This window comes from Puntigrus tetrazona, chromosome 18, assembly GCF_018831695.1.
Source record: "Puntigrus tetrazona isolate hp1 chromosome 18, ASM1883169v1, whole genome shotgun sequence".
NCBI lineage: Eukaryota > Metazoa > Chordata > Actinopteri > Cypriniformes > Cyprinidae > Puntigrus > Puntigrus tetrazona.
The window spans coordinates 5,572,764-5,712,793 of NC_056716.1; the positions used below are offsets into that span (position 1 = coordinate 5,572,764).

At 41.1% G+C, this 140,030-nt stretch overlaps 16 protein-coding genes and 1 pseudogene across 18 annotated transcripts in view; 15 read left to right on the forward strand and 2 right to left on the reverse strand.

Moving 5' to 3' along the window:
- Positions 1-1,684: 1,684 nt before the first annotated feature.
- Positions 1,685-4,880, reverse strand: LOC122323194 (extracellular calcium-sensing receptor-like). The gene is made up of 5 exons (XM_043216886.1): positions 4,593-4,880; positions 3,501-4,331; positions 3,094-3,315; positions 2,710-2,833; positions 1,685-2,580 (listed from the first exon to the last, which is right to left on the reverse strand). The coding sequence occupies exons 1-5, from the start codon at positions 4,863-4,865 to the stop codon at positions 1,685-1,687; spliced, it is 2,346 nt and encodes a 781-aa protein (XP_043072821.1). The 5' UTR covers positions 4,866-4,880.
- Positions 4,881-5,932: 1,052 nt separating this feature from the next.
- Positions 5,933-10,224, forward strand: LOC122322954 (annotated as a pseudogene).
- Positions 10,225-11,840: 1,616 nt separating this feature from the next.
- On the forward strand, positions 11,841-15,243 carry LOC122323192 (extracellular calcium-sensing receptor-like). Its single transcript, XM_043216884.1, has 6 exons — positions 11,841-12,040; positions 12,189-12,477; positions 12,673-13,482; positions 13,647-13,871; positions 14,127-14,250; positions 14,342-15,243. The coding sequence occupies exons 1-6, from the start codon at positions 11,841-11,843 to the stop codon at positions 15,241-15,243; spliced, it is 2,550 nt and encodes an 849-aa protein (XP_043072819.1).
- Positions 15,244-25,145: 9,902 nt separating this feature from the next.
- LOC122323193 (extracellular calcium-sensing receptor-like) lies at positions 25,146-28,298 on the forward strand. Its single transcript, XM_043216885.1, has 6 exons — positions 25,146-25,345; positions 25,426-25,714; positions 25,798-26,607; positions 26,752-26,976; positions 27,194-27,317; positions 27,397-28,298. The coding sequence occupies exons 1-6, from the start codon at positions 25,146-25,148 to the stop codon at positions 28,296-28,298; spliced, it is 2,550 nt and encodes an 849-aa protein (XP_043072820.1).
- Positions 28,299-28,677: 379 nt separating this feature from the next.
- On the forward strand, positions 28,678-32,234 carry LOC122323191 (extracellular calcium-sensing receptor). The gene is made up of 6 exons (XM_043216883.1): positions 28,678-28,904; positions 29,051-29,339; positions 29,523-30,338; positions 30,589-30,813; positions 31,129-31,252; positions 31,336-32,234. The coding sequence occupies exons 1-6, from the start codon at positions 28,678-28,680 to the stop codon at positions 32,232-32,234; spliced, it is 2,580 nt and encodes an 859-aa protein (XP_043072818.1).
- A 2,483-nt stretch (positions 32,235-34,717) lies between these two features.
- On the forward strand, positions 34,718-38,145 carry LOC122323189 (extracellular calcium-sensing receptor-like). Its single transcript, XM_043216881.1, is given in 6 exon segments — positions 34,718-34,983; positions 35,167-35,461; positions 35,752-36,537; positions 36,683-36,904; positions 36,978-37,101; positions 37,225-38,145. Coding segments are annotated over 6 exon segments (2,613 nt in total). The 3' UTR covers position 38,145.
- Positions 38,146-46,706: 8,561 nt separating this feature from the next.
- On the forward strand, positions 46,707-52,208 carry LOC122323196 (extracellular calcium-sensing receptor-like). Its single transcript, XM_043216887.1, has 6 exons — positions 46,707-47,046; positions 47,218-47,512; positions 47,672-48,442; positions 48,590-48,811; positions 49,107-49,230; positions 50,441-52,208. Exons 1-6 carry the CDS (start codon positions 46,817-46,819, stop codon positions 51,349-51,351), a joined length of 2,553 nt encoding a protein of 850 aa, XP_043072822.1. The 5' UTR covers positions 46,707-46,816; the 3' UTR covers positions 51,352-52,208.
- Positions 52,209-53,174: 966 nt separating this feature from the next.
- On the forward strand, positions 53,175-57,038 carry LOC122323190 (extracellular calcium-sensing receptor-like). The gene is made up of 6 exons (XM_043216882.1): positions 53,175-53,401; positions 53,563-53,857; positions 54,004-54,789; positions 54,993-55,217; positions 55,462-55,585; positions 56,125-57,038. The coding sequence occupies exons 1-6, from the start codon at positions 53,175-53,177 to the stop codon at positions 57,036-57,038; spliced, it is 2,571 nt and encodes an 856-aa protein (XP_043072817.1).
- A 4,992-nt stretch (positions 57,039-62,030) lies between these two features.
- Positions 62,031-65,510, forward strand: LOC122363134 (extracellular calcium-sensing receptor-like). The gene is made up of 6 exons (XM_043265088.1): positions 62,031-62,278; positions 62,448-62,742; positions 62,828-63,613; positions 63,835-64,056; positions 64,323-64,446; positions 64,597-65,510. The coding sequence occupies exons 1-6, from the start codon at positions 62,049-62,051 to the stop codon at positions 65,508-65,510; spliced, it is 2,571 nt and encodes an 856-aa protein (XP_043121023.1). The 5' UTR covers positions 62,031-62,048.
- Positions 65,511-68,643: 3,133 nt separating this feature from the next.
- LOC122363140 (extracellular calcium-sensing receptor-like) lies at positions 68,644-72,292 on the forward strand. Its single transcript, XM_043265098.1, has 6 exons — positions 68,644-68,873; positions 69,059-69,353; positions 69,439-70,224; positions 70,387-70,608; positions 70,799-70,922; positions 71,379-72,292. The coding sequence occupies exons 1-6, from the start codon at positions 68,644-68,646 to the stop codon at positions 72,290-72,292; spliced, it is 2,571 nt and encodes an 856-aa protein (XP_043121033.1).
- An 8,650-nt stretch (positions 72,293-80,942) lies between these two features.
- On the forward strand, positions 80,943-86,891 carry LOC122323116 (extracellular calcium-sensing receptor-like). The gene is made up of 6 exons (XM_043216776.1): positions 80,943-81,148; positions 81,392-81,686; positions 81,889-82,674; positions 82,860-83,081; positions 83,340-83,463; positions 84,250-86,891. The coding sequence occupies exons 1-6, from the start codon at positions 80,943-80,945 to the stop codon at positions 85,161-85,163; spliced, it is 2,547 nt and encodes an 848-aa protein (XP_043072711.1). The 3' UTR covers positions 85,164-86,891.
- A 4-nt stretch (positions 86,892-86,895) lies between these two features.
- Positions 86,896-92,211, reverse strand: LOC122323117 (extracellular calcium-sensing receptor). The gene is made up of 6 exons (XM_043216777.1): positions 91,393-92,211; positions 90,825-91,131; positions 89,220-90,038; positions 88,902-89,129; positions 88,702-88,825; positions 86,896-87,811 (listed from the first exon to the last, which is right to left on the reverse strand). The coding sequence occupies exons 1-6, from the start codon at positions 91,617-91,619 to the stop codon at positions 86,907-86,909; spliced, it is 2,610 nt and encodes an 869-aa protein (XP_043072712.1). The 5' UTR covers positions 91,620-92,211; the 3' UTR covers positions 86,896-86,906.
- Positions 87,862-102,182, forward strand: LOC122323115 (vomeronasal type-2 receptor 1-like). 3 transcript variants are annotated; one of them, XM_043216774.1, is made up of 11 exons: positions 87,862-88,559; positions 93,091-93,792; positions 93,881-94,693; positions 94,824-95,051; positions 95,196-95,319; positions 98,429-98,576; positions 98,915-99,206; positions 99,410-100,225; positions 100,303-100,530; positions 100,711-100,834; positions 100,950-102,182. In XM_043216774.1, the coding sequence occupies exons 2-11, from the start codon at positions 93,508-93,510 to the stop codon at positions 101,861-101,863; spliced, it is 3,972 nt and encodes a 1,323-aa protein (XP_043072709.1). In that variant the 5' UTR covers positions 87,862-88,559; positions 93,091-93,507; the 3' UTR covers positions 101,864-102,182. The 3 variants fall into 3 exon arrangements, with proteins under 3 accessions (XP_043072709.1, XP_043072707.1, XP_043072710.1); XM_043216772.1 differs by lacking the exon at positions 87,862-88,559 and adding an exon at positions 90,915-91,051; XM_043216775.1 differs by lacking the exon at positions 87,862-88,559 and adding an exon at positions 90,915-91,051 and having other exon boundaries at positions 94,842-95,051.
- Positions 102,183-103,119: 937 nt separating this feature from the next.
- On the forward strand, positions 103,120-106,351 carry LOC122363148 (extracellular calcium-sensing receptor-like). The gene is made up of 6 exons (XM_043265113.1): positions 103,120-103,331; positions 103,514-103,805; positions 103,921-104,724; positions 104,841-105,068; positions 105,232-105,355; positions 105,438-106,351. Exons 1-6 carry the CDS (start codon positions 103,120-103,122, stop codon positions 106,349-106,351), a joined length of 2,574 nt encoding a protein of 857 aa, XP_043121048.1.
- Positions 106,352-112,906: 6,555 nt separating this feature from the next.
- LOC122363168 (extracellular calcium-sensing receptor-like) lies at positions 112,907-116,220 on the forward strand. Its single transcript, XM_043265146.1, has 6 exons — positions 112,907-113,019; positions 113,304-113,595; positions 113,779-114,606; positions 114,730-114,957; positions 115,118-115,232; positions 115,307-116,220. The coding sequence occupies exons 1-6, from the start codon at positions 112,907-112,909 to the stop codon at positions 116,218-116,220; spliced, it is 2,490 nt and encodes an 829-aa protein (XP_043121081.1).
- A 12,284-nt stretch (positions 116,221-128,504) lies between these two features.
- On the forward strand, positions 128,505-132,828 carry LOC122362590 (extracellular calcium-sensing receptor-like). Its single transcript, XM_043264125.1, has 6 exons — positions 128,505-128,725; positions 129,067-129,358; positions 129,653-130,480; positions 130,591-130,818; positions 131,712-131,835; positions 131,915-132,828. Exons 1-6 carry the CDS (start codon positions 128,505-128,507, stop codon positions 132,826-132,828), a joined length of 2,607 nt encoding a protein of 868 aa, XP_043120060.1.
- Positions 132,829-139,730: 6,902 nt separating this feature from the next.
- The window catches only part of LOC122322885 (extracellular calcium-sensing receptor-like), a 3,770-nt gene continuing 3,470 nt past the window's right edge, over positions 139,731-140,030 (forward strand). Inside the window, exon 1 of the mRNA XM_043216483.1 lies at positions 139,731-139,954. Within this exon, the coding sequence (XP_043072418.1) occupies positions 139,731-139,954 (224 nt within the window). The remainder of the gene's footprint in view (positions 139,955-140,030) is intronic.

Consider the following 140,030-nt stretch of genomic DNA (forward strand, 5'->3'; position numbering starts at 1 on the left):
GTTCCGAAACTCAGTATGCATCTTCAACACCTTGCCCCGAAGGTAGTTAAATGCGTTTTGGAGCAACTCCACCTTGTGGTTAAAAGTTATAATATAATTGCTAAAAATGCAAATAACTTTTTGTAGTGAGACTAATAAAAAGATTGATATTAATGATTTTACTGTCTGCCATTTTGATTGATCTTGAAAACACGCTTTTTTTTTCATAAAATAAAAACTATTTAAAAAAAAAATTGTGAAAAATGTTGCAATCAGTGTATAAAATAAAAAAAGAAACCCATCGCCCCTGATCTTTTTTTTTTTACAATTCGGACCTTGTCTATAAATAATACTAAACCATGGTTTACTTGCATACTTGTATCGCCTTGGTCATTGAAAAGTGTCTGAATGTATTCTCAGGTGAAATGTTTGATGAAGTTTTGGACAATCACGTTCTTGGTTTGATGAGTGATGAATTCCAAAGATGTCCTGATTCTGATGATTGGGAGTTTCTTCCCAGGTAGAGATCTGCTGAGAAAAATATTAAGTTTAGTATTCGCCATATTAACGGTGAGCAGATGAGGCTGGAATATGAACGCAATGAGCTTAATAGTTCAGTTTTTCCCTTCATAATAGTTTTCTATTGCAAACCTACATCATCAATAAGGTGATTACTGAATTTTGCTACATTTTTTACTAGTGAGTGAGAGGGTTCAGTAGCTACCTGGGAGCCCTGATCCCGGAGAGGTATGGACTGCTCCAGCGGAGCAGGTTCAGTTCGCATGGCCTCTTGTATCTGGTCGTCCAGTGACCAATGAATTGGACCAAGGAAGACAAAGGCTGGCAGAATAGGTTCAGGCTCATCAGGAATAGGATTGGGTTGATGCAGGCGAGAGAGAGTGTCCGCTTTCACATTCTTGTGACCTGGTCGGTATGAGATCTTGAACTGGAATCGGGTAAAGAATAACGCCCACCTGGCCTGCCAAGGATTTAGTCGTTTGGCTTCTTTTAGGTATTGCAAGTTTTTATGATTGGTGATAAATTCGAACAGATATTTGGCTCTCTCCAGCCATTCCTCTAAAGCCAGCTTGATGGCCAACAGTTCTCGCCAACATCATAGTTTTGCTCCGTCGGGGATTGTGATCGGGACCATGTGACCAGTTCGGATGACAACGGTGCTGGCGTGACAACTAGATGCAAGGTTCCAGATGTGCTGTCACATGAAAACTATCAATGGGGCTAAACTGATGAAATATCTAACTTGGCTCAACTGACAAAATATTTTATTTTTAAAATTGATTTTATTTTTACAAATTATTTCATTGTAAAAAGGAAAAAAAAAGAAAATCCATATTTCATATTACAGTGTTTAAGTGTTTATAATGTTAAGCGTAAAAGTAAAAGCCTTATGTAAATACTTATTTATTTATTATTTTTATTTTATTTTTTTAACATTGTTGTATTCAGTGCCTTTGCTGTGTAGATAAAGACAAACATATAATTTAACTAAATTAACTGATTACAGTGATTTGGAAATACAACAACAACAACAACAACAACAACAACAATAATAATAATGTTACAACAAACAAGATAATATAAAAACATAATTGTCATAATCAGGCAACTTGTGGACTACTACTGTATTTTTAACTGTAGCACACATTACTTTTTGGTTTTCTTTTGTTAGGTTTTTTTTTCATTTTTATTTTTTCATCATATGCTTTTTGTCATTTCTCTCAGGTTTCAATAATACAATATAACATTTAGGAGCAAATATACAGAGCAATAGACCAAAGGCAGATGCTAGAATAGCAAAGACATGGACAGCAACCATATACTTTCCACGAGAGCTCACATAAACAGGAATGAAGGTTATCCACACGGCAAAAAATATTAGCATGCTGAATGTGATGAATTTAGCCTCATTAAAGTTGTCTGGTAATTTTCTGGCCAAAAATGCTAATAGGAAACACAAGGAAGATAGAAAACCAATGTATCCTAGCACACACCAAAATCCAGTTTCAGACCCGACAGCACATTCAACAATTATAGTTGCACTCATAAACTTGGTGTTATATGAAGCAACTGGAGGCTTAGTTGTTAACCATAAAATGCAAATCAGTGCTTGCACAAAAGTGCACAAGATAACACTTGATCTTTGTTTGGCCGGACCAAACCACTTCATGACATTACTGCCAGGGAGGGTGGCTCTGAAAGCCATTAAAACTACCACAGTTTTTGCCAAGATGCATGAAATACAGAGAGTAAAGCTGATCCCAAAGGCAGGATACCGAATCTGGCACAACCAGTCAGTGGGCTTCCCTATAAATGTTAGGCCTATCAGAAAGCAAGCACAGAGGAACAGGAGGAGAAGGAAACTTAACTCTATATTATTTCCTCGTATGACTGGAGTCTTTCTGTACAATATAAACACAACAATCACTGCTAATGATGCAAAGGCTCCGAATGCTGAAAATGCCCATAGAATTATTCCCAAGGGCTCCTGAAAGGACAAAAACTCTAAAGTTTTGGGGATGCACTGGTTTTGGGCTTGATTTGGCCATGTTTCCCTCGAACATGTCAGGCAATCATTTGAATCTGTGGAAAAATTAAAAACGAAAATAGGATGCATAAAATGTATCTGTATTTTGATCTTTATTATTTGCATTCCAAAGCACCCACCCCCTCCAAATACCAAAACGTGACAAGGTTTGAGGATATTCACACCTGTTTGATTACTGATCTCTCCTTCAGCACATGGTATACAGTCAAAGCAGCAGACCGGCTTTCCTTTCTGCCTGGCTTTCCTGGAGCCTGGAAGACAGCTTTGACTGCACAATGATTCTGGTGCCTAATGACCACATCAGAGCAAGCAATAGAAAGACTACATAGTCTGAACTCACCGAGAGTGCATGCCACTACATATTTTCATTGCATAACAAAATATGTGATGTAAAAATCTACAGTTTAGTATAAAATAAAATCAATAGAGCATTGCCATTTCAAGGGGAAACACTGGATTTTATTTAGTTCGGTCATTATTTCTGGGTAGAGTTGAAGGAAAAACAGACAAAGTAAGCAATATCGGGTGATGACTGGGATGGCACACACCTTCTCTCCTCTGTGCCACATAATTACTGGCTCATCTATTACTAGGTCCTTGTCATCTTCGAGGGAGGCATCATAGAATCCCACCCTTACTAACTGAAGGGAGCCATCAGACCCTCTTTGCCAGTTCATGAGGTCATAGGATGCAATGGGATCACCGTTTTCATCAAATCTGACCTCTTCCTCTAATGTTGTGAAATGTGTTTGTTTCATGTAGTACAGGAGCTTAGGTGAATGTCAGAAGATAGAATGATGCACAACAAATCATTAAAATGCATTGATGGCAATATATAGATGCACAGATGTTATAATTAACCATTTTTTTAAAATATATAATATATGTATAGTGTTTGATAATTTCTTATTAGCACTATATAGGCAGAGAATGTGAAATGGTGAGTAACACACACCTGCCATGGCAGAATTGGATACAGACTCCCACATGTCCCATTCTGAAAGGGGCCTTTTCCTTGTTCACATGTGCTCATGTCATGTAGTGCATGTGCTATGAGATATACAGCCTTATAAACATTGTAGGAGACTCTGAGTTGTGACACATCTGAATAAGGAGTGTATACGTTGTCCAAACTCTCAGTGCCATCACAGGGTGGCCAGTTCTGTGACTCTTCTCCATGTACATGAGTATTTAGGGACCCATTCAGTCGACAACTGAAAGTTTCTTCCCAAAACTCGGAGAGAAAATGATTCTGAGCAACAGAATCACTTACTCTTCTGAGGTAACTGCCAAGTTGTGGGATATCGGCTCTCCGTATGGCAAACCCCAATGTTCCCATTAACAGATCACCAAAATCCTCCCAGAGGGCTTTTGACGTGGCCCAGGCCTCACTGGCAATCCACTGAAGATGAGTGACATTTTGTCGTTTGCACTCTTCCAGTATACTATGTAGTTCTGATTCTCCAGAGAAGTTTACTATGACCGTAGCAGAAAAAGATTTTAAAATGTTCACAAGTTCCTCAGCTGCATCTTGCGTCAGTACAACAGGATAGAAGTGAACATATGCAGGACAAATATTAAATCTTTCGGACTCCTTTAAGAACAGCTGGATTGCAAAGCGAGCATAATCTGATTCCACTCCGATCACTCCGACCCATGTCCACTGAAAATAATGAACAAGTTTTACCAGAGCTTTAATCTGAAAGAGATCACTTGGCATTGTCCTCATAAATGCTGGAAACTCTCTCTTGTTGCTGAGACACGAACAGGATGCAAAGTAGCTCACCTTAAATATGAAAAAATAAATAAATTTTAGTAAGGTTAAAAGTAACTAATAGATAAATAAAGCACAACCAACTCAATACTAACACTGTTAATTAAGACTTTTATGTATACATACACACACACACACACACACACATACTTTTCTTACCTTTTGTATATATATCACATCAAGGAAATCAACATAATAACACCAAATCAATACAGACAAAGGAAATGCAACTGAAAGAGATTTAGTCAAAATTACTTAAATATTTTCTTTTACCAGGGGTATTTTAAAGGATCCTAGAGTTCTCAGAACAGCCATGGAGACTCCCGATGCAGCATCTCCCACGATTACAGGACTCGGCTGTTTCTGTACATCTTCACAGCTTTGTCCTCTGTCTTTTTCTGGCTGGCCATTGACCAGGAGAAGAGACCTCTTCACAGATACAGGTATGTCATCACCGCTGTCCCTGATGTGGTAGCCCAGAGATAGGTTTGGCAAAAGGTCTCGCTGCTGATTTATTTCTCTCACAGCAAAAGTCATCGTCTGCATCCACCTCAGGGCTCGAGGGGTGAAGCTGCAACAGATTTCACATACAAATTTGTATTAAATGTGGCCAATAACTGCATCAATGCAGTTGAAAAATATAAATTTCTAAACATTTTAAAACATAGATCAGATTATGAAAGCATGACACACAATTTATACTTGGTTGCCTCGGGTTTGCTCTTAAAAGAAGAAAATGATGATATAGGGCTGGAATGCAAAGGAAAAATCCCCCTTAAAACCACATCTCCCCCCTGGTAAAAGCTGTAGGTATCTTCATCACCCTGAAAGACACAATTATTCTTGCTTTTATACTGACTCTGCAAACCAGTGCACAACAGAGGCCAAAATATAAAATGCAAAAGAAAAATTACTTTAAGCTGTGCCATAACTGATAACTGACATGGGCAAATCAATCTAACGGGTACAGCATATATAGATAATATGTGATTTAGGGATGGACTTAACTTTTCACCTGGGAAAAGCCCTTGTGAATGTAATTATTTCTTTGAACCAATTATAATTCACACCTGATACTCAGGTTTATGTTTAAATCTTATGTATAAAAATGTTATTTTATTTAGCTGTAGCTATTCTGGTGCATATTGTACTGTGGTCTGTAAAAACTGTAGAGACCTGTAGCCTTGACATTGTTGTCTACTCATTTTACAAGTAAGTACAGACCATCAATTATAAAATAAAAAGAATGAATGAGTGATTGATTGATCGACCGACCAACCATTCATTTACTCGTTTGGTATATCGGGCTGTTTGCGTCTTCACTGTTTTATAAATGATTAAATGATTGAAATTATTCTCAGTTAGTCTTAATGATAAGTCTGTAGAAGTGATCCTCAAATCTGGACCTCGAGATCCATTTTCCTGCACAGTTTAGCTTTAACCCTAATCAAACACACCTGAGCATGCTAATCAGGATCATTAGAAAATCACAGGTAGGTGAGTTTTATCAGGGTTGGAGCTAAACTCTGCCCTGCATTAGACCTCCAGGGTAAGATAACCTGCTCGGGAGCAGGTTATGTTCAGTGTAACTTCGTTTCAGAAGGTTGGTGAGCATGGCGTGCCCTTTTGAGGAGGATCCTGTGGACGTAGAAGCACAAATTATACAAGGTTTTTTTCGTCGGGAGAGGGTTATAAGACCACGTATTGATGTGTTTGCATACCCTAATGAATATTTGAAAGAGCGTTATTGTTTTTCAAAAGATTCCTTAGTTTATTTAACACGTCTTTTAAAACCGCAAATCGCAAATGTGACAAACCTCGGTTCTGCGCTTAGCATAGAAAACATTCTGTGCATAGCACTTAGGTTTTTTGCGTCTGGCCATTTTTTTTGCAGTGTGGGCGATTCGGAGCATGTGGGAAAGGCAACTGTGTGTAGAGCTGTTCGTTCAGTATGTCTGGCACTTAAACAGTTCTTACCCACGTTTGTACAGTTCCCTGGCCATAAACCTCTGCTTGTTATTAAAGACGAATTCCACAGAGGGGCAGGTTTGTCCTTTGTAGTAAAATCTATGATGCATATTTAATCATTATTTATATCTATACATGTATTCATTATGTGCACACATACTTCATACTTCCATAACTTTCTGTTTCAGGGTTTCCAACTGTAATTGGGTTCATTGATGGCACTCACATTCCTATTAAAGCTCCATCAATAAATGAGGGAGACTGTTAATAGGAAATCTGTTCAGGACAGTACAATGGTTACTTGCTGGGGGACAGAGGATACCCTTGTCTGCCCTATTTAATGACACCCTACCCTGAACCTGAGCCTGGACCACAGACACGCTTTAACCTGGCTCACAGCCGAACACGGGCCAAGGTGGAGATGACTATAGGGATCCTCAAATCTCGGTTTCAGTGTCTGCGTGGGCTCCGGGTTAGTCCAGAGAGGCCATGCAACATTATAGTGGCTTGTGTTGTGCTTCACAATATTGCCACTATAAGATGAGAGAGCCACCCTCCTTGTATTGAGGAGCCACCCTCCTTGTGGTGCATGGTGTGCGATGAACTGTCCCCTGGAATGCCAGCAACCACTGGTCGCCCTTTATTAAGGGACAGAGCCAGCTCCTCAGATGGGGTGAAGGGAGGTGGTGGTAGGCTTCAGTCTTCTTTTTATTTGCTACATGACAGAATGAATATACTAAATCCTGTTATAATAATAGTTCAGTAATTGTGTAATCAAATATTACATTTTGCAGAATGTTTTTGTGTTTCATTTTGACTTGGCTTAAAGTTCTTGTGGCTCCAGAAGGATTACACCTTATTAAATAAGAAATACACATTATTATTTTAAACTAAAGAAATAAATGGCAGCAAAAGTAAATGCTTTCATAGTGATAACATATTCAAAAGGATGTATAAATCATACTTCATTATTTTGAATTAATAAAATAAATAAAAAGTTAAAAAATAAACTTGTCTTGTGTAGATTTACTCTTTGAGTTGAAACGGGAGCCAATTCCAAATTTGTAATTTAATACACTCACGCATTTACTCTTGTCGGTTATTTTTTGCCAAGCCAACTCTCTTGCTTTAGCTGATGCAGCTGTATTGCTTCCTTTTAATATTATTGGCTTAAACTCCTCATAAGCGTGCATTAAAACCTCCAACTCCGCCTCTGTGAAAAGTGCGCGCTCTTTTTTTCGATTTGAGTTTCCATGGTGACTCGTGAAATCGGCAATCCATTGAAAATGTCTTTATATATGCACCGTGCACACGCATTAACTTTGGGTAACCAGTTGGAGGTTGATTAAACTAACTCTTCTCAGGTGTTTTGGAACCGACATACTCATTGTATGCCTGTTTGGGGTAAATCAACCCAGAGGTTATAATTTATCAAATGGTAAGTTAACCAAGCTTTATGGTCTATAGCATGCTTGTTAGTAGTGCAAAAAACACCTTTTTTTACCCACTAAAAATCAGCTCTGTTTTCATCGAATTGTTTTTAGTTAATGCCCCTTTGCTGACCCCGCCCCTCACTTCCGTGGGGTGGTGAGCAGGCTTTAACTTGTGAAACTCGCTAACTAGCCCATTGTTACCCACAAAATGATAACATTAAGTTGGAACTTGTTCTTGATTTTATTCCACTAGTGCAGAACTTACACTGTACACATTCTTTTGTGATTGTTGTTGTTTTTTGGAATTATCATATGCATACATGCGTACATGTGCGTACACATGCGGTCAAACTGTAAACACAAAAAACATTTATATTTAGTAATATATCACATACTGCTTTACCACAAACTTGTGTCTATCAACTAAATACAACATAAACAGCATATGTTTACACAAATGAAACGCAAACATATTAACATTTACGCACTATGGCGGCAATCGCTAGAATCTAGAATATATTAAACATTGTATTTCTTAACAACATTCTCACCACACTGGGAATATGTAGGTTTTAATCAAACACGTGTGTAAATCGTCAAAAGTCCAACGCGCTAGAACCGAACAACATGGCCTTCTTCTTTCCTTCTTTCTTCTTCTTTTTCCCCTCCCCCACAACGATCCCATGAGTCCACTGAAACAACGTTCTTAAAGGGGCAGCATCCAACATCCTGGCCCCAATGACCCAAAAAGGGTCATTCAAAAAAGGAAGGGTGATGCTTCAATAAGCTAACTCAACTAATAAAACTGGCTTCCAGGAGGCATATTTTATCCGCTGGACGACTGAAGACTTCTGTCTGTATTTTCACTTCCACACTATGCACAAGTCCATCTGCGCTTGGATAAACCTGAGTAATCAGACCTAGTGGCCAGTGATTGCGTGGCGTATTTTCATGCAAAATTAGCACGAGATCTCCTACTTGAAGATTCCGCTTTGGTTGTAGCCATTTCTGGTGCTGCTGTAGTTCAGGCAAGTATTCTTTAAGCCATCTTGACCAGAAGATATCTGCCAAATACTGGACCTGGCGCCATCGGCGTCGGGAAACATCTTGTTTTGCGAAGGCTCCTGGGGGTAGAGTCGGACCGGAACGGAGTAACAACAGATGATTTGGAGTGAGTGGTAGAGGATCTGATGGGTTGTCTGAGAGTTTAGTAATTGGTCTACCGTTGACAATAGACTCAACGCAACAAAACAGTGTTGTCAATCCCTCATCATCTGGTGTCTACTGTGATAGAACAGTATTTTGAATGGAACGAGTGGTGCGAATTTGTCGCTCCCATACACCACCCATGTGTGAGGCAGCAGGTGGATTGAAGATCCATTTTATGTTGTTCTGCAGCAGGTAATCAGAAATCTTTTGTTGATTCCATTCATTAATGGCCTTTCGCAACTCTCGCAACCTACCCACAAAATTAGTCCCGTTATCTGATCGTATCTCAGAAGGTGGGCCTCTCCTGGCAATGAATTGCTGTAATGCGTTGATAAAAGAATCCGTGTCAAGCGTGTGTGTGACCTCGAGATGAATAGCTCTCGTAATGAGACATGTAAACACACATCCGTACCTCTTTTGATCACTGCGTGCCCTTTTAACCAAGAACGGTCCGAAATAGTCAATGCCCACTTGTGTAAATGGAGGCTCACACGGTGTCACTCTAGAGTCAGGTAAGTCTGCCATCTGCTGAGTTTGTGGCTTAGCTCTTAATTTGCGACATTGTAGACATGACTTGAGAGTCTGGTTAATCACAGCACGTCCCTTTAGAACCCAGAAACGGTGACGAATTTCTGTAAGAAATCGTTCTGGACCTGCATGACCCAAACGAAGAAGGTAGTGACGAATAATCAGCTGGGTGACGTGATGATTATTAGGTAGGATCACCGGGTGTTTAGCCTCGTAGGGAATTGGGGCATTTGTTAGTCTACCTCCGACACGAAGAAGATGGTTATTCTCATCCTCGAAAGGTTTGAGCTTGAGAAGAAAACTGGGTTTTGCTTGAGCAGATCCGAAAGTTGTAGCTTGTATGTATTTGAGACTCCTCAAGTCTAAGAAAGTGTGGACAAGCTACCCATCGTTCACTCTCTAGAATCTCCCTCATAGTCATCCCCCGAGAGACGTCATCCGCAGGGTTAGAAGCAGAATCAATGTGTCTCCACTGGCATGAATCTGATCGTTCATGTATTTTTGATATACGGTTGGCGACAAATGTCTGGAAACAACAATGCTTGTTGTTAATGTACTGGAGTACGATAGTACTCTCTGTCCAAAAGAAAGTCGTTTCAATTGGAATCTCTAAGTGTCGCTTGATATGCTGATCCAGCTCTGTAGCAACAACAGCTGCTAGTAATTCCAGTCGTGGTATGCTAACTGGCTTGATCGGAGCAAGTCTGGCCTTTGACATCACCAGCCTGCAGGTGTCACCAATCTTGTTGTATGAAACAGCACCGTAAGCCAATTCTGAAGCATCGGAAAAGTGATGGAGCTGAGTTGGTAACAAACAACTAATAGATGTTGGTTTAAGACATCTTGGAATTGTCAGTGCTGCCAACAGAGGCAAGTCTTAAAATCTTCAAGCCAGCTTAATACTGTGTGCTGTAAATCTTGCACTTCACGCAGAACAGATGTTAAATAGCCCTTAGAAGCATTAAGGTCATCCTCATCTTCTAACGTTTTTTGGTACATGTCGTGAACCTCGTGAAACCGCATAACAGCCTCATCCAACGCAGCAAGCTTCATTTCTACATCTTTGGGCTGATTACAGCTCATAGCGGTAGTAATCTGTGTCATTAAGCGTGTCACAGCAGCCTTTGCACTGCCACGTTGGCGCTTGTGACCCCTTTGTTGTTGATCTGGGATAGAACTTTCTTCTGTCTCTTGATCCATGTTGTTATTAATTTTATTTCTTCCTCATGTTTGACTTTAATGTTACCCACAAAATGATAACATTAAGTTGGAACTTGTTCTTGATTTTATTCCACTAGTGCAGAACTCACACTGTACACATTCTTTTGTGATTGTTGTTGATTTTTGGAATTATCATATGCATACATGCGTACACGTGCGTACACATGCGGTCAAACTGTAAACACATTTAAATTTAGTAATATATCACATACTGTGTTACCACAAACTTGTGTCTATCAACTAAATACAACATAAACAGCATATGTTTACACAAATGAAACACAAACATAATATATTAACATTTACGCACTATGGCAGCAATCGCTAGAATCGCCAAAATAGCGATCTACGTAGCATTATATTAAACATTGTATTTCTTAACAACGAAAACATTCTCACCACGCTGGGAATATGTAGGTTTTAATCAAACACTTGTGTAAATCGTCAAAAGTCCAACGCGCTAGAACCGAACAACATGGCCTTCTTCTTTCCTTCTTTTTCTTCTTCTTTTTCCCCTCCCCCACAACGATCCCATGAGTCCACTGAAACAACGTTCTTAAAGGGGCAGCAGCCAACACCCATTATTAGGAAAGGGATATCATTATAGGATGGATGTACACACACTTCCAACATACATTGGTAAATCTGTACAATAAGGACATCTTATTGTAGTGTTACCCATAGATTTAGGTTCCAAACAACTTGTCAAGTGAATTTTGCATCCGATGAAATTGAAAATATGTAATTTGCATTTGGAGGATGCTTTTTATCAGTACCTTTGTACACTTGCACCTTTCCTGGAAATCAATTTTTCTAATGCGCTCTCTTGGGTACTGTTTTCAATGAATTTGATTATGGTTAATTTGCCTAATTAATCACCACATGTTGATCACCACATGTAATTAATCACCATATTAATCACAATAATGCTAAGCAAAGCACTATTTATATTGTAATTATTGATTTTGTAATGTGTAATATGTCTAACACAGACATTAATATTAGTTTTAGATTGAGGCATCATGGGAAATATAATAGAGCACCTGGTTCGATATATAATTTAGGACGACGTCATGCATAATGATATGCATGATTAACATATATAACCCAAGGTACGACAAGCATCTCTTCACCTTTTTTTCTTGTGGAGGTTAACAGGATAATGATTCATATTTTTGTCTCTGTATTTCATCTTTCCAGTGCAGCTGTTACTTCAAGCTGCAACCCACAGGGTGACTTTAATTTGCCAGTATTCGTGAGTAGTGGAGACTTCACAATAGGAGGAATTTTTCCTTTGCATTATAGAGTAGAGCTTCCTCCAACAGACTACATAAAGAAACCTTTAGCAGCACAGTGTCAAGGGTAAGGACACTTCTTACACTTCTTCTTGATCGACTTTCCCAAGTTGTAATTTTAAATCTGTTGTTTACATTTGATACATTTTCTGAATAATTATTAGAAACCCATGTATTGTTTTACAAAAATGGAATTTAGTAACAATTTTATGCAGGTTTGATCCAAGGGCTTTCCGCTGGGCTCTCACTATGAGACTTGCTGTGGAGGAAATAAACAACAGAAAAGATCTTTTACCAAACCATACTCTGGCTTATAGCATCTTTGACTCTTGTGCCACTCCGGTGACTGCTCAGAAAGCAGTCCTAGCAGTGCTGAATGGAGAGGATGTTGTTCAAAGTTTAATATGTTCTGGAGCTAGCACTTTATTAGGATTAATAGGGGAATCTGGATCCTCACAGTCAATCGTTGTCTCCAGAACTCTGGAGCCTTTCAGAATACCCATGGTAAAAAAAAAAAAAAAAAAATATATATATATATATATATATATATATATATATATATATATATATATATATATATATATATATATATATGTATATGTAATGTGTGTGTTTTGTTTCATGTTTTATATAAAGAAATTGGCTAACATTTTTTGACTTTCTCTTTGTTTCTTATTATTACTATTAATTAATTTACAGATAAGTTACTTCTCAACCTGCTCTTGTCTAAGTAATCGGAAGCAGTTCCCAACATTTTTCAGAGTGGTTCCCAATGACGATTACCAGGTCAAAGCTATCGCACAACTCTTAAAAAGGTTTGGCTGGACATGGATTGGTGTGGTGACTGAAGACCATGACTATGGCAGGTTTGCTTTACAAGGCCTAAAAAGAGAAATTGACAATACTAACATTTGTTTGGCCTATCATGAAATGATCCCTAAAGACTATACTCAGGAACGAGTCCTAAAGATTCTGAAAGTAATGAAAGAATCCACAGCTAAGGTGGTGGTTGTTTTTTCAGGAGAGGGAGAATTTTACCCTTTCTTAAGAGAGTTTGTCACTCAAAATATCACAGGAATTCAATGGATTGCAAGTGAGGCCTGGGTTACAGCTTCGATATTAGCAGAAACATATCCCTTCTTAGATGGCACAATTGGGTTTGCAATACGTCAAGGCCAGATCCCAGGTCTTCAGGATTACCTCAAAACAGTGACCCCAGAAATGTACCCCTCTATTCCTCAAGTCCAGGAGTTGTGGGAGGCTCTCTATGCTTGTTCCCCCTCCACATCCAGCTTCAAAAGTCAGCTGCCCTCTTGCACAGGAAAGGAAACTCTCAGACAAGAACACTCTGCCTACATGAACACATCCAGCCCTCGTGTGACGTACAACGTGTATAAAGCAGTGTATGCTTTTGCTTATTCCCTACATAATCTGATTCACTGCAAACTTGGAAATGGACCATTTGAGAATTTCTCATGTGCAAATCTGAAAAATGTGTTTCCATGGCAGGTAAACATATCTAAGGTTTTAAGGAGGACTGCATTTCGCAAAGAAGTAGTGATTGTATTATGCATCTTTTTCTTCTTAAAATTTGCTTTTAACCAGAAATGAATATCCGTCCCTCTCCCTCCATTTTTTTTGTCCCTTCTTGTTGCTTGTTTTCTTCTCGAAAGCTTCAGCATTATTTACAGGAAATCTCTTTCTCTGTTTCTGGAGAAAGTGTAAATTTTGATGTTAAGGGAGATTCAATTCCATCGTATGATTTAATGAACTGGCAAAGACAGGCAAGTGGAGATATTCAGTTTGTTAAAGTAGGCCTCTATGATGGAGCTCAGCATTCCGGGAGAGAACTGTTGATTGAGGAGCAGGCCATTATGTGGTCTCACCAACAGAACAAGGCAAGGTGTTGAATGTGCACTGCAGTGCCATCTGTTGTTCTATTAAAAACACTGACACTGTGATCTTTAATCCAATTTTTGTATAATAACTTTGTGAATAATTAAAAAGGGTGACTTGTTTATGTTTAAATACAATATACATTGTATTATTTTATATTATATATATATATATATATATATATATATATATATATATATATATATATATATAATGTTGTGTGTGTGTGTGTAAACTTACTTAACCTATTTTCACAGGTACCTGTGTCTGTATGCAGTAACAGCTGCACTCCAGGATTCAGGAAGGCTGTCCGTCGTGGGCAACCTCTGTGCTGCTTTGATTGTGTTCCATGTGATATTGGCAAGATCAGTAATCAGACAGGTGAGAGTACCCTACTGTATTTTTTCTGATTGACAATTCCTCATCATTTGCTACAATTGGTTAGATTTTTCTTATATCTTTTTATTTATAGATTCAGTAGATTGTCTGTCATGCCCTGAAGATTATTGGTCCAATGTGAATGGAACGATATGTGTCCCGAAGGTGGTTGAGTTTCTCTCCCATGATGCAATGGGAATCACCCTGACTGTTATATCTGTTGTTGGAGCCTTTCTGACTATCACAGTGTTGGTGATATTTTTGTACAACAGAGGCACCCCGATAGTTCGTGTGAATAACTCAGAACTCAGTTTTTTCATCTTGTTATCACTGACTCTTTGTTTTCTGTGCGCTTTGGTGTTTATTGGGGAACCTACATCCTGGTCCTGCATGCTGCGACACACTGCTTTCAGCATCACTTTCTCGCTCTGCATCTCCTGCATCCTTGGCAAGACTTTAGTGGTGTTGGCGGCTTTTACAGCTACCCGACCTGGAAACAATATAATGAAATGGTTGGGTCCCACACAGCAGAGAATAATCATCTTTTGTTGCACTCTGGTCCAGGTGATCATATGCACTGCCTGGCTTGTAGCATCCCCTCCGTTCCCTTATAGAAACACTAAATATCAACAGTCCAAGATCATCCTGGATTGCAGCGTGGGCTCTGATCTGGCCTTCTGGTGTGTGCTGGGATATATAGGCCTTTTGGCCTGTGTCTGCTTTTTTCTGGCTTTTCTGGCCCGGAAGTTACCGGGCAATTTTAATGAGGCCAAATACATCACCTTCAGCATGCTTATATTTTGTGCAGTGTGGCTGGCATTTGTTCCTGCATATGTCAGTTCACCTGGTAAATTTACAACTGCTGTGGAGATTTTTGCTATTTTAGCTTCTAGTTTTGGTCTTCTCTTCTGCTTGTTTACCCCTAAATGTTACATTATTTTATTAAAGCCTGAGAAGAACACAAAGCAACATTTAATGGGAAAAGTTACAAAATAAATTTAATTAATGTGAAACATTATTACGGTTACAAATATTTATATATGTAATATTCTATATTATTTAAAATCAATATTAAAGAACATTCTATATTACCTACGATTCTATACTTATAATATTTATTAACACTATGTGATCAAACACACTTTTGAAATTATTCATCGAAACAAAATGATGAAGCTATGATATGAAACATGGTGACATTTATGGCATTTGGAATAAATATGAAACTTGCTAAGTGTTAAAAAATAAAAATAAAAAAACCATATGAAACGAATTGGACATCGACAGAAACACAAATTCAGCAAATGTTTGTGTGTACAATCTTCAAATCTGCCACAATGCAAAAACAGTACACAGCAATGACAGGATGAAACTCTAAAACATCAAGAGTGCACAACCAACACACACACTTATACACATAAATACTTATGAACTACTGTGACTGTAATAGCAAATATGTAAAAATTATATGTATAAAAATAAATATGTAAAAAATAATTAAACTACAATGCATTAAAGAAAAGAAATAAAGTGGTTGCACTTTAAAACATCAAGTGCAAAGCACATCCAGTCACACACACACACACACACACACACACACACACACACACACACACACACACACACACACACACACACAAGTTAGCACATTCAAATTAATTGGTATGGCTATAACCATATAGCAATGAAGTGTGTGTTTTTTTTTGTGTGTGTGTGTGTGTGTGTGTGTGTGTGTGTGTGTGTGTGTGTGTGTGCAACACAACAACAACAAATCTTGTTTTTCACAATACATTATGTAGTCGGTGAGTGGATGGTGCGTAGACAATTCTTTTCAGGGTCCGGAAAATATTTGAAAGTTTTTAAAATCACATGCAAAGTTTCTGCATGCATTTCTGTATCTCTCTTTAGGAGGTGTCAAGATGTTTATTTATTTATTAATTTTTATTTATTTATGTATTTAGTAATGCCTTATCAGATCATTATAACAGGTATAAAACATTTTGTAACAGTGAATGACACAAAAAGGTAAGATCTAAACGCAGCTTTAATACTCAAAAATAAGCAGGGTCAAACACCAAAACAGAAAACAATCATAAAACAGGGAAACAGTCCAAAATCAAAATTACAAGAAACGTGGGTAAACTCTGCAATGTTAACAAGAGCAAAACAAGACTTAGCAATCGCATTGTCCTGGCATCAAGCGTTAGAATGGGAGGTGGGTGCTTTTTGTTCAACAGTCCAAAAGTAGTAATATAAAGAAAGGTATCCATGTTTAAACTATGTAAACACTTTTTTCTCACTTAACTTAAATGTCCACAAACAAAATTACAGTATTATTTTTTTCCATTATTTACAAAATTTTGACAAAGAAAGAAAGAACAAAGAAATGTACACTTGCGTTCAGTCCATTCGGAGATTCAGCAATTCTGGAAAAGTTTGGAACAAACCGGAGATACCACCTGGCTAAACTCAAAAGGTGCTGGACGTCTTTGATGTTGGTAGGCACAGGGTATGATTGTATGGCTTCTACTTTGTTTGGGTTTACACACACCCCTTTGGTACTGACAACATGTCCCAGAAATGTTATCTCTGATAGGCAGAACTTACTTTTTTTCAGGTTGATGATTAGGCCAACTACTTCTAACTTCTACTTCTAAGATGACACACAGCTCTACCTCTCTTTTCATCCAGACGATCCAACGGTAGCTACTCGGATCTCGGGTTGCCTGGCGGACATCTCGACATGGATGCAAGAGTACCATCTACAGCTCAACCTGACAAAGACTGAGCTGTATTCCCTGCCACTCCAACTACACAGCATGACTTCACCATCCAGCTAGGTTCTTCGTCAATTACCCCATCAACCTCAGTCAGAAATCTTGGTGTAATCCTCGATGACCAACTAACCTTCAAAGATCACATTGCAAAGACTGCTCGATCCTGCAGGTTTGCACTACACAACATCAGTAAGATCAGGCCCTTTCTAACAGAGAAAGCTGCACAGCTACTTGTCCAGGCCCTTGTCATTTCTAGACTGGACTACTGCAATGCTCTTCTGGCTGGACTTCCATCGAACACAATAAAACCTCTACAAATGATTCAGAATGCAGCAGCACGGCTGGTATTCAATGAGCCCAAGAGAACCCATGTTACACCTCTCTTATCTCTCCTTACATTGGCTACCGATTGCAGCTCGCATCAAGTTCAAGGCACTGATGCTTGCATATAGAACAACCACAGACTCGGCACCGGTCTACTTCCACTCACTATTACAAATCTACACACCCTCTAGAAGTCTGAGATCTGCTAGCGAGCGACGCCTCGTGGTACCATCTCAAAGAGGCTCAAAATCACTCTCCAGAACTTTCTCGCTCTGTTCCTGGCTGGTGGAACGATCTTCCCGTACATATCCGGAATGCTGGATCTCTGTCAATCTTTAAGAAACTGCTGAAAACTCACATCTTTCAGCAATACCTGACCTCCTCATAAAAAAAAAAAAAAAAAAAAAAAAAAAAAAAAAAACTCTCACTGTCGCTTCTCACCCCCCTTGCTTATTCCTTCCCTTCTGGCATGTACTAATTTGAACACTCCCTGTGACTGGGTGTTATAAGCACTTACTCTGTCTGTTTGTCTCTCTAAAAAATGAATCGCTGTTGTACTCTCAATTGTAAGTCGCTTTGGATAAAAGTGTCTGCAAAATGACTAAATGTAAATGTAAATGTAAGATCAAATAAATGCTGGGCTACAGAAGGTGAGTAAATAGTTATATCATCAGTATAGATTAAACAAATGCCTCCACGCAATTCTCAGAGTACACACTCCATTAGTCTTTGGAAGATTGTGGGAGCATTTTTAACCAGAACTGAATGGGTAATGAAAGTAGTCTTTGGTTTACTTTCTTGATCCATTCTCACCTGCTGTCACGTCCACACACAGAAGAGAGAGGAAGTTATGAACATTGTGATATTTATTGAAGTTCACAGAAACAACACAGGTGAAGTAGGTCAGTAATGTGTTCAACACTCATATCTTCAAGCACAGGTGATCAGGTAAATTCACATTCATAGAATGTCCCAGAGAAATCAAGAGTACTTCAAGAGTACCCTCAACACAGGTGTTGGTAAATCCTCAGGTACACAAAGAAAGATGTCCTTGGAGCACAGGGAGACTAGGAGCAACAAAGGAGAAGATCAAAGTAATAGTGTTCATGTAACTTCGAAAGTGTGCAGACTTGCGGGTTTAATTCTAGAATATGATGTAGCTGTTGCTTGACTTCTGGCAGTGGGCAGCATCAATTAACTCTTTTGCTACCAGCGTTTTTTTTTTTTTTTAAGTTGCCATTTTTGATGGTGGCTGTACACAGGGTCTCTATGGTTTGGTTGCACTGGGTGAGCTCTGTAGACATTTGGTCATGATTTCTCTGAAGAATTACTAGATCAGTTTAAAGTTGTTCTATCATGAACCTCACCTCAGACACAAAAGTAGTTTGAGATTTTGACAATCTCCTCATTAACATCCTCTTTATTTTTAAACATGCATTTGAGCACCAGCACCTGTGCTCTAATGTGCGCACACACTACACAACACATCAAACATCAAAGAGGTCTCAGACATGACTTTGGGATGTTGATTTAAAGGCATGAGTAGTATGGACATCTAGACTATAAAATCTGACAAATGTGTGCGGAGAGGACCATCGTGCCGCAGTACACACTTGCTGCAAGGGTGCACCTCTTGCTAAAACCATTGAAGATGCAGCAGCTCTGGCTGAATGGAGATGAAGTTTGGCCTTGCGCCTTGTATGCTAGGGCAATAGCATCCCTCACCCAATGTGACGTGGTTTGTCTAGTGGCAGCCGCCCCCCGGTTACAGCCCCCATGGCATATAAAGAGCTGCTCCAACTTATGCCATTGGCTAGTGCGGTGGACTTAAATCTGCAGAGCACATACTGAACACAGTAAGTTAAGTCTCTTCTGCTCCAATATAGTGAATGGCGGAGGAAAGAATGGTGGTTGAGAATGGAACCTTAGGAAAATAATTAGGGTAAGGATGCAAAATAGCTTTGAATAGCCCAGGGGCAAAGTCTAGGCAGGATGGTGTAACCGTCAGAGCCTGCAAATTGCCAGCTCTCGTCAGAGAAGTAATGGCCATCAGAAAAAACATCTTTAGAGTCAGAAGCCTGGTCAGTGCTAATTCTAATGGTTCAAAAGGGATGCCAGCCAGCCCCTCGAGAACAACGGCCAAATCTCATGACAGGATCATTGCTCTGATGGGTGGCTTCAACCGCTTGGCGTCACCAATGAAGTGGGCAACTAGAGGGTGCTTTCCCACAGAAAGCCCATCAATCAGAACATGGCAAGCCGAAATGGTGGCCACGTAAGTTCTGAGAGTACTAGGGCATGTGCCAGAGGACCATTTCTCTTGCAGAAACTCCTGCAATGAAACAGTCTGGCAGTGAACTGGGTCTGCATGATGTGTCATGCACCAATCTTCGAAACATGCCATCTGAGGGCATAATACCTTCTGGTGGAGGGAGCCCTAGTGCTTAGAATAGCCTCTATTAAATTGGCTAGAAGGCCAGCATCTCTTAGTTAGTCCCCCTCAGGGGCCAATCATAAAGGTTCCAGAGCTTGAGACGAGGATGAAATATTGTCCCCGGTGGCTAAGACAGAAGATACCTTCTGACAGCAATTGCCCATGGTGAACCATTGAGGAGGGCTATTAGATCTGAGAACCATACACTGGTTGGCCAACGAGGCGCTATCAATAAAAGGTGCAAGCCCTGTTGGCAAACCTTTGCCAGGACTCCTGATCAGAGCTATCAGAGGAAATGTGTAAAGACACTGTCTGGGCCACTCGTGGGCCATTGTGTGCAGACCCAGAGGGGATGGATGAGTCAGAGGTTAGTAAGGGGGACATTGTCTTGTCTCTTGTGAGGCAAAGAGGTCCACCTCTGCCAATCAATCAATCAATCATTTTTATTTAAATAGTGCTTTTAAAAACACAGGTTGCATCAAAGCACTGTACAGTATAAAGCAGAAGAATACAATGACAGGGATGTATAATGACCCTAACAAAGCAAGCCAGAGGCTACAGCGGCAAGGAAACAAAACCCCATCCATACAGAATGGAGAAAAAAAAACCTTGGGAGAAACCAGACTCAGCTGGGGTCAGTTCTCCTTTGACCAGACGCCCAGCACTTAACTTCTATTTCTGCATTACAGGTTGAAAGCATAGGTCATAATTTAGATATATTTTTAAGATGGAAAAACGCAGTTTTACAGATGCTAGAAACATGGTTTTCGAAGGAAAGATTGCTGTCAAACAGCACAGCCTAGGTTCCTAACTGATGATGAAGAATTAACAGAGCAGTCATGAAGTTTTAGACTGTGCTGTAGATTATTACATGTGGGCTTTTTAGGTCCAATTATTAGCACCTCCGTTTTTTCAGAATTTAGCATTAAGAAGTTACTCATCATCCAGTTTTTTATATCGACTATGCATTCTGTTAGATTCTCAATTTGGTGTGTATCACCAGGCTGCGCTGAAATATAGAGCTAAGTATCATCAGCCTAGCACTGAAAGCTTACACCATGTCTCCTGATAATATCTCCCAGAGGTAACATGTATAGGTTGAAAAGTAACGGTCCAAGCACTGAGCCTTGAGGTACTCCATATTTCACTTTTGAGCGATGTGATAGCTCCTCATTTCGTGCTACAAACTGATAGCGGTCAGATAGATATGATTTAAACCATGCTAAGGTGATTCCTCTTATGCCAAACATAGTTTTTTAGTCTATCCAAGAGAATGTTGTGATCGATAGTATCAAATGCTGCGCTAAGATCTAATAGCACTAATAACAAGATCAAACCACAATCCGATGATGGAAGCAAGTCATTAGTAACTCTAATGAGAGAAGTGTCAGTACTATGGTACGGTCTAAAACCTGATTGAAAATCCTCGCAGGTACCATTTTTTCTAAAAAGAAATACAGTTTGGGAGGATACTACCTTTTCTAGTATCTTTGACAGAAAAGGGAGATTAGAGATTGGTCTGTAATTTAGTCTTTGGGATCAAGATGTGGTTTCTTAATAAGAGGCTTAACTACAGCCAGTTTGAAGGTTTTGGGAACATATCCTAATGACAATGATGAAGTAATAATGGTCTAAATAGGATCTATAGTTTTTAATAGTTTAGATGGAATAGGGTCTGACATACATGTTGCTGGTTTAGATGATTTAACAAGTAAGTCTTCTTCTCCTATAATAGAAAAAGAGTGTCATTTTTCTTCAGGGGATCTAAAGCTTCACATCTGATGTGAAACTATAGTTGACGGCTGCATAGTTACAATTTTATCTCTGATGGTATCAATCTTAGAAGTAAAGAAATTCATGAAATCATTACTGCTATACTATTGGGGAATGTTAGCACCTGTTGACGTTAATTTAGTCACTGTATTGAATAAATACCGGGTGTTGTGTTTGTTTTCTTCTAAAAGTGATGAAAAATAATCAGATCTTGTTATTTTTAATGCTTTTCTGTATGACAGGATACTCTCCTGCCAGGCAATATGAAATACTTTTCCACCTGCTCTCCATTTTCCGGGCTGCTCTCTTTAGGGTGCGTGTGTTTTCATTATACCATGGAGTCAGATTGTTTTCTTTTATCTTTTTTAAGTGCAAAGGAGCAACAGTATCTAAAGTGCTAGAAAAAAGTGAGTGCATAATTTCTATTATATCATCAAGTTTTTGCGTCATATTGGATGTGCTAAGGAATTGAGATAAGGAAGATTACTTAGAAAGCTTTCTTTTGTGGTCTACTATACTTGTAATAAGGTGCAGAGTGTACAGGTTTAACTATACAGAGTTCACACAAGACTAGATAGTGATTTGAAATGTCATCACTTTGCTGCAGAACCTCAACCATTTTAACATCCATTCCATGTGACAGTATTAGATCTAGAGTATGATTTTGACAATGAGTATGTCCAGACACGTGTTGTCTAACCCCAATGGAGTTCAGAATGTCTAAGAAAGCTGATCTTAATGTGTCTTTTTCATTATCAACATAGATATTAAAATCGCCAACAATTAAGACTTTATCTGCGGCCAGTACTAGCTCAGTTAGAAAATCAACAAATTCTTTAATGAAATCTGTGCTGTGCCCTGGTGGCCTGTATACAGTAGCCAGTACAAGCATGACAGGGTATTTATCACTAGCACATGATTCTATAGATAATGTTATATTGCCACATAAAATCTCTCCCAGATTAGACTCACTACTTCGGAGTGGAGTTTCCATTCCCCATATTTCACAGCTTGTCTTGACAGCATGTCTGCTCCCACATTCATATACCCAAAAATGCAAATCGCCCTGAGAGACAGGAACCTGTCTTGTGCCCAAAGCAGAACCTGAAGAAATAGCTTGTTCAAGCGTAGCAAACGCAGTCATCCCTGACAATTTATGAGACACTACTGAAGTGTTGTCCATCAGCACTAGGACATGGTAGCCTCTCAACTGCTGGAGGAAATATTTCTGGGCCTGAAATAGAGCCATCATATCAAGGCAATTGATGTGTCTCTCCAGATCATTTGGGCTGGACGGTCATCTAAGACCACTCCCCAGCTCTTGAGGGAAGAGTCTGTTGTTAGCATCTTGCAACGTCAGCACAGACCTAGAGTGGGACCCAAAGTAAAAAACCGAGGTCTGAACCACACAGAAAGGGTACGAAGCCCCTGGCACTTAACCCTTTTTTGCCTTTGGGGAATGGCCCTTGTATAGAAGCCCCTGGCTCTGAGCCACAACTGGAATGGTCTCATGTGCAGAAAGCCCAAGGGTATTACTGTGGATGCAGCTGCCATGAGACCTAGAACTCTCTGAAAGTAATGAACAGTCACTTTCTGGCCAAGTTTAATTTCCTTTAGGGTGTTTAGAATGGATTTAATGCCTGCCAGAGACAGTTGTGCCAGCATTGAGACCGAATGCCATATAACCCCTAAATAGGAGTGAGAATGCTTCTCTTGGTGTTGAGTCTCAACCCCAGAGATTTGAAATGCACTAGGACGACATCCCAATGTCAAAGCACTAGCTCTTGAGAATGGGCTAAAATTAACCAGTCATCTATGCAATTCAGAATGTGGATGCCCTGGAGTCAAAGAGGAGCCAAAGCTGCATCCATGCATTTCGTATGTATGTGTGGGGTGACAAGGCTAGGCCAAATGGAAAAACCTGATACTGGTACAATGTTGTTCTTAAAAACAAGAAGAAGACCTGAGGATTTTTCCGTCTCACATCTATTTATAACCTCCATGTGCGTGTAATGTAGTGACGTCACCTTACCAAGGTTACATAAGCCAAACTTTGGCATGTTTGACAAACATGCTTCAACAATTGGTCGAACAAAGCGTTCTCATTAGCACTATTGAGTGCAGTATTGAGAGTAACTTTTGAAAGGGAACATGCTGCGTTGCTGAAGAAGGTGGTGAAGCGCCATCAGATGCACTTGTGCACAACTGCATAGGAGTGGGGACAAATAAGGCAGTGCCATCTGAGGGTGTGGTAGCAAAGTGCACCTGAGACCTGGGCTAGGAACTGCTAGACTGAATGGAATGTGGAGTAGCAGTTCTTAGTTGTAGAGGGGGCCATACTGGAGTTGCTATATCTGGGGGTGGTTACATTTCCATAGATGTCGAATAGGAAGGTGGGGCAGTGGCCCTCTGTACAACTAAGATCTGCTTCTCTAAGTCTTGTTGCCAAATTTCATTTTATGCCTTTTCAGTTTAACAGCAGGATGTTATCAGTTTAACAAGTGTCCCTTCAGATTATATATAAAAACACTTTTCCTTTCAAAGCGTTAATGTTTTTCACCAAAAAACAAAAAAAATGTTTTTGTTTTTTTTTGTTTAAAACCTGCATATACATAAACCACAAAACACACTCATAAATTAAGAGAGACTTAAAGTTCAAGTCTCCAGTTTCAAGGGACAGGTTGCATGTCAAGTCAAAAGATCTATAGGTCTTTTTTTTTCCTACATCATCTGCTGGAAAGGCAGGCTCTTGTAATTTAGTGTACTCAACTGTTTATATACTGTTTACATAGGCTATGAATTTTTCTTTTACAAAAATTCATCAGATCACTACACCTAGCATGCTTTGAGGGTGAGTAATATATGGTGTAATTACAATTTTTGGGGTGAACTACTCCTTTTAAATAGTCTGAGTGATGGGAAACAGTTGTGAGGGTAATTAGTTCTTAGACTAATAATATGGGAATATGGTAAAGTCGGGGAGGAAAAAAAGGTAATGGTGTGGGGGAGGAACAACAGGCACCAGACACAGTTGTTTTGAATTTTTGAAATCCAGATCTAAAACTTGGCAAGGATATTTGTAGGAAAATACACAGCAACTGGTTTAGACAGTTTCATTGTTACCAACATAATCTCATTTTACTGTTCAGTTGTTGTGGTAGAATACTTCCACTGCATTTAGAAGTCCTAATCTTTTTTTTTGTACGCATAATCTACGGATATGGCATAAATGCACACAGAAAAAAACTAATTAATGAATTAAAAATTTTATGAAAAAATTTTAAGAATTTTATGTTTGACATTGTAATATGAGGCAAGGAAACACTTTCTGGAAGATTGTTTTATGTTTTTGCTTATTATTTAAATTTCTTTTCAATTTTGAAAAAAAAGGTTATAGGTTTAATGTTTAATGAGGGGTGGTATTTAAATTAGGCTTTACATATTAATTTCTTTGCTGCATAATGAGTGCTTTTACACTTCACGTGACACAAGAAGTCGTCGTACATTATAATATGCAAGTTGAGTAACTATATAAAACCTTGAGAGATGGAAACACCTCTTAGCTCTTTTTAGTAGAGCTTGACAGAACAATGATTTACATTTTTGTCTCTTTATTTCATCTTTCCAGTGCAGCTGTTACTTTACACTGCTCCCCACAGGATGACTTTGATCTGCCAGTGTTCATGACTAGTGGAGACTTCACAATAGGAGGAATTTTTCCTTTGCATTATAGAGTAGAGCTTCCTCCAACAGACTACATAAAGAAACCTTTAGCAGCACAGTGTCGAGGGTAAGGAGATTTGTTATTTTTAAGTTCTTAATATATTCTTAATATTTTATAAACATTTGAATTCTTATTCCATTTGCCAGATTTGATCCAAGAGCTTTTCGCTGGGCTCTCTCTATGAAGCTTGCTGTGGAGCAGATAAACAACAGAAAAGACCTCCTTCCAAATCATACACTGTCTTACAGAATATTTGACTCTTGCTCTACTCCTGTGACTGCTCAAAAAGCAGTCCTTGCAGTACTGAATGGAGAGGATGTTGTTCAAAATCCTATGTGCTCTGGGTCTTGGCCATTATTAGGATTAATAGGGGAATCTGGATCCTCACAGTCAATCGTTCTCTCCAGAACTGTGCAACCCTTCCAAATACCCATGGTAAGTGTTTTACATTCTTTTCTTCTCCTTCACATTCTTCTTCTTGATGCAATATTATGGAGGATTTTTTTTCTGTTTTATAGATAAGCTATTTTTCAACCTGCTCTTGTCTAAGTAATCGGAAGCAGTTCCCAACATTTTTCAGAGTGGTTCCCAATGACGATTACCAGGTCAAAGCTATCGCACAACTCTTAAAAAAGTTTGGCTGGACATGGATTGGTGTGGTGACTGAAGACCATGACTATGGCAGGTTTGCTTTACAAGGCCTAAAAAGAGAAATTGACAATACTAACATTTGTTTGGCCTATCATGAAATGATCCCTAAAGACTATACTCAGGAACGAGTCCTAAAGATTCTGAAAGTAATGAAAGAATCCACAGCTAAGGTGGTGGTTGTTTTTTCAGTAGAAGGGGAATTTTACCCTTTCTTAAGAGAGTTTGTCACTCAAAATATCACAGGAATTCAATGGATTGCAAGTGAGGCCTGGGTTACAGCTTCAATGTTAGCAGAAACATATCCCTTCTTAGATGGCACAATTGGGTTTGCAATACGTCAAGGCCAGATCCCAGGTCTTCAGGATTACCTCAAAACAGTAACCCCAGAAATGTACCCCTCTATTCCTCAAGTCCAGGAGTTGTGGGAGGCTCTCTATGCTTGTTCCCCCTCCACATCCAGCTTCAAAAGTCAGCTGCCCTCCTGCACAGGAAAGGAAACTCTCAGACAAGAACACTCTGCCTACATGAACACATCCAGCCCTCGTGTGACCTACAACGTGTATAAAGCAGTGTATGCTTTTGCTTATTCTTTGCATAATCTTATTAATTGTAAACCTGGAAGTGGACCATTTGAGAATTTCTCATGTGCAAACCTTAACAATGTGTTTCCATGGCAGGTAAAACTGTTTTATGGTATGAAACTTGCTAATATAAAATGTTCAAATATTTTTCATGAAAAAATTAAAAATGATGTAAACTTTTTGCAAATGTAACTGTGTCTCCATTGCTCTCTCTCTCTCTTTTTTAAACATATTGCGAAGCTTCAAAATTACCTTGAGGATGTTTCCTACTCGATAGCAGGAGAAAATGTTAAATTTGATAAAAATGGCGACTCAGTTCCATATTATGATTTGATAAACTGGCAAAGACACACAAGTGGAGATATTCAGTTTGTTAAAGTAGGCCTCTATGATGGAGCTCAGCATTCCGGGAGAGAACTGTTGATTGAGGAGCAGGCCATTATGTGGTCTCACCAACAGAACAAGGCAAGGTGTTGAATGTGCACTGCAGTGCCATCTGTTGTTTTAATAATATAAGTGACACTAGTATCTAGTCCTTGTGCCCCTTTATAAATACACAGTCACAGACACACACACACACACACACACATATGTATATATATATATATATATATATATATATATATATATATATATATATATATATATATATATATATATATATATATTTTTATTTTCATAGGTACCTGTCTCTGTGTGCAGTAATAGCTGTGCCCCAGGATTCAGGACTGCTGCCCGTCGTGGGCAACCTTTGTGCTGCTTTGACTGTGTTCCATGTGAGAGTGGCAAGATCAGTAATAAGACAGGTTTGTTTATACTGTCATTAATGTAACATTAAATGTATCAGCATGTGTTGTTATTATTATTATTTTGTTTGTTTTATAGATTCAATAGATTGTATGCCATGCCCTGAAGACTACTGGTCCAATTCAGATGGAACAGTGTGCATCCCAAAAGTTGTTGAGTTTCTCACCCATGATGCAATGGGAATCACCCTGACTGTTATATCTGTTGTTGGAGCCTTTCTGACTATCACAGTGTTGGTGATATTTTTGTACAACAGAGGAACCCCGATAGTTCGTGTGAATAACTCAGAACTCAGTTTTTTCATCTTGTTATCACTGACTCTGTGTTTTCTGTGCGCTTTGGTGTTTATTGGGGAACCTACGTCCTGGTCCTGCATGCTGCGACACACTGCTTTCAGCATCACTTTCTCGCTCTGCATCTCCTGCATCCTTGGCAAGACTTTAGTGGTGTTGGCGGCTTTTACAGCTACCCGACCTGGAAACAATATAATGAAATGGTTGGGTCCCACACAGCAGAGAATAATCATCTTTTGTTGCACTCTGGTCCAGGTGATCATATGCACTGCCTGGCTTGTAGCATCCCCTCCGTTCCCTTATAGAAACACTAAATATCAACAGTCCAAGATCATCCTGGATTGCAGCGTGGGCTCTGATCTGGCCTTCTGGTGTGTGCTGGGATATATAGGCCTTTTGGCCTGTGTCTGCTTTTTTCTGGCTTTTCTGGCCCGGAAGTTACCGGGCAATTTTAATGAGGCCAAATACATCACCTTCAGCATGCTTATATTTTGTGCAGTGTGGCTGGCATTTGTTCCTGCATATGTCAGCCAACCTGGTAAATTTACAACTGCTGTGGAGATTTTTGCTATTTTAGCTTCTAGTTTTGGCTTCCTTCTCTGCTTATTTGCCCCCAAATGTTACATTATTTTACTGAAGCCTGAGAAGAACACTAAGCAACATCTCATGGGAAAAGTTATTAAATGATATATAAGGTGTTAAAGGTATACTGAAAAAAAATTGTAGTTTAAATAATTAACAAAGCTCATCGAATATGATATGTTATGTTTAATCTAATGTGATATGTTCATACAGGGATATAGAGCAAACAATCAGCCTGTATAAATGATTATATGCTAAAACGAACATACAGTGCATTATGCTGTCTTTCTTAATGAATAAATTATGTATGGCCACGGGGTGTGCTAGTGTTGTACAAATGAAGAATATTAATAAAGCATATTTATAAATATGAGTATTTTGAATCCTATTGATGACATATATCTCTGACACATAATGAGATGCATTGAGACCTGTGTCTGGTATATATAACAGGGTGTCTTACCCACTGTAGTCATGCTAAGGGATGCAGGCATTAGAGAGCATGACTGTCCTGCTCCCATGGCTTCTGATTCATCATCTCAGTACACTCACTCCTGGATATGCTTCAGAATGCATGCTGCAAAACAGCTTTGAGCCAGGCCTAATGGCAAATGGAGATTATATAATAGGTGGTATTTTTCCATTGCACTACAATCAAGAAATGCCAGACCTTAACTGTACTTACAAACCAGGGCCAGTCAAATGTAATGGGTAAGTTTAATTAATTCAGTTGATTTATTCGTTTTATTTATCGGCTGTTTTTATTATAAGGCGTGTCCTGCTAGAACTATGTTAACCAGTGTACAACTTGTTTAAGTTTAAATGTCCTTTATGTCCTTTGTTTTGTTCCTCTGTAGATTTGATCCGAGAGCTTTCCGCTGGGCTCTTACTATGAAACTTGCTGTGGAGGAAATAAACAAGCGAGCCGATCTCCTGCCTAACTACAGTCTGGGTTACAAAATCTTTGACTCGTGTGCTTACCCTCTGACAGGGCAGAGATCAGCAGTAGCTGTTATAAATGGGAAAAATGAGGAAAATAGTCCTATGTGTGAAGGTGCTGGTCCACTGCTTGCTATCATCGGAGAATCTGGGTCAGCTCAGTCTATTGTAGTTTCAAGAATTTTGAGGCCTTTTGGGATACCAATGGTGAGTCAAAGGTGAAACGTTTTTTTTTTTAAGTGCATTATGCTGCGTGTGTGTGTATCATGCCAGTAATAGACAGTCTTATCAGTCTATTCATCCTTATCAACTGACAGTGAAACCTGTGCACTAAAACCTAAGATTAAATACTGTTTTTGTTACAGAACTGTTTTCCCTTTTTCTTGACAGATCAGTTATTTTTCATCCTGTGCCTGTTTGAGTGACAGGCGAGAATTCCCCACATTCTTCAGGGTCATCCCGAGTGATTCCTATCAAGTAAAGGCCATTGCAAAACTCCTGCTGCGTTTTAAGTGGACCTGGGTAGGAGTGGTACGAGGAGATCACGAGTACGGCCGCTTTGCTCTTCAGGGCTTACTGAAGGAGCTGGAGGGTACAGGAATCTGTGTTGCTTACCAGGAGATGATTCCTCTCTTATACGAGCGTCAAAGAGCGCTGGAAATCATTCGCGTCATGAACCATTCCACTGCTCGGGTGGTAGTAGTGTTCTCAGCTGAAGGGGAGCTTACGCCCTTCTTGAAAGACTACATGGAACAGAATGTCACTGGGATACAGTGGATTGCTAGTGAGGCATGGGTTACAGCCTCTGTGTTCACAGGAAGTGAATATTACCCTTTCTTAGGTGGGACTATAGGATTTGGCATACGACAGGGCCAAATCCCTGGATTAAGAGAATATCTCTCAACAGTCAACCCAGAAAGATACCCCTCAAATCCTCTGGTTCATGAGCTCTGGGGGGCTTTATATGGCTGCTCCCCCTCCATTTACAGCTTGAATAGTCATCTGCCCTCCTGTACAGGGAAGGAGACTGTTAGGGTGCAGCACTCTGCCTATTTTAACACTTCCAGCCCCCGCATTTCTTATAATGTTTATAAAGGAGTGTATGCAATTGCTTATTCCCTGCATAATCTTATTCACTGTACACCCGGAAAAGGGCCATTCAGCAACTCCACATGTGCAAACTTGCATAATGTCTACCCATGGCAGGTACTCAAAATAAGAAGCTTTTTCAACTTATTACACACAAAATATTTATTTGTCACACAATTTATGTAAGCTTTCATTTAAACAACACTTAAACAAATTCTTAGATGGTGTGTAAAGTAAAAAAAAGAGGCAAAGTTTTGAAAACGTGTGTAAGCAGTTAAAAAGAAAACTAAATGTTTAATGTTAAAGTAACTTGAGCCATTGTAAACAAACTGTCTTGGTTTTATCTCTTCAACACAACATTTCACAGTTACAACAGTATCTCCAAGAGGTGTCATTCACTATATCAGGAGAGACAGTGAAGTTTGACACGAAAGGCGATTCTATTCCATCTTATGACCTTATAAACTGGCAGAGGGGCTCAGCTGGAAATATTGAGTTTGTTAATGTGGGCATGTTTGACGGTGCACAAGAATCTGGCCAAGAACTGGTCATCCAGGAGAAGAATATCATGTGGCCCGGCCATCAGACTGAGGCAAGCTGTTCTTACAGTGTATTTCAGTACATGAGATTCCATGTTCTGAAGTTCTGTAGGGTCAAGTGGAGGTAAGTGTCTTAAAAAAAGAACTGCTCATCTGAAGGTGGCAGTTCTATCTATGGAAAGGAAATGCCAAAGGCGATAATAATCTTTGTTTTTCAGTATTTCATGACAAAGTATGTGACATGCTCATTAGTTCATTCTGGTTAGTCTCAAGCTATCTAGTTTCTTTTCGAGAAATTATTTTTGCTTTTGACCTGAAATATACACTAACATACATTTCTAATGTATGTGGATCTGTTGGCTAAGCAGGTGCTGGTGTCTGTGTGCAGCAACAGCTGTGCTCCAGGATTCAGGAAAGCTGTCCGGCGTGGTCAGCCTTTGTGCTGCTTTGACTGTGTACCATGTGACAGTGGCAAAATCAGTAATAAGACAGGTTGGAGAACAACTTCAATAATGCTGCATAAGTCTCATGACGTGATCTTCTTCCTCATTTTTACAGTATTTCCCTCTCTTTAGATTCAGTAGACTGTATGGCCTGTTCTGAAGACTACTGGTCTAATGCTGATGGAACAGTGTGTATTCCAAAAGTGGTTGAATTCCTGTCTTATGATGCAATGGGATTAACTTTAACAGTAATAGCTTTAGTTGGGGCGTGCCTAACTTTAGCTGTATTTGCTGTATTTCTCTATTACAGAAACACCCCTGTAGTACGCATAAATAATTCAGAACTCAGTTTTTTCATCTTGTTATCACTGACTCTGTGTTTTCTGTGCGCTTTGGTGTTTATTGGGGAACCTACGTCCTGGTCCTGCATGCTGCGACACACTGCTTTCAGCATCACTTTCTCGCTCTGCATCTCCTGCATCCTTGGCAAGACTTTAGTGGTGTTGGCGGCTTTTACAGCTACCCGACCTGGAAACAATATAATGAAATGGTTGGGTCCCACACAGCAAAGAATAATTATCTTTTGTTGCACTCTGGTCCAGGTGATCATATGCACTGCCTGGCTTGTAGCATCCCCTCCGTTCCCTTATAGAAACACTAAATATCAACAGTCCAAGATCATCCTGGATTGCAGCGTGGGCTCTGATCTGGCCTTCTGGTGTGTGCTGGGATATATAGGCCTTTTGGCCTGTGTCTGCTTTTTTCTGGCTTTTCTGGCCCGGAAGTTACCGGGCAATTTTAATGAGGCCAAATACATCACCTTCAGCATGCTTATATTTTGTGCAGTGTGGCTGGCATTTGTTCCTGCATATGTCAGTTCACCTGGTAAATTTACAACTGCTGTGGAGATTTTTGCTATTTTAGCTTCTAGTTTTGGTCTTCTCTTTTGCTTGTTTACCCCCAAGGTTTATATAATTTTAATAAAGCCTCAGAAAAACACCAAACAACATCTAATGGGAAAAGACAAATAATAAATTTACCATGTTGTGGAATGAAACAAATGGAATAAAATCAAAATAAACTGCAAAATAAAATGTATAAAAAAAATATTCTCAACACATTTACAATTTGCAGGTTGATTGTATAAAAGAAAAAAAAAATTAAGGGTCCTGCTCAATGATATGCAGAACTGTTGGTCATAGCCATGTTGGATTATTGTATAAAACACAGCTGCTGACCAATCAGTATCCAGGAATTTCTAAATAAAATCTAAATAATTTTGATTCCCAGGACACGTAACATTGCGGCTTTTCTATTTACGTCAAGAAAACGTTTCTGGTTAAACAAAAGGGAATGTTCTATATAAGTTCCTAGAAGGTTACCAGAATGTTCTCTGACGTTTTCCAGAATGTTGTCCTAACCTCTTTACTCCGATAACGCTGCTGTAGCTCACTGCCTAATCATTCAGAACCCTCACGTCTCATAGAGTGTGGAATTAAAAAGACAGACGGATGTGGACCTCAATATTTAGTATTACAAACCATGTCTTGTTTTGAATAGATTGAATTATTAAAACAAAAACCTGTTTAATATCATGTTCTTTTCAATTAGACTGGTTGATTGTCTCTGAAATCACAATATTTACACTCAAATATATATTATTTATAAGTAATTGTTCAATAAAGAGATCAATAAACAAGTGTTTATTTATATATATAAATACACATTTTCTATAAATTTATAAGAGCACCTAACCCCACCTCTACCCTAAACCTACCCACTTCTGACCAATATAAAACACACACAGGCATATATAAGTGTCACAGGTATTTATTGCAAAAAAAAAGCATTACAAACAAGTCGTGTTGCATTCCAAGTCCTCTTGAAGCCATGCAATTTCTTTATTGTGAAGAAGAGATTAAAACACAAAGAGCTGCTTGGAACTCCTGAAGCACCAGGTGAGGTCCACGTAGATGTTCAAGGCCCTTACAGGACACAGCAACATCAAGACTGCCTCCTCCGGGGACAGTGCTTGCAGGTTCACCACTTCAAAGGCTTGGTGGGAACCTTCAGCATGTATCCAGGCCGGGGTCTCAAGACAATGTGAGAGTAGGCCAGCCCGAACACAAGGCACACACAACGCCTGGAGGTCCCCAACCCTCTTCAATCAGGAGCTCTGTCTTAGCAGACAGAAACTTAAGCTTGACTTATTCCTTGTCCCCGAGGCCAGCTATGTGCCAGTGCATCTATGTGCTGGATTCCCTCTGCCTGCCATTATACTGCCGAGAACTGCTTAGCGAAGTCCTCAACAGTGTTGCCGAACAGCCCAGTCTGAGAGATCGGGGTATCAAGAAAGGGGACCTTCTCAGCGTCCTTCATTTCCACCAGGTTGCGCTCCTGAGCCACTAAAGTTGACATTGCCCTCCCCAAGGCATAGCGCAGTGACCTTTGTTGCCCGTGAACAGTTCCTGCATCAACCCTGTGTCGGACTTACCCTCGTGCAGCTGTTTCAGTGCCTTAGCTTGGTGGGCCTGCAGTATAGCCATGGCATTCAAGGAAGAGGCAGCCTTACCAGCTGCACTGTAAGCCTTAGCAGAGTGGTCCTACAGAGCCGGGAAGCAAGACACAGAAGATCGCAACAGGTGGCAGCATTTTGCGGGCACAAGTGCACTGCAACCGCCCTCTCCACCTGGTGAATGTCCACATACCCCCTGGCTGCCCCACCGTCAAGGGTGGTGAGGATGGAGATGAGCGGTTTCTGATTGAAAAAGGGGCCATCCACGACTTTGTCAACTCCTCATGCACCTCCGGGAAGAAAGGAACTGGGGCAGAGTGCGGCCATGAGCCACAATCTGCACCCAGGAACCAATTATCCAGTTGCAAATGCTCAGGACTGGAAGGCTTGCACACCTCCAGCCCATTGCTTGTGGCGGCCCGGGCAAGCACCAACAGGGGGCATCCCCATCAAGTCTTTTCATTCGGCTGATGAAAGCCCAGCCTCCGATGCTGTGATTGACATCGGATCTTCCATGTGGCACTCTGAATTAAACAGCTTGGACGAAGAGACGTTATACAAGTAGTCATCTAACAAAGGTTCAGACGTGTGCTATAATTATTTACTGGACACTGCAAGGAATGCTTTAGGGTTCAACACAATGCAAACTGAATTATATGTATCTAATGGTACAGTGCACTATACTCTTTATAAGTAATAATAATAATAACAAGGGAAAAAATGCAGGGTGCAGAATATGACCTATTTATCAGTTAGAAAATTGTAATAATTTAAAGTAAGTAGTACAATGACAGAAAGAAATATAAAAATGCATTTTAAATGTATGCATTCACAATCTCCTGGGATTGACAGGGGGTGGAGTGACTTTGATGAAAGTAATTAACCTTATGATATAGCTATTGTAATAATGACTGAATATTAAAATATATTAACCTCCCCCTACTACGCTTTTTCCCTTGCAAATTCATCATCACAGAAAACAATAGTGGTTATATAAGCATGTAATGCTCATTTGGTTTTCAGGTTGTTTGCTGTTCAGCAGACATGCATGTTTTGCTCATAACAGTGCTTTACATTGCCAGGCTTTGTCCTGCTGTGTTTGGAGTTAATTTTGGCACCTGCATCCTGCAAGGCAACCCTCAGGCCCCTGCACTCTTCAAAAATGGAGACTTGATTATTGGAGGGGTTTTCTCCATCCATGACTATCTGAGGACAGAGAAGCACACTTACACTAGACAGCCACAACCATTAGAGTGCAGTGGGAGGTTAGCATTTACATGTAGGAAGGGATATATTAAATCAGCTCTTTAATCTTGTCTCTAATTAAACAGTTCAAAGTTTGTGAGAACTTACAATGATTTGTAATGTTATGAAATGATTATGAAAAATGAGATGTGCATTTTTTTTCTCATGTTAATGTGATTTTCTTTTTTCGTCTGTTTTAACAGCGTGGGTTTCAGAGAGATGCGCTTTGTTCGTGCCTTTGAATTCGCCATCGAGGAGATCAACAACAGCTCCGATCTCTTAGCGGGCGTCACTTTAGGGTACCATATATATGACTCGTGTGCCTCTGTGCCAATGGCAGTCAAAGTAGCCTTTCAGCTTGCCAACGGACTAGATTTAATATTTAACGACACTGATTCCTGTGCAAAATCTGCAGCTGTTACGGCAGTAGTCGCAGAATCTGGTTCCACGCCGTCTATAAGCATTTCAAGACTTCTCGGTCCATTTGGAATTCCACAGGTGTGGGTTTTTATTTTTTATTGTATTTATTTATTTATTTATTTATTTATTAAATGATAGATAGACATATGGATAGATAGCATTCGAGAGAAAATAACATTTAAGATGTATGTCTTGATGCGCCAAAATTCATATCCAAAACAGTTGCGCACCTGAACAAATAACGTTTAAGAATAGCGCAAAATAAGCGTCCTATGTGAATAGCCTTGGAATGTAGCGTATGTAATTAACTTTTGTGTGTTTTTTTTTTTTTATGAGATTGTTACTTCCCCCTTTTCTTTGCACTATAGGTGAGTCATTACGCGACGTGCGCGTGTCTCAGTGACAAGCGGCAGTATCCTACTTTCTTCAGGACCATCCCCAGCGACCACCATCAAGCGGCAGCACTGGCACGGATGGTCAAGCACTTCGGATGGACGTGGATCGGGGCTGTGCGCAGTGATTCAGACTATGGGAACAATGGCATGGCATCATTCCTGAAAGCTGCTGAGGAGGAAGGGATCTGTGTGGAGTATTCTGAGGCCTACTACAGGACCCAGCCGCGCAGCAAACTGAAAAGAGTGGCGGATGTCATTCGCAGATCAACGGCTCGTGTGATTGTTGCATTCCTGGCCTCAGGTGATATGAGAATCCTTCTAGAAGAGTTGAGCCAGCAGCCTCCTCCTCCGATGCAGTGGATTGGCAGCGAAGCGTGGGTTACCGATCCAGAAATGTTGCGTTTTAATTTGTGTATCGGTGCCGTAGGTTTTGGAATCCCGCGGTCTGTTATCCCGGGCTTTCGGAATTTTCTACTCGACCTGTCTCCAGAACAAGCGCTAAAATTCCCCCTGCTGACAGAATTCTGGGAAAGCTCATTCAGCTGTAGTCTAAAACAGCACACAGGTTCTTCTACTGATATGCCAGCATGTGATGGCACAGAAAACCTGCGCGCTTTACAGAACCCGTATACAGACACGTCCCAGCTGAGGATCACTAACATGGTTTACAAAGCGACATATGCTATAGCTCATGCCCTCCATGCCATTGTCTGTAACGAAAACCATTGCGATAAAAACGTGAAAGTTGAACCCCGCCAGGTATTATTTATTCGTTTAATATTATTATCATTATTATTGTAACAAAAAGAGATTAATCTGGTGTATGTGTGTGTGCAAATGCGTGTATGAGTTTGTGTTTATATACACACAAAATACATATGTATTTTGTTTATCCCGCCTGCAGGTTTTTGATGAGCTTAAGCATGTAAACTTCACTCAAAATAATTATCATATTTCGTTTGACTCCAATGGAGACCCTGTGGCTACCTATGAACTTGTGAACTGGCAGCTTCAGAGAGACGGTTCAATAAATTTTGTGACAGTGGGCCATTATGATTCATCACAAGCTAAAGGCCGAGAATTCAGTCTGAGCAGAGCTATCATTTGGAACGATGGCAAAGAAATGGTATATAATGTTTTGTTTTATTTTTATGCATTTATAAATATCTGTGAGTGCTGTGTGTATCTGTTATCTGCAGGTGCCTGTGTCTGTGTGCAGTGAGAGCTGTCCTCCAGGTACAAGGAAGGCTGCACAGAAAGGAAGACCGGTCTGCTGTTATGACTGTATTGACTGTGCAGAAGGAGAGATCAGCAATGAGACAGGTGTTTTTATAGCTTAAAGCAACCCTTGCTCCACTAAGTCATTCATCAATCAATTTTCCATTTTCAGTCTATCACAGGGCTAAAACGTCTGTGTGTAATTTAACTATTAATAAAATTTTCCAGATTCTGTAGATTGCTATCCATGCCATCCTGAGTATTGGCCCAATGGTGAGAAGGACAAGTGTCTTCCTAAACCAGTGGAGTTTCTCTCCTGGGATGAGATCCTTGGGATTATACTGGCTGCTTTCTCTGTTGCTGGCTCTTTAGTGGCTTTGAGCATAACTTTAGTGTTCTACAAAAACAGGGCCTCTCCGATAGTAAAAGCCAACAACTCAGAGCTGAGCTTCCTGCTTCTCTTCTCACTTGCTCTGTGTTTTCTCTGTTCTCTTACTTTCATTGGTCGACCCACTCAGTGGTCCTGTATGTTGCGTCACACAGCATTTGGGATCATTTTTGTCCTCTGTATCTCTTGTGTTTTGGGAAAAACATTAGTAGTGCTAATGGCCTTCAAAGCTACACTTCCAGGAAGTGATGTCATGAAATGGTTTGGGCCTCCTCAACAGAGACTCAGTGTTTTGGGCTTCACTCTTGTACAGGTACTTATATGTGTGCTTTGGTTAACAATATCTCCACCTTTCCCTTATAACAATATGCAACACTACAAAGAAAAGATCATTCTAGAATGCAGTTTAGGATCAGCTGTAGGTTTCTGGGCTGTTCTGGGTTATATTGGCCTCCTGGCATTCCTTTGCTTTGTTTTAGCTTTTCTTGCCCGAAAGCTGCCTGATAACTTCAATGAAGCTAAGTTCATCACATTCAGTATGCTCATATTCTGTGCTGTATGGATCACATTTGTTCCAGCTTATGTCAGCTCTCCAGGGAAATTTACTGTAGCTGTGGAGATATTTGCTATTTTAGCTTCAAGCTTTGGTCTGATTCTCTGTATTTTTGCTCCTAAGTGTTTCATTATTGTTTTTAGACCAGAGCAAAATACGAAAAAGCATTTAATGGGTAAAGTACCATCAAGTACCAAATCCCTTTGAGATGAATACATACATAACACATTTAAATGCCAGCTGTTTAATTATGAATTATTTCATTTTAAACTCAAAATGAATTTGCATTGATAGTTTTATAACTACATCGATATATATTATTCATTTAACATGTTTGAGTTTGAGATACACAAATACAAATTAGATTTTATATGAAACATTTCTTAATAATGGTCTTTTTTTAATACAACATTTAATTATGCAGAGATCATAGGAAAATAAATTATGACAACAGACTAGACCTTTTTATAATTGTTGTTACTGTGAGTGAGAGCTGCAGTGTCAGAATTTTGTCACAGCAGTTACTATCCAGATGCAGAATGATTAACATTTATTGACAAGAAAATGATAAACTGCTGAGAGTCCAAAGAAAAATGAGAAAAATGGCATATTGCTGGAGGAAACAGGAAAATATATCTTGGGGTATACCTAGAATTATTGCAAGTTTGTTTGCTCAAACCTCAAAAGCATGTATAACACTCTTTATATAACAGCCCTTAATTAGTCCTTTGTGGGGATAATACTGTTTTTGACAATGCATTATTTTTTTATTGTTATTATTTACCATATATTTATGTAAAATGTTCTTATTTCATGATTAATTAATATTTATTTTCTTTTTTATATTATATAAAAAATCGAATAATAATAATAATTCAAGTAAGTTCAGACCTAAAACTGACTTTAAAGTCATAATGGCGTAAAAACATTGAAACATCAAAAATATTGTGACTATACACAGATGGCTTCATACTGAAATCAATAAACTATTGTTGTAACAAGTTAAACCTCTTCATTTTTAGATTTTATCACAAGTTAAAACTGATTTAGATGTTGGTTAAGACTACAAATTTATTTATTTTGGAGGTAAAATTGACCTTTTAGAGGTAAATAATAATAGTAATTATAATAAAAATTAGATGACATTAATTGTCAAAGATATAACTTCTGGATTAACTTGATGTAAAGGCAGCATCCAACCAAGCCACAACTATCCTAAAATGGCTGGTTCGTTCTTTTTGAGGAACGCCTCCACAACTATCCTAAAATGGCTGGTTTGTCTCGCCGAGAGACCAATCTACTTCAGTGTATCTAAACAAGCCAATTGAAGATTGGCATGCGCTAATCGCACCATGGTTTACATTATAAATAACCTTTTCGCTGAGACACTCTTCAGGAACTAGAGCCGTCGTCAATGATGACTTTGTCCCTACCAAAAATGGGCGCTGCCTCTTCCAGTGTCCTGTGGGAGCCCACAAGCCCCTCAGACTTCGGCGTAGGCAGTCCCAGCCAGCTACTTTTGTGCAATCGTAAGACTGGAACACTGGGAAAACGTCCACGTTCTAGGCAGGAGTGCGGAAGTCCAGCCTTCCCGTAGGAGGTCAGTGCATATGGACAGTATTTCCATATGGAAAATTGGGGTGATTGAACCCTCTTAGATGGGCAGAAGGTCTGCCGGAAACCATAATGCCGTGAAATACACACATAAAGTCCTCTTGGGGTACTTTACATGGCTCCCAGCCCTCACCGGTTCTCACGGATTCATCGAGAGGGCCTGGCGCCGGATGGCAACATCTGGCTGCCGAGGGGAATGGAGGAGCTCAACTCTACTGTATGGATGCTCTGGAGGCGGTTAACAAGGACCCAAAACCGGGCCTCTCAGTGCTTCTACCCGTTTGAGAACACTACCGGTACCGTATAGAATCTAGCAATCGTGTTGGGGTCGCCCAGGCAGCTCTACAATTTGTCAGCATTTGGACGATGCAACACTTGCTGAGTGTGCCCGCAACCTGAGGGGGCAGGGCATACCCTGGCTTAGGGTAATGGACTATCCAGTGAGCCATCCTCTGCTTGGAGGCACTCCCCTTCTGCCGGCCTCTGTGACAAGCGAGGCTGGACTGAGGTCCTGAAGCTTTGTGTCCGGTCAACGTAGCATCTTAGTGCTCAGGCGGGACAAGCAACGTCAGGGCTGGGTCTGCCTCCTCCAGGAGCAGCGCTTGAAGGTTCACCACCTGGTCTCTGAGGGGGTAGTGGGAACCTTGGGCGCGTAGCCGGGCCGTGGCCTCAGTGGTACCTGGGAATCCATGAGCCCAAACTGTAGGCACGAATCGTTGACCAAAAAAGCCTGCAGGTCCCCTACCCTCTTGATGGAGGCCAATGCGAGCAGGAGCAATGTCTTCATAGATAAAAGAACTTTAGCACAACTGCTGGCAAGGGTTCAACGCGGAGCCTACTGCAGTGCTGTCAGCACCTTCCCAAGAGGGTACTGTTGGGAGCCGTGGAGGATTCAACCTCCTGGCTTCCTCAGGAACCTGATAATCCGGCCATGCTTACCCACAGACCTCCCATCTATGGGGTCATGATTTGCAGCGATTGCAGCCACGTAGACTTTAAGGGTGGAGGGAGACAGCCTTCGCTCCAACCCTTGCTGCAAGAAGATAAGCACAACTGATAGGGCAATTCCGGGGGTCTTCACCCTGAGAAGAACACCACTCGACGAACAGGCTCTACTTCAAGGCATAGGCCTGTCTCGTGGACCACTCTTGGTGTCGACTACTCCTTGAGGTAGGTCACCTAGAGCCTCCGCATCCCATCCAGGGACCAGACATGGAGTTTCCAGAGGTCTGGGCGCGGGTGCCAAGGTGCCCGTCTCTGAGTCAGAAGATCCTTCCTCAGAGGGATCGGCCAAGGAGGGGCTGTCGCGAGGAGCACAAGTTCTGGGAACCAAGTCTTCACCAGTAGGGTGCTACTAGCAAGACCTGCTCCTTGTCCTCCCTGACCTTGCACAGTGTCTGTGCAAGAAGGCTCACTGGGAAATACATACTTGCAAAGGCCCGCAGCCAGCTGTGTGCCAGTGGGCATTGGGAAGTCTCTGGAGAGGCAAACAGGTCTACCTGAGTGGCTGGAAAGCGTTCCCAAATCAGCTGAACCGCCAGGGGATGGAGTCTCCATTCTCCGGGTAGTGCAGCTCGAGACAGCTCGTCGGCTGCCTGGTTGCACACTCCTGGAATGTGAATGGCGAGAAGCGACCTCAGAACTTCCGACTCCATAGGAGGAGGAGGTGGTGGGCTAGTTGCGACATGCGGAGCGTAGACCACCTTGTTGGTCGCCAGTATGTTGTCTGTGTGGACTAGTACATGCTGGCCTCGAAGGCAGTTCTCGAGACTGCCTAGGGCGAGATGTACTGCCAGCAACTTTAGGCAGTTGATGTGCCATTGCAGTTGAGGGCCCGTGCAAACCCCTGACACTGCATGCCCATTGTATCCGTGGCCCCTCAGCCAGTGGTGGAGGCATCCGTGAAACCACAGCATACCTGGAGACAGGGGCACTCGGCCCGAAGGAACGAGAGGTCTGACCACGGGGTGAAGGTTTGGCGGCAGGCCGGTGTTATTTGAACCCAGTGAGTGCCACTTTGCCACGCCCACCTCGGGACTCGATCGTGTAGCCAATGTTGAAGCGGTCTCATATGGATTAGTCCCAGCGGCATCACTGTGGCGCGGCTGCCATATGCCCCAGAGCCTCTGAAAATATTTCAGTGGGACCGCCATCCTGCTCTTGAACATATTGAAAGCAGTTCAACACCGGGCACGCTCCTCTGTGAGGTGTGCCATCTGATCGATCGAATCCAGCTCCATCCCAGAAAAGAGATCCTCTGCGTTGGACAGAGTTTGCTCTTCTCTCCTGGTTGACCTGAAACTCCAACTGGCTGAGGTGCTGTTCCTGTGTTCGCACAACTGAGCCCGGACTGAGCCAGTCATCCAGTTGGTTGAGAATCTGCGACACGCCTTACTCTCTCAGTGGAGCAAGGGCTGCTTCCAGCATGAAGACGCGCGTGGCGACAGGGAGCCCAAAGGGTAGGACTTGTGCTGATATGCTCGACCTTCAGGCGAACCTCAGGAATGGCCTGTGGCACGGAAGAATCGACACATGAAAGTCACTCCTTCAGGTCGATCGCTGCAACCAATCCTGGGGCCGGACGCACTGAATAGGCGTTTCTGTCAACATCCTGAGCGGGAGTGCTCGATTCAGGACTCACAGATCCAAGATGGTCGTAACCCACCGCCTTTCTTGGGCACTATGAAGTATGGGCTGTAAGCCCCGACCTCCGGCTGGAGGAAGCGGCTGTGCCTTCACTAGAAGGACAGCAATCTCCGCCCACAAGACAGGAAACGCGCACACTGGCGTCGGATCCCACTGAACTTGGGGGGGCGCCGGATGAACTGAATCATATAGCCGAAGGGTTCACAGGAGCCACCGGGATAGCCTGGGAAGATTCAACCAGGCATCCAGAGACCGAACTAGCCTCGGCGGAACCACCGACGTGAAGGCGATGGGGCAGCGAGGGGGAGTGCAGGGACCCGGCTCGGGCCCGTGGCCGGTCCGCGCGAAAGTGTGCAACTCTTACCTGCATCCCGCAGAAGTGAGGCGGTAGGCCGTTGGTTCGTCCTCCCAGTCTTCCCACTGCTGCATATTAGCCCAAGGAGGCGCCAGTGGCGCGAAACAGGCACTCAACACCCAGAGACAGAGAAACCGCCCTCGAGGTTTTAGGTAGCGGCAACATTTTCTGCCCGGCAGAGCAGCTCCCTCCATCCCCGGATCTGAGGGCCAGGAGCCTGGACAGGCTGGGTGGCTGCCCTGCTGCCAGCTCCACGGTGCTGCCTAGATGGGGGCTGCTCGCGTTGGCTGCACGGGAGCGGTGGTGGCAGCAACACCCCGGCGACAGACCGTCAGCGGCTGGGTGAAGGCAGCAGCTGCACGTGCGAGGGCAGGATGTTTCTTACCTCAGTCTGCTTCTGGGCAGCGGAGACTGCTGGGCAAAGTTCTCCAGCGTCGCCGAAAGTGGCCGGTCTGGGACATGGGGGCATTCAAGGAGCGTGTCTTGTCTACCTCGATGTCGACCAGACACAGCCAGCCACAGATGGCGTTTCTGGACCACCGTAGTGGCCATCGCACAACCCAGAGACCAGCGTTGTGACTCTTCAAATAACTCGTGGCACGAGGTCCATCACGATACAGTTCTTTCAGAACTTCCGGTCATGACCACCCCTGTGCAGATCCTTCAGTGCCTTGGCCTGATGAACCTGCAACAACGCCAAAGCGTGCAGTACTGCAGACTCCTTGTCCACAGGCCGCACAGGCACTGCCGTTCAGAGCCGACCAGTACCTGCAGGCCCGGGAGGGCACAGGATTACCACTAAGCGGAAACGGCATTGGGACACAGCTGCATCCCAACTGACCGCTCCACTGGGGGTGATCACCGTAACTCCCTGGCTGTGCCGCTGTCAAGGGTGGTGAAGGAGGAGGAGCCACTGGGGCAGTTTCTGGCAGTGAAAGGTGCTTTCACATCCCAGTAAGCTCCTCATGCACTTCGGGAAGAAAGGTACCAGGGTGGGGCCCTGAGAACCAGCGCAGCCACCCTTAAATACCAATCGTGCCTCGAGGCCGGGAAGCAGTGGAGGTTTCCACTTGATCGATCACCTCGGCGGCCTGGGCAAGCATAGCCACCATTTCTAGATCTGTATCCAGTACATTCAACGCCTGGTAGAGACGAGAGCAACCGGATCTTCACTTCCAGAAATGTCTGGCTCACCTTCCGATGCAGCGATTGACTTCTGTCATCAGGGGAGCACAAGAGGGTACAGCTGATACCCCACGTGAGGGTCCAGAGCCCCTTTGCAGCTCCACTGGTTGCAGAGTTTAAGCTTTGTGTCACAACGAAATGGAGCCCACCTGTCTCCCAAGTCGAGCAAACACAAGCTCAGCCTCCTTTTTCAAGGTGAAGAGCCCGCCCATCACTCCGATATGACCATCTCCCGCGAGGAAATGATTCATCCACAACCGCCACCTCAGCGTGCTCCCAGGCACACTGAGATTGTGACCATCACTAACACCAGGTAACAACCGCATCCAGAAACACACGGGTGTCCGAGTCTGAAGCAAGACCCACGCTATCTTCCAAGGCAGAGTTTGCCAGGCGTAACGTCGTCTTTAAAAGACGCACCGCGAATGCTCTTTTAGTGCTGAGGCAACAGGGGATAGCCGTTTTGCACACAAACAGGGGGTAGTGCAGCCTGATTGTGGCAATCCACTCGACGCAGGAAAGCGACCTCTGCTGAAACGCCGTACTCCAACACTCAAGATCGTCTTTGGAGCAGAACAGTCACGCTTGGCTCCGGCGAAAGCTGAATATGCGCTGCACCGTTGCTTAGATCAGTGGCAGCTGGATCCTTGTTTAGATACACTGAAGTAGATTGGTCTCTCGGCGAGATCCCAATTCGTCGGTCATCCGACGTGACTCGGAGTGACCGACTGAAAGGGAACCATGGTTACATTCATAACCTGGAGACACTCTTCAGGAACTAGAGCCGTGTCAATGACGCTTTGTTGAACGAGATGCCCACGCCCCCAGACTTGCCAGTCCCAGCCCAGTGTGCAGTCTAGGGCAGGAGGACAGTGGAGCCAGGAATGGCCCGCAATGGAGATGGACGATAGCAGGGCCTTGGAGGTCGCCACCCCACGGGTTGAGTGGGCCCTGACTCCTAGGCTAGGCGGGAGACCAGAGCACTCATACGATGTGTTAATGGCATCCACAATCCATTTGCTTAACATCTGCTTGGCTTCTGGAAAATCCTTCCGAGGGGAATCAAAGCAGACGAGGAGCTGGTCACTCTTTCTCTACAGGGCGGCTCTGTGGACGTATGCATCCAGTGCTTGTACCTGACACACACAATTGAGCTTTTGCCAGCCCGAACCTGTGAAGGGGGGAGGATTAAAAGCCTCCAGCACGACTGGCTGTGGTGCGACCGTAGGGACCTTCGACCTATACCCCACGCCACTGAAAAGGCCTGAAGGTCACCTACTCTCCTCAGAGAACACAGTGCAAGCAACAGTGTAGTCTTAATCGTCAGAAGGTGATCGGAGGTCTCCTCTATGGGCTCAAAAGGCGGCCCACAGAGGGCCTCCAACATCACTGCCAGGTCCCAAGTTGGGACACATTCAGGGTGGAGTGGGAGACTCCAGTGGAGAATATCGCCTGCAGGAACTCCAGCACTGAACCAACAGGGCAGTTAACTGGATCGAGCCAGTGGTGGATGATCTGGAGGATGGTCTTTACAACCTCGGTTGAAAGACTTGAGACTATGAGCTCCGCCTCCTCAGACGCCACACCTACAGCCTCCACAACTCCGGGCAAGGGTGCACAATGGTGCCCCCTGCCTGTGAGAGGAGGTCCCTCCTGACTGGAATCTCCCACAGAGACCCGTCTAGGAAGGCCCTCAGGTTCGAAAACCATACCCAGCCCGGCCAGAATGGCGTTACAAGAAGTAGGTTTACCGCGCCCCGGCGCACTCTCTCAAAAACTCCGTGAAGCAGAGGGATCAGGGGAAAGGCGTACAGTTGCGGCCTCGGCCACGTCTGCACCATGGCATCCAGGCCCAGTGCTGCTGGATGAACTAGAGAGGACCAGAGGGGACATTGCGGGAACATTCTCTTGTGTTGCAAAGAGGTCCACCTCTGCCTGATAAAATTCTCTCCAGATCTGCTCCACCACCTCGGGCCTCAGCCCCTGTCTCAAGAGGATGTACGCTTCCATATTGAGATGCCTAGGAAAGTAGACAACTCTCAGTGAGAGGAGTCTTTCCCCAGGCCCACACAAGCATCTGGTGCGCCAGCTTGTACAAGGGGCGCGAGCGCAGACCTCCTTGTTGGTTTACAACAGAGGTGTTGTTGGTGCGCACCAACACATGTCGGTCTCTTATGTCCAGGAGGAAGTGTTTCAATGATAGAAATACAGCCAGGATCTCCAGGCAGTTGATGTGCCACATGAGATGGTGGTTCCTCTACAGACCACGGGACGAGCGGCTGTTCATGACCGTTCCCCAACCAGTGAGGGACACAGCCGTCACAAGCGATACACGGCAACAAGGAGCTCCCAGCAAGGGGCCCTGCGACCGGAACATCCTCCACATGTCTAAGGCACATACAACACTTTGATCAGGCGAAGCGGATTTCCCATCAAGGAAACGCCCTTGTTCCTGAGCCACCACTGTAGGAATCTCATGTACAGCAGGCCAAGAGGTACGTAGCTACCATCAGACCCAGCAGTTTCTGAAATACCTGATTTGCAAAGATATAACTAGGTGCCCTGCACCCACCACGCAAATGCAGGGGGAGGCTGACCGAACTGAATTCGGTAGCCTCTCTCCACAGTATGCAGGACCCAATGAGATATATTTGGCAGTAGTTTCCACACTGCAAAATGATATACTATACCTCTCAAGACTGACCTCTGGTAAAAAGAAAAGGGTCATTTGGACCGCAAAGCAGGGTGCCACCGACCCGCACAGTGTTTTACTTTTACACATCCAGTACAAAACAGGCCTTATTTTAGTTCCACAACAGCTGTCCAGCATTTGACAAATTGGCAAGGAGAATGTGGCAAATTTAAAGTTACTTTATTTCTTTTATTTATTTATTTTATTATACCTATGGTGGTTGTTTAGAAACTTTGCAATACATTTGAGACACATTATGTCAGACGTAACCACACCCTTTTTGGTAATACAGTTACCTACAACAGCAGTGACTGTGATGGTTATATATATAACACAAGGCATCATTTTAAACTCACATTTGGAGTGTTTTCTTGTCTAGCAAGAGAAATGCATGTTAATCTTTTATTGACCCTGACACTACTTTGTATTACCAGGCTCTGCCCTGCTGTGTGTGGGATTCATTTAAACAGCTGCATCCTCCAAGGTGACCCTCAGCCCCCTGCTCTCTTTGATGACGGAGACTTTGTCATTGGAGGGGCTTTCACCATTCATTATTATGTGAGGACAGAGAAGCAGACCTACACTCAACGGCCACAACCACTTGTGTGCAGTGGCAGGTTAGAGCTTATGAATTTGATTAAAGTCCATAGACCAATCTTGACTTCATTTAACTGCTTTGTGCTATAATTATGCTTGAAATAGTGTTTATGTAAAATAAGCTAATTAATTATTTGAATTCATATTTTATATATTAATAATGTTGTTTTTGCATGTGTGAACTTCAACAGCATGAACTTCAGAGAACTGCACTTTGCTCGTGCCTTACAGTTTGCTATCCAAGAGATAAACTACAGCTCCGATCTCTTACCAGGCATCACTTTAGGGTACCACATATATGACACTTGTGCCTCTCTGGCAATGGCAATCAAAGTAGCACTGCAACTTGTCAACGGACAAGAGCCTGTATTTAATGACACTGATTCCTGTGTAAAAAGTAATGCTGTTCCAACACTAATTGGAAATTCAGCTTCCACTGCAGCTATAAGTGTTTCAAGACTTTTTGGTCCTCTTAGAATTACACAGGTGTGTGCTAACTAATATATATATATATATATATATATATATATATATATATATATATATATATTATATATATGTCAATTGTTTAAACAGCATTGTTTACGATCTGTGTAATATAGTACATATTCAGAAAACAAAAATGATTTCTTCATGGTACACTAGGTGAGTCATTACGCGACGTGTGCGTGTCTCAGTGACAAGCGGCAGCATCCTACTTTCTTCAGGACCATCCCCAGTGACCACCATCAGGCGGCAGCACTGGCACGGATGGTCAAGCACTTCGGATGGACGTGGATCGGGGCTGTGCGCAGTGATTCAGACTATGGGAACAATGGCATGGCATCATTCCTGAAAGCTGCTGAGGAGGAAGGGATCTGTGTGGAGTATTCTGAGGCCTACTACAGGACCCAGCCGCGCAGCAAACTGAAAAGAGTGGCGGATGTCATTCGCAAGTCATCAGCTCGTGTGATTGTTGCCTTTATGGCCGAAGGTGACATGAGACTTCTGTTAGAAGAGTTGAGCCAGCAGCCTCCTCCTCCGATGCAGTGGATTGGCAGCGAAGCGTGGGTTACAGACCCACAAATGATGCGGTTTAATTTGTGTATCGGTGCTGTTGGTTTTGCAGTTCCACGGTCTGTTATTCCGGGTTTTCGCAACTTTCTACTCGACCTGTCTCCAGAACAAGTGCTAAAATTCCCCCTGCTGACAGAATTCTGGGAAAGCTCATTCAGCTGTAGTCTAAAACAGCACACAGGTTCTTCTACTGATATGCCAGCATGTGATGGCACAGAAAACCTGCGCGCTTTACAGAACCCGTATACAGACACGTCCTATTTGGTGTACAAAGCCACTTACGCTATAGCTCATGCCCTCCATGGCATCATCTGTAATGAAATGCTATGTGACAAAAACACCAAAGTTGAGCCCCGGCAGGTACGTTTTCTAATTGTGAAATAATTCATTCATAACACATATTTAAAAATCTTAATATAGGCCCAAAATTCCATCATCTTCTATATGTAACAAGCCCAGAAGTGGTAATTATTCAACAAATAATTGAAACAACAATCCATTATGCAGGTTTTTGATCAACTCAAGCGATTGAACTTCACTAAAAATAATTATTTTGTTTCATTTGACTCCAATGGAGACCCTGTGGCTACCTATGAATTTGTGAACTGGCAGCTTCATGGAGAAGGTTCAGTTGATTTTGTGACAGTGGGTCAATATGATGCATCCAAGCCTAAAGGCCAAGAATTCAGTCTGAGCAGAGCTATCATTTGGTATGACGGCAGTGAAAAGGTATAAAGTTTAGTTCTATTCTGGATGTTTGTGATTAAGATTACTGCACTCCTGATTTTATGATTGTGTCCGTAGACATATGTTGACAATACATAACACAGTTTTAGTTAAATAAATGCGGTAATACTTTAGAATAGGTAACACTTTGTAGGTTAACTATTAACTACAACTTTTCCCTCAATAAATTCTTCATTTTCCACTTAATGGTTAGTAAATTAAAATAAACCAGAAGCTATTTTGCTCCAAGCATTGTTTGATTTCTGACTCTAAAGCCGTGTCTATATGTGACCTGCAGGTGCCTGTGTCTGTGTGCAGTGAGAGCTGTCCTCCAGGTACAAGGAAGGCTGCACAGAAAGGAAGACCGGTCTGCTGTTACGACTGCATTGACTGTGCAGAAGGAGAGATCAGTAACGAGACAGGTGCTTTTGTTTGTTTGTTTCTAAATTCTGACAATAATGTAAGTTTGCCCTTATTTCTACACTGTTGTTCACACAAAAAATTAATTCAGTCAGTATTTGTTCACCCTGTTGTTTATATAATGATAAACAAAAAATATGAATGAGAAATTAAGAAGTCCTTAGCTCTAAATGATTCAGGAGTGCTGGAGATGTCTTCAATCCTTGTGAGAAGTACTATGATAATAGTGATATGTTCACATTCTCAGACATTAAAAAAATGATTTAAGACTTGCATAATAGTGCATTCAGACACACCTAATTCACAATTAAACAAACAATTAGGAGTGCTCAAAGCTTTTTTGGTTAAAAATTATACAATATCAATATTTGAGCAAGTACATAACCAGCCAGCGTTCAGAACTATTGCCTTACTTTAGCCCGATTCACAATGGTTAGCTTGTAATAATGTTCTTTAATTTGAGTGGTACGGATAGGTTTTTATTGTAAATTTGCGTTTGGAACTGTATTATTACGTCATGTCTGTAAACATAAATAAACTGTCCTGGCAAGTTCGAGCTATTGCCTCATTCAGCAGCACTTCATTTAATTACAGTCTACTCTCACAGCAGCTGGAATAATTAAAAGTCAAAAAAATTATTTTGATGGCAGATTGTAATCCAGAAAGGATTATATGAAACACATGTAAATGAAATTAAATTAATAGATTCATATGCACCAGAGCACAACCCAAGCAAGGAACTGCAATAGTTTTCAAACATAGATGGTGACAACTTTAATGAAGGAGACATCAAAAATTTGCCATTTTGCAGGTTCACTAGGACCACTTGTGTATGACATCATTAACGTCATTATTCAGGTTACATTTGTAATCACGGAGTGACGACAGTTTGTCAATAAAAATAAAAAAAGTAAAACAATCTAAATGTCATTATAAATTAAAAATCAATAATGAAGACAAAATCAAGATTAATTGGATCTGTGCTCTGTCCAGAGAACCTTTCAGTGAAGGATGACTGCTGTAAAGTACAGCACTATTTTAAGTAAGGAATAATGTAATCCTAGACAGTACTTATCACTGCATAAAACCAGACAGGGTGATCGGGTCAGAACATTGCAAAAGTGAAACAGCATAGTCTAACCGTGTGTATGTTTTTATTTTGTTCCTGTGGTCCATGAATGGCTGTTAAACACTGATTTCTTCATCTTTCAGATTCTCTAGATTGTCACGAATGTCTACCTGAGTATTGGCCCAATGGTGAGAAGGACAAGTGTCTTCCTAAACCAGTGGAGTTTCTCTCCTGGGATGAGATCCTTGGGATTATACTGGCTGCTTTCTCTGTTGCTGGCTCTTTAGTGGCTTTGAGCATAACTTTAGTCTTCTACAAAAACAGGGCCTCTCCGATAGTAAAAGCCAACAACTCAGAGCTGAGCTTCCTGCTTCTCTTCTCACTCTCTCTGTGTTTCCTCTGTTCTCTTACTTTCATTGGTCGGCCCACTGAGTGGTCCTGTATGTTGCGTCACACAGCATTTGGGATCACTTTTGTCCTCTGTATCTCTTGTGTTTTGGGGAAAACTATAGTGGTGTTAATGGCCTTTAAAGCTACACTTCCAGGAAGTGATGTCATGAAATGGTTTGGGCCTCCTCAACAGAGACTCAGTGTTTTGGGCTTCACTCTTGTACAGGTACTTATATGTGTTCTTTGGTTAACAATATCTCCACCTTTTCCTTATAACAATATGCAACACTACAAAGAAAAGATCATTCTAGAATGCAGTTTAGGATCAGCTGTAGGTTTCTGGGCTGTTCTGGGTTATATTGGTCTCCTGGCATTCCTTTGCTTTGTTTTAGCTTTTCTTGCCCGAAAGCTTCCTGATAACTTCAATGAAGCTAAGTTCATCACATTCAGTATGCTCATATTCTGTGCTGTATGGATCACATTTATTCCAGCTTATGTCAGCTCTCCAGGGAAATTTACTGTAGCTGTGGAGATTTTTGCCATTTTAGCTTCAAGCTTTGGCTTAAGTTTCTGTATTTTTGCTCCTAAGTGTTTTATTATTGTGTTTAGGCCAGAGCAGAATACTAAAAAACACTTAATGGGTAAAGTACCATCAGCCAACTAAAGCCACCTAAGACAAGGACAGCTCTCATTCACATGAAATGTTACAATATTGCGATGTATGAAGCATCTTTCTGAGTTCAAAGACTACTTTTTAAAATATAACCATTTTATAAGAGAAAGAAATATCACTATCGCCCATATGCAAACATCTCAGATTCTCAAAATTGGTTGCCAGTGAAATGTAGTGTATGTATATACATAACAGTAATATTTGCTCACCAAGCCCACATTCGTTTTGAACCAAAGTACAACAAAAATAGTCAAATGTTGAAATATTTCACTATTTTAAAAATCTGTTTTCTATTAGAATACAGTATATTTTTAAATATAATTAATTCCTGTGATTTCACTCAATTTGTTGTAACATCATTCCAGTCACTATTTCCTTCAGAAATCATAGTAATGTTCTGATTTGCTGTTGAGAAAAATAAATAAATAAAATAAAGTAAATTATACATAGATGTTTAACCTTCTAGTATTGTTCACTTGGGGGTCACACTTGTATTGTTCGTGGTTAAAACTTACTGAAAATCCAAAAATTACCTTTTTTTTTAATAAAGTTTTCTTTTGTATTTTGAGAGAATGTCATATGAAACTAATTCATATTTATTGAATTAGGGCTTTCGCCCGAGTGCTGACCTTGCCTGCTTGCCTGCTTATCTTGACCATTGTCTCTTCGGATCACCCTTGTGTTCTGGTAACCTGATTGGATTGATGTTTGTGTTACGACCCATTGCCTGTTTTATCGTCTTTTCTATCTGGAAATCCCTTGAACTTGTTTGCGGATCTGACTGCCTTACTGTTAACAAACTTCTGCCTGTTGTATCTGACTATTCTATTTTGGATTGTCCCAATAAACTTCCGCACATGGATTCGCAGCTGTCATCATTACAGATAATTTCCCCCCTCTAGTGGTTTTTAGGCATAAAGACTTATTTTATCAAGTTGTGGTTTTAGATATATATTTATACATTCTCGAAGCCAAATTTTTGTAAAGGTGCATTATTTTTACTAATGTCAAACCTGAACACATGAAAAGCCTTTTGTATAACATCAAAATTCTACAAAAATGTGACAAAAAAAGGAACAGGAATGCTTTATCAGAGGTTAATCCATCTGATTCCAACCCCTTAGTTGAACCTTCTTGCTCAATGTTGAAATTTAGTTCAACAGTGTGTGTGTGTGTGTGTGTGTGTGTGTTCACCCTGGTATTTATCATGTTATGGGAACCAAATGTCCCCACAAAGATAGGAATACCAGTTAATTTTGACCTTGTGGAAACAAATTTATAAAACATACAGGATTTAATTTTTTGACAATCTAAAAATGCCAGTAGTTTCCTATAAGGGGAAATGTATCTGTATAGTATAAAAACCGTTACATATATGGAGAGTCCCCGTAAAGTATGGAAACACAACATGTGTGTGTGTGCGTGAGTGAAACTACATCTCTTTTTGTACATGTTTTAGTGTCTGATCCCTTCCTTGGTATCTTATTTTTGACTGCAGAATTTTCAATTTTATATTTTACTAGTCAAGTCCAATCAAGTCCAATGTCAAGTGCCATAAAAGTCACCAAGTTTTGTACCATTCCAATGAAGTATCGATTTTTATGATTTTTTTTTTTTCTTTCGTGACATTTTCTTTTGGGTTGACATGTGACTAGGTGACAGGTGATAAATATGTAAAATATTAATCAATTAACCACACCTTCTTAGATTTACAACAGCAGAATTACAACATAAACAGCAACAGCAGGTGGATATATAAAACAAGGCATAATTCTCATTTTACATTTGGAGAGGTTGCTTGCCTAGCAGGAGAAATGCACGTTAGTCTTTTATTGACAGTAATAGTACTGTGTATTACGAGGCTTTCCCCTGTATGCGGGGTTAATTTAGGCACCTGCATTCTCCAAGGTGATCCACAGCTCCCTGCTATCTTCAAGAATGGAGACTTTGTAGTTGGAGGGGCTTTCACCATTCATTATTATCTGAGGACAGAGAAGCAGACCTATACTAAACGGCCGCAACCACTTGTGTGCATTGGCAGGTTAGAGTATGGCAAAATAGATTATTTACACGCTATATTCATTGTGCTTATGTTCACAGTTGTCTTTTGTGTGTGCAAAATGAGCTAATGAGAATAAGACAAAACGTTTAGGTGCTTGCATTTAGCTTATAATAAAGTTTTTCATCTGTGTGCTTCAACAGCATGGACTTCAGAGAGTTGCGCTTTGCTCGCGCCTTGCAATTCGCCATCCAAGAGATCAACAACAGCTCCGATCTTTTACCAGGCATCACTTTAGGGTACCATATATATGACTCGTGTGCCTCTGTGCCAATGGTAATAAAAGTAGCGGTTCAACTTACCAACGGAGTAGATCCTGTATTTAATGACACTGATTCCTGTGTAAAATCAGCTGCAGTTCTCGCACTTGTTGGAGAATCTGGTTCCACTGCGGCTATATGCACTTCAAGACTTTTTGGTCGTTTCGGGATTCCACAGGTGCTTACTCTAATTATTTCTTTGTCTTTTTTAAATTGTAATGCAATTTTGCAGCTGATATCATGCATGTAAATGTAAAGTATGAATATATATATATATATATATATATATATATATATATTCATACTTTGTTTTGTGATCTATAGGTGAGTCATTACGCGACGTGTGCGTGTCTCAGTGACAAGCGGCAGCATCCTACTTTCTTCAGGACCATCCCCAGCGACCACCATCAAGCGGCAGCACTGGCACGGATGGTCAAGCACTTCGGATGGACGTGGATCGGGGCTGTGCGCAGTGATTCAGACTATGGGAACAATGGCATGGCATCATTTCTGAAAGCTGCTGAGGAGGAAGGGATCTGTGTGGAGTATTCTGAGGCCTACTACAGGACCCAGCCGCGCAGCAAACTGAAAAGAGTGGCGGATGTCATTCGCAAGTCATCGGCTCGTGTGATTGTTGCCTTCATGGCAGCAGGTGATATGAGATTTCTGTTAGAAGAGTTGAGCCAGCAGCCTCCTCCTCCGATGCAGTGGATTGGCAGCGAAGCGTGGGTTACAGACCCACAAATGATGCGGTTTAATTTTTGCTCTGGTGCTGTCGGTTTTGCAATCCCACGGTCTGTTATCCCGGGCTTTCGGAATTTTCTACTCGACCTGTCTCCAGAACAAGCGCTAAAATTCCCCCTGCTGACAGAATTCTGGGAAAGCTCATTCAGCTGTAGTCTAAAACAGCACACAGGTTCTTCTACTGATATGCCAGCATGTGATGGCACAGAAAACCTGCGCGCTTTACAGAACCCGTATACAGACACGTCCCAGCTGAGGATCACTAACATGGTTTACAAAGCGACATATGCTATAGCTCATGCCCTCCATGCCATTGTCTGTAACAAAAAGCAATGCGATAAAAACATCAAAGTTGAACCCTGGCAGGTATACTTTCTCATTGTGGAACAGCTGAACTAATTGTTTTATTTAGATTTTTCCGCTAATGCATTTACAAAAGAGATATGGAAATATAACTATAGTAGCTACTTCTTGTAGGTCTACTATAAAATATACAACCACAGACAGTATTTCAGTGCTAAGTATTCAGCAAATTACACCAGTCTGTATTTTTCACACCTGTCATGCAGGTTTTTGAACAGCTGAAGCGAGTGAACTTTACCAGAAATAATTATTCTGTTTCTTTTGACTCCAATGGAGACCCTGTTGCCAAATATGAACTTGTGAACTGGCAGCTTAAGGGAGATGGTTCAGTTGATTTTGTGACAGTGGGTCAATATGATGCATCCAAGCTTAAAGGTCAAGAATTCAGTCTGAGCAGAGCTATCATTTGGTATGATGGTACCAGTGAAAAGGTATAAAAGCTTTTGTTTTATTCTTTGTGATTGATCTAGGTATTTCTGAAACTGATGCTGCTCACGTACTGATTTTGCTGAGTTTGATGTGTTCTTAGTTAATTTTAATCCAAAAATGTAGTCTTGACCATATCTCTACACCTAAACATAACCTTAATGATAGATAAATGATACTGATGTAACAAAGATGTTGACCTAGGAGCATGTTAAACTTGGCAAAATCAGGCTCTGCCTGTGTCTGCAGGTGCCTGTGTCTGTGTGCAGTGAGAGCTGTCCTCCAGGTACAAGGAAGGCTGTGAAAAAAGGAAGACCTGTCTGTTGTTATGACTGTATTAACTGTGCAGAAGGAGAGATCAGCAATAAGACAGGTATTTTGTCTGAACATCCTTGTGAATAAGAAAAATCTAATTCTAAAATCTTTATTGCAGTGTTTTTGCAATTAATTGCAATTCAGATTAATAAAATTTTATTTAACAACATCATTTAATAAAGAGTTCAGCATATATAACATGTATTACCAAATATTTTTTTAACAGTTTTCTAGTTTTTAGAAAATAATTAATAACACAAAAATCAAGTTAAAAGTAATTACGTATCCCCCCTACCCTTGTACACACATTAATCAATATTTTCAAAAATACAAAATATTACTTAATTAGTTTTCAAGATAATTAGTTTTTGTATTTTTAATTAATTTATTATATATTTTTATTTATTTTATTTCAGTTTGTTGAATAATTCATGTAAAATTGTGTCCACTGATTTAAGCCCTCTGAATGAATGTTATTTGAAATGAAAACTAGCACAATGGCATTGATCATGTATCTGAGTCTTTTACTACACAAAGTAGCCTGATAACCTGTATGCTAACCTTTTTTATTCATGTTGGTACTTTCTTATTTTTCAGATTCTCTAGATTGTCACAAATGCCTGTCTGCGTATTGGCCCAATGGTAAGAAGGACAAGTGTCTTCCTAAACCAGTGGAGTTTCTCTCCTGGGATGAGATCCTTGGGATTATACTGGCTGCTTTCTCTGTTGCTGGCTCTTTAGTGGCTTTGAGCATAACTTTAGTGTTCTACAAAAACAGGGCCTCTCCGATAGTAAAAGCCAACAATTCAGAGCTGAGCTTCCTGCTTCTCTTCTCATTGTCTCTGTGTTTTCTCTGTTCTCTTACTTTCATTGGTCGACCCACTGAGTGGTCCTGTATGTTGCGTCACACAGCATTTGGGATCACTTTTGTTCTCTGTATCTCCTGTGTTCTCGGAAAAACATTAGTAGTTTTAATGGCCTTTAAAGCTACACTTCCAGGAAGTGATGTCATGAAATGGTTTGGGCCTCCTCAACAGAGACTCAGTGTTTTGGGCTTCACTCTTGTACAGGTACTTATATGTGTGCTTTGGTTAACAATATCTCCACCTTTTCCTTATAACAATATGCAACATTACAAAGAAAAGATCATTCTAGAATGCAGTTTAGGATCAGCTGTAGGTTTCTGGGCTGTTCTGGGTTATATTGGTCTCCTGGCATTCCTTTGCTTTGTTTTAGCTTTTCTTGCCCGAAAGCTTCCTGATAACTTCAATGAAGCTAAGTTCATCACATTCAGTATGCTCATATTCTGTGCTGTATGGATCACATTTGTTCCAGCTTATGTCAGCTCTCCAGGGAAATTTACTGTAGCTGTGGAGATTTTTGCTATTTTAGCTTCAAGCTTTGGCCTTATTCTCTGTATTTTTGCTCCTAAGTGTTTCATTATTGTATTTAGGCCAGAGCAGAATACGAAAAAACACTTAATGGGTAAAGTACCATCAAAATCCCTCTAAAACACACACGACTGTTAACACACAATGTTACTGTTGTCAAGTCTCATACCCCTGATATTACCCGTCTCTGCTATCTGCATAAATAAATATGTTTACTATTTAAAAATATGTATGCATAGATATTTATTTACAGTTACACCTATTTGCCCAACAGAAGATACATAATTGTTCAGTAAATGTTCATTCAGCGTATTTCTGAGTTCAAGATTATAAAAATAGCAAAAGTTTTATTTAACATTCAGCTGTAATATATATATATATATATATATATATATATATATATATATATATATGTGTGTGTGTGTGTGAATTATCTTTATTTATATAGATACAGTACATTTGTATTGTGTCAAAGCACTGAAGAGTATTAAATAAGAGATCAGAGTGATGATAATGTATAATGTGTAATCAAATAATCATATCGAATAAAAACCCCATCCGTGATAGGATGGAGAAAAAAAACACTAGGGAAAAACGCTGGATACCAGGGTGACGCTGATTACCCTTTGGGACGCTCGTCACAATACCATAAAATGTAACATTTAACTACCTAATCTGTCACATTTTAATGACTATTGTTCTCCTGTAGGAGACGGTTACAGTAGAATGCCACGAAGAAGCAGCTGAAGTTGCAGAAGTTGCAAGTTGAACTTGCAATATGACGTCAGAATGCAGTTGCAGTTAAAAATATGGAAGTCCCTATTTTACAAAATGCAGTAATGGTGACACAGTGAGACACAGAGAAGACAAATTATTGAATAAATCATTGCATTTATTTTCTTTGTGTATAAAAAGTATTTTTGTCACTTCATAACATTCAGATTGAACCACTGATGTTAAGTGGAGTATATTGATTATGTTTTACTAGATCCTTGACAGTGTAATTTACTTGGATGGGACAGTCGCATTTGCCTCACAGTTTTCATCTAAAATCTCTTAAATTACATTCTAAAGATAAACAATGCTACTGGCAACATACTTGACAAACTGATCATGCAGTAACATTTCAGAAAAATGCAGCATTGGTGACACAGTGAGACACAGAGAAGACAAATTATTGAATAAAGTAATTTCCCGTCTTGCTGCCTCCTGGAGAAAAATGCTTCTTGAAGTGTCACATACGAGTAAGAGCAAACATACAACCCCCGTAAAATTGCACTAATCTTATACCTTCATCTCCCTGTCTATCTCCTCCAGCGATTCCTTCAAAATAATAAAAAAGAAAAAATGCTTCATCAGATAAGGAAATATAACAAATCTGCATGCAAGCCTTAGCCTCTACCCACTCATCAATACCAGTGCCAGATTTGCCACTAAATTTTGGACAATGTCTGTCCCAAGGCACAAAGACAAACCTTTCAGGAAATTGGCTAGAGAAACCTTGACTGGCTAGAGTGGACAAGGCATGCCTGCAGGGGCCAAAGGAACAAAACTAGGGCCAGGTAACTCCTGCTCACGCTGCAACCGGTCATTATCGGTTTTCAACTGTGCTACTAACTCTCGCAGCCTTCCGCATTTCATCCTCCATACTTGTCATAGCTACACTCACACCAACAATAGGAAATTGCCACTGTTGGAAGAATACAGACTATTTGAAAGTTGCTGTGGGGTGAAATTCAGGTCTAGATGACCTTTCGAGTTGCGGCCAGCCTGCCCTGTTCAAGCCTGGCCCTGGAGAATAGATTTTTATGACTAAGAATTTTATTGATGTTTTAATAAAGTATATTTTTTTTATTGTTGCCACCTTCTCAATGAGCATTTTTTATTGCCTTCAATTGGAAAAACTCACTTATTGTCGTCTGCACGCGACGAACCTATGCCTATTGAGGTTACTGGACTTCCAGCCAGGACATGGCTGGCAGGCTCCAGTATGCACTGCGACCCACCGCTCAGAGCCCCAGAGGTTGATGTAAAGATCAATAGGAAACCTTTCTGCACTCTCCTTTATTCCAGCAGTGCCGTAAGACTGGTCAGGACAAATGTCCTCACCCCATGTGAAGAAAGCAAGGGACACTCAACAAGAACCCACTCGAAGTTTCTGGCACCTGCCCCATGGAGGTGGGGATATTGAATGATCTCCCGTTCCTGGGATGCCTGGAAGGAATTGGCTGGGGTTTGACCGCTTTCTAGCCACTGCCACACAGCCTCTTAGCCCTACAGGCAGCTGTCGATGATGAAGGCCAGCCCGAGAACCCCAACAACGCCCTTGCTGGCCTCCGACAGTGGGAGATATGGTAAGTCCCCCTCCCAAAATCCTAATCTGTTCTATGATGTGTTCCAGCAGGTCACAGGAGGGGGCTCGTTTGCCAAAGAGCAGAAGGAGGATGACCGTTTCAAGCACTGCTGGCCCCCAGGTTCGCACTGTCGAGGGCCAAGATGTGCAGCCTGGACCCCATCCTCTCCTGCACTTTGTTGTCAAAAATGGTCTGCTCTTCTGTGTCACTCAGCAGAGGGGGTAGAAAAAAATTCCTACTGGTAGTGCCACAGACAAAGACGGAGGACATCTTGGAGCTGGCACATACCCACCCCATGGCAGGACACCTGGGAGTGGCCAATATCTGCCAGCAGATCTGTGATCATTTCCACTGGCCCGGCCTGGAGACTGAGGTGAAGAGCTTCTGTCAGGTCTGCCCAACATGCCAGAGGACGTCACCCTGGACTCCTCCTCCTAGTCCGCTCATTCCACGACCCATCATCTAGGTGGACCTTTTAGGGGCACTGCCAAAGTCTGCCCAGGCACATTAACAAGTGCTGGTGATCGCTGGTCAATCACAAGGGAACGTTCCTTCTGTTTAGCCAAGTCAGCATCCCAGTCGAGATTCTGACAGATCAGGGTACCCCCTTCATGTCCCGGCAAATGGCTGACCACTGACGGCTGCTGAGGATGAAGCAGTCCTTGCGCTCCAGGACTTCCAGTTTGTTGTGTATCACGGACAACGCCAACACCGACAGCCTCTCTCGGATCTGGGCAGCTTTCTCAGGTCTGCCACCCCCATTTTTTTTTACATAAACCATGCGAGGCACGCCAGTAGACAAGCATAGCATTCAGAAGAGCTGGGTTTAATGTCTGTCTCTTCTTTCACCCAGATAGCAGCATGTAACTGATCAGCCAGCACTGTACATGGCACAGACCCACTGCACCACAGAAAGAGAAAGAAAGAAGGCACCAGAGCACCACAAAGCACCTTTACTTTTACTTTTCACCACACCATTTATTTGTAATAAAACCACCCTCCAGGGTATTTTGTTTGAGCTCTCCTTGTCTTGTGATTCTTCACCCCATCACACTCCTCATAGATAGACCTTTAGAGAGAAAGTACTGATTATTAATGAAAGAGCTTTATTTATTTATTTTTTTTTAAATAAATAAATATACCAATGCAAAGACAAGGATCCGGAAGGCTGGAGCCAGAGGGAAGGACGAGTCTGGCAGAGCTGCAGTTTTGAGGTGTAGTCTCTGTAGGGCACTCCAGAGGAGTGAGGACACAGGGAAGGGATCAAGTCAATCTCCAAACCCACATTCCAGTTCTCTATAATCCTGCAGATCCTTAGATGCATGAGTTCATCACTAAGTTTTACTTTGATTATGGGCAGTGATGGAATTGATGGGTTGCATTGAATTTCTTTCATGATATTTTGTCTTGGGTCTCGTCTCATAAGGTTATCAATCTTGATTGCTTGAGGTCATAAATTCAGTAAAAAACAAATCCTCCCCTTTAAAATCCAACTCAGTTTGCGACTCAGTATTGAGACATTGTTGAAATATAGGTTTTAGAAAGACATCATTCCATCCCACCAACCACATACTCAGCAGGGGTGTTGATTACCTTGTGAATTTTTAAGAATCCGTGTCCATATATCTGAGATAATTAAACACTTTTATCAGTTGTTGAATTAAATAGTTAATTGAGGTTTGTTTGACCAGTTTATTTGTCCCATACTGATGTAGCCTGGGCAGACGCTCTAGCAGTCAACAGTGTCATAATGAATGTACACATCTTATCCTTAGATTCAAACTTATCCTTTTGATGATTTTGATGATTTGATGTTCATTGACAGAGTTGCTGCTCTTGGTACCTTGCTTTTATAAGCAGGTGTAGCTTGTAGACTTAAAACATTCACTGCATTCACTGGTGAAGAGGATTCTCTTTTGGCCCTGATTGAAGTAAAAAGCTTTAAACATGGATCCGCTCATCTCTGACTCATCCATTACACATATAATAATCGTATGATTATGTGAAAATAAGTGAATAAGTTGGGCAATTTTGTCTCAAAAATCTTGACTGTAAACTGCTTTAATTTGGAGTGAGATATGATTGGTTAGGTTGTGTTTGCGATCTCTAACCTAGAAAAAATAATGCTCAAGAAAAGGGTAGTGCAAGTTGCCATAGCAACAAAACCCAATAAAAACCAAACCATCTTTTTGAGCTTTGAGTTTTAATAATCATATAAAATGTAAATATATAAATGATTTAATAACCCTATTTGAATAAACTGCTTATAGTTTTTTATTGTGTTTTATATAAACTTATGTCATCAGACAAAAGCATCATTACATATTGACATCTTTATAAAATAAAACTTGGACTGTTAAACAAGTACAATGGTTTTATTTTTTATTTTAATTTATAGCTGAATTTATAGATTGCTTTTCAATCGCATCATTGGTCAATAAAACATCACAGGTACGGATTGGGACAAGACAAAAGAAGAAAGGGCAAGTAAAAGCAAATAGCCTGTAAAAATGAATATGCATTAATGTTGACTTGCTTCTTCTGGGGTTGGAGGTTAATTTAAAACAAGAGTCAAAGGCAAGGTGTGATTTTGCTGTTTTGAAACTTTGATGCACCTGAGACACATCCTTTTTCATTGACTGATGTGAAATAATAACCACACCCTCTTATGTTGCCTAGTAAGATTAAGAACATAATAGTAGTGGTCGGTGGATATATAAAAACAAGGTGCAATACTGAGTTCACATTTTGATTCATTGCTTGCATCGCAGGAGAAATGAACGCTCATCTTTTATTAACATTGACACTGCTGTGTATGTCCAGGTTTTGTCCTGCTGTGTGGGGGGTGAATTTGGGCACCTGCATCCTCCAAGGTGACCCTCATCTACCTGATCTCTTCGAGGATGGAGACTTCATTGTTGGAGGGGCTTTTACCATTCATTACTATGTAAAGACAGAGAAGCACACCTATACTAGACGGCCACAACCACTAGAGTGCAGTGGCAGGTCAGCGTTTGATTTAAAAGCAACGCTTAGTTGGATGGGTTAAACTTAATGTGCTTAAAATGTGTTCATAATTTTCATTTTTATATAAAAAAAAATGTCTTAATTGGAAGCCAACAAGAAAAACATTATTTTTTTCATAGGAAGCTTTATTATGTGTGTGCTTCAACAGCATGGACTTCCAAGAGCTGCACTTTGCTCGCGCCTTGCAATTCACTGTCCAAGAGATCAACAACAGCTCCGATCTTTTACCAGGAATCACTTTAGGGTACCACATATATGACTCGTGTGCCTCTGTGCCAATGGCGATTAAAGTAGCATTACAGCTTGCCAACGGACTAGATCTCGTATTTAACGACACTGATTCCTGTGCAAAATCTGCTGCAGCTCCCGCGATAGTCGGGGATTCCGCTTCCACTCCGGCTGTAAGCATTTCAAGACTTTTGGGTCCTCTTGGAATTCCTCAGGTGCTTGCGCAGAACGACAAATTCATGTCAAGGAAAAACGCATTCATACAAATAAAAACGTGTTTTTCTTCACTGTACTTTATAGGTGAGTCATTACGCGACGTGCGCGTGTCTCAGTGACAAGCGGCAGCATCCTACTTTCTTCAGGACCATCCCCAGCGACCACCATCAAGCGGCAGCACTGGCACGGATGGTCAAGCACTTCGGATGGACGTGGATCGGGGCTGTGCGCAGTGATTCAGACTATGGGAACAATGGCATGGCATCATTTCTGAAAGCTGCTGAGGAGGAAGGGATCTGTGTGGAGTATTCTGAGGCCTACTACAGGACCCAGCCGCGCAGCAAACTGAAAAGAGTGGCGGATGTCATTCGCAGATCAACGGCTCGTGTGATTGTTGCCTTCGTGGCAGCAGGTGATATGAGATTTCTGTTAGAAGAGTTGAGCCAGCAGCCTCCTCCTCCGATGCAGTGGATTGGCAGCGAAGCGTGGGTTACAGACCCACAAATGCTGCGTTTTAATTTGTGTATCGGTGCTGTGGGGGTTGCGATTCCGCGGTCTGTTATCCCGGGCTTTCGGAATTTTCTACTCGACCTGTCTCCAGAACAAGCGCTAAAATTCCCCCTGCTGACAGAATTCTGGGAAAGCTCATTCAGCTGTAGTCTAAAACAGCACACAGGTTCTTCTACTGATATGCCGGCATGTGATGGCACAGAAAACCTGCGCGCTTTACAGAACCCGTATACAGACACGTCCCAGCTGAGGATCACTAACATGGTTTACAAAGCGACATATGCTATAGCTCATGCCCTCCATGCCATTGTCTGTAAGGAAAACCATTGCGATAAAAAAATCAAAGTTAATCACAAACAGGTATTTGTTTATTATGTATTATGTATTATGCATTTATTTCTTTACTTAATCACTTACTTACTTGTTTCTTTGTAAACCTTAACAAAAATATACCACTAAAAATCCTAAGCTACTACATCAGTTTCACAGCATGTTACTTTCTTTATAGGCCTACTATGAAATACCTATTCAATGATATTCTATTCAAATCTAATTTAACCATTTTTATTTCCATCACACAGGTTTTTGATCAACTCAAAAAAGTGAATTTTACCAAAAATAATTATCCTGTTTCATTTGACACCAATGGAGACCCTGTTGCCAAATATGAACTTGTGAACTGGCAGCTTCATGGAGAAGGTTCAGTTGATTTTGTGACAGTGGGTCAATATGATGATTCCCAGCCTAAAGGTCAAGAATTCAGTCTGAGCAGAGCTATCATTTGGTATGACGGTAGTGAAAAGGTACATTTATTTATTTTCTTTGTGGCATGATTTGAGGAGAGAGGTATTTTATATAAACACACAAATACTGTTGCCATGTGCTTCAAATGAAATTTACTGATTGCAATAAAAAGAAGCCTTGTGCTAGCTAAACTTGAAAAAAAGAAAACACAAACACACACACACACACACACTAAAGAGGCACATTTTGTCTATATATGTCATTCTGTCATTTTCAGAGCGTTTTTGGTTAATTTGACTCTGTTGTGTGTATCTGTTATCTGCAGGTGCCTGTGTCTGTGTGCAGTGAGAGCTGTCCTCCAGGTACAAGGAAGGCTGTGAAAAAAGGAAGACCTGTCTGTTGTTATGACTGTATTAACTGTGCAGAAGGAGAGATCAGCAATGAGACAGGTATTTTTTTGGAATAGTCTTGTAAATAATTCATAAAAGTTTCTTCATCAATTAATATATGAATATGAAATTAATTAATAAATAAATAAACAATAATAATAATAATAATGTTATACAATATATATGTACTGATCTCTTGATCTTCTAAAGATTCCATAGATTGTTACAGATGCCTGTCTGAGTATTGGCCCAATGGTGAGAAGGACAAGTGTCTTCCTAAACCAGTGGAGTTTCTCTCCTGGGATGAGATCCTTGGGATTATACTGGCTGCTTTCTCTGTTGCTGGCTCTTTAGTGGCTTTGAGCATAACTTTAGTGTTCTACAAAAACAGGGCCTCTCCGATAGTAAAAGCCAACAACTCAGAGCTGAGCTTCCTGCTTCTCTTCTCATTGTCTCTGTGTTTTCTCTGTTCTCTTACTTTCATTGGTCGACCCACTGAGTGGTCCTGTATGTTGCGCCACACAGCATTTGGGATCACTTTTGTTCTCTGTATCTCCTGTGTTCTCGGGAAAACTATTGTAGTGTTAATGGCCTTTAGGGCTACACTTCCAGGAAGTGATGTCATGAAATGGTTTGGGCCTCCTCAACAGAGACTCAGTGTTTTGGGCTTCACTCTTGTACAGGTACTTATATGTGTTCTTTGGTTAACAATATCTCCACCTTTTCCTTATAACAATATGCAACATTACAAAGAAAAGATCATTCTAGAATGCAGTTTAGGATCAGCTGTAGGTTTCTGGGCTGTTCTGGGTTATATTGGCCTCCTGGCTTTCCTTTGCTTTGTTTTAGCTTTTCTTGCCCGAAAGCTGCCTGATAACTTCAATGAAGCTAAGTTCATCACATTCAGTATGCTCATATTCTGTGCTGTATGGATCGCATTTATTCCAGCTTATGTCAGCTCTCCAGGGAAATTTACTGTAGCTGTGGAGATATTTGCTATTTTAGCTTCAAGCTTTGGTCTGATTCTCTGCATTTTTGTTCCTAAGTGTTTCATTATTGTTTTTAGACCAGAGCAGAATACTAAAAAACATTTAATGGGCAAAGTACCATCAAAAGCTCTCTGATATGGATCCATTTATCAATTGCTTAATAATAAATGTCAGACATTCTGTAATGTTAATGTACCAGTTATTAATCCACAGATTAAACTATTTCATATGTTTGTGCTATATGTGCAAGTATCATACTCACAATACATTTGATCAAGATCTCTGGGGTTGCCCGTTTCAATTATTCTTCACAGTCACACAGCATCGTTATAAAGTGAAGTTTAAATTCTAAGTTGTCCAGGGCAAACAGCTGACTTTGTAGCTAAAGTAATAAAAATAATTAAAATAATCAAATTTTATTATGATCCTAGACACTTGATAACAAGAGTTCTGTAATGACAGTGTATTTTTGTAAACCAGGCTTTTTACATTGGTTTTGATATTATTATATGTATTATTATTGCAAAAATCTCTATGATGAATAAAACTAAAACTTCTTACACAGTTTGTCCATCATGATAATCTTGACACATATATGTATATACATTTTAAAACCTAATTACATGAGTATTTAATTCTATCTCTGCTTGGTTTCAAAGTAGATTTTATGCTAACTGTAATACATTGGTATTTTAAGAAAGATATTTTCTTTGGCAGTAAAAACATTTCTTAGAGTTGTTAATAATTTCCTGCACAGACATATTGTCACAGTGTGGTTTAGTGTGAAGGAGCACTCGACGAGAATAAATAAACTTAAACAGTAAACTTAAACTTCAAACGGACAAAATAATAATATACAGGTAGGCAGGCAGACCATAAACCACATGTATAAACCTTTACGATTGGACAAATGTGAACTCAAACACACAGGACTTAAATATACAATGTAAATACTTAATAAATGAGACACAGGTGAAGATGCTAAGACAATTAACTAAAGTAGGTCATACAGAACACATGGCACATGACAAAAACAACAACAAAAAGGAGTCTACGTGTGACATTACTCCCCCCTCCGGAAGGTACAAAAATGGGAACTTGGGAGGAGGTTCCGGTGGAGGATGGGACCCCAGGAGGGGGTCGGCAAACAGAGTTTTTGGGAAACAAAAAGGGGGGCGCCCTTGGGTAACAGTCTCTAGGAACAGTCCCGTATCACTTCTTGAGCAGATTTATGTGTTAGATCTGTTCGTTCCTTCGGCGCCCTGGTTGCCTCTCAGGTCTCTTTGCCGATGTCTAGGAGCCCATGAGGTTGGTGGCCAAAGAGGAGCTCGAAGGAGGTGAAGCCCGTTGACGCACCTCCCAGATGCTGAACACATAGGGGAGCATGAGGTCCCAATCTCTCCTGTCTTTAGCCGCTACACGCCATAACATCTGATTTAGTGTTTTGTTGAAACGTTTGACGAGCCCATCAGTGTGCGGGTGGTATACTGTGGTCCGGAGCTGCTTCACCCCCAGCAGCCAGCAGAGGTCAGCCATTTGCCTGTCCTTCTAAAATCCTCACTTGAGGCCAGCAGTGTTTCAAGCGGTCATCTTCCTTTTGGGCCTGGGCAAAGGAGCCCTCTTCTCTCACCTGTTGAAAAACATTCAGAAAAAGGTTAGGATTTTGGGAAGGGGATTTTCTCCCGCTGTCTGAGGCTAGAAGGGCTGGTTGACAGCGTGGTCCTCGTGTCGGTCTCTGCCTTCAACGCTTTCTCCTTACTGGCTCCTGGACCACCTTCCCGGCTCCCGGTGTTGAGCCACATCCGCTAGTTTGATCGACTCGACCAGCTGGTAGGGTGCTGGTAGGATTCCATATCCTTACAGCCTGTCAATGCTTTCGGGTAAGGGCTCATAGGAAACGATCAACAACAACGTGCTCCACTACCTGGCTTGCTGATGGCGACCCCTCCAGGAGCCAGTGTTGGGCCAGCCGTTTGAGTCCAATTTGTGAAAATGCCGTGCTGCACAGACAGGAGACAGACCTAAACAGGACAGTAGAAATAGGCGTGCTGAGCTTCACAAGTAAGGAGGGGAGCCAGGATCCGTGCCCATTCATCAGCCCTCGGCAGTCGCAGTGTTCTCAAACATGGTGAGGTAGGACTCAACATCATCGTGCACGGTCATTTTGGGCAATAGCTTTCTGGCCTTGGCGCGCGGATCTGGCAGCGGAACGCATTGGGTAGCTGCAGTCCTGAGGGCAGCAATCTCAGCTTCGCACTGGTGGCTGACGAGGTGTTCCAGCATTTGCTGCTGGTGGATGCTGAGCTCGGTGAGTTGCTGTACGAACTCCTCCATCGTAGGGGAAGAGCGCTTCGCCTGGGGACTAAATAGCCCCAACTTGATGAGCTTCAGGTGCGATCTTTGGTGATGAGTGCAGCCAGGTCTACTGCTTGGTTGCCAGGGCGACGCTAATCCACTCTAGGGGACACACTACATATGTAAGGTGATTATTTTTTGCATTTTAGTGTATTCTTTAAATAAATTAATACTTACAACAAGTAGTGCATATTGTTACGAACAGCACCTCTGTGGCTCTCTCCGACCACCACCGGAGGGAGCCCTCACCAGAGTACTGATCGCTCAAAGACTCAGTTTCCCACAACCCCGTGCCTTGGGCTGATTAGTGCCGCCAGGTGTTCCTCATTTCCATCACCCTTTATAATGAACTTCCCCACCATCACTCATTGCGAAGTCTTGTTTGTCTCTACAGCAATTCCGAGTGTTTATTCTTGTGTTTTGATTGCCTGTTGCCGACCTAGACCGTGTTTGTTCCTGTGATTGATATCTGCCTGCCTACCGACCTTTTGCCTGTTATTGTTTACGTCTTTTGGATCTCCCTTGTGTATCATCGTTTGCTCCTGTTTGACCCTGCCCGACCACGAATAAACTCAGTCGCAAATGGATCCAACTGTCTTCGACCCGTCATTACACATATAGTGAATAGTAAATAGTGTTTTTGTAATAAAGAAAAAAAAATTTTGAATAAAAGTTGCACAAAGTACAATGATTTATATGACAAATCCTTTGCAAAATGAAAAAAAAGTAAAGTGTGACTAGTCTCTCTTACAGGTAATGTAAAAAAAAAAACTGAAGTGAAATTTTAACCACACCCTCTTAGCTTCCTCCCTAAAGAGTTACAAATTACAACATTAGCAACTGGTGGATATATAAAACAAGAGTAATGCTCAATTCACATTTTCAGTGTTTTTTTTTTTGCATAGCAGCAGAAATGAACGCTTGTCTTTTATTTATAATTACACTGCTGTGTATTTGCAGGTTTTGTCCTGCTTCGTGGGGGGTGAATTTAGGCAGCTGCATCCTCCAAGGTGACCCTCATCTCCCAGATCTCTTCGAGGATGGAGACTTCATTATTGGAGGCGCTTTCACTATTCATTATTATGTACAGACAGAGAAACACACCTATTCTAGGAGGCCACAACCACTGGTGTGCAGTGGCAGGTCAGCGTTTGATTCGCAATTGAACATTCCTTAACAGAGCAGGGCAAAATGGGTTAAATTGGTCGTGCTAAAATTGTGTCATGACTTGCGTTCTGATTAAATTACACGAGTTAATAAGCAAACGGGCAATAAGTAACCGTTGTAGTTTTTAACTAGGTGCTATTGTTGTGTGTGTATTTCAACAGCATGGACTTTAGAGGGTTGCGCATTGCTCGCGCCTTGCACTTCGCTGTCCAAGAGATCAACAACAGCTCCGATCTTTTACCAGGCATCAATTTAGGGTACCACATATATGACTCGTGTGCCTCTGTGCCAATGGCGATTAAAGCAGCACTGCAGCTTGCCAACGGAATAGATCTCGTATTTAACGACACTGATTCCTGTGTAAAATCTGCTGCAGCTCCCGCGATAGTCGGGGATTCCGCTTCCACTCCGGCTGTAAGCATTTCAAGACTTTTGGGTCCTCTTGGAATTCCTCAGGTGCTTGCGCAGAACGACAAATTCATGTCAAGGAAAAACGCATTCATACAAATAAAAACGTGTTTTTCTTCACTGTACTTTATAGGTGAGTCATTACGCGACGTGCGCGTGTCTCAGTGACAAGCGGCAGCATCCTACTTTCTTCAGGACCATCCCCAGCGACCACCATCAAGCGGCAGCACTGGCACGGATGGTCAAGCACTTCGGATGGACGTGGATCGGGGCTGTGCGCAGTGATTCAGACTATGGGAACAATGGCATGGCATCATTTCTGAAAGCTGCTGAGGAGGAAGGGATCTGTGTGGAGTATTCTGAGGCCTACTACAGGACCCAGCCGCGCAGCAAACTGAAAAGAGTGGCGGATGTCATTCGCAGATCAACGGCTCGTGTGATTGTTGCCTTCATGGGCGCAGGGGATATAAAATTTCTGTTAGAAGAGTTGAGCCAGCAGCCTCCTCCTCCGATGCAGTGGATTGGCAGCGAAGCGTGGGTTACAGACCCACAAATGCTGCGTTTTAATTTTTGCATCGGTGCCATAGGTTTTGGAATCCCACGGTCTGTTATCCCGGGCTTTCGGAATTTTCTACTCGACCTGTCTCCAGAACAAGCGCTAAAATTCCCCCTGCTGACAGAATTCTGGGAAAGCTCATTCAGCTGTAGTCTAAAACAGCACACAGGTTCTTCTACTGATATGCCAGCATGTGATGGCACAGAAAACCTGCGCGCTTTACAGAACCCGTATACAGACACGTCCCAGCTGAGGATCACTAACATGGTTTACAAAGCGACATATGCTATAGCTCATGCCCTCCATGCCATTGTCTGTAACGAAAAACATTGCAATAAAAACATAAAAGTCGAACCCCGACGCGTAAGTAAAAAAATTAAAAATAAAAAAAAGTTTAAAAAGGAAGAACTATTGTTAATGTGATACGTTATTGTACAGTATGCATTTTTTAAATCTTTGAGTCTTAGGCCTACAATAAAATGTTCAACCACACCAAAATTTTATTTATTAATTTATTGTCTACAGGTTTTTGATCAACTCAAGCGAGTGAATTTTACTAAAAATAATTATCCAGTGTCGTTTGATGCCAACGGAGATCCTGTGGCCGCATATGAACTTGTGAACTGGCAGCTTCATGGAGAAGGTTCAGTTGATTTTGTGACAGTGGGTCAATATGATGCATCCAAGCCTGAAGGTCAAGAATTCAGTCTGAGCAGAGCTATCATTTGGTATGACGGCAGTGAAAAGGTATACTTTTTAATTTAATTTATTTTTCACATTCAATTTAAACATTCATTCAATTGTCTTGTACTTATGTTTGATAAATTAATAGAAACAATACTAGTTACAACCAGCAATGCATATACAAAATTGCAATCTATTTTAAACCTCTCTGTCAAATTGTCAGTTTTAGAACATTCAGCTCTGTTATCTGCAGGTGCCTGTGTCTGTGTGCAGTGAGAGCTGTCCTCCAGGTACAAGGAAGGCTGTGAAAAAAGGAAGACCTGTCTGTTGTTATGACTGTATTAACTGTGCAGAAGGAGAGATCAGCAATGAGACAGGTATTTTGGACATTTATTAAAATAAATTATAAACATTTATAGTCAACTGACAAATTTGTCTAAAATAAAGATAGGAATCATTAAGAAATCTGAACAGATGTGCAAAATAAAATAATATCATAAATTAAAAACCCATTGCTGTGATTTGTTAACTTTATTGCACTGTATCCATGCCCCCTCTCTTGTGTTTAAATACTTGAGATGGTAAGTGCTGTGGTTAAAGATGTACAAGGATGTACATGTGTAGTGATTATCCACAAATTCTACCGAAGACAAATAATATCAAGAATCCCCCAACTTCACATTATCCAGGCATTTTCAAACTTAGAGTTAGATTTGTGTTCTGAAATCTGCAGTATTTGTTAACTGTGGAGTACCGTCTTATATACACTTCACTTCAAAAAGGTTCATGTACTTCATGAATGGCTGCTATGCACTGACTCTTTGATCTTTCAGATTCTCTAGATTGTCACGAATGTCTACCTGAGTATTGGCCCAATGGTGAGAAGGACAAGTGTCTTCCTAAACCAGTGGAGTTTCTCTCCTGGGATGAGATCCTTGGGATTATACTGGCTGCTTTCTCTGTTGCTGGCTCTTTAGTGGCTTTGAGCATAACTTTAGTGTTCTACAAAAACAGGACCTCTCCGATAGTAAAAGCCAACAACTCAGAGCTGAGCTTCCTGCTTCTCTTCTCATTGTCTCTGTGTTTCCTCTGTTCTCTTACTTTCATTGGTCGACCCACTGAGTGGTCCTGTATGTTGCGTCACACAGCATTTGGGATAATTTTTGTCCTCTGTATCTCTTGTGTTCTGGGGAAAACTATAGTGGTGTTAATTGCCTTCAAAGCTACACTTCCAGGAAATAATGTCATGAAATGGTTTGGGCCTCCTCAACAGAGACTCAGTGTTTTGGGCTTCACTCTTGTACAGGTACTTATATGTGTGCTTTGGTTAACAGCATCTCCACCTTTTCCTTATAACAATATGCATAAATACAAAGAAAAGATCATTCTAGAATGCAGTTTAGGATCAGCTGTAGGTTTCTGGGCTGTTCTGGGTTATATTGGCCTCTTAGCTTTCCTTTGCTTTGTTTTAGCTTTTCTTGCCCGAAAGCTGCCTGATAACTTCAATGAAGCTAAGTTCATCACATTCAGTATGCTCATATTCTGTGCTGTATGGATCACATTTATTCCAGCTTATGTCAGCTCTCCAGGGAAATTTACTGTAGCTGTGGAGATTTTTGCTATTTTAGCTTCAAGCTTTGGTCTGATTCTCTGCATTTTTGCTCCTAAGTGTTTCATTATTGTTTTTAGACCAGAGCAGAATACTAAAAAACATTTAATGAGTAAAGTACCAACAAAAGCCCTTTAAAATGCATACAATTGGCAACTGCTTAATGATATCAAACATTATTAAATGTAATTGTACCGGTTTTCAAATCACTGATGTAACTATTTATATTGGTGCTATATGTGCAGATATGTCCTGTACTGTGTATGCACTGTAATATATATTAAAGATAAAAGATCTGTTGTAATACTCATGTTCAATACTTATATGCACATTAAACAAAAAACATACAGTTCTGACCGGAAATGAACAATGAAACGAATGTTCTATCTGTTAGATTGAGTTTTTTTAACCTCTACACCTTTTTGGCAAGACGTGCCATTATTATTTGTTCTAGATAACAACAGTATCAATACCACCACCATTTTTAATGACAGGATTTGACCAATGATAAGATATATATACAGTATACATATATATATACATTTATATATATATATATATATATATATATATATATATTTGTATATATATATATATATATATATATATATATATATATATATATATATATATATATATATATTTTTCTACAATTTCCACACACATATATATATATATATATATATATATATATATATATATATATATATATATATATATATATTTTTTTTTTTTTTTTTTATTTTTTTTTTTTTTTTTTTTTTTTTTTTTTTTTTGGAACAAGATTATTTTATGCAAATTGTTTTTAAGATTTTTTCATAAAGGTTTTTTCAAAGTTTTTTCACTCCACCACTGGAAATAGGTGTCAGTTATTTAACATTTCTATTGTAAAACAGCTAACATATTAAATGATTTTGAAATGTATTATTTTGCTCTCTTTAAATATACTAAGGCATTGTGCTCTGATTGGGTGAACAGTAAATTTGAATAACGAATAACGCAGTATCTTCCTTTGGTCTCGTAGGCATCAGAGAGGACTGAACCGTCCATCTTGACTATGTTTATTTCACTTCTCCCCTCACTGCAGCCGCCTACCCTTGTTTCCATATCAGGCGAGGCTACACTCATCTCAAACAAGCCTAGTCTCAGGACCAATTCATATGTATTTTACGAGGTGGCTAATTTGTGATGTGTCTAAAATAGGGTGACCATAAGAGCCATTTTTCCTGCATGTGTCCTGGCCAGGATTTATATATTGTCTAAAATATCTAGGTTGTGTGCTTTTTCCCTTTCTGGTACTTAAACTTTGTCTAAAATGCAATGGGAACGCTTCCTGCGTGACCACGCTCTGAATCTGCTGTAGAATCTGTCCAATGGAAAGGGCGTGACCTCCTGGGTGGGTGATGTCAGCATAAAGGCATGAGCAGCAAAGCCGGTGTCAGCTTCCACTCATTCATATCGCGTTCTTTGTGTGTCTGTTTTAATTTCATGCCCTGTGAATCTTATTTATTAATGTCTGTCCCACACAATTTTGATATGACAAGCTAAAGACTAGGGCAAATGGCCGAGGGCACGCATTGTGCAATCTCTGTGTTAAACATCACTGCCAGTGGCTTGCCTCAAAGCAGAGTGTGTGGCGGCTCTCTGGAGAGCTCAAGTGTCTCGCTCTGCTCCCAGAAGGTTTTCCTTTTGACGGAAGGAGCCTTCACCAGCGTTCCCCACGTTGTTATTCTTGTTGCTGCCTAGGTGGAGCCACTGTTGCATTCGCGGAGATCACAGAGGGATCTAATAGATGAGACTGGAGTGGCTGATAATCCTTATCTCTTTCTTTTCTGCCAAGAGTTCTCAATCGTCCCCCTATGAGTGGTAAGGCAAAGCCACGGGTTGAACAGACACTCGCAAGCTCTCTGTCATCCAGCCCGGCTCCGCCTTTGCACCCCACAATGTTATGTCTTAGAATGACAGTTTGGCCATGAGTACTAGGTGGCGGGTCATGCTGGAATGTGTCTGCGCACTGCAAGATGTGTCACTGGCGTGCCAGTGAGACCTGCTGAAAGAGCTGGATTGCGTGCCTTCGGCCTGTTCAGCGAACATAACGCTGAGATGATGACTCTCGGCAGATGCGTGGGAACACGTGTGCAAGCGGTGGCATTCCATTGTTCCTCACCGCTTTCCAGCTCATGGAGGTGCTGGGTGGAGCACCCCTCAACAAGTACCAACTCCTCATATCAGGAGGCTCACAAGAAGAGCGTCTTTTTTGCGTGCCCCTTCTACAGGAGGTTTCTGAGGTTTGCTTTCAGGGCCAAAGGTTCTTCCCTTCAGCCTAAGACCTTCGCCCTGAACATTTACGAAAATAGTAGACGCAGTCCTAGCTAAACTACATTGATGACTGGCTAATATTAGCTCAGTTGGAGAGTAAAGTGATCTAGGCGTGGTGTGGGATTTGACCACGATGCAGGCACGAATGTCTCCTGCTCGAGTCTAGTCGATTCTCAGTTCAGTCAAGAGAATGAGAGAAGGCCTGTCACTTACTGTCAAGCAGTTTCAGAAGTTGCTGGGTCTGATGGCAGCTGCGTCAAGCGTGATACCCTCTGCCCTGGTGTACATGAGACTCCTACAATGGTGGCTCAAGACCAAGGTGTTTTCCCTGAGGGGAAATCCTCTTCGCATGATCCCAACGATGTGTGTGAGCCTTAGATATGTGAAGGAAACCTTGGTGTCTAAATCAGCGCCCAGTGTTGGTGGCTCCTTGTTGCCGCATGACGCTAGTGACGGGTGCGTCCCTCACTGGTTGGAGAGCGGTCATGAGTGGCAGCTTAGACAGCAGTCTGTGGACTGGTCGCAATCTTACGTGGCACATCAAAGTTCCTGGAGATGTTGGCTGTGTTTCATGCATTGAAGCATTTTCTTCCAGACCTGAGAAATCATTGTGTGTTTGTACACACTAACAACACAGTGGTGTTATTATATCGCTGAGAGCAATTCATATTCCTTAATGTGGAAGCAGATGCCCTGTCGAGGCAGGGGCTGAGGAAGGAATCAGGAGAAATCAGGCACGCTATGGTACAGCCCCGTTCTGGCTGCTCATAGGTTATGGTCTCCCAGCTGAGGTGGTAGAGACCTTGCGCTAGAGACCTGCGCGGGACAGATTTTTCAGTCCCGCTCCCGCAAGGTTCTGTCCCGCTCCCGCAACAATATAGATTATTTTTTCTGCTCCCGCCCGCAATATTCAAGTTTTGTCCTGCTCCCGCCCGCAAACGCCCACATGTAAACATTAACATTTTTTATTGTCACTGCTTCTTTTCGCTACTCCATTCCTTTCACTTGCTTCCCTTACAAATGTAATTAAAAAAGAAAACGGAAAATAAACATTTTTCGTTTTATTTGAGTTTCAATGGAATGACGAACATGGACACGAACGAGGAGCTTTTCAGAACAGAAACAGTCAGAACAGTCAGAAATAATTAAACAAAATAATCAACGTGGATTTCTCACTTGGTCAAACAAAAAACAATTGGCCAAATATTTTTTAAGAATGTGTGTTAGCCTTTTTATCTTTAGCAACGTCCAAACATTGAACGTAAGTTTTCCTTATTTATTAATAAATAAAAATACGCCAATTTTAAATAGTTAGCCGAATAAATAAAAATATACTGAATCATCTAAACCAATGTAGGCCTACTTCATGTGTCCATGCAGGAAAAGCATGTCATTCACTGATGCCCAACTCGTCAACTAGCACTTTGACAGCAATAATCACAGCTTGTCTTTCTTGATCATCAATCATCTTTAACTGATGCAGTTTGGGAGTGAGGAATGTCGCTATTTTGTAGAGCATGTGAATTCCAGTTGGTGCCAAACTTTTCGGTGACATTAGTTCGTCCAGACGTTGCACGCAAGTTGATGCAATTTCACTAAGGATGCAGTCAGTCATGGCTGCCTCGCAGTGGTTTCTGAGTTTTACGGACCACGGCAGAACTAGAGACGCACTCAAGGCTGTATTGTCTGACTCCAAGTCATTGGTTGCATCTTTGAATGGCTTCAAAAACGTCACCAGGGTTTTAAGATTATTTTTGCTGATGCAAGCTACTTTATCAAACTGTTTATTTTCCAACAGGATTGTTGCAATGTCATCATACTGTTGAAACATGGAATCCAGCATTTCGAAATTTGAATTCCATCTCGTTTCCACAGACTGCTTTAGAGACTTACTTAGCTTCACCTGCAGGCCAGAATGTTTAAAGTAGGTGACTAGTTTTTTTACGTCTTTCAGAAGGTGGCCAGCTTCGGGTGTTTTGTCCATCACAGCGGATGAGAATGATGTTGAGTATATGAGCGCTACAGTTCAGTCTTGTGAACCCGCGTAGAGCTGCGATCATGTTCGCTCCTCTGTCAGTGACAAAGACAAGTTTCTTTGCCTGTGAACTATTCCAAATACTCTGAGATTCTGAAATAGTAAAGATGTAATGTTTTCGCCGGTTTTTGAAATGCCTGCATCGAATGGTGTGGCAAAAAGCACTTTTGACACCAAATCGTAATTTGCATCTGTGTAGTGTATTGTGGCTGATAGGAAAGAGGTTTTTCGGTAGTTTTCTGTCCAGATGTCAGTTGTCACTGCACAACCATATTTTACAATTGTATCGGTCATGTCAGTGACAACAGCTCTTCTTAGTGTTTGTGCCCTTTCACTCAGATTTCGTGACAATGTCGTTGGATTTGGCAAAATTTCCTTCACATCAAATTTTCCAATCTTGGCTGCTGTATCAACGAGATGCTGCGCTAGTTTAAAGAAACCCTGTCCAGAGATGGTGTCATAAGGTCTTAGGTCGGCACATACAGAGGTCAACGCATTTTTCTGTCGTTTCATCTTTTAGTGCACTTGACACTTTCGACTTACTTGCCATAAACGACAGGGAAGTTTGGCCTTTCAAAAATGTGCACACATGACGCTTCAGACCTGAAGTTCCAGACTTGTGGCTGCTGTATGCGAGTATTTTGCTGCATTTGTCACAGCTCGCAAAGGGAAGGTGCTTTCCATCGCCGTCACATACTATAGAAAAACATTTCCAAATATCGGATTTCCCTTTGTTTGGCTTTGTAGTTTTGTATGTTCCTTTCTTTAATAATGAACTAATATCTGTAGCACTAAGCGCTCCACCTCTGTCATGCTCTTCAGACATTTTGCCTCGGTGTGGGCCTATGGTCTTTGTTCCTCGCAAGAACCGCGTGAGAATTTGCTTTCGACTTTGCGCCTGTAAATCGTTTTTTTTATTATTATTTTGAGTTGTTCTTGTTGCTTTTGTGCAGCAGATAAATAATATTTTATTTCTTTTTAACAATTAAATTTTAAGATATTTCCATTTTGCGAGAGTCCCTCAAATAATTTTATTCTCCCGCAACCCGCACACACAAGGACCTTACCGCCCAGTACTCTCGCGGGATTGCCCTGAAGAGGAAGTTCTTCACTTCATGGTGCAGAGTTTACCAGCAAGAACCAGTTAACTGCCCAGTTGGTACAGCTCTGGAGTATTTGCAGGCTAGATTCTCTCCAGGGTTCTCCCACTCATTATTGGCTTACCACTTAATGTTTGATTGCAGGACTGTGGGTAAACACCCACTTGTAATGCGCTTCCTCCGTGGTGCACTGCGTTTGAGACCCCCAGTACGATCTTGTGTTCCCATGTAGGACCTGGCAATGGTGCTAGATGCTCTGGGCAGATTCCTTTTTGAGCCCATTGAATGGATTTCTGATCGTCATCTCACTATTATTTTAGTGGCCCATCCTATCTAGACTTTGTGCCTGGTCTGGCAAAAGCTTTCTTGTACCCTCAAGCGGGTTACACAGCAAAGGTCCCTACTACTTCTGCTCCATGCCCTATTGTGCTACAGGTGATTCACCCTTCTCCTTTTTGGGACCCTGACCAGAAGAAGCTGAACTGTGTGTGTTCTGTGCAAGCACTGGACATGTACAATCAAAAGGCATCCTTGTGGAGAAGGTCGGACCAATTGCTCATGTGCGTTGGTCCTCTAGTACAGGTACAGAGTCAAGGCTAAATCCACAAGGAGTATGGTGACCTCAAAGGGCAATTTGGCAGGTGTCCCTTTATTTGATATCTGCAACACTGCGGGTTGGTCCACCCCCTCTACCTTTGTCTGTTTTTGGGGATAGGATGTTGGTATGACTCCAGGGGCTTCAGTCTTCTCTTCCTAGTGGTTCATGTCGAGACATAGACACAGGGCAGGGACTTGGCTCTTTGGCAGTCTGGGCATCTTGTTCCCATAGCGTTTTGGATGCAGTTCTGTGTCCTGTTGCCATACTTCCAGCATCCCTGCCAACGCCGATCTTCATGACCCCTCATGCCTTTATGCTTTCCTGGTTGCTGACATCACGTCCTTCTATTGGACAGATGTTAGAGCAGATTCAGAGCATGGCAATGCAGGAGGCGTTCCCATAGCCTTTTGGATGCAGTGCCTCGTTCCCTCAAGAAACCATGGTTATATTCATAACTTGGAGACGTTTGCATGCCGATGACAATCAAAGCAATACAAATATCTTGGAAAAGACGTGTCCGGGAAAAATTGCACGTAGGTCACCCTAGTCTAAAAGTCATTGGTACAAATAGGCATCTTGTATATGTATGATTTAGCAAAAATTGTATGAATTCTAATTTGTACGAATTAGCCATCTTGAGTGCTGTTAGATCATTGAGGCGCATTGCAGCAGTTTCGCACATAATTCACACAATTTAATAGCATTTAAAGATACTAACAGGTTGTGTGACTATGAGAAGTTGTTATCTATGCAGTTTTCCCTATTGTTCCAGATTATCATTATTGATTAGTGATTTATGGCGTTTGGCCTAAATGTTTATTTTCAGTTTTTTTCCTATGTGATTTACATAATTTACAGTCCCTATGCGCTTTACCTAATGTGATTGCCTTTTACCTTTAGCACTGTTTATTGGTAAACTAAAACTCCACAATAAAATTTCCTATACCTGGTTTGACTAGACTGAACCTGTTCCTACCTGCTACCTCACTTTCACCAACCTTAAACCTTCATTTATAATAATGTGTGTATCTTAGTGACTTAGGAGTCCTTTTCACTACTAATAACATTTTACATTTCTAGTTTTAATGAAATCGTCACGTCTCTGGACTGTGTTATTGTTTTTGTCTCGTGCCATGTGCTCTCTGTGCCCTTCCCTTCCCTTCGTGTTAATTGTATTATTGTCTTCAGCCGTGTCTTGTTAATTTAGTGATTTACCTTGTGTATTTAAGTCCTGTGTTTTGAGTTCACATTTGTCCGATCGTCAAGCTTACCTATGTGCTTACCCATGCACAACGACACCAGCCCCACTCCAGATCCAGAACCCAGCCCACCATCTCCCCACGTTGCGGAGCCCCAGCCTGAGCCCACCGATGGCGCAGTCGCGGAGTCTGGCACGACCACGGAGAGCGTCAGAGCCCGAGCCGACTACGACCGACCAGTTGCATGAGCCGGTGGACCACAGTGGAGACAGCCGTCTGCAATGAGAGCGCGGAGTGGAGCTCTGCCCACTGCACATCGGCTGAAGATGAGCTGATTATCCACCTGGGGCTGCTGGATCTACAAGAGGAGCTGGATGATGTCGACCTGGACTTAGACTGGGCACCTCCCCTGTATCCAGAGTTCCTGTTCCCGTCCAGCCGTCCTGTTAGCCCACTGGTCCCGTCCAGCCGTCCTGAGGACAAACCTTCCGGGAGGGGGGCGATATGTCACGTCTCTGGACTGTGTTATTGTTTTTGTCTCGTGCCATGTGCTCTCTGTGCCCTACCTTCCCTTCGTGTTAATTGTATTATTGTCTTGTGTCCTGTGTTTTGAGTTCACGTTTGTCAGATCGTCGAGGTTACCTATGTGGTTTATGTTCTGCCTGCTTGTGTGTGTATATATTTATTTTTCCCGTTAAGGAGATTAAACCTGTTTAAGTTTATTTCTCTTCTCGTGTGCTCCTTCCCGCCAAACCACCAAACATGACAGAAATACTCTTCATAAAAAAACTCTACGATTTTACCTGAAAAGAAATGCTAGGGGTGTAGAATCCTTAAGTATGTAATTGTTACATTTTTGCAAATGTTTATACAAAATGTAAACTATAAAATATAATGTACGTATTTGTATTATAACATTATATATATTTTTTTATTTAAATATTTTTTAATTAAACATAAGAGGTCATTAATAGTGCTCATATTATAACGTATACAAATTCACTCACAATGTATAAAATGTTAAAGAAAATATGAAACAAGTTTAATGTTACTATATAAAGGGTTTTGTTATTAAATAAACCTGAAAGGTCTTCCAATCTATACTGTCCCTAATGAATTTTGGCCATTTCCATCACTAGTCATATTGTCATGTCATTGAAACATTTTAAATATCAACGATAAGAGAAATGTTTGTAAATTAATAAAAATAAATGAATCAGGTAAAAGCAAAGTTACATAATTTAAGACGTCCTTTCCTTCATACTGATTTCTCATGAGACTGGCAGGGGGTGTGGTGACTTTAAAGAAGGTCCTGTTTTTGGGTGTTTTGAAAGTTCATGATTCACTTGAGACACATTCGCACATCATGATTGACTGATTTGAAATAACCACACCCTCTTACATTTTATTTATTTTTTTTTTTTTCATTTACAACAGTAGTTGCTGGTGGGCATATAAAGCAAGATGTAATGCAGATCTCCTATTTGGAGAGGTTGCTTGCCCAGCAAGAGACATGCTTGTTAATCCTTCATTGACAATGATGCTACTCTGTATCGCCAGGTTTTGTAATGTTGTATGCAGAGTTAATTTAGGCACCTGCATCCTCCAAGCTGACCCGCAGCCCCCTGCACTTTTCAAGGATGGAGATTTTGTCATTGGAGGGGCTTTCACCATTCATTATTATCTGAAGACAGAGAAGCATATCTACATTAGTCGGCCACGACCACTTGAGTGCAGTGGCAGGTTGGAGCTTGATATAAATTTGAGTACAATTATTAACAGAGCTGTCTTGAACTTATTAAAGTGACTGTTAAAAATGTGTATATGTAAATGTGTGTGTATGTGTGTCTTAATGTGTTAATTATTATTATATTCAAATTATTATGTTATATTACGATTTATTGTGTGTGTTTTTTATTATTGATATATCAACATATAATGCTTATTATTATTATACCTAACAGTTTTTCGTTTGTGCTTCAACAGCATGGACTTCAGAGAGTTGCGCTTTGCTCGCGCCTTGCAATTCGCCATCCAAGAGATCAACAACAGCTCCGATCTTTTACCAGGCATCACTTTAGGGTACCATATATACGACTCGTGTGGCTCTGTGCCAATGGCGATTAAAGTAGCATTACAGCTTGCCAACGGACTAGATCTCGTATTTAACGACACTGATTCCTGTGTAAAATCTGCTGCAGTTCCCGCACTTGTTGGAGAATCTGGTTCCACACCGTCTATAAGCATGTCAAGATTTTTTGGTCTCTTTGGAATTCCACAGGTGTTTGATTAGCATAAATGTCTAGTCTAATATATATATATATATATATATATATATATATATATATATATATATATATATATATATATATATTATAATTATAAAATATATATTAAAAAAAGAAAAATATCTAAACATTTATGGCTTTTTATAAATTCTTTATGTTCGGAAATAAATAAATTTTACCATTTGTGCACTATAGGTGAGTCATTACGCGACGTGCGCGTGTCTCAGTGACAAGCGGCAGCATCCTACTTTCTTCAGGACCATCCCCAGCGACCACCATCAAGCGGCAGCACTGGCACGGATGGTCAAGCACTTCGGATGGACGTGGATCGGGGCTGTGCGCAGTGATTCAGACTATGGGAACAATGGCATGGCATCATTTCTGAAAGCTGCTGAGGAGGAAGGGATCTGTGTGGAGTATTCTGAGGCCTACTACAGGACCCAGCCGCGCAGCAAACTGAAAAGAGTGGCGGATGTCATTCGCAGATCAACGGCTCGTGTGATAGTTGCATTCCTGGCTTCAGGTGATATGAGACTTCTGTTAGAAGAGTTGAGCCAGCAGCCTCCTCCTCCGATGCAGTGGATTGGCAGCGAAGCGTGGGTTACCGATCCAGAAATGCTGCGTTTTAATTTGTGTATCGGTGTAGTGGGTTTTGCAATCCCGCGGTCTGTTATCCCGGGTCTTCGTCAATTTCTACTCGACCTGTCTCCAGAACAAGCGCTAAAATTCCCCCTGCTGACAGAATTCTGGGAAAGCTCATTCAGCTGTAGTCTAAAACAGCACACAGGTTCTTCTACTGATATGCCAGCATGTGATGGGACAGAAAACCTGCGCGCTTTACAGAACCCGTATACAGACACGTCCCAGTTGCGCGTCACAAATATGGTGTACAAAGCGACATATGCTATAGCTCATGCCCTCCATGCCATTGTCTGTAAGGAAAATAGATGTGACAAAAGCATCAAAGTTGATCCCCATAAGGTATGTTTTCTCATCGTAGAATAAATTAACTTTTAGGCTTACGTTCACAATTTTAATGTGTTATGGAATATTATCTGCTAATATAAAAAAGACCTACTATAAAATATTTTTTACCCACTATTTGAGTTCTTATTCAGCAAATTTCAATCACATCACAGTTTGAATTTTCAATGTTCATCACACAGGTTTTTGATCAACTTAAACAGGTGAACTTCACTAAAAATAATTATCCTGTTTCATTTGACTCCAATGGAGATGCTGTGGCCGCATATGAACTTGTGAACTGGCAGCTTCATGGAGAAGGTTCAGTTGATTTTGTGACAGTGGGTCAATATGATGCATCCAAGCCTAAAGGCCAAGAATTCAGTCTGAGCAGAGCTATCATTTGGTATGACGGCAGTGAAAAGGTATAAAGTACTACAATGCCCCTGAAAATGTTTTTTAAATTGCTTTTTTTATTTTTATTTTTGATGGTATATCTTCTTAAAAAAATTATCGGTCTTTCATTCATTTAAATAAATCACTTTGAACATACATAAGTAGACAATCTCGAGTTGATTGGTTATGTATGTGTGTATGTTTTAACATAGCATAATATCAAATAACAGAACAAAAAGACTTTTGTAATTTCTGAATCTGATGCTGTGTGTATCTGTTATCTGCAGGTGCCTGTGTCTGTGTGCAGTGAGAGCTGTCCTCCAGGTACAAGGAAGGCTGCACAGAAAGGAAGACCTGTCTGTTGTTATGACTGTATTAACTGTGCAGAAGGAGAGATCAGCAATGAGACAGGTATTTTGATTGGGTTTATGCTGCTGGATAGTTCACACGTATTTCTGAGACGACGAAAACATCTAATTTGAAAACACGTACAAAAATCTTAGAAATGTTATATTTACAGTAGTCCTTTTCGAATGTGTAGTGTATTTTCTTCTTGAGTATTAGTGTATGTTTGCACCTTTTAGTCCCTCAGTTACGAAAGCATATGTGTAATTAATTTTGAAATGTAATATGCAAAATGGCAATGCAATATGCAAAACGGTAAATGTATTACCCAAATTAATTGTATATGTTTAGCATGCTGTTTTTTACTGCATTTTGCTACAATTATCATGCGGTATTGTGTTGAAAATATGTTCCACCCCAAACGCAAGTGTCTGAAGTCTAAATGCATTTATGAAAAAGTGAATTTAAATGCTAAATTTGCTACAGTGCTTGGACATGCTAAACATATTTTATCAATTTGGGTAAAAGATTTTTCTTAAAAATTTTGAAAACCTATAATGCGTTAAAATGTGCATATTAATACTACTGTAGGAAATGGCAAATTCATAATTTCAGAAAGCAAAGAATGTGCAGGACCTGGAGTATTATTTCTGAAGAACAGTGGGAAGTTAGGACAAACAAAAGGATCTTGTTTGTAGAAATATCAATGTATTTATAATTTAACCTAAACAAACATTAGCACCATATTACGCACCTTTCTTTTTCCAATTTTTTTCCTAAAACAGTAGTTTGATCAGATACAAACCATGGTCTATGAATGGCTGTTAAGCACTGATTTTTTTCATCTTCTAGATTCTTTAAATTGTTACAGATGCCATCCTGAGTATTGGCCCAATGATGAGAAGGACAAGTGTCTTCCTAAACCAGTGGAGTTTCTCTCCTGGGATGAGATCCTTGGGATTATACTGGCTGCTTTCTCTGTTGCTGGCTCTTTAGTGGCTTTGAGCATAACTTTAGTGTTCTACAAAAACAGGGCCTCTCCGATAGTAAAAGCCAACAACTCAGAGCTGAGCTTCCTGCTTCTCTTCTCATTGTCTCTGTGTTTCCTTTGTTCTCTTACTTTCATTGGTCGACCCACTGAGTGGTCCTGTATGTTGCGCCACACAGCATTTGGGATAATTTTTGTTCTCTGTATCTCCTGTGTTCTCGGGAAAACTATAGTGGTGTTAATGGCCTTCAAAGCTACACTTCCAGGAAATAATGTCATGAAATGGTTTGGGCCTCCTCAACAGAGACTCAGTGTTTTGGGCTTCACTCTTGTACAGGTACTTATATGTGTGCTTTGGTTAACAATATCTCCACCTTTTCCTTATAACAATATGCAACACTACAAAGAAAAGATCATTCTAGAATGCAGTTTAGGATCAGCTGTAGGTTTCTGGGCTGTTCTGGGTTATATTGGCCTCCTGGCATTCCTTTGCTTTGTTTTAGCTTTTCTTGCCCGAAAGTTGCCTGATAACTTCAATGAAGCTAAGTTCATCACATTCAGTATGCTCATATTCTGTGCTGTATGGATCACTTTTATTCCAGCTTATGTCAGCTCTCCAGGGAAATTTACTGTAGCTGTGGAGATTTTTGCTATTTTAGCTTCAAGCTTTGGTCTGATTCTCTGCATTTTTGCTCCTAAGTGTTTCATTATTTTATTTAGGCCAGAACAGAATACCAAAAAACACTTAATGGGTAAAGTACCATCAAAAGCCCTCTGAGTCCTTAAACAAAAGCACTGCAAAGGTGCGCACAGTAATTAACAGTGGACATTATATATTTTGTGAATTTGAAGCATATTATACACACACACACACACACATATATATATGTATATTCCAAAGTTGCCATATTTCTCACAGTGAGTGTCATGGCATGACCAAATACACTATATTTTTAAAAATAATACTCATTTGTGTCACAGAATGTAGTTTTATGAGTTTCTTTTAGGCAGGAATGTACTTGGTTAGACCTCAAATATGCAGTTTGTTAATAAATACTGTATAACGTCTATTTGAAAATTTGGTTTCACGTTTTTTAATGTTACAGGGCATCGGTGGGCATTCAGTGCTCATACACCGACCCATCGGCCTGATCTTCTGGAATAGTGGTTAAATCTAACAGGTTTTTGGTCTTTTATTTGTTCCAGAGCAAATGGTTTTGGCAGATAGCAGAAACTCTTCACGTTATAACTGTAACTTCAATGCAGTATATAAGATGGCTGTCTTTTGTACTTTTGACCGAATTGCCTAGGAACATTTATGATAGCTGTTGTCATTGTTCATTACATCTTATTGTTTAATAAATAATATTTTATATAAATAATAATGTTACTGGTTGAGGAATGGTGTGCATTTGTAGATATACATCAATTAGTAGTCCATTAATATCCATAAAAAACTGCCACGCAGGTTGAAACAATGCGAGAATGTGCTACCACAACTGGCAAGAGCAGCTCCGTGGTGTTTAGCGTCCCGCCACCAGCAGATGCACGCTAAAGAAGCAAAGCTTCAGCAAAAGCAATTATTATGAATTTGTCTGAGAAAACGGTAGAGAGAGATTCGATTTATTTACTAAAAAAATAGGTTTTCTGAGTCTGCATCACTGAAGTTGCCGATCCTGTCTCATGCCTTCAGGGAAAAGTGCATCTTTACAGATTATGATTATGATTATTTTGTTAAGTAGTAATTTAAAGCTTTCTATAGATATTTGGCAGAATGCGCATGATGTTAGTTTTCTTTATTTTATAAAAGTGCACCGTTTTGCTGATATTATGAGCGCACGCAAATAAAAGTATACCCTTTACGGTTCCGAACGATGTATCTCTCTTAAATGGTGTTACTAACAGCGATATTTTTCCAGCAACGAGTAATCCTCGCCATTAAAACGCCATTACTTTTCTCACAATAAAATGCAGCCTTACTGTAATCTATTATAGGTTCAGTTCATCTTAATAGATGTGCAGTGTGACGTACCTATATTTGACATACCAAAACTCTAATGTGCCATCGATGCTTTGATTCACACACGCAATAAAAAAAGATGCAGAGCTAGAGAGTCCTGCATAAAACGCAGAATGTAAACAATATTCTTTGCTGTATTTTCCAGTCAAAAAAGCGTTCCTTTGGAATTCTTCAGAAATAGGCCTTTTATTTACATAGAAAAAGTCTTAGATCTTAGTTCAGCTCATGTAAAACGTGTTGCATTTAGAATTTCGGTCAGTGTATATATTGCAAATTATGTTTTTAATTCTGTTTGCATGTACGTCAACTTGGATATCTGGTCAATAAAAGGCTTTTAATGATGTAAACATGGTCAATCCATTGTTAGTTGTGGTTGGACACAAAAATAAAATACAAATATTTTATAATTTAATTTGGTAAACAGTACTAGTGGCTCCTATATATTTACAAACTACGTAACAATCATAATCCAACAGTATGATGAACGAATTAAATAACATTTCATTTTGACATTTTTCCAGTCATTCCCTTCTTAGTATTCAAATCAGGCCTTACCAGAATTACATAACATTTAGGTACAAAAATACAAAACAGAAGTCCAAAGGTGGAAGCAAGGATGGCAAATATCTCAACAGCCACTGTGTATTTCCCTGGTGAGCTGTTGTATGCTGGAATAAATGATATCCACACAGCAAAAAATATAAGCATACTAAATGTAATGAGCTTGGCTTCATTAAATGTATCTGGAAGTTTCCTTCCAAGGAATGCAAGAGCGAAGCACACACAGGAGAGTAATCCAATATAGCCCAGCACCAGGTAAAATCCTAGTGGCCACACATCTTTACATTCTAGAACAATCTTACCACCCTGATAGGACGTGTTTTTGTAGGGGTAAGGAGGCGCTAGTGCCAGCCAGCAAGCACACAAAATAACTTGGCCTGTTGTGCAACAGAAAATGAAAACCCTTTGCTGTGGAGGGCCAAATAGCTTTACAGAAATAGAACCAGGCATTGTGGAACGAAAGGCCAAAAGCACCACAATGGTCTTGACCAGTATGCATGAGATACATAGAACAAAGCTGATCCCAAATGCAGCTTGTCGGGCACGGCATGTCCATGGCGAGGGCCGGCCTACAAACACCAGTGAGCAAAGGAAGCAGAGTTTGAGAGACAACAGCAGTAGAAAACTCATCTCGGAGTTGTTGGCTTTAACTATGGGCGTGCTTCTAAAAAGGAAGAAAATCACTGTGATAACAGTTGCTACGGCAACTCCAAAGAGAGACAAAGATATGAGAATGATTCCCATGATTTCCTGGTATGAGAGGAACTCCTCTGTGCCAGCAACACAAGAAATCCTTTCGTTGTTTGGCCAGTAGTACCGGGGACACTTGATACACTCAGTAGCACCTATTAGACAGAAACAGACACGTTGGGACATCCAGAATTTATACAATATTACTCAACTCTGTTTTGGAAAGCCTGATTTCTTTATGCAGATCGTGACATTCAGCAATCAAGTATTTCTAAACTTTACAGTTGTCCGTAATTCTGTACTGGTTAGACAAGTCATAACAGGCAGGTGGGCCACAGCTCAAACCTCTTTTACTTTATTATCACAATGTGATAATATGTCATGTCCACAAGATCATTTTGTCAGGGTATTAACATCCTCATATCGCGGCTATGGTTAGTCTCAAGGTCTTATGTTGAGGAAACAACATTTATTTCTCATGGCCACCACTTGTTATGTTGAGGGAAAGTTTTCTTGTGGCCACACATTTAATTCATAAACATTGCCAATCTGAAGAAAGATATATTTTTTTAATTTGCTGGTTTATTTTTTGTTCGCAGGTGTTTTCTGCAGTGCGTCGAGTTCTCTTGACCACCATACCCAGTGCTAGATCAATTGTCTTTTCTTTTTATTATTATATTTTTTGTTTAACCATATCATTTTCTAAGCAGAAGTTTTAAGCTAATCCCATTCATCCATTCTCCAAACCACTAGTCCTATGGTCACAGGGCTTTAAACTAATATAGACTGGAGAGACTGGATTCGAACATGAGGCTACCGGCGCCGACCTGCCAGGGCAATTTTTATATAACTCTGATTGAATTCTGAAAGAAGAAAGGCATATACACCTGGGATGGCTTGAGGGTGAGTAAAACACATGCTTATTTTCATTTTTGGGTGTCCACATATTAATTTATTTGGTGAGTAGCCGTTTATATTGATATATAGATTATCCCATGATGATAGATAGATAGATGGATAGATAGATAGATATATAGATAGATACCTGAGATATTGCTAATTTCCCCTTCAGCACAGGGCAAACAATCAAAGCAGCAAACAGGCTGTCCTAGTCGAGTGGCCTGCCGTGTTCCCGGGGGGCAAGGAGGGGTGCATAAGGAAACAGGTGCCTACATAGAATACATACAATCAGAAGACTAATGCCTAAACGCTTCACAGCTGTTTGCCAATCAAGCACAGACTCACCTCAGTGTGTCCCCCTGTCCACTGAATTAACCCCTCATCTATCTTAAGCTGCTGTCCATGTGGGGCAGATCCATCATAGGTGCCCACCATTTGAAACTGAATCGTACCTCTGTCATTTTTCTGCCAGTTTATAATGTCATAAAGGGGCACAGGCTCTCCATTGTTGTCAAAATACACCTTCTCATTGAACTGGTTTGTAAAATTGACTTTCTTCAGGTAGTGAAGGAGCTATGGAATTAGTTAAGGCAAGCAAAATATAGTAAATAAATACATCAAAAATAAGTATTTTACACGTTTTATATAAGATACGCACATTACCTGCCATGGAGAGAACTTTGATTCAGTATTACAGATGCGATCTGAGCTTTGTTCCTTAGAACCACATTGTAACAGTTGGTGTAGAGCATGAGCAATAGCATACACTGCTTTATAGACATTGTATGAAATCCTCACCCTTGATACATCGGTATAACTATTCTCAGTCTCCATTAGATCTTCTAAACCAGTACAGAGTGTTGACAACTCAGAATCAGCACCATCCTTATAATCTAGCTTGCATCCAAACAGTTCCTCCCAAAACATGTTGGTGAAAATAGATTCAGGTCTAGGTGAGGGTCTGACCCTAAGGAGAAACTCAGCCAGGCCTGGAATAGTGGTGCCTCTAAAGGCGAATCCCACCGTTCCAACCAAGACGGGGTGAAGCTTAGGAATAGTGAGAAGTTTGGCTGTCACCCAGGCTTCACTGGCCACCCATTGCCTGCTTGTTAGATTCCTATGAGCGGCTTCGACTAAGAGCTCCAGCAGCTGTCCTTCAGTGGCAAATGTTATAATCACTTGCGCAGTGGAACCCTCCAGGCTATTAAGAATCGCATGTATTTGTGCCTGAGTAGGTGCTTTAGGTATAGTGTGGTGAAAAGCTATACAGCCACCAAGTCTTTCAAGCTGCTCGGTGAAGGCCTGGATGCCATAGTGACTGTAGTCATCATCTGTGCCCACTGTACCCACCCAGCGCCAGCCAAAGTGGGAAACCAGCTGAACCAGTCCCTGCACCTGAAATACATCACTGGGCACAGTGCGCAGGAAAGAAGGGTATTCCTTCTTATCTGTCAGACAGGTGCAGGTCGCAAAGTAGCTTATCTTGAAAGACAAGAAAAACAATCAAACAGAAAAAAAGGGATTAAGGAAGATTATTTTTAGCAGAAGGTCTCTCTCTCTCCCTATAAAAATTGTCAAGTAAAATAAATAAAAAAACATTTATTTGATATTAGATATTTATGTCTTAATTAGCTTTTGCAGCACTGATAAAGTTATATATGTTAATATTTTTTTAAAATAAATTTTCTCTAGAAAATATTTCTGTTTTTTGGTGCTAAAAACTAGTATATACAATCTTGGCAAATAATATATATATTTTTTTCATTAACTAATTAAACATGCATAATCAATTATATGCTCATAAGTAACCTATTATAGAGATGATGCATTCAAATAAAAGCTAAGGTGCCTGTTTTTTTGTTTCCTTTTTTTTGCACCGTCATTAATAAAACACATAATCTGGTCACTGATGTTAGCTATTTAATAATATGTAACAACAGACAAGTTCGTTTAAAGCACCAGCTTTTTCTGATTTGTTTTTATGAACATTAAAGGTATCATAAAATGCAAGTTATAGACACAACATCAAAACCAGTGTTAAAATGTACACTCAACTCTATGGCATACTGCTCTCATAGTTTGACTGCGTGTTCGATACTTAATGCTAAAAAGCTCAACAACTTGATTTTTAGATTTTTATAACAGCGTCAGACAGAAAAGGCTGCCTTGTTCCATACTTGTTTAGCAAAGTAATAAGCGAATACGTAAATGAACAGTGATAAATCAATAAATAGATATGTGGAATTATCATCTCTTACAGACTCTTACCAGTGGAATTCCAAATGGACCCAAAGTCTGTGCCACAGCCCGAGTGGGCGATGATGATGCCAGACCGATAACAGCTGGCACCGGGGCAGTGGAAAGGCATTTGGCACTATTATCAGCGTTAGACTCGGTCTGACTGAAAGTGCCATTCACAAGGGAAAGTGCGCTTCGCAGACTGGTGTGCACGTGATCACAGCTATCCAAGATTCGATAACCAAGCGTCACTCCTGGTAATAAACTAGAGTTACTGTTGATTTCTTCGATGGCAAACACCATTGTTTGGACCCAGCGGAATGCACGAAAATCGAACCTGTTGAAAAGACGAGGAGAGAGCAAAGAGAACAAGGAGAGAGCTGGGTATAGCAGTAGTGAGAAGTTAGCAAACAGGCTTATTCTGAGGACACCGGCTAACAGAAGTGATGAACATCATTCCTTTAGCATCATAATACAGTAATTGTCATGCGTAACAAAGTGCGGACCGCACTTAAGGTTTATACTTATTTTAAACCAACTGGTATATTATTTTTTATCTTTTCATTGTCGTTCTTCATTGTCATGTTGTTTCACACACCCGCTGCACTCTTGATGCTGTGGCCGTTCAGAGTAATTCTGGTCAGTTTCCAGGGCTATATAGTGCATGGGAAACAGCCCTCCAATTACAATATCGCCATCCCGTTCCAGTGCTGGTGAATTAAAATCACCCAGTGTCCAGCATCTGTTGTCCAATGCATTGCAGATAACTACTGAGAAGTACAGCAGAAGCAACAGACCAAGTGGTACCAGTTTAGTCACTGGCATCTTATCGGCCTTTGCTGAAGCTTTCGAATCCAACCATGGAAACAGCTAGTGAGGACCCCATCCAGAATGCCTGGAAGTCTGGAGTTCTCAGTTATAAAAAAAATGTGTCAAGATGCCAAATGTAACATCAGATGAGACTGGCCAATGATATGCATTGTGGGTGGAGAAGTTAGGTCATGTGATTTAACAGACCAAGGTGCCTTGAAATGTATTAGGGATCTAAAATAGCGGCCGAGCATCACATTATGAATCTTATCATTAACATATTTGATTAGCGCTACAATATATTATGCTTTATTTAAATATAGAGAATAATTATTTGTTCTTAATAAATTAGATGATTAGATTAGCATTAACTGTAATTTAACCTCTTATTGTATGTGGATTATATTGAAAAAGTATTCTTCAGGAGTCATATGAGCCAGGACGAAGTGTGTACACGTCCTCCTGACACAGCCATAGACTGTTTTCCTTTGTAGAAGACAAGTACATTTAGTATATTTCCACACAAATTTTAGTCTGGATAGAATGAATGTAAAAATTACATTGACATTGACTGAATAACTGAATTCACCAATAAAATTACAATAATTTTTTTGTATTTTGTATTTAAATCTATTAATATATATATATATATATATATATATATATATATATATATATATATATATATATATATATATATATACTTATTTTTCCATTACATGCCCAGAAACATGAAAACAATAGCATAAAAATTAAAAAGGGAATACCAAATGTGAATATCAAATATATATGTAATACATTTCATAAAGTAGTTCTGAATCATCATCTTTTTTTTCTAGAAAAATCCAGTATTTCTCTCTCTCTCTCTCTCTCTCTCTCTCTCTCTCTCTCTCTCTCTCTCATAATGCATATTGATCAACACTTACTCAGAGCTACTGTAAGCAGTAGGCTGGTTTATCAGATAAACGGAGAAATGACAGAGCTTGTCATTAGGTGACTGCCATCTACTGGATATATTAAAGAACACACTGCGCATTAGAATCACAATCCCTTTTTATGAGATCTTAAAAGTTAGATTTGTTAAACTATTACTAATCGCATAAGCCTACCATAAAAAGTGGCTAGCACGACATTACTTTTCCCCAGTTATGTTAATTCTGACCGTTTATGTAAACGGAGGGTGCAAAAAGCCTCCCCAATTTACATTTTTCAATTTATAGCTTTTTTTTTCTTCTTTATTTTTTTTATTGTTGTTTAAAAAAAGAGAGGTGACTGTTCCGTGTGCAAATTCTGAAACAGAGAAAGTGAGACCCAGAGTGACGCCTTTCCTGAAGCCCGCGTGACACCAAGGGCTCTATAAAACAGCGCTGACTCGTCATACTTTAATGAGTCGAGTGGGTGTGCGAGAGAAAGTAATAGAGATGTGGATCACGCTATATTTATGTTTTTATCTGTCCTTTACCTGTATCTCTGCATCTTCAATCAGCAGGTCAGGCTCCTGTCAGCTCCAGGGACGCTTCAAGTTGAAGGGGATGTACCAAGACGGAGACCTCATCATTGGAGGCCTGTTTGCATTTCATCTCATCACAGTGTTCCCAGAACTGAACTTTAACAGAGAACCGGAACAGTCACATTGTGAGCGGTGAGCCTGGGCTAAACGGATGGCAAAAAAGGAAAGGACATTTGAAAGACAATAGAAGGAGACATGCGAAACAAAGTCTATGTGTTTTGTAGTTTTGTTATTTGTTTAGAGCTGATTGTCTGATGATGAAAGGTTTGAAATGTGATGTGATGATAGAGATGAAGAGATCATGGGATGTTTATATTTATTTTTTGTGATAATATTCTGATATTCTTTAGGGTAACTGAATGAAAACATTGTGCTGCCTTTTCTAGATTCTATATGGCAAGTTTCCAGCAGGCACAAACTATGGTATATGCCATAAATGAGATCAATGACAATCCTAACCTGTTGCCTAACATCACCCTTGGTTACCATCTGTATGACAACTGTGTGAAGCTTGGAGTGGCATTCAGGTCTGCAACCGCCCTGCTCAGTGGGACAGAGGAGACCGTTTCCAGTTTCAACTGCACTGGCCCTCCTCCCATAATTGGGATTGTGGGGGATCCTGGATCTACTCACTGTATAGCAATCTCCAGTGTGCTGGGACTATTTAGAATACCTATGGTAGGATGAGATATAAATAAATATAAAATTGAATTAGAGTAATTGCTATAACAAAAAAAAATGTTGTAATCATGATCTTTCTTATAAGGTTAGCTACTACGCCACCTGCTCCTGTTTGAGTGACAGGAAAAAGTACCCCTCTTTCTTCAGAACAATCCCCAGTGATGCCTTCCAGGTCCGTGCTATGATTCAGATTTTGAGGCATTTTGGATGGACCTGGGTTGGTCTGCTCTACAGTGATGATGACTATGGAATCAATGCTGCTCAGGCTTTCCAAAAGGAAGTGCAGTTGTTTGGAGGTTGCGTTTCTTTTTCTGAAATTTTGCCTCTTGATAACAACCGCTTAGACATCCGGCGCATTGTACAGGCTATTCAGGCCTCTTCAGCAAGAGTGGTGGTGGTGTTCTCTACAGAAGCCTATTTGCTGCCCTTGATGGATGAGGTGGTGTTGCAAAATGTGACCAGCAGGCAGTGGATTGCAAGCGAAGCCTGGGCCACTTCACCCGTGTTTCACACTCAGCGTCTTCTGCCCTTTCTAGGAGGCACTCTGGGCATTGCCATCCGTCGAGGAGAGATCCACGGACTTTATGAATTTCTGCTACGCCTCCATCCTGACAGTAATTTGAGAAATGATATGGTGAGAATCTTCTGGGAGAACATGTTTGGGTGCAGATTTGACACTGGAAGTGGAGAGGGAGAAAAAATGTGTTCAGGACAGGAAAATTTAATCAGTACAGACACTGCATACACTGATGTATCAGAGCTGAGGGCTTCATATAATGTCTATAAGGCAGTTTATGCCCTGGCACATGCACTTCATGACTTGACGCAGTGTGAGAAAGGGAGAGGACCATTTAGTGGGAACAGATGTGGTGATAAAACCAACCTGAAACCCTGGCAGGTAAGACACCTGTGGATAGAAACACAACTTATAAGTTATACTGTTAATTTAAGATTTTATAGCATTGCTAAATGGAAAACAAAAACAAAATGTATTTAAGACAAATGTTTACTATCTACAATCTATACAGCTGGTTCACTATCTACAGAAAGTGAACTTCACTACAGGATTTGGGGATCATGTGTCGTTTGATGAGAATGGAGATGCTCTGGCAATCTATGATGTGATGAACTGGCAGCCGAGCTCTGATGGGTCAATAGTTGCTCGAACAGTTGGTGTGGTAGATGAAGGGGCGGGAAATGGGAAGGTGCTTGCATTGGAGGAGGATGCAATATACTGGAACTTAGAAACAAATAAAGTAAGTAATTTTTAAGTGTTGAAACAGAACTTTCCTTTGATATCATACTGTGTGTGGGATGTTTACTGAAAGAACTACACTTCTTTGGATATTATACCAACGTACACTATTTCTGTTTATGTCTGCGTGTGTTGTGTCCTTCAGCCCCCGCAGTCTATATGCAGTGAGAGCTGTCCCCCAGGCACCAGACGAGCCAGAAGGAAGGGCCTTCCTGTCTGCTGTTTTGATTGTCTGCCATGTGCAGATGGAGAGATTTCTAATATATCAGGTGAAGAGAATCATGCAAGCAAAAATACAGTTGAAATAGTAATATTGTTCAGTTAGTCATCTCTTTCTCTTCAATTTTGATATACATAGATTCCATTGAGTGCACAGTGTGTCCAGATGAGTTCTGGTCCAACCCAAAAAAGGATGAGTGTGTCCCGAAAGAAGTGGAGTTTTTATCCTATGAGGAACCTCTGGGTATTTCCTTGAGCACTGCTTCGTTGCTCGGCACCTGTATCTGTTCTGCAGTGGTTGTCATCTTTGCTCATCACCGGCATACTCCAGTTGTGCGAGCTAACAATTCAGAGCTCAGCTTCCTGCTGCTGTTGTCACTCAAACTGTGTTTTCTGTGTGTTCTGCTGTTCATTGGCCGACCACAGTTGTGGACGTGTCAGTTAAGACATGTTGTGTTTGGTATAAGTTTTGTCCTGTGCATCTCCAGCATCCTGGTCAAGACTATGGTGGTAATAGCTGTGTTCAAGTCATCTCGACCAGAGGGTAAAGGAGCAATGAAATGGTTTGGAGCAGCTCAACAGAGATGCACAGTTCTGGTCCTAACAGCACTTCAGGTTGTGATATGTGCAGTCTGGCTATCAAATGCATCTCCAGCACCACATAAAAACAGCCAGTATACTCGCTCTAAAATAGTATATGAATGTGCTATAGGATCAGTGGCTGGGTTTTCCATGCTACTGGGCTATATTGGCCTTTTAGCAGCAGTAAGCTTCCTGTTAGCTTTTCTAGCGAGGAATCTTCCAGATAATTTTAATGAAGCAAAGTTCATCACTTTTAGTATGTTGATCTTCTGTGCTGTGTGGATTGCATTTGTTCCAGCATATGTGAGTTCTCCAGGGAAATATGCAGTGGCTGTGGAGATATTTGCCATTTTAGCTTCTAGTTTTGGATTACTGGTGGCTATATTTGCTCCAAAATGCTACATCATTATTTTACACCCAGAAAGAAACACTAAAAAAGCCATCATGGGAAGAGCAACCTAAAAAATATATATATATATATATATATATATATATATATGTATATATATATATATATATATATATATATATGACAAATGTACTGCTTGTTTAAACATAAGTAAACAGCTTTGCTGCATGAAAAGAACAATTAGCAGCTGTTTTTAATCAAATAATCTTGGTTGGTTTTTAGATAAATCTCGTCCAATGTAACCCCTTCAAAGAAGCATTTTATCTAAAAATTGTTTATTTTTTTATTATTTCAACAGAAAATATTAAATGATAATCCTAACATGCACATTGTTTATGTCTTATATACAATATGATTTCAACATTTACACATTGTCCCTATTTATTGTAAGCCGCTCACCATCCTTTTTGTTTGTTTGTTTGTAATCTACATTATGCAATTATGCCACAAATGCTGTTGTCTGAGTTTAACTTTTATTATCAAACTAGAATTTAAGTAAATAAATAAAATGTGACAGCAATTTTACACCTTTTATTGGGGATTTTCCTCTGTTACAAGTGCCTTCATATTTTGTAGTCAGCTTACTCCACCTACAGGCAATGTTATTAGACCATTGCCTTATTCAGAACAGGCAGCACAGACAAAGTGATAATGCAATGAGAGGTTGTATTCAAATACAGATGAAATCAGGATGGAGCGTAAGAGAATGAATAAGTGAATGAATGAATGAATGAATGAATGAAAGAATGAATGAATAAATAAAAAACTAAATAAGTGTGTGTGTGCGGATGTGTGCGTGTGTGAGTGTGTGCATGTTCAAAATGTCCCAAATAACCTGAATGTCACAACCCCTGCTCTGTTTTGTTATATTTTTGTTCACCATGTGCCTTCCTTGCCCCAGTTTCTCCATGCCCATATTTGGTTTTTCCTGTTCCTGTTTTTGTTATGTGATTATGAGTTGATTCCCCTCACCTGTCTGCTCCTCATTATCATTACTTTAAAGGCCCGTCTGTTCAGTTCCAGTTTGTACGGTCTTGAGTCTATTATAGTGGTTGTGCCCTTTATTGGTTTGATTCAGCTGTACTCCTGGCCCCAGCAACCTGTTACACTGAACTCATGAACCCTTGTTATATTCCAGCTAAAGCATAATTTATGAACAGCATATACATTTAACTAGACCTAAAATTGTTAATGCAAAATTACCAATAGGCCAGTCTGTTATATGCTTACGTTCGAAAAATATGATGTTTCTTTAACAAAGTTCGTGAAGAACGCGTCAGATAATTGACCTATTTAACACAGGTGGAACACAATCAAGCTAATCAGAGCTCGGGTATAAATACAGCCAAATTACCTCCCCAAACAGCTCACCAAGTAATCAATACTATACTCGCCAAATATGCTTTGCTATACTATTGCTAGTTATATGCTTGTGAAACAATTATTTAAATATTGAGCTTTACAGTTGACACCAGTTTTTTCAGAATGCCAGAATTATTATTGTTTTCCCAAACCAGATTTAATGCGCAATCAATTTTTTGGGGAAAAGTGTGCATACTGGTTTGGGGGTCAGTGGATTTTGAGGACACTACCTATGTCCACGCAGTTCAGAAGGCTTTAAAAACATACTAAATGGTGTGCGTGTGTGTTTTAATCTACAGATGCGCAGCATTTTCTGTAAGGTAGGTTTCAGTGTAGAGCAGTAGTAAATGTAATTTGTAAAGTATAAAAACCATTACACATAGCTCTTATGGAGAGTTATTGTAAACCACCAATGTCAAATATGTGTGTGTGCATAGTGAAATGTGTATTTAATGATATAAACAGACTGGCATCATTTTTAATTTTAGATATTTTAGGTAACTGATAAATGCCGTTTGTTTGCTTTTTAGTCATATGGTCTTTAGGTTAATGGATTAAATAAATGTATAGTAATTTTTTTACTCATGATTTGCAAAGGATACAAAACAGTTACCCAGAAGGATGTCCTTATTTCCCAATAAGGACATCCCCTTATTCACCTGCTTATAAAACAATACCACACTGGGTCATACAGTAAATTTAACAGAGTTTGTCATAAAGAAAAGGAAGAAGGACGGAGATGTGGATCACTCTAAACATCTGCCTGTATCTGTCATTTAACTATATCTCTGCTACATTTATCTCAGACTCTTGTCAGCTCCAAGGAAGCTTCAAATTGAATGGGATGTACCAGATTGGAGACTTCATCATTGGAGGCCTGTTTGAGGTTCAGCACCTCAAAGTCTTCCCAGAACTTACCTTCAGAACTGAGCCAGAACTGCCCCAGTGTGAAGAGTGAGTTTGGATTGAATGAGAACTGCTGTGCTTAACAACAAAACAAAATTAAAATGATGTCTAAAGAAAATATTTAAAAATAACAATGAAAGCTGCTGATTATTTGTATTTTTTAAATTATTTGTTTCCAGTGACTTCTAGATTTTGTTATTCAACTCGGTTAATATATTAAAATAGAAATGATATCATTGGAACGTTGTGCTGAAATGAATTAGCACAAGAACAAAATAGAAATGTGGTTGTAAAAGCAATCTACATTATATAATGTTCATATTATAATAGATTTTACTGTAAGCTAGATATGTTACTACTATCATAAAATGTGATGTTATTTCCAGATTCTATATGGCAAGTTTTCAGCAGGCACTGACTATGGTTTTTGCCATAAATGAGATTAACAATAATAACCACCTGCTGCCTAACATCACGCTTGGTTACCAAATCTATGACAACTGCTTGAGACTTGGAGTGTCGTTCCGGGCTGCTATATCCCTGGCCAGCGGGACAGAGGAGTCCTTCTCAGACCTCAACTGCACTGGCCCTCCTCCAGTGATTGGGATTGTGGGGGACCCAGGTTCAAGTCAGTCAATAGCAATTTCCAGTGTACTGGGTCTGTTTCAAGTACCTATGGTAAGACATGATGTATGTTTTTGCAATACAATATACAGTATGTGTAATATAATTTTGTGAATAATATAAAAAAAAATAGTGTGTGTGTGTGCATGCATGTGCATTTGCACTTTAAAACCACTTTTTCCCTAACCTCTCATTTCATTCGATTTGTGAAATTACCTGAGAAACCTTTTTATTCTACTTTTTGTGATTTGTATTAGGTTAGTTACTACGCCACCTGCTCCTGCTTGAGTGATAGGAAAAAGTACCCCTCTTTCTTCAGAACTATCCCCAGTGATGCCTTCCAGGTTCGGGCTATGATTCAGATTTTGAGGCATTTTGGATGGACCTGGGTTGGTCTGCTCTACAGTGATGATGACTACGGCATCTATGCGGCTCAGTCTTTCCAACAAGAAATGCAGTTGTTTGGGGGTTGTGTGGCATTCTCTGAGATGTTGCCTTATGATAACAACCACTGGGACATTCATCGAATAGTAGGGGTTATACAGACCTCTACAGCCAAGGTAGTTGTAGCATTCTCAACTGATTTGTCATCTCTAATGGATGAGTTATTGTTGCAAAATGTGTCGGGCAGACAGTGGATTGCAAGTGAGGCTTGGACAACAACACCTGTCCTGCAAACTCCACAGTATTTGCCTCTACTCGGGGGGACACTGGGCATTGCCATCCGTCGTGGACAGATTCAGGGACTTTATGACTTTCTGATACATCTCCACCCTGACAATAATCCAAAAAATAGTACAATAAATATCTTCTGGGAGAAAATTTTTGGGTGCAAGTTTGAGGCTGTAGATGAACAACAAGAACATGGTGGAACCAAATGTTCAGGGCAAGAGGATCTGAGCAGCACAGAAACAGCATACACTGATGTATCAGAGCTGAGGGCCTCATATAATGTCTACAAGGCAGTTTATGCACTAGCACATGCACTTCATGACCTGATGCAGTGTGAGGAGGGGAGAGGACCATTCAGTGGGAACAGCTGTGCTGATATAACAAACCTAAAAACCTGGCAGGTAAAAAATCATATATAGTCCACAAAAGTTCTGCCACATATTTCATGTAACACATGTTCTGTTTACAAACTGTACAGCTGGTTCACTACCTACAGAAAGTGAACTTCACCACCAGCTTTGGGGATCATGTGTCTTTTGATAAGAATGGAGATGCTCTGGCCATCTATGATGTGATGAACTGGCACCCGAGGTCTGATGGATCAATCGTTGTCCACACAGTTGGTGTGGTGAATGAAGGGGCGACAACAGGGAAAGTGCTCACGCTGGATGAGGATGCATTATACTGGAACTTTGAATCAAAAAAGGCAAATTGCATTTAGCATGTTACTTCTTGGTTAGGATTAGTCTGAATGTTTACCCAAAAACATTTCATTGACCGATGAGTAACCTTTTTACTGTGTTTAGCTCTGTTCACTGACAGATATGAAAATAGGAATAATAATAATATATAAATTTATTATATGTATGTATATATCCTACTGCAGCCCCCACGGTCTGTATGCAGTGAGAGCTGCCCCCCAGGAACCAGACGAGCTAGGAGGAAAGGCTATCCTGTCTGCTGCTTTGACTGTCTACCATGTGGAGATGGAGAGATTTCCAATACAACAAGTGAGAAGACTCACGTTTGTAAATTAAATATGAATTTGAATAATTATTGGATCATTTTCATTATAATTATGCTGTGCTCTTTTCCAATATCTCTCTTTCTTTCTGTCTTTTACAGATTCACCCGAATGTGTCATGTGTCCAGATGAGTTTTGGCCGAGTCCAGAAAATGACCACTGTGTTCCTAAAGAAGTTGAATTTCTATCTTATAAAGATCCGTTGGGGATTTCTTTGACCACTGCTTCCCTCTTAGGCACTAGTTTCTGTGTTCTTGTGATGGTCATCTTTGCTCACCACCGTAACACTCCTGTAGTACGAGCCAACAATTCAGAGCTCAGCTTCCTGCTGCTGTTGTCACTCAAACTATGTTTCCTGTGTGTTCTGCTGTTCATTGGCCGACCACAGTTATGGACATGTCAGTTAAGACATGCTGTGTTTGGTATAAGCTTTGTTCTGTGCATCTCCAGCATCCTGGTCAAGACTATGGTAGTAATAGCTGTGTTCAAGTCATCTCGACCAGAGGGGAAATCTGCCATAAAGTGGTTTGGTTCAGCACAGCAAAGAGGAACAGTTTTAGTCCTAACTTCCACACAAGTAGCAATATGTACAGTCTGGTTATCTACTGCATCTCCAACACCACATAAAAACAACCAGTATATCCGCTCTAAAATAGTATATGAATGTGCTATAGGATCAGTGGCTGGTTTTTCTGTGCTTCTGGGATACATTGGACTGTTGGCAGCAGTAAGTTTTGTGTTAGCCTTCATGGCCAGGAAACTTCCAGATAATTTTAATGAAGCAAAGTTCATCACTTTTAGTATGTTGATCTTCTGTGCTGTGTGGATTGCATTTGTTCCAGCATATGTGAGTTCTCCAGGGAAATATTCAGTGGCTGTGGAGATATTTGCCATTTTAGCTTCTAGTTTTGGATTACTGGTGGCCATATTTGCCCCAAAGTGCTATGTAATTATATTACACCCAGAAAAAAACACTAAAAAAGCCATCATGGGAAGAGCAACCCAAAATAAATAGTTTTACGTGCTGACCACATGAGTAATTAACTAGTGTAAGATCCTGTAAATATAATGATTACTTCAAATTGTGCATAAATACAATGTGTTCATATTTGTTGCTTATTTAACATTCAAATGAACTGATATCAAATGTATTTCCCTCACAGTTTTGTTATAGGGTTTTTTTTTGTCAGGTTTTTTTATTTTTATTTTTATTTTTTTACATTTTGAATTTGCGTTTCTCCCTCAGTCTGGAATAAAGTGATGTTACTCACAAATATCATATGCATGTAGTTATTGTTAAAAGGTAAGCATTTGGTGTAATGCTGGTATATTGTTTAAACATGACTATGTCAATAAAAATATCTTGAAAGAAAATTACAAAAATAAGCACATAGTGGAAACACACATATTACTGTACTCATATAATTTTATTTATATATATATATATATATATATAAAATATATATATATATATATATATATATATATATATATATATATATATATATATATATATATATATCAATTAATAGTGGCTAGTACAATTACAACATTTATGTATCAGCTATTTATTACCATCGAGGTAAGAAGCTTGTATAAATTGGGATTGCTTAAAGATCCTCTGATAAACATAGCAAAGTGGTGCATTACAAAAACTTAGTCTGGTGCATGACTGCCACCTAGATGATATTCTGTGTAACATACTGTCCACCAGAAGACATTCTACAGACTACAGTACACTGTCTGGCTCAGATCATTAAGACCAGCATCAGTTATTCTGAGCTGATCTGAGCTTGTTAAAAGCTTATGCAAAAGCAGAACTTCATTTGAACAGCACACATTTTTTAAACAGCTTTATAATGCTATAAATAATGAATGAACAAATTTTACAGTTTAAAAAGGTGTATAAAAACAAGGCCCTGATATACTGTGTTAACCCTCTGAAGGAATTTTCCATACTGACTTTGAATAGTGTTGCGTTTAGGACAAACGCAATTGTCCACTCTCCTGCAGAAAATTAACAGTATGTTTTTTTTCATCTTTTTCATGTTATTACAGTGGGGTTTTTTTGTTTAGTTTTTTTTTTTTTTTAATTCTTCAATAATGTTTGAAAACATAATGATAAATTAACCCACAATGACGTATTCATGCCTAGGGAGGTCCTTGTGACATCATCTGTTCTGTAAAAAAAACAAAAACAAAACTGTGATCTATATAATAAATTAAGCAATCAATAGAGATAGTGGGTCACATAGAGATTAAGGAAGAGAAATGTGGTTTACTCTAAAAATCTGTCTCTATCTTTCCTTTACCTTTGTCTCTGCTTTCATTTCAGACTCTTGTCAAATCCAGGGACACTTTAAGCTGAGCGGAATGTACCAGGCTGGAGATTTTATAATCGGAGGCTTGTTTGAGGTTCAGCACCTCAAAGTCTTTCCAGATCTTAGTTTCAGAATGGAGCCGGAACAGCCCAAGTGTGAGGAGTAAGTGTGCAAATTAAACGATGAGAAGTTATGATGACTGAGTATGTACGACTGAAATTAGATAAAAGAAAGGAAGAAAAACTAAAATTAGGTAAAAGATCACAATAAAAGGAAAACTAGAATTATTTAGAGTCATTGTTATTTGATTACATGCAATGGGCTGTGTATGCCTTTTCTTCTAGATTCTACATGTCAAGTTTCCAGCAGGCACAAACCATGATTTTTGCTATAAATGAGATCAATAAGAATCCAAACCTGCTGCCTAACATCACTCTTGGTTACCATCTTTATGACAACTGTTTGAAGCTTGTAGTGGCATTCAGGGCTGCTACAACTCTTATTAGTGGCACAAAAAATATATTTTCAGACCTGAATTGTACTGGCCCACCACCTGTGATTGCTATTGTTGGGGATCCTGGGTCCACGCACTCCATTGCAGTTTCTAGTGTACTGGGTCTGTTTCGCATTCCAATGGTAAGATATATATGTATATATATAATATTCATAACAGTTATTCTATGCTTCTTTTACAATTTATTTATCTTTTACCCACCTTTACCTTTCTGTTTTCTTACTGTCTCCTAATTAGATTAGCTACTACGCCACCTGCTCCTGTTTGAGTGACAGGAAAAAGTATCCCTCTTTCTTCAGAACAATCCCCAGTGATGCCTTCCAGGTCCGTGCTATGGTTCAGATCTTAAAATATTTCGGATGGACATGGGTTGGGGTCCTCTATAGTGATGATGATTATGGAATCTATGCTGCTCAGTCTTTTCATCAGGAAATGCAGCGATTTGGAGGTTGTGTGGCTTTTTCTGAAATAATGCCTTATGATAATCACAGGGACATTCAGCGCATAGTGGCAGTGATAAAGGCCTCTACAGCCAGAGTAGTGGTGGCATTCTCAACTGATCTGTTACCCCTGATGGACGAATTATTGCTGCAAAATGTGACAGGCAGGCAGTGGATTGCAAGTGAGGCTTGGACCACCTCACCTGTGCTCCACCTTCCACGTTTTGTACCAATTGTTGGGGGCACTTTGGGCATTGCCATTCGTCGAGGAGAGATCAAGGGACTTAAAGACTTTCTTCTACGTCTTCAACCTGACAACGATCCAAGAAATAATATGGTGAGAATCTTCTGGGAGAACATGTTTGGGTGCAGTTTTGAGAATGAAAGCAGAGATGGTAAAAAAATATGTACAGTGGAAGAGGATCTCAACAGCACTGTTAATGAATATAATGATGTATCAGAGCTGAGGGCCTCTTATAATGTGTATAAAGCAGTTTATGCACTGGCACATGCTCTTCATGACCTGATGCAGTGTGAGGAGGGGAGAGGACCATTCAGTGGGAACAAATGTGCCGATATAACTAATTTACAGCCATGGCAGGTAAAACCCACAGCAATAGAGACCCTGCACTATAAAGTGTCCAAAAATACAGATCACTTAATGGGGAAAAAAGGACATAAATATATGACTAATATTTGTTTTTATAACCTGTGCAGATGATTCACTACCTACAGAAAGTGAACTTTACCACAGGTTTTGGGGATCATGTGTCATTTGATGAAAATGGAGATGCTCTGGCCATCTATGATGTGATGAACTGGCATCCTAGCTCTGATGGGTCGATTGTTGTCCGCACAGTTGGTGTGGTGAATGAAGGGTCGACAACAGGGAAAGTGCTCACGCTTGATGAGGATGCATTATACTGGAACTTTGAGACAAAAAAAGTAAATTAAAATCTAAAACTATCCTTTTTGTAGATATATAGTCTTAATACTAAATATGCAAAGTAATGATAAATCAAATTAATGAAAAGGCTGAAACTAATGAAATGTTTGTCATCATGTGATATACAAAAACATGAGTAATAAGAGACAGTGTATCCTTCAGCCTCCAAGGTCTGTGTGCAGTGAGAGTTGCCTCCCAGGAACCAGAAGAGCCACAAGAAAGGGCCTTCCTGTCTGCTGTTTTGATTGCTTGCCATGTGCAGATGGAGAGATTTCTAATTCAGCAGGTGAGAGGCAGTATTAAATTCATATGTTTTATGCATGATTCTGCAAATGTTACATTTCTTACACTTTATTCATCCTTTACAGATTCTACAGAATGTACAGCATGTCCAAATGAATTCTGGTCCAGTCCCGAAAAAAATCACTGTGTCCCTAAAGAAGTAGAGTTTTTGTCCTATGAGGATCCTCTGGGCATCTCTCTGACCACTGCTTCCCTGCTTGGCACTTGCGTCTGTGCTCTTGTGATGATCATCTTTGCTCTTCACTATAACACTCCTGTGGTACGCTCCAACAATTCAGAGCTCAGCTTTCTGCTGCTGTTGTCACTTAAACTGTGTTTCCTGTGTGTGCTGCTGTTCATTGGCCAGCCACAGTTATGGACATGTCAGTTAAGACATGCCATGTTTGGTATTAGCTTCGTACTTTGTGTCTCCAGTATCCTGGTCAAGACTATGGTTGTAATCGCTGTGTTCAAGTCATCTCGACCAGAGGGTAAAAGTGCAATGAAATGGTTTGGAGCAACTCAACAACGAAGCACCGTCCTAGTTCTCACTGCTGTTCAGGTTGTGATATGTGCAGTCTGGCTATCAACTGCCTCTCCAACACCACATAAAAACAACCAGTATATCAGGTCTAAAATAGTATTTGAATGTGCCATTGGTTCGGTGGCTGGGTTTGCCATTCTGCTTGGGTACATTGGCCTCCTGGCAGCAGTAAGCTTCCTGTTAGCTTTTCTTGCAAGAAATCTTCCAGATAATTTTAATGAAGCCAAATTCATTACCTTCAGTATGCTTATCTTCTGTGCTGTGTGGATTGCATTTGTTCCAGCATATGTGAGTTCTCCAGGGAAATATTCAGTTGCTGTGGAGATATTTGCCATTTTAGCTTCTAGTTTTGGATTACTGGTGGCCATATTTGCCCCAAAGTGCTACATCATTCTTATACATCCAGAAAGAAACACTAAAAAAGCCATAATGGGAAGAAAAGCTGAAAAGAAATAATTGCACATGCTGACTGGGAAATTTTCTTAAAATATTTTTTTCTGCCTTTTACACTAGTTCACTGTTCAACCTGAAGTAGCTTTAATACTCAGATATGCATGTGTTTCTTGTTTTCTTACATGATGCCATATTGATGTAATAATAAAGTATATATTACTGTAAAATGATCACCATACTAAAGCATACATTTTTCATTATTTCAATATTAACTATTTATAAATTAGGAAAAAAGAAAAATTATTTTCAAGAAATGTGAATTAAAATACAGGAAATATTCCCCCAAAATAGATTGAAAGCAACCATAGCTTAGATTTTAATATGTCAGTATATTAAATTTGGGTAAAGCTGTATTTTAAGGTGTCCTTGTTACACATTACATGTACTTCCTTTTATAACAACAATAAATCAGACAGTGGTTCGGTGCATGATGATCATAAAATATTGTTTGCATAAACACTGCTTCCAGAATGACAAATCAACACTATTGATCAACCACTAACATCTGACATGATTATCCTGAATATGATTGTCTCATCGCATCAAAAACAAATAAACAAATTACAATCACTGCCATTATTTTGTTTACAATAGATACAGCAAATAGACGTACGTTCACTTTCGGACACAGTCCACAGACTCTACAGCTGAACAGACTCTGATAGGAGCCCAGTGTAAGAATCAGTATCGTTTGGCTGTTAGTGTCATGCTTCCTTTGTCCTCTTGTATTTCTGCTATTGGTTTCCTTGTTCATTTTGCGTCATGTGGGCCACCTCATCTCCGAACAGGTATACAGCGTGAACATCTCCAGGTTATGAATGTAACCATGATTCCTTGAAGGAACAAGATGCTGCATCCCAGACGCTTCGGGAAATGCCCCCCAGTGTGATGACTCTGAACGTATGTGCAATCAGACCAGTAAGATGGTAAGACATCATAGGCGGGTGACGTATTGGGCCAGGAAGCATAAGAGCACATGGAATGCTGCTGGCCTCAGCTTCTCAATCATTTCAATCATTTTTATTTATATAGCCCTTTTAACAACACAGGTTGCATCAAAGCACTGTACTATATAATGTAGAACAATACAATGACAGGGATGTATAATGACGAGAGTGAACAATTTCTTATTAAATGCAGAGACGGTCTCTGTAATCAATTCGACGTTAAATCACTAGAAGTTAAGTGTCCCCAACCAAGTAACCAGAGGCGACAGCGGCAAGGAAACAAAACCCCATGCATACAGAATGGAGAAAAAAAAACCTTGGGAGAAACCAGACTCAGTTGGGGTCAGTTCTCCTCTGACCGGACACCCAGCACCCATGCAACTGTGTCAGATAGTGTAAATGACTTAGTGTGTGTGTGTGTGTATTTGTGTGTGCATCAGGATATGGTGATCTGTCAACGGGCGCATCTAGGTTTTCTGGTCTCTGATGAACATAATCTCTGTGTGCTGATCTACCATCTAGTCTGGATACAAACTGTGAAAACAGATTGAGAAAGAGACAGGACTAATATTAGCGTAGATGCCATTCTTTTTACGATGTCACAAGTACATCGTATTGTAGGAGTAGTGTTCCCGGTTCCAGCAAATCTAAGTAATGCAGCCTAAAAATCCTTTAACGGATTTGAATAATAAAAAGTGTGTTGGTGTGTTATGTGTAGGCTAAGTTAAAAAGATGTGTCTTTAATCTAGATTTAAACTGGCAGAGTGTGTCTGCTTCCCGAACAGAGTTAGGGAGATTGTTCCAGAGTTTAGGTGCTAGATAGTAAAAGGATCTGCCGCCTGCAGTTGATTTTGATATTCTAGGTATTATCAAATGGCCAGAGTTTTGAGAACATAGCGGACGTGCAGGACTATAATGTGATAAGACCTCGCTCAAGTATTGAGGAGCTAAACCATTCAGGGCCTTATAGGTAATAAATAAGATTTTAAAATCTATCCGATGTTTGATAGGGAGCCAGTGCAGTGTTGACAGAACCGGGCTAATGTGATCATACTTCCTAGTTCTAGTAAGGACTCTGGCTGCTGCGTTTTGGACTAGCTGAAGTTTGTTTATTAAGCGTGCAGAACAACCACCCAATAAAGCATTACAATAATCTAACCTCGAGGTCATAAACGCATGAATTAATATTTCTGCATTAGAGGTTGAAAGCTTCTGAAGATTGGCCTTGAGATGCGTCGTCTCGTTCCTTCGAGGAACCATGGTTACATTCGTAACCTGGAGACGTTCCTCTTCAGGAACTTGAGCCGCATCACCAAGGCTTTGGGGAACGAGATGCCCATGCCCTCAGACTTGCCAGTCCCAGCCGAGAGTGCAGTCTAGGGCAGGAGGACAGAGGAGCCAGGAGCCTGCAAGTCTAGCCAATAGAAACAAGTGAATGTGTGGGGGGTGGACCAACCTGCGGTGTCACACATCTCCTGCATGGAGACGCCCGATAGCAGGGCCTTGGAGACCGCCACTCCACTGGTTGAGTGGGCCCTGACTCCTAGCCTTCCAGAGCACTCATACGCTGTGTTAATGGCATCCACAATCCATCTGCTTAATGTCTGCATACCAGAGGTCTCAACCTCAGCGCACTGCGGTGGAAACATGCCACTAGTGGGTCTCTACCAACCGAATGTCCACGAGAGGGGCGTGGTAGGCAGAGATCGCCATCATGTATACCTTAAGGGCTAAGTGGGAAACTCCGGTGGAGAATCTTCCTGCAGGAACTCCAGCACTGAACCAATGAGGCAGTAAACTGGATCGAGCTGGCGGTCTCTACACCATGAAGTGAAAAGCTTCCAGGCATACAGTTTCCTCGTGGATGGAGCTCTGGACTCTCTGGACTGGAGGATGGTCTCTATAACCTTGGTTGAAGGACCTGAGGCTATGAGCTGCGCCCCCTCAGAGGCCACACCCACAGCCTCCACAACTCCGGGCGAGGGTGCACGATGGTGCCCCCTGTCTGTGAGAGGAGGTCCATCCTGACTGGGATCTCCCACAGAGACCCGTCTAGGAAGGCCCTCGGTCCGAGAACCATACCGAGCCCAGCCAGAACAGCGCTACATGGAGTAGGCTTACCGCGCCCTGGCGCCCTGGAGCCTCAGTGGTATCAGCGCAGCATCCATATACTTCGTGAACTTCCGGGATGAGAGTGCAAGGCCAAATGAAAGAACCCGATATTGGTACGCTTCGCCCCCGAAAACCGAACCTCAGGTACTTCCTGTGTGAAGGATAGATAGACACGTGTAAGTACACGTCTTTTAGATCTATCGTGACAAACCAGTCCTCGGACCTAATTTGTGACACAACCTGTTTCACAGTGAGCATCCTGAACTTCAGCTTCATCACTGAGCAGTTCAGGAGCCTGAGATCTAAAATGGGCCTTAGCCCTCCATCCTTCTTTGTAACAATGAAATACTGGCTGTAGAACCCGGATTCCCTCGCGAGAGGAGGAACCACCTCGATATACTCCTTTGCTAAGAGAGTATTTACTTCTTGTTCCATCACCAGAGTCTGCCCTGTGCTCACCACTGTGATATATACAGAGATATATAGAGGCTATAGTTGTATTAATGCTCTACAGAAGAATTATAGTTGCAAAGCGGCAGGCAACATCAAGAGATTCAGAAGCTGCACAGATCCATCTGTCTCTCTCATTCCATCCTCCCCTCACTCGTGAACAAGACCCCAGGATACTGAAACTTCTCCACCTGAAGCAGGATCTCCCCACCAACCTGAAGGGGGCAAGCCACCCTTGTCTGACTGAGAACAAGCCTCAGAGGTGTTGATTCTCATCCCAGCCACTTCACACTCGGGTGCAAACCAACCCAGTGCACACTGTAGATCCTGGCCAGATGCAGCCAACAGGTTAACATCATTTGCTAAAAGCAGAGACAATATCCTTCTTCTTCTTCTTCTTCCACTTATCCGGGGCGGGGTCGCGGGGGCAACAGTCTAAGCAGGGACGCCCAGACTTCCCTCTCCCCAGACACTTCCTCCATCTCTTCCGAGGGAACACCGAGGCGTTCCCAGGCCAGCCGAGAGACATAGTCCCTCCAGCGTGTCCTTGGTCTTCCCCGGGGCCTCCTCCCAATGGGACATCTTGGAACACCTCCACTGGGAGGCATCCGGGAGGCATCTGGAACAGATACCCGAGCCACCTCAGCTTGCCTCTTTCGATGTGGAGGAGCAGCGGGTCTACTCTGAGCTCCTCCCGAGTGACTGAACTCCTCACCCTATCTCTAAGGGAGCGCCCAGCCACCCTACAAAGGAAACTCATTTCAGTCGCTTGTATCTGGGATCTCATCCTTTTGGTCATGACCCAAAGCTCATGACTATAGGTGAGAATAGGAACGAAGATCGACCGTTAAATCGAGAGCTTCGCCTTGCAGCTCAGCTCCTTCTTTACCATGACAGACCAGTACAGCGACCACATTACTGAAGAAGCTGCACCGATCCGTCTGTCGATCTCTCGATCCATCCTCCCCTCACTCGTGAACAAGACCCCAAGATACTTAAAATCCTCCACCTGAGGCAGGAGCTCCCCACCAACCTGAATGGGGCAAGCCACCCTTGTCCGACTGAGAACCATGGCCTCAGATTTAGAAGTGCTGATTCTGTAGGTATTGGCCAAATGTAGCCAACAGGACAACAACATCTGCAAAAAGCAGAGACGCTATCCTGTGGTCACCAAACTGGACTCCCTCCAACCCCTGGCTGCACCGAGAAAACCTGTCCATAAAAATAATGAACAGGACCGGTGACAAAGGGCAGCCCTGTCGAAGTCTAACATGCACTGGGAACAAGTCTGACTTGACTGACAATGTGAACCAAGCTCCTGCTTTGATCATACAGGGACTGGACAGCCCTTAGCAATGGGTACCTTACCCCGTATTCCCAGAGCACCCCCCACAGAAAACCGTGAGGAACCCGGTCGAATGCCTTCTCCAAATCCACATGTGGACTGATTGAGCAAACTCCCAGGAACCCTCCAGTATCCTGAAGAGGGTATAGAACTGTTCCAGTGTTCCACGTCCAGGACAAAACCTGCATTGTTCCTCTTGAAGCTGAGGTTCGACTATCGGACGGATTCTCCTCTCCAGTACCCTGGCATAGACATTCCCAGGGAGGCTGAGGAGTGTGATCCCCCTATAGTTGGAGCACACCCTCCGGTCCCCCTTTTTAAAAAGAGGAACCTCCACCCCGGTCTGCCAGACCGGAGGCACTGTCCCCTGCGTCCACACGATGCTGCAGAGGCGTGTCAGCCAAGACAGCCCCACAACATGAAGAGACCTGAAGTACTCCAGGCGGATCTCGTCTCAGCCAGGAGCAGGGTCTCTCTTTTGGGTCTCTGAAAGTGTTCCAGCCAGGTGTGACACTGGAGCACGGGAACCTAAACACCAAAAGGTTTTTACAATTACTTTTGGGATCTCTTTGTCTGGTCTGAGTATATAAGGAAAGTGACAAAACACAACAAGGCGCGATTCTGTAGCCAGATCGGCCCGTAGTGTGGTGTGTATCCTCATACACTATACTATGTACTTTGTACTTTTAATCTTGGTTAACTTATAATATTGTCTGAAATAACTTTTCTAGTAGGTTAGTGACTTCTGAGGTTTTCCGCATTGTTGGCGTGCTAGGGTGAGTCAGATCAACAATGATTTTTAACGAGACGCAAAGAAAAGACGCATTGACCTTCGACCAGGGCCTCTGGATTCCGATCTGCAGGAAAAGGGGGACCCTTACAACACCACTCTGGTTCAGATTGAGGTCCCCGCCTTCGACTGCCACCCAAACCACAAGGCACCGGCCCCTTACATTCCCTCCTGCAGGTGGTGGGCCTATGGGACGATGGCTTTCTGACTTTCTTCCCTCTTCCTCTTTGTCTGTTTTTTCCCTTATGCTTAGATCACATGCTCAGAAGTGCAGCACTTCTCATACAGACACATATCGCTGACACAGTGTGAGATAATGGATGTGTGACATCAGAGCATAAAAACAGTGTCAGTTGTGTAAGTCCAGTGCCAACCTTAGACTTCTGGAGGCCCTGGGATTCTTTTTTTAGTTTTTTTGGTGTGTGCAATAAATAAATACATATATACTCATACAGTATTTTTTGAATGTTATGCAAAATGTGCATAAGGCAGGCCTAAGGATAAAATACATATTACAAATAACTGTTATATTATTAAAGTATTTTAGTTTTTTTTTTTTTCAAAAAACACAAAGAAACAGTCTTTATATTTTTAAATTGTTTTATAAATTTGACTCACAAGGTCAAAATTGATTGGCATTTTTGGGAGAGGTGAAGGGTTACCCTATAGAGAGAGAGAGGAAAAAAAAAAAACATAATTATTTCCATAGAGACCAGTGGCACCGCCTGCTCTATAAAAAAGGACTACGTGAAATATGATAAATCAGTGAGCTGAATGAACAGTAACATAAAAAAGAGGGAAAGATGTGGGTAATTCTTTATGTTTCTTTGTTCCTGTCTTGTAACTATATATATGCAGCTTTGATGACCACTTCAGGTACTTGTAAGCTACAGGGACACTTCACATTGAATGGGATGTACCAGAATGGAGACCTTATAATTGGCGGTCTGTTTGAGATTCAGAGGTACCTCAAAGTATTCCCTGAGCTGAACTTCAGAACAGAGCCAAAACTACCACGTTGTGAGCTGTGAGTCTGTGAGCTGTGAGACAATACCAACTGAAGAACACTTTAAAATAATAATCATATTGTATATACAGTGTAACTGATATTATGTTACATTGTGGATTACAGGACATATGGGAATAAGCATTAACTGCATGTTTACTTTATATTTATATTTGAACAGAATACAAAAAAATAATTCAAAAAATTTAATGTTATGTATGAATAATATTTTATATTTTTTCTACTGTTATTGTTAGCATTGCTGTTGTTAATTATTTAATTGTTCTTTGTATTGTCCTCTCTAGTTTCTATATGACAAGCTTCCAGCAGGCAGCAACAATGGTTTTTGCGATCAATGAGATTAATAACAATCCAAACCTGCTGCCTAACATCACACTTGGTTACCAAATCTATGACAACTGTTTAAGGCTTGGAGTGGCATTCCGTGGTGCTACAGCTCTGGTTGGTGGGACAGAGGAGACCATCTCTGACCTCAACTGCAAAGGGCCACCACCGGTGATTGGACTCATAGGTGATCCAGGTTCTACTCATTCTATTGCAATTTCCAGTGTCCTTGGGCTGTTTCGACTGCCTATGGTATGAAATCTTTTTTTCTGTTAAAAAAATAATTTTTTTACATTTGTCAAATTTGTTTCTATCACAATGAAGTTGGTTATTAATTAGGACATTATCATATTTTCAATTAAAATAGAGGCCACTGTATGCAAATATCAAAATATCACACATCTTCTCCTTCTGCCTCTGCTCTCTCCTAATTAGATTAGCTACTACGCTACCTGCTCTTGTTTGAGTGACAGAAAAAAGTACCCCTCTTTCTTCAGAACAATCCCCAGTGATGCCTTTCAAGTGCGGGCTATGGTTCAGATCTTGAAACATTTTAAATGGACCTGGGTTGGTCTTATCTACAGTGATAATGACTATGGTATCTATGCTGCTCAGTCCTTCCATCAGGAAATGCAGTTATTTGGACACTGTGTTGCTTTTTCTGAAATATTGCCCAATGATAACAACCCCACAGATATTCAGCGCATAATTGGAATGATTCGGTCCTCTACAGCTAGAGTGGTGGTTGTTTTTTCAGCTTCATCCTTACTGATACCTTTGATGAATGAGGTGGCAATGCAGAACATAACAGGCAGGCAGTGGATTGCAAGTGAAGCTTGGGCCACTTCAACTGTATTTCGCACACCACGTTTCCAGCCATACCTGGGGGGAACAATGGGTATTGCTATCAGGCGTGGAGAGATCCAGGGGCTTTATGACTTTCTGTTACGTATTCATCCCAACAATGATCAAAGAAATGATATAGTAAGAATCTTCTGGGAAAACATCTTTGGGTGCAGTTTTGAAACTGACGGTAAAGGGGCTGATGGAACACAAGTTAAAAAAGTGTGCACAGGACAGGAAGATCTGAGCAAAACAAACACACCATACACAGATGTTTCTGGTTTGAGAGCACCCTACAATGTCTATAAGGCAGTTTATGCACTGGCACATGCACTTCATGACCTGATGCAGTGTAAGGAGGGGAGAGGACCATTCAGTGGCAACAAATGTGCCGATATAACTAACCTGAAACCATGGCAGGTGAGACCAACATGTACAGTGTATACAGAAGAGCTGAATGTGGTAAAGTAAAATTTGTGCTATATGTATTAATTCAAATTTCAGATAAAAATATTAAACCTGTCCTGTCTTCAAACTGTACAGCTGATTCACTACCTACAGAAAGTGAATTTCACCACAGGATTTGGGGATCATGTGTCATTTGATAAGAATGGAGATGCTCTGGCAATCTATGATGTACTGAACTGGCAGCCGAGCTCTGAAGGATCTATTAAGCTCTACAAGGTCGGTGTAGTAAATGATGGAGCGGCAACAGGGATTGTTCTCACACTCAACGAGGATGCATTTTTCTGGAATTTTGAAACACTAAAAGTAATTACCTTTGAATGTTAAAATGTCATCCTTTTTTCAGGTATAAAGTCTAAACAGTAGTTGAGATATAAGACAACTGTAAATAAATTAATGGACAATCCAAGCTTGTCATTATGTAATAGACAAAAACATAACAGATGTTATCTTTTAGCCCCCACAGTCAGTATGTACTGAGAGTTGCCCCCCAGGAACCAGAAGGGCCACGAGAAAGGGCCTTCCTGTCTGCTGTTTTGACTGCTTGCCATGTGGAGATGGAGAGATTTCTAATACAACAGGTGAGGAGATTATTGTTAGCCAAAACTGTATCACATTTGAAAGTAATTACCTTTTATCTTTTGCTTACTCAAAGATGCTATTGAATGCACACCATGTCCAGATGAATTCTGGTCCAATCCAGAAAAAGATCAGTGTGTACCGAAAGAAATAGAGTTTCTGTCCTATGAGGATCCTCTGGGCATCTCTCTGACCACTGCTTCTCTGCTTGGCACCATCATCTGTGCTCTTGTGATGATCATCTTTGCTCTTCACCGTAACACTCCTATAGTACGTGCCAACAATTCAGAGCTCAGCTTCCTGCTGCTGGTGTCACTTAAACTGTGTTTTCTGTGTGTTCTGCTGTTTATTGGCCAACCACAGTTATGGACATGTCAGTTAAGACATGCTGTGTTTGGTATAAGTTTTGTCCTGTGCATCTCCAGCATCCTGGTCAAGACTATGGTGGTAATAGCTGTGTTCAAGTCATCTCGACCAGAGGGTAAAGGAGCAATGAAATGGTTTGGAGCAGCTCAACAAAGATGCACAGTTCTGGTCCTAACAGCACTTCAGGTTGTGATATGTGCAGTCTGGCTATCAACTGCCTCTCCAACACCACATAAAAACAGCCAGTATATCCGCTCTAAAATAGTATATGAATGTGCTGTTGGCTCAGTTGCTGGTTTTTCTTTGCTTCTGGGATACATTGGACTGTTGGCAGCAGTAAGCTTCCTGTTAGCCTTTCTGTCAAGAAATCTTCCAGATAATTTTAATGAAGCAAAGTTCATCACTTTTAGTATGTTGATCTTCTGTGCTGTGTGGATTGCATTTGTTCCAGCATATGTGAGTTCTCCAGGGAAATATGCAGTTGCTGTGGAGATATTTGCCATTTTGGCTTCTAGTTTTGGATTACTGGTGGCCATATTTGTCCCAAAGTGCTACATTATCCTTTTACATCCAGAGAAAAACACTAAAAAAGCCATCATGAGAAGAGAAGCGCAAAATAAATAGTTTTACATTAATGTGGTTAACCATCTACACATGCATTGGTGAAATTTTGATATGTATTTAACAAACTTTTTACAATGTGATATAATTTAAAAGCATAACAAATAAACTTTTTTTTAAAGTCTGGTTTGCTGTATGACATTTAAGTATACTTGGCTTATACTTAGATTCTAGGAACAGAAATATAGCTCAGATATCTGTGTTTTCATTATATGGTAGGGGGCGCTAGTAAACATCTTCTGTACAGAATTTCCAAAAAATACAGGTGAAGACAAACTCAAAATAACAGATGCTTCCACATGCAATATAACATGATCATCAAAAATAAGACAGCATCAAAATTGAGTAATGTTATAGAATAACATGTAGAGCAATGAAGAAGTACTAATTACAGTCAAGCTTTGGGGTGTTGATTGGCTCCATCTACATTCTGATCATCATCCAACTCGTAGACTTTTTCAGATTTTTGTTGAAAATTATTTTTATGAAACTCACCACATTCAAGTGTTTTAAAAAATTATGCATGAAGCTAGAATAAAATGTTTTTGTTACAAGTAGATACCTCGCTCTTTCTTTTAATGTTTTGTATGTTCAGATATTCATATAACAACATATACAAATTAATACCTACTTAAAGTATGATGTAAAGTTCATGATTAAATGAAAACTTATGAGTCTACTTGCCATACAAGTTTACTGAGACTATACTTCAAAGTGTACTAAAAATGCTACTACTTTTTATTTATTTATTAAACTATCAGTAGAAGTTCACTTTTATTATAGTTATAGTACAAACTAAGACATTGATGGAAATTAGTTAATTAGCGTACTCAAAGTTCACTACTGTTATATACTGTATGCATAAAAGTATATCTTATATACTAGAAAGTGGACCAATTTAGTCCCAAGGAGTATTTGAATAGTACACATAAACTGTACTAGTATACTACTAGTATACTGATATTTGTATACTACATATACTTAAACAAATCCTTAAACTTTACTTAAGTATACTTAACTTTTTATACTACTTTTTGAATTTTTTTAATATTATAAGGGAATTCTTCAGGCATTATAATGAGTGCATAATGCATTATAAATATCTTTATAACATGTTGTATCATCTCACAATTATTCATAAAAAGAGTTTTAATGTGTTATACTTATTTGTGGTTATAGATTTTAAGAGTATGGCCATTTTTATATACCACATAATGGACACAATTCACTTAAAATGGATTATACTATTTTCTTAAATTTATGATGCATTTAAAGCGTCACATCTTGCCATTTCCCTAATGCTACTTTACTTAAAGCAGACAAATACCACTTATATGTAATAACAACAACAACAACAACAAAAAATTCTCAAATAGCCATAGGATCAGCTATCTGTGACGGATCTGCCAGGTTCTGTTACCACGCAATCTCAGTGATCTACCTCTACAGAGTACAAATCAGTCACACCTCTGCTCAATCAGCCAATGAGCACTTGCACTTCTTAAGCACACACACACACCACAGTTCACCCAATGTCCAAGCTCGTATCTACGAAGTGGACTCTCTCCCTTGCACCCCAGCTGGGAGCCTCCAGGGCGGAGCAGAGAGCTGGGCTGGCGAGGACAGCATACGTGAGACTGGGGACTGAAAGAAGCAGAGACAACATAGACTGGGCATTCATGGCCCCGAAGACAGAGACTTGGCTGGATGAATATTCACAGTCGCCCTTGTAGCTGTGGCTGGGCTGGACAAGAGTTCACAAGCAGCCTCCTTAGCCGCGACTGGACAAAAAAAAAAAAAAAAAAAAAATAAAAAAAAAGTTCACTGGCGGCCTTTATAGCTGACTCTGGACAAGGGTTCACAGCCATGGAAGGATAATGATTCACAGGTGGCCCTTACAGCCAGGAAGTGGGGTCATAGGGCTTCCGTAGCTGTGGCAGGGCTGGCAGTGAGCTTAGCAGCGACTGGTACCAACTCTGGAGGTTCTACAACTGATGCTGACACCTCTGGAGCAGGCTGGAAGACAGGAGAGATCTCAGGAGCGAACTTGGAGTCAGGAAAGGACTCAGGGGCAGACATGTGGACAAGAAAGTCCTGTGAAGCAGGTTTGTGGACTTCAGTGGTCACTGGAGTGGATTTGCTGGCTGCTGTAGAGGTTGAGCAGTGTGTGGTCCAAGCACACAAAATGGCAACTGTCATAACAGGAAGTACAGTGAACAGTCTCAGGGATGACTTGTGCTGAAGCTCTGGGGATATCAGCTGCCCTCACTGATATCACTGGTGGCTCCGCCAGACTGGATATCAGCCTCAAATGCCCTTGGAACGCCCCCGTTGTCCTCAACTGCTGCATCCACAATGGAAATACTGGAGAGGCATCCATGGTGGCTGGGATCTGGGGCTGGATATCTGCAGTGGCTAAAGGCTTTGGTGTAGCGGCAAGCTTTTGCAATGGCTCAGGGCAGGCGGCCATCTTGTGCAGTGGCTCAGGGAAGGGCGGCCATCTTGTGCAGTGGCTCAGGGTGTCAGGGATTGGCAGTAGCTTGTTGTGTACGTCTTGTGTTTTGTTGTCCTGGAGCACATGGCCTTTGTTTTGACAGCTTGCCATGTGCTTCGCTGTTAACTCCTCCCCTCTTGTTAAACCTAATTGTTTCACACTCCTGCACCCCATTTCTGTTAATTACCCAACCTACTTAATCTCCTTGTGTTTTCTGTCCTTTGTCAGTCCGTCGTTTGATATTTGTTCATCCTGACTCTGAACCTTAGTTTGCTAGTTTGATCAGTTTTTTGTTTGTCCGGTCTCAGTCCTGTCTTCAGTCTAGTTGTACAGTTTTTGCCTCGTCGACTTTTTGTTGGTTCTCGTTTTAGTCCTGTTCCCAGTCCAGTTAGTACCTTTTTGCCTTGTTGACTTTTTGTTTGTTCTTTTCAGTTTTTTTTTTCCCCTTTCCGGCCCCACTTCTCAGCCCACCTGTAACCCGGCTCAGTACTCTCTCCTCTCAGACTACCTTCGGGTGCCAGTACCCGTCCCGGTCCTCTAGCGGGCGGTTGTGGAACGTGGCTTCAGCGAAAGGCATCCCAGTTACCACCTGACCGGCCAATTGCTTCCTGCCCCACCGGTTGGGGTCTGGTTCACCCATCATCCCATCTATTGTGACTGAGTGACGAGCCATTCCTCACCTCCTCTGCAGCTGGGATTAAGGCTGGAGTCGCCTGCCAGTGGTTTCACCCTTTTGTTGGACAATTATCAAGAACTCTTGTTTGTCAAATAAACAATTTTTTTCTTCTGCAATTGGGTCTGCTTGTCTGCCTTGACAGTACGGACTGACCAACATGGACCCAGCGGAAGAAGACTACGTCCGTACCGCTCTGGCCCACCAGGGGGCTATGATTGGTCATCATGCCAATCAACTTTCAACTACCTCTCAGGAGGTTGACTCCCTCACCTCTCAACTGGCTCATTTAAGCAGCCAGGTTAAAGATCTTCAGCAGGAGGTCCAAGTCTCATCCCACAGTCATTCCAACCCAGAACCACATGCCAACAATCCTCCTCCCTATGACGGGGACCCGAACTCTTGCCGAGCCTTTCTCTCCCAATGTTCTCTGGTGTTTGCACTTCAGCCAAGTCGTTATGCCTCTGAACAAACCAAGGTGGCCTACGTCATCACTCTTCTCACCGGCAAGGTTCGAGCTTGGGGGACAGCTGTGTGGGATGCTCAGTCACCTGTATGCTCCAGTTTTGTGGGCTTCAGCACAGAGATGAAGAAGTTGTTTGACCGTTCCGTCAGGGGAGATGAGGCGGCTGCCAAACTGGTTCGACTTCGTCAGAGAGATCAGACTGTCACAGAATACCTCATTCAGTTCAAAACACTGTCCGCCGAGTGCAAGTGGGATGAGGGTGCGCTGCGGGCCTTGTTTCGGGAGGGGCTGGATCCTCAGATCCAGGATGAGATGGCGGCTCAGGAGACCCCGGCAGATCTGGAGGAGGTGATCAGCTTAGCCTTACGCATCGAGGCCCGGATCCGTCTTCGTCGAAAGCATCTCTTTCCTCGGTCAGCGTGGGACTTCACCAAGGGGTCCCAGAGCATTGAGTGTTCCCCATCCCTGTCTTCCAGTGATCCTGAGCCAATGCAATTAGGTCGTCTCCACCTCACGGCTCAGGAGAAACAAAATCGTCTGGCTCAGGGATTGTGTTTGTACTGCGGCAACTCTGGACATCGGGTTTCTAGGTGCCCTTTAAAAGCCAAGGCCCACTAGAATACCAGGGCGTCCTAGTGGGTTCATCTCCCATGCCCTCTCCCTATTCCCGTACCCTCCTTCCTGCGGTAATAACCTGTCTAGGAACCCCTCACAGCTGCGAGGCTCTGGTTGACTCCGGGGCCGAGGCCAACTTCCTCGATGTCCAGACTGCTAGAAGTTGGGGCATCCCAGCCGTTCCTCTCACCTCCCCTGTTCCGGTCTGGGGCTTGTCTGGCCAAAAACTTTCCACCATCACGCATTCCACTCCCTGTGTAAGCCTTGTCGTGTCGGGCAATCACTGTGAGAACATTGTGCTGCTTCTCCTGGACTCCCAACAGGCTCGTCTTGTTTTGGGGCATCCATGGTTGAAGCAGCATGGTCCTCACATTGATTGGTCCCATAATTTAATTTTGTCTTGGAACAAGTCTTGTTATGTGTCTTGTTTGGGTGCTGCTTCTCCTGTCTCTGTGTCTCCCTCTCATCAGGATCAGGAGGTGGATGTCTCTGGCGTTCCGGTGGAGTACCATGATCTGTGTCGGGTGTTCAGCAAGTCCCGAGCTCTATCCCTTCCTCCCCACCGACCCTACGACTGTGCTATTGACCTTCTCCCGGGCACTTCTCCACCCAGGGGACGTTTATTCTCCCTGTCTGCTCCTGAACGAGAGGCTATGGACACTTATATCCAGGAATCCCTCCGTAATGGGCTCATTCGCCACTCCTCATCTCCCGCGGGTGCTGGTTTCTTCTTTGTTAAAAAGAAGGATGGTTCTCTGCGTCCCTGTATTGATTACAGGGGACTCAATGACATCACTGTCAAGAATAGGTACCCCTTACCCTTGATGTCTTCTGCTTTTGAGCTCTTGCAGGGAGCTAAGGTCTTCACCAAGTTAGACCTCCGCAATGCCTACCACTTAGTCAGGATCCGGGAGGGTGATGAGTGGAAGACAGCATTCAACACTCCCTCGGGACACTATGAATATCAGGTCCTTCCGTTTGGTCTCACAAACGCCCCTGCTGTCTTCCAGAACATGGTTAACAGTGTGTTGGGAGACATGATTAACCGTTTTGTCTTTGTGTACCTTGATGATATTCTCATCTTCTCCCCCTCTCTCCAGGTACACACCCACCACGTTCGCCTTGTTCTCCAACGTTTGTTAGAGAATCAGCTCTTTGTCAAAGCGGAGAAGTGTGAGTTCCACGCCAAGTCGGTCTCATTCCTTGGGTTCATTGTTTCGGAAGGGGAGGTGAAACCGGACCCTGTCAAGGTTAAGGCAGTCGCCGAATGGCGGTCCCCAACTCTAGAAAGGCTCTGCAGCGATTCCTGGGATTCGCCAACTTTTATCGGCGGTTTGTCAGGAATTATGGCCAGGTGGCTGCACCCTTAACTGCGCTCACCTCCACTAAGTCTCCTTTCGTATGGAATTCACGGGCTCAGGAGGCCTTTGATAAGCTTAAGTCCCGGTTTATCTCTGCTCCTGTTCTCTCTGTTCCAGATCCTAAGAGACAATTCATTGTTGAGGTTGACGCATCTGATGTCGGGGTCGGCGCTGTCTTGTCCCAACGCTCCTCCCAGGATGGGAAAGTAGATCCCTGTGCTTTCTTTTAGCACCGTCTGAACCCTGCTGAACGGAATTATGACATCGGCAACAGGGAGCTGCTGGCAGTCAGGTTGGCCTTGGGGGAGTGGCGTCACTGGTTGGAGGGGGCCACTCAGCCTTTTTTGGTCTGGACGGATCACAAGAATTTAGAATACATCCGTTCAGCCAAGAGGCTGAGTTCTCGGCAGGCTCGCTGGGCACTTTTCTTCAACCGTTTCAGGTTCACCCTCTCGTACCGGCCCGGATCCAAGAATGTCAAGCCTGATGCCTTGTCTCGCCTTTTTGAGCCCCCGGGAGAAGCGGCTTCTGCCGACCCAATCCTCCCTCATGGGGTGGTTGTGGGGGCTCTTACTTGGCAGATCGAGAGACTTGTCAGCGAGGCCGGTCGAGGAGGGGTTGTTCCTGTGGGGTGTCCAGCGGGTCGGTTGTTTGTCCCTGAGCCCCTTCGCTCTGAAGTGCTCCAGTGGGGTCACGACTCCAAGCTAACCTGTCACCCGGGAGTCAGGAGATCGTTGGCAGCCATCCATCAACGATTTTGGTGGCCGTCTATAGGCCAGGATGTCAGGCAGTTTGTGTTGGCTTGCTCAGTCTGCGCCCAGACTAAGACCTCTAATCAGCCTCCGTCAGGTCTGTTATGTCCCCTCCCCATCCCCACCCGTCCTTGGTCTCATATTGCCTTGGACTTTGTTACTGGTCTTCCCCCTTCTAAGGGCAACACCGCTATCCTTACGGTGGTGGATCGTTTCTCTAAATCGGTTCATTTCATTGCCCTTCCCAAGCTCCCCTCTGCCAAGGAGACCGCGCTACTGGTTATCGACCACGTTTTCCGGCTCCATGGGTTGCCTACAGACGTGGTTTCTGATCGGGGTCCCCAGTTTGTCTCCCGTTTTTGGCAAGAATTCTGTCGACAGATCGGGGCCACTACGAGTCTGTCCTCAGGTTATCACCCTCAGTCTAATGGTCAATGCGAGCGAGCCAACCAGGATCTTGAAAGAGCACTCTGCTGCCTGGCGCTTCGTAATCCTGCCTCCTGGAGTCAGCAGCTGTCCTGGGTAGAGTACGCCCACAATACTCTACCAGTGGCATCCACAGGTATGTCACCCTTCGAATGTTCTGTTGGTTATCAACCCCTTTGTTTCCCATCCAGGAACCCGACGCTGTGGTGCCGTCTGCCCTAGCCCTACCCTTTGTCCGGAGGTGTCGTAACACCTGGAATAAGGCCAGGAGGGTCTTGGCCCAGACCTCTAGACGCACCAAGGCAGCAGCTGACCGTCATCGGACTCCAGCCCCTCGCTACGTTTGTGGTCAGAAGGTATGGCTCTCCACCAAGGACCTGCCTCTCAGGGCGACTTCTCGCAAGCTGGCGCCCAGGTTCATAGGGCCATACCAGATCACCAAGGTTCTCAGTCCGGTGGTTGTTAGGCTCAAGTTACCTTCCTCCTTTGGTCGGGTACACCCTGTTTTTCATGTATCCAGGTTTAAGCCTGTCATTCGCTCCCATCTTAACACTAACGCCTCTTCTCCCACCCCCACCCCCTAGCGGGCGCGTTGTCTAGTGGATGGCTCTCCTGTCTACACTGTCCGGAGATTGTTAGGCGTTCGTCGAGAAGGGGAAGAGGCTTTCAATACCTGGTGGACTGGGAGGGTTACGGTCCTGAGGAGAGGTCATGGATTCGGCTCGGGGCGTCCTGGACCCGTCGCTCATCGAGGACTTCCGCCGGCGCAGGGATTATCCTTCTCCTTGATACGCCTGGGGCGTTCCTGAGGGGGTACTGTCAGGGATTGGCAGTAGCTTGTTGTGTACGTCTTGTGTTTCAGATATGTGGCAGTGTGAATGTTGTCCTATAAACCATTTAAAACACCAATTAATAGTCAGAGAAATTGGGTCATAAACACTTTTTATTGACAAATCTTGGGTAAAATAGCATTTAAAATGGTCTTGAAGGTTGTTTGGGCCTACACAAGACACTTCTAAAAGTCAAGGAGCACATGGCCTTTGTTTTGACAGCTTGCCATGTGCTTCGCTGTTAACTCCTCCTCTTGTTAAACCTAATTGTTTCACACTCCTGCACCCCATTTCTGTTAATTACCCAACCTACTTAATCTCCTTGTGTTTTCTGTCCTTTGTCAGTCCGTCGTTTGATATTTGTTCATCCTGACTCTGAACCTTAGTTTGCTAGTTTGATCAGTTTTTGTTTGTCCGGTCTCAGTCCTGTCTTCAGTCTAGTTGTACAGTTTTTGCCTCGTCGACTTTTTGTTGGTTCTCGTTTTAGTCCTGTTCCCAGTCCAGTTAGTACCTTTTTGCCTTGTTGACTTTTTGTTTGTTCTTTTCAGTTTTTTTGTTTTCCCCTTTCCGGCCCCACTTCTCAGCCCACCTGTAACCCGGCTCAGTACTCTCTCCTCTCAGACTACCTTCGGGTGCCAGTACCCGTCCCGGTCCTCTAGCGGGCGGTTGTGGAACGTGGCTTCAGCGAAAGGCATCCCAGTTGCCACCTGACCGGCCAATTGCTTCCTGCCCCACCGGTTGGGGTCTGGTTCACCCATCATCCCATCTATTGTGACTGAGTGACGAGCCATTCCTCACCTCCTCTGCAGCTGGGATTAAGGCTGGAGTCGCCTGCCAGTGGTTTCACCCTTTTGTTGGACAATTATCAAGAACTCTTGTTTGTCAAATAAACAATTTTTTTCTTCTGCAATTGGGTCTGCTTGTCTGCCTTGACACAGGGGAGGGCGGCCATCTTGACAACGGGCTTCAGTGGCAAAGCCGCCATTACAGGAGTTGATGCAGTGTCCTCTTCCTCCGCAATACCCAGCGTGAATGCTGACACCACAGATATTAAGGCAAACTCAACTAACTGCAAGCGTGGACCCTCACAAACAAGTTGTGTCCTGGGTGGTTGATTATTCCCTCACAAAAGAAGTCAACCAATAGATATGTGGCAGTGTGAATGGAATCAGGTGGCAGGAAAGATCAAACTTCCCCAGTATGAAAGGGGACTAACACTCCAATCTCACCCCGACTACGCCACTATGGGAATTTCACCCAACGAATTGAAATAAACCATTTAAAACAGGCAAACACAGATTCGTACCACCAATTAATAGTCAGAGAATTGGGTCATAAACACTTTTTATTGACAAATCTTGGGTAAAATAGCATTTAAAATGGTCTTGAAGGTTGTTTGGGCCTACACAAGACACTTCTAAAAGTCAAGGTGTAAATCAAGGGCCCCCGGGCTGGAGCTTTCCAAAAAATAGGGAGGACAGACCATACCACTTGCTAGTGACTCACTGCACTTCACTGTGTAGACACACGGCCACACTCACACACACACACACACACACACACACACACGGGGAGGTGATCACTGCACACTGTGAGGAAGATACCACCACCTAAAAGAAATTTTCTGCCCCGGTGCTCAGACCCTGTCAGTAACTTGTCACTTGAGAATTACCAACACAACCAATCAAGAGAATTGAGTACAAGAAGAAAATCAAAACAAACAACTTGACCATACAAGTCACATAATCAGCTCCACGGAGGACTAAAAGGAAGTCAGTTCAAATAAACAGATCAAAACTGAAAACAAATAAAAAGAAAATCAATTCAACTTCAAAAGATGAGGACATACGGAAAATAAATAAATAAATAAATAAATCTGGAAACAGGACAGAACTGCAACCGTTGAAGCAAAAAGGCGACTGCAGTGCAGTTAATGGACCGTCACTTAACCTAAAAGAAAGAATGAGAGTGTTACACTATTAAACACACTCCCCCCACCCTACTATATTATATGTAAAACTACTTACAGACTGAAGGAATTTAGGTTTCAACCACTGATACCAGTAGTCTTCAAAGTCAATGCAGGCAACAAAACTATTTGGTAACCGTGTCTGGTTACCACAGCTGAGAAAAATAGATGGGTTAACGCTACGTCCAATTTCCTCGATGCGTGTTAGAATACTAAGATGTTGGCAGTTTCCCTTTTATCCAAATTTGATTCAGTTAAGCCATACTTCGTACCTTCTCCAGCGTTTAAGTGCTTCTACAGACACCCGCAGGTGGCCCGGCAGCAAGGAGCATTAGTTCAAGACCAGTACTTGAATCACGTCTCTAAAACATGTAAAGTATGTCTCCCTTAACTAAACAATAAACTACAAAAGGAACAAACAGTATGCTCCTCACCAGCTCGCGTGCTCCAGTTTAGTCCCGGGGAAATGACGGAAGCGCGTTAACGGTGCACGGGGGCGCTGACGCAACAATAATGCACTATAAAAAGAATCTTGGCTCCTCCTGCCACACATAGTCTGGTAAGTCTGAGTGGTAAGCAAGGTCTAGATGTTCTTGGAACTGATCTTCAAGCGATCAGGTGCCCTGCTTGAGAGTCAGCAATGACGTAGCGAGGCACATATCTGGTCATGGATCAGATGAAAAGCCGCTGGATCCTGGTTTGATGTAGCATTCTGTCACGAATGAGGGGTCTGAGGCATGCAGATCCTTTTGCAGGCTTTTATTTATGAATGGCATGGTCAAAGCAGGTAGACGTTGAAGCACAGCAAACAGGAATATAAGAGGTAAGGCAACAACAAAATCCAAACACAGTCAAAAAACCAAAGACAGGCAGGGTCAAATCCAAAGAATATCAACAGGGGGGAAAAAAACAAGGCAAGAAAGAACATGGTATATGCTAACAATAATACTACATGCTTCAGGATTTATAGTCCCTAAACAGGAACTAACAGCAGAGGGAGCGATTACAGATTACAAGGATCCCTCTGCTGGTTTTGCGTAACAGATATGAATATCTAAATTATATAAAAGATGCTTTTAGCGATGCTTTTATGATCTCTAAAAACATTATATGATTTTTGTAACCCTATATCATTACAAATAACTTTGCGTGACATGGGTCTAGTAAACTTGGGTACGACATGAATGCAGACTGTACAATGATGACAGTAACGTGTAGACTGCAACACAAGTTACTATTGAAGTTTAAAATGTCATCAGCATCATTTTGGTTGTTGGTTTGCACCCTTGTTCATCTCAAAGCTTGGTATGCTTTCATCAGTGTGCAATAGTGTCAGCCTTAGCAGAGTGGTAATTAACCTCTTACGTGGTAATTACACTGTGTATTTTATGATTTTGTGCATATTATGTGTCAGATGTGTCAAAACTGTTTTTACATGTGCTTCAAACACCATCACACTCTCGAGTTGTTCCCCTTAACATCAGCTGCTGACACAGCTTCAGAGTTCCAGTTAGGATGATTTTGATTATACAGTCTGCAATTCTAGAGCTCAACAATACTCAAATGCGTGACTGATATTTAGGGCATGATGAGTGTCACGAACGAGCGGTCTGAGGCGTGCGGATCCATATGCAGGCTTTTATTAAAGTAAGGCATGGTCAAAACAGGCAGGCGTCAAACAGGGCAAACAGGAGTATCAGAGATGAGGCAAACACAAAATCCAAGAACAGGCGAAGGTCAGGTCAGGCAGCAAACAATCAGAATATCCAAAGACAGGCAGGGTCAAAACCAGGGAAACAAGAACTCAGAAAACACAAGGAACTAGGAAAACAACAATAAACCAGGCGAACAGTGCAACCTGCAGGTGAGGGGCCTGCTACTGAATTTATAGTCCTCAGACAGGAAGTTGTCGCAGAGGGAGTGAATGCAGATCACCCAGAGGGCAGGGCTCCCTCTGCTGGCTTGGTGACAATGAGAAAAAGACACGCGCAAGTAAATATAATTATAAGTCTTTTAGTTGCAATATAAAACTGACAATGTAGAACTGACGACATTACTATATATGTTAATGAGTCAAAGACATGGCTAAATTCCACTTTTCTTAGTTTGAATTTGAGCATTTTTTTTATTATTGCAAAATAAACCAAAATTAACAAAATTATTCCGCTTTTGTGTATATGTCTTTAATACTTCTTGCGTTTGTTTATTTATGATGTCAATTTGTGTTTTTTAATCAATATATGCTACGTGTCTCTGCATTTATATTTAACTGTACCATAATATGTCTAAATGTCTATTGTCCACTTAATTGTGTGTGTGAATTGACTGACAGTGACTATGTGAAAGTATTGCTAATTATGTTACTTCTTTGTAAGGCATCCTTAAGTTAAACATATTAAATTCAGTTTTTACTATAAGTCACTGTACATGCATAAAACATCTATAATTTCCTGTATTTTCTGACATTTGCCATCAATCCTCAATTTAGAGATTCAAATTCTTTTTAATAAATCACCTTGGAAGCAAAAAAAAACCTAATTCCATGATTGTAATTTTTTTTTAATCTAAATTAGAAAAGGAGATCATATATTTATGGAAAAGTGATGCCCTGATTTCCAGGGATTCCCACTTGGCACCACCTGCTCTTTTAAAGCAACACCCCATACAAGCCTAAAGGGTGAGTTGCTTAGAAGAGAGCATGATGTGGATCACTCTGATTATTTCACTATACTTGCTCCTTGACTGTTTATCTACAGCTTTAATCCTCAAATCAGGCACATGTCAGCTCCAGAGACACTTCAGGCTGAATGGGATCTACCAGGATGGGGATGTTATACTCGGAGGCCTGTTTGAAGCTCACTTTTTCACAGTGTTCCCAGAGCTAAACTTCAGAACAGAACCAGAAGAACCATACTGTGAAATGTGAGTCAGACTGGCTGCATGACTAAACAGAGAAAGATTAAATAATTATTATAATTATTGTCTAATAAGTATGAATATTGTGATTTATTGTCTTCTTTTACCTTTTGCTCAAATGCTGTGATGATAGCAGCAATGCTGTCTTGGCACAATATTTGTATTGAAAACACTGTATGTATACAATGTGCATATGATTCACGTGAACTCTATACTCTATATGTTTTTGCTATTTATTAAATGTTGTATTAATTAGTCAAGTATTTATTGTTAATTTATTTTTAATATCACAGTTATATCTATTTACTTACTTACCTACTTACGTACTTGTTCATTTATTTCTTTAGATTTAATATGGAAAGCTTCCAGCATGCACAGACCATGGCTTTTGCAATAAATGAGATCAATAAGAATCCCAATCTTCTGCCCAATATCACTCTTGGTTACCATCTTTATGACAACTGTGTGATGCTAGGAATAGCGTTCCGAGCTGCCATATCCCTTGTTAGTGGAACAGAAATGTCATCCTCTAACTTTAACTGCACTGGCCCTCCTCCAGTGATTGGGATTGTGGGAGATCCAAGTTCAACTCCTTCCATCGCAATTTCCAGTATTCTGGGGCTGTTTCGAGTACCTATAGTAAGTTATAATACAAAAAGCAAAAATACACTAAATGCACATATACACACACACACACACACACACACACACACACACATATACATACACATATATATATATATATATATATATATATATATATATATATATATATATATATATATATATATATATATATATATATATATATATATATATATATATATATATATATATATATATATATATATATATATATATCTCTGTAGGTTTTTTTTTTATTTTTAATTTATTGACATGCAATTTCACTGTCTTATGCCCTCTCCCAATTAGGTTAGTCACTACGCCACCTGCTCCTGTTTGAGTGACAGAAAAAAGTACCCCTCTTTCTTCAGAACAATCCCCAGTGATGCCTTCCAGGTTCGGGCTATGGTTCAGATCTTAAGGTATTTTGGATGGACTTGGGTTGGTCTCCTCTACAGTGATGATGACTATGGCATTGATGCTGCTCAGTTATTTCATCAGGAAATGCAGCTATCTGGACATTGTGTTGCTTTTTCTGAAATTCTGCCCTATGATAACAACCCCAGAGGCATGCAGCATATAACTAGAGTGGTTCAGGCCTCTACAGCTAGAGTGGTGGTTGTTATTTCTCCTTCATCCCTAGTAATACCTTTGATGGAAGAAGTGATATTGCAGAACATGACAGGCAGACAGTGGATTGCAAGTGAATCTTGGGCTACATCACCTGTGTTTCACACCTCACGCTTCCTGCCTTTCCTTGGGGGCACACTGGGCATTGCTATTAGGCGTGGAGAGATTAAGGGGCTTTATGACTTTCTGTTACATCTGCGACCCACCAGTGATCCAAGAAATAATATGTTGAGGATCTTCTGGGAGAACATGTTTGGCTGCAGTTTTGAGACTGGGAATAAAGAGACAGATGGAGAGCAAGTGAAAACAGTGTGTACAGGACAGGAAGATCTGAGCAAAACAAACACACCATACACTGATGTTTCAGAGTTGAGAGCAGCTTATAATGTCCATAAGGCAGTTTATGCCCTGGCACATGCACTTCATGACCTGACGCAGTGTGAGGAGGGAAAAGGACCATTCAGTGGGAACAAATGTGCCGACATAACCAATCTAAAACCATGGCAGGTAAAACCCACAAGTGCAGATTCCCTCCACACATTTAAAGGTGTAAAATATGTCCTCTATTTAAATTTATGATAAACACATAACACATGCTCTTTCTACAAACTGCACAGCTGGTTTACTATCTACAGAAAGTGAACTTCACCACAGACTTTGGGGATCATGTGTCTTTTGATAAAAATGGAGATGCTCTGCCCATCTATGATGTGCTGAATTGGCAGTCGAGCTCTGAAGGAGCTATAAGGATCTACACGGTCGGTGTAGTAAATGAAGAATTGGAAACAGGGATGGTGCTCACACTGGATGAGGATGCAATATACTGGAACTTTGAAACCAAAAAAGTAAAATTGCCTATTGATGTATCTGAAGAGTTCAGATGCAAAAGTCTCTAAAAGCCATCTTGGTCAAAAATGAGAGTGAATGTTCTCCACACATTGTATATGTTCATCAAGTACTTTAACTTCAAATGCGTTAAATGCCAGCCTCAAGCCACTGAGAACTACCAGTATTTACATAGAAACATATACAAAGTAGCTAGAAAGAAATGTTAATTCTAAAGAAAAACATCAGACGTTCTTAGAGGCTTTTGTATCTGAACTCAATTCTCTCTCTCTCTTTGTTTTTGCCTAAAGTCTAAATAAGAGTCTAAAATGAGAATAAATGAATAAAAAATTACAAACTTGGCTCATTGAAAATATGTGCCTCTACATAAATTTCTGCAAAACTGAAAAAAACAAACAAACAAATGTGTATCTATATTGTACATACAGTTACAATTGCTGCAGTTTCCAGTTGAATTGGATTGCTAATTTTGACACAATTACTAGAATTTGAAACAATTTGAAAACTGATACTTTTTAACATTGACATCACATGTACAGCTTAATATATTTTCCAGCAAGAATTAATAACATATTTCTATCTAGATATTTTAGGTCGGTCATGCCCAGCAAAATTACTCAAAAAGTTTGCCAGTGTATCATCAGCTTTAGACAATGGAAAGCTCGGTTCGACTACCGTGAAACGATGGTTCAAAAAAACAGTTCCAATCTTCATAAAGAAGTTAAAATAACATGGCTGCATCAGTGAATATGTACCTTTGCATTTGTTAAAACTGTCAGGGTTTAGGTTTGGGTTTGCTGTAGGGGATATTTCTAACATGATAGAGAATTAATCTTTAGCAACACTGACTAGATGTTTGAATTCTGAATGTAATGGAAGATGTGTCTTTTAGCCTCCACGGTCTGTGTGCAGTGAAAGTTGCCCTCCAGGTACCAGACGTGCCACAAGAAAGGGCCTTCCTCTTTGCTGTTTTGACTGCTTGCCATGCGGAGATGGAGAGATTTCTAACACAACAGGTGAACAGATTATTATTGAACTGTATATAAAAAATAATAATAAAAATTAAAGTTATTTCTTTTCTTTTATGATTCCCAGATGCCATTGAGTGCATGGTGTGTCCAGTTGAGTTCTGGTCCAGTCCAAATAAGGATCAGTGTGTACCTAAAGAAGTAGAGTTTCTATCCTATGAGGATCCTCTAGGAATCTCTCTGACCACTGCCTCTTTGCTTGGCACCTGCTCCTGTGTTCTTGTGATGATCATCTTTGTGCATCACCGTAACACTCCTATAGTACGAGCCAACAATTCAGAGCTCAGCTTCCTGCTGCTGTTGTCACTTAAACTGTGTTTTCTGTGTGTTCTGCTGTTCATTGGACAACCACAGTTATGGACGTGTCAGTTAAGACATGCTGCCTTTGGGATTAGCTTTGTCCTGTGCATCTCCAGCATCCTGGTCAAGACTATGGTTGTAATAGCTGTATTCAAGTCTTCCCGACCAGAGGGGAAGAGTGCAATAAAATGGTTTGGAGCAGCACAACAAAGATGTACCGTTCTGGTCCTAACTGCCATACAGGTTGTGATATGTGCAGTCTGGCTATCAACTGCCTCTCCAACACCACATAAAAACAACCTTTATATTCGGTCCATAATAGTCTATGAATGTGCTATAGGATCAGTGGCTGGTTTTTCTATGCTGCTGGGATACATTGGACTTTTAGCAACAGTAAGCTTCCTGTTAGCCTTCCTTGCAAGAAATCTTCCAGATAATTTTAATGAAGCCAAGTTTATCACTTTTAGCATGATAATCTTCTGTGCTGTGTGGATTGCATTTGTTCCAGCATATGTGAGTTCTCCAGGGAAATATGCAGTTGCTGTGGAGATTTTTGCCATTCTAGCTTCTAGTTTTGGATTACTGGTGGCCATATTTGCCCCAAAGTGTTACATCATACTTTTACATCCAGAGAGAAACACTAAAAAAGCCATAATGGGAAGACAAACACAAAATAAATAGTTTTACTTTACTGTGATGTAAAATTGTGAAATCCTTATTTAAAACTGTATTTGAAATACATTTACTGCATGCTAAGTATAACTGTCTCAGTCCCGTATATGGGAAGCCCATTTTGATTTCACTATATTACAGTTAAATGGTAATGTAATCATGACAAACAACCCAGGTACAATTACATTTTTGTAATGTACTTAAAGTGCTGCGCAGTAATTTTGCACTTAATATATTAAAAAATATTATTTAGTACTTCTTAAGATAATCTTAAGACCATTTAGTTACCACTTGATTGTACTATTGTATGAAAGATGGATTGAAGTATGCTACAAGTGGTCACTAAATCGATTTTTAAAAACAAAAATAGTATGTTAACAGTGCAATGTTAAGTTTATCTTAACATACTAAAAATGATTCTTTAGTACTTCTTAAGTATAATTAGTGTGTGAAAATAGAGCACTTTAATTACATTATAGAAGTGTACTTTACCTGGGTATATATCACTGGAAAGGTCTAAGACTCCTAAGTACCCCTGTTTGTTCTTAAAAAATTATTTTGGAGCAGTAATAGATACATTTATTCTAAGTGCACCTCAGAACATATACTTCATAACAGGAGCTCTGACCTTTGACACAAAAATTCTTTGTCATTGCTTTTCTCCTATCACATGTTTTATTAATCATCATAAATGATACATCATCTGAAACCTTAAAACCTCAAGATTTCAGCAGATTTAAAATCGGACATTGCCTTACCAAGGAAATTGTACTTTAAAATCTTTAAGCGGACTCCTCTCCCTTATTGTCTTTTGGAATCTTTTTTAAGTAAAAGTTTTTATAATCTTGACAAAATACATATTGTCAGAAAGGTCTCAGAAGTCCATATTTGGTGATAGACACTATATTTAGAGAGAAATGTATACATGTGTAGAAAAATGCATAAAATTCATGTATAAAATTTAACAGTTTCAATGGCACCTGTTCGCTATTTGTGGTATAACTTCTAAACAAAAGTTCCTTTTTTTAATATCAACTTTAAACTTTAAACAAAACTTATTTGACTTTAATTTTATATCAAATTTGGCTTGAGACCTATTTTATACAATATTTATTTTATATAAAATAAAATAAAATTAGTGCAGTACATTTTCTTTACAGTAAATTTTAACTATAATACTTTCATGTTTTTAATTTTACTTTTGCAATAGTCTGCTAATTGTTGTGTTTAAAAAGCTGTACCCAAAAGCATTCATAAATTATTAAAATTCAAGTTTTAATGCAGGTTTACATTAAAAATGTAAAGGTGTGACAGGTAAACAGCGCTTATCATTGTATGACATCAAAGTACCGCAGTAGCGCTTATAAAGAGCATATGGAACAATCAGCTGTCAAACACTTTAATTTGAACACATCTATTGTCTCTACAGCAAGGTTACCATATCGAGGCAAATATCGACCATTTAACCTGATTGGCTGATGTCATAGTTAAGGTAGGTTTACGGGTGGGCCAGGGGGATCCGAAAATTCCGAAAAGCCCACTTTTGCACTGCAGAGACCTCAATCTCCCTTCACCAAGCTTTCACAAGAGTGGGTGTGTGAGAGAGGAGGGTTGCAGAAATGGCCAGGTCTGGCACTATGCAATGGAATACACATGTAGTGAATGGAGCCTTATCACCACCACTGCTGTTCAATGTTGATCAATGTCTCAAAAGACCTTTCTTTTCCAAGGAAAAGAACTCAAGGTCCAGAGGAGAACCGCACCTGTGTTGCAGCTGATGGGCCAGGATGTTGGGCCATTTATCCCCCTTGAGGGTCATGTGATCCAATCAGGGTGTAGATGGTGAAAGATGTTGCCACCCCTCGTGGCTTAGACCACGGGGGAGCACATGCAGCCACTAGACTCTTACCTGTACCCTTCCTCCATGAACACTGCCCTACCAGGACACCAGTCCCCAGTCACCAGGCACTATTTTCCCTTTACACACTTTATTTTTAACACACTGTGTTTTTTGCTGCTCATGACATATATTTAAAATATACTTAGTATAAAATGCTAAGTTATATAAATGTTAAAAGCATTAATTAAGCACATTAAGCCAACAGTATGACTTTCTGTAAAGCTGCTTTAAAACAATCAATCAATCACTTTTATTTATATAGCGCTTTTAACAACACAGATTGTATCAAAGCACTGAACAGTATAAACAGAAGAATACAATGATAAGAATGCATAATGATGAGATTGAACAATTTGTTATTAAATGCAGAGACATGTATGTGTGTATATATATATATATATATATATATATATATATATATATATATATATATATATATATATATAATAATTAAATGCTGTTTACACTCGTTTTAATAAATCAATGTGGTAAGGACCTAATCTTTGTTGTCCCACAATTTGCACAGTGTCTGTGTAAGTAGACTTACTCGGGGAACTCCTATTTGCCTAGGCTCCGAGGCAAGATGTGCACCAGTGCATCCGTGCTGAGAGAGTTTCACCTAGTCAGGGAATTAAACTGTTGTGAAGTCTCTCCATATTACCTGGACAACCCAGGGATGGAGTCTCCCTGGTGTGAAAGCTTGACTGAACAGGACCAGAATGTAAATAGAGCAAAGCAACCAAAGATGCCAGCCTACAGTACATGGCACCCCAGCCTGTGACAGCCTGAACACCTGTGCTAGAGTGTAGTGGGAGAAGCCAATGACAGACACAGTGGGTGTGGCGTCAGGCCTCAGAGAGGCTTTTTATTAACAGAAATATACAAAATAAAGTGTCCAGGGGAAAAAGTGTCCCAATAAACGGGGGAACTGGTGTCCTCGTCACACACCGCCAGACCTGTCCAATACCACGCCCCTCCTCTCAGACACATCCACTCCCGTCAGGAGCCTGGTGAAGGGCGGTGAATAAAGGATGGGGTGATGATGACAATCAAGTGGAGGGGCAGCCGACTTGTCACATTCCCCTCCCCAAGCGTCAACCACATCAAGCAGTCACCGCCCAAGCAGGAGTGCTACCTTCCTCAACCAGGCTCCAGGTACTGTGATAGAAATGTGTAACTAGGGAGTCCCTACCCATTGAATGTCCACCAAGAGGGGTGTGTTAAACTGAAATTGCTGCCACGTAAACCTTCAGGATGAAATGGGTTAACCTTGTGGAGAGCCTGGCCTGTAAGAACTCCAGCACTGTACCAACTGGGCAGTTATCTCGAGCAAATGTTCTCTGCACCATGAAGTCAAAAGCTTCCACTTTATGGCATACAGTTTCCTTGTAGAGGGAGCTCTGGATTGGGTCCAAGCACAATCTCTCCAGAACTCTCTGGACTGACAAACCAGTCCTCTGACCTGATTTGAGACACAACCTGCTTGAGGATGAGCATTCAAAACTTCCTTATGACTGAGAGGTTCAGTTGCCTGAGTTCAGTTAGCCCTCCATCTTTCTTTGGAATTATGAAGTACCAGCTGTAGAACCTGGGCTCCCTTTTGTGAAGAGGGACCACCTCGATGGCCTCCTTCCTCAAGAGATTGTCTACTCCCTGTTCCATAACCAGAGCCAGCTTGATGGCCCACAAGTGTGGGCAGAATGCCTGTAACACTGGCTGGGTTTGAGGGTTAATCTCCTGAGGGCACCGGAGTGAGACAGGCGTCATGTGATGTGGTATAATCTTTGACGGGGCTCTCTTAGCCAAAAGAATGGTCCTCAGATCCAGCTTTGGCTTTGAGGACCCTGAACAGCTACGTCTGCAGAAACGCTTGACTGTTTTCTGATGTACCCTGATATGTGTCGCATCGGCAATTTGATGAGGTCTCATCGATGTGACTTGGCTTCACAGGTGCTTAAACCCTTAGCAACCATGCCGGAATCCAAGTCCATGAAGATTGGCTTCATTCATCTCAGTTTGGAGGAACGTGAGACTCACGTACAAAACCATCTCTGCCTATACTGTGGACAAGCAGGACATTTATGAGCCTCCTGTCCTGGCCAACCCATTCATTCAGATAAGGCTGCAGTGAGTGTCTCACTTTCTCCTGAATCCCTCAGTTTACCAATTGTCTTAAAGTTTAATGATGCATGTTTACAGACTGACAGTTTAATTGATTCTGGGGCTGTATGGAACTTTGTAGATATCACATTTGCAAAATCTCCCTCTCATTTCATGTGACTCCAGGGTGGCAGTAGCAGCTCTAGATGGACGTCCATTAGGATCAAGAGAGATCAGCTTCATCATTCAGGAAATCATGCTTCAAGCCAAAGCTCTGCATGCAGAAACAATTTGTCTCTTTGCTATTGACTCACCTCAACGCCCCATAATTCTCAACCTCCCATGGCTTGAACAACATATTTCCTGGTCTCAGAAAGAACTCACACAATAGGGAGACCACTGTACTCACCACTGCCTAATCTCGGTGTGTCAAGAATAACCCGTGACCAAACAACATTGTCAATCCGATTACCCGGTAATCCCAGCCGAAGATCAAGACAGGGCAGCACCCCTTGACACTCACCGTCTGCAGTGGACATGGAGAAAGAAATCGTAGTGGAGGTGTATGCTTCTAATGCCAGCATTGGGGCGGTACTGTCACATGATTTCCCTGTGCCTTCTACTCCAGTGACATGCTGCTACTCAACCAGCTTAACGGAAATATGATGTTGGCGATCGAGAACTGTTAGCCCTAAAGGCCGCCTTCAAGGAATTATAGGAGTCGAAATTGCCGTTCACTGTACTCACAGAGCACAGAAATCTGGAGTACCTCAAAAGACTGAACCTTAGACAGGCTAGATGGTCCCTCTTCTTCACTAGATTAGACTTTAAAAAGTTGCCTATATACCAGGCTCTAAGAAGGGCAAGACTGATGCACAACACCTAGGCTCTCTTAGTCATGAACCCACTCTTCCTAAAACCATTATCATGGCCCCAGTACAGAGGAACATCATCACTGAGATCACAGGGGCACTCAACGGTGAACCACAACCACCTAATTGTCCACCAACTCTCACCTTTGTACCACAGCATCTACGAACCCGTCTTCTACACTGGACCCACGACTCTCCTAGTGCGTGACAACCAGGCATTACAGCAACCTTCCAAGTCATCGAAACAGCCAAGGTATTATTGAACCAGGTCTTCTGCTTCTACTGTCTGCCAGAGGAAATTGTATCTGACTGAGGCCCTCAGTTCACGTCACAGATATTGCACTTCCTCTGCTCATACTGTGACAACAATCAGCAGGATTGGAGCCGTTACCTCATTTGGGCTGATTACGCTCAAAACGCCTGTGACGGCCTGAGTGGTGGCCACACATGAGTGGTAATATGCCTGTATCACCTTTTACACACACAACACACTTTGTAAATCATGTTTATTTATTTATGGTTTAGTTTAACTGTTTCTTGTCAGTTGCATTTGTTAATTACAAGAATACATGGTTTATAATTTTATAATTTTATTTGCTTATCTTTTTGATTAGATTTTTTTTGTTGAATGTAAAGTGTTGTTGATTTCCCTCTTAATTTGTAATGGGCCCATCTTTCTCTTTATAAGCTGTTGTGTTGTCCATTTTGGCTTTTGTTTTGTTGGTTTGTCTCTGTCTGCCTGGTTTGTTTTTGTAAAGGTACTTTTTTTTTTAGTTTAATTATAGGCCTTTTTCTAGTGACTGCTGGTGTTCCTTGTCTTTGACTTCTCTGTCTCTCACAACGCCCTCCGTAAACCATACACTGGTCTGACTCAGTTCCAATGTGTCTTGGGCTTTCAACTACTATTATTCCCCTGGTCAGGTGAACCATCTGACCTCCCAGCTGTCAACACCTGGTTGCAAAGGAGTGAGGAGACATGGAACTCGGTTCACTTTGGTACGCAATCCACATGTGCTTTAACCTGGGCAAAAATCAGTAGCAAGCAGTGTTGAGCACCAACCACCCCCGAACGGCGAGATCCGGCTATCTTTATCTCAGTAGTGATTTCCTTGTTGTGATCACGTGGCAGCGCGTGAGTGCAGGTCTCTCGCAACCTTGTGAGACTTATATCATTCAGGGAAAACGCACACCGGCCGATGTCTCCCCAGGTGCCATGAGGGGCTACTTTAATAATACTACTTTGGCCAATAGGTCATGCCATGTCAAACAAATATCTTAGTATTCATCACAAAGGTAAAAGGTAAAATATATATAACCACATGAGTGTTATACAGGTTTTAATGATGACACGTGTCTTACAAAATAAAGTTCCACATAAATGGCATCTGCTGTAAATGTCAGATTAAAGACTATCATAATGCAGGTTGAACAATAAAAAAAAATTTTAAACTGAGAACTTAACTAAAAAACGAGCTTAGTTGTGTATTTGATAATTGTATTTTGCTATTAATTTTGTGACTATAGATGTGTGATGTTTATTTTTAAAAGAGATCTCGTCTTTGTAACAAAAACCTTTATCCCTCAAGGTCACTGCACATCCAAAATGTTTACCTGAAATGTTTGCACATTAAAAATAAATTCACATTATGTCAATTATGTTTACACACTGCCTCCAATCAGGTTAAGCTTTCAGCGTTTTCACATCCATAACATACATTTCAATATATGATGTTGATGAATAAAATGAATGATGAATAAAGAAAAAAAAAAGCACAAAAAAGCCTTCAGTCTAGCACATATAAGTATAACCTCTGTATAAGGGAAATACTAACATCTGTAATAAGATAAATACTAATATTGTTAACATAAATTTGATCTAATTTAATACAATTGTTTTGTAATGAATGTTACACCTGCTGGAGCATCCCAAAATAGCAAAGATTACGTCTTCATTTCCAGTGAGGCCGGTGGCACTGCCTACTTTTATCTTGATTTATAAATCAGTGAGCTGAGTGAAGTGTGAAGATAAAGAGATAGGGATGTGGTTAATTCTGTATGTTTGTTTGTTCTTGTCATGCAACTCTCACATCTTTGTAGCTTTGATGGACAGTTCAGGAACCTGTAAGCTACAGGGACACTTTCAACTGAATGGGATGTATAAGAATGGAGACTTTCTCATTGGTGGTTTGTTTGAGGTTCAGTACCTCAAAGCATTTCCAGAACTGGGTTACAGAACAGAGCCAAAGCTACCACACTGTGAGCTGTAAGTCTAGTTTACACCAACAGAGGAAAATATTTAAATTTTTTGTAATTATTTGGAAATGTACACTTTTTTTATG

Excerpts from the sequence above, each read along its gene's own strand:
- LOC122323194 (XM_043216886.1), bottom strand. The coding sequence starts at position 4,865 with ATGCAGACGATGACTTTTGCTGTGAGAGAAATAAATCAGCAGCGAGAC. Across the intron at positions 4,332-4,592 it reads GATCCTTTAAAATACCCCTG|GTGAGCTACTTTGCATCCTG; the intron begins GTAAAAGAAAAT and ends TTCATATTTAAG. Across the intron at positions 2,581-2,709 it reads AGAGATCAGTAATCAAACAG|ATTCAAATGATTGCCTGACA; the intron begins GTGTGAATATCC and ends ATTTTTCCACAG.
- LOC122323192 (XM_043216884.1), top strand. The coding sequence starts at position 11,841 with ATGATTCATATTTTTGTCTCTGTATTTCATCTTTCCAGTGCAGCTGTT. Across the intron at positions 12,478-12,672 it reads AGCCTTTCAGAATACCCATG|ATAAGTTACTTCTCAACCTG; the intron begins GTAAAAAAAAAA and ends ATTAATTTACAG. Across the intron at positions 14,251-14,341 it reads CAAGATCAGTAATCAGACAG|ATTCAGTAGATTGTCTGTCA; the intron begins GTGAGAGTACCC and ends TTTTATTTATAG.
- LOC122323193 (XM_043216885.1), top strand. The coding sequence starts at position 25,146 with ATGATTTACATTTTTGTCTCTTTATTTCATCTTTCCAGTGCAGCTGTT. Across the intron at positions 26,608-26,751 it reads ACAATGTGTTTCCATGGCAG|CTTCAAAATTACCTTGAGGA; the intron begins GTAAAACTGTTT and ends CATATTGCGAAG. Across the intron at positions 27,318-27,396 it reads CAAGATCAGTAATAAGACAG|ATTCAATAGATTGTATGCCA; the intron begins GTTTGTTTATAC and ends TTTGTTTTATAG.
- LOC122323191 (XM_043216883.1), top strand. The coding sequence starts at position 28,678 with ATGCAGGCATTAGAGAGCATGACTGTCCTGCTCCCATGGCTTCTGATT. Across the intron at positions 30,814-31,128 it reads GGCCCGGCCATCAGACTGAG|GTGCTGGTGTCTGTGTGCAG; the intron begins GCAAGCTGTTCT and ends TTGGCTAAGCAG. Across the intron at positions 31,253-31,335 it reads CAAAATCAGTAATAAGACAG|ATTCAGTAGACTGTATGGCC; the intron begins GTTGGAGAACAA and ends CCCTCTCTTTAG.
- LOC122323196 (XM_043216887.1), top strand. The coding sequence starts at position 46,817 with ATGCATGTTAATCTTTTATTGACCCTGACACTACTTTGTATTACCAGG. Across the intron at positions 47,047-47,217 it reads CCACTTGTGTGCAGTGGCAG|CATGAACTTCAGAGAACTGC; the intron begins GTTAGAGCTTAT and ends GAACTTCAACAG. Across the intron at positions 48,443-48,589 it reads CCAAAGTTGAGCCCCGGCAG|GTTTTTGATCAACTCAAGCG; the intron begins GTACGTTTTCTA and ends TCCATTATGCAG.
- LOC122323190 (XM_043216882.1), top strand. The coding sequence starts at position 53,175 with ATGCACGTTAGTCTTTTATTGACAGTAATAGTACTGTGTATTACGAGG. Across the intron at positions 54,790-54,992 it reads TCAAAGTTGAACCCTGGCAG|GTTTTTGAACAGCTGAAGCG; the intron begins GTATACTTTCTC and ends CCTGTCATGCAG. Across the intron at positions 55,218-55,461 it reads ATGATGGTACCAGTGAAAAG|GTGCCTGTGTCTGTGTGCAG; the intron begins GTATAAAAGCTT and ends CTGTGTCTGCAG.
- LOC122363134 (XM_043265088.1), top strand. The coding sequence starts at position 62,049 with ATGAACGCTCATCTTTTATTAACATTGACACTGCTGTGTATGTCCAGG. Across the intron at positions 63,614-63,834 it reads TCAAAGTTAATCACAAACAG|GTTTTTGATCAACTCAAAAA; the intron begins GTATTTGTTTAT and ends TCCATCACACAG. Across the intron at positions 64,447-64,596 it reads AGAGATCAGCAATGAGACAG|ATTCCATAGATTGTTACAGA; the intron begins GTATTTTTTTGG and ends GATCTTCTAAAG.
- LOC122363140 (XM_043265098.1), top strand. The coding sequence starts at position 68,644 with ATGAACGCTTGTCTTTTATTTATAATTACACTGCTGTGTATTTGCAGG. Across the intron at positions 70,225-70,386 it reads TAAAAGTCGAACCCCGACGC|GTTTTTGATCAACTCAAGCG; the intron begins GTAAGTAAAAAA and ends TATTGTCTACAG. Across the intron at positions 70,609-70,798 it reads GGTATGACGGCAGTGAAAAG|GTGCCTGTGTCTGTGTGCAG; the intron begins GTATACTTTTTA and ends TGTTATCTGCAG.
- LOC122323116 (XM_043216776.1), top strand. The coding sequence starts at position 80,943 with ATGATGCTACTCTGTATCGCCAGGTTTTGTAATGTTGTATGCAGAGTT. Across the intron at positions 81,687-81,888 it reads GTCTCTTTGGAATTCCACAG|GTGAGTCATTACGCGACGTG; the intron begins GTGTTTGATTAG and ends TGTGCACTATAG. Across the intron at positions 82,675-82,859 it reads TCAAAGTTGATCCCCATAAG|GTTTTTGATCAACTTAAACA; the intron begins GTATGTTTTCTC and ends TTCATCACACAG.
- LOC122323117 (XM_043216777.1), bottom strand. The coding sequence starts at position 91,619 with ATGCCAGTGACTAAACTGGTACCACTTGGTCTGTTGCTTCTGCTGTAC. Across the intron at positions 91,132-91,392 it reads CAGCATCAAGAGTGCAGCGG|GTTCGATTTTCGTGCATTCC; the intron begins GTGTGTGAAACA and ends TCTTTTCAACAG. Across the intron at positions 88,826-88,901 it reads GGACAGGGGGACACACTGAG|GCACCTGTTTCCTTATGCAC; the intron begins GTGAGTCTGTGC and ends TATTCTATGTAG.
- LOC122323115 (XM_043216774.1), top strand. The coding sequence starts at position 93,508 with ATGGCAAGTTTCCAGCAGGCACAAACTATGGTATATGCCATAAATGAG. Across the intron at positions 95,320-98,428 it reads AGAGATTTCTAATATATCAG|ACTCTTGTCAGCTCCAAGGA; the intron begins GTGAAGAGAATC and ends CATTTATCTCAG. Across the intron at positions 100,226-100,302 it reads CAAACCTAAAAACCTGGCAG|CTGGTTCACTACCTACAGAA; the intron begins GTAAAAAATCAT and ends CAAACTGTACAG.
- LOC122363148 (XM_043265113.1), top strand. The coding sequence starts at position 103,120 with ATGTGGTTTACTCTAAAAATCTGTCTCTATCTTTCCTTTACCTTTGTC. Across the intron at positions 104,725-104,840 it reads CTAATTTACAGCCATGGCAG|ATGATTCACTACCTACAGAA; the intron begins GTAAAACCCACA and ends TAACCTGTGCAG. Across the intron at positions 105,356-105,437 it reads AGAGATTTCTAATTCAGCAG|ATTCTACAGAATGTACAGCA; the intron begins GTGAGAGGCAGT and ends CATCCTTTACAG.
- LOC122363168 (XM_043265146.1), top strand. The coding sequence starts at position 112,907 with ATGTACCAGAATGGAGACCTTATAATTGGCGGTCTGTTTGAGATTCAG. Across the intron at positions 113,020-113,303 it reads AAACTACCACGTTGTGAGCT|TTTCTATATGACAAGCTTCC; the intron begins GTGAGTCTGTGA and ends TGTCCTCTCTAG. Across the intron at positions 114,958-115,117 it reads GGAATTTTGAAACACTAAAA|TCAGTATGTACTGAGAGTTG; the intron begins GTAATTACCTTT and ends TAGCCCCCACAG.
- LOC122362590 (XM_043264125.1), top strand. The coding sequence starts at position 128,505 with ATGTGGATCACTCTGATTATTTCACTATACTTGCTCCTTGACTGTTTA. Across the intron at positions 128,726-129,066 it reads GAAGAACCATACTGTGAAAT|ATTTAATATGGAAAGCTTCC; the intron begins GTGAGTCAGACT and ends TTATTTCTTTAG. Across the intron at positions 130,481-130,590 it reads CCAATCTAAAACCATGGCAG|CTGGTTTACTATCTACAGAA; the intron begins GTAAAACCCACA and ends CAAACTGCACAG.